Source organism: Lygodium microphyllum, chromosome 3, assembly GCF_053477565.2.
Source record: "Lygodium microphyllum isolate KBCC chromosome 3, Lygodium_microphyllum_v1.1.10, whole genome shotgun sequence".
Taxonomy (NCBI): Eukaryota; Viridiplantae; Streptophyta; class Polypodiopsida; order Schizaeales; family Lygodiaceae; genus Lygodium; species Lygodium microphyllum.
In genome coordinates this window covers 71,164,329-71,308,507 of record NC_141137.1, presented here as the reverse complement: position 1 = coordinate 71,308,507, position 144,179 = coordinate 71,164,329, and the positions used below count along the sequence as shown (strand labels likewise).

The 144,179-nt window shown below is 39.9% G+C and overlaps 1 protein-coding gene across 4 annotated transcripts; it reads right to left on the bottom strand.

Moving 5' to 3' along the window:
* Positions 1-64,409: 64,409 nt before the first annotated feature.
* LOC148038485 (P-loop containing nucleoside triphosphate hydrolases superfamily protein) lies at positions 64,410-127,142 on the bottom strand. Of its 4 annotated transcripts, XM_087672670.1 has the most exons (19): positions 126,909-127,142; positions 125,575-125,717; positions 96,652-96,750; positions 96,363-96,560; positions 82,841-83,010; positions 82,489-82,653; positions 82,113-82,261; positions 81,967-82,030; positions 81,796-81,881; positions 80,443-80,569; positions 80,125-80,352; positions 79,334-79,393; positions 78,518-78,600; positions 78,022-78,341; positions 77,842-77,933; positions 76,628-77,770; positions 76,234-76,517; positions 65,207-65,371; positions 64,410-65,069 (listed from the first exon to the last, which is right to left on the bottom strand). In XM_087672670.1, the coding sequence occupies exons 3-19, from the start codon at positions 96,704-96,706 to the stop codon at positions 64,970-64,972; spliced, it is 3,489 nt and encodes a 1,162-aa protein (XP_087528796.1). In that variant the 5' UTR covers positions 96,707-96,750; positions 125,575-125,717; positions 126,909-127,142; the 3' UTR covers positions 64,410-64,969. The 4 variants fall into 4 exon arrangements, with proteins under 4 accessions (XP_087528796.1, XP_087528787.1, XP_087528804.1 ...); XM_087672661.1 differs by lacking the exon at positions 125,575-125,717; XM_087672678.1 differs by lacking the exons at positions 125,575-125,717; positions 126,909-127,142 and adding an exon at positions 125,014-125,043.
* Positions 127,143-144,179: the final 17,037 nt, after the last annotated feature.

Genomic DNA, 144,179 nt, shown 5'->3' with positions numbered 1-144,179 from the left:
ATGCACTGTGTTTTTTTCTATGCACTGTGCAAAATCAAGATTTTAGCTATTCTCAAGTGTGTTTTAAGGGCTGGAAATCAGAGTGAGTGAGAGAACAAAGTGTTTGGACAACTCTAGTACTCTCGTCATGGGTTTAGCCTGATAGGCTTGTACGCTTGGTTTCTTGCTGTTGTCGCTGGTTAACAGGGTCTTTTGTTATGCCCTCCGCTCAGTCATGACTCGTTTGGGCTCTATGACTCCGCTTGATGTTGTTGACAGACCGGATCACTAGATACTCAACTAGTGTCGCCTCTACGCCTGCATCTTGTCCAAACTTTTAAAATTTGTGGGAAAATCAGGCTCGACCCAATAGGTCCAAATTGCAGGGGCCGAGTGGCTGACTCGGATGGGTTGAGTGGCCAAGTGAAATTGGGCCGAATTGGGTCAGGTGAGTAACATGAGGCTCGACTGGGCCGAGGCTGAATACGAAATTCAGGTGGGACGAGCGACCGAAGGCCAAGTACCTAATGTAGCCGAGTGGATGACTCGAACAGGCTGAGTCTAGATGCGCTAAGTGTCGAATGTCCGAATGTGCCTGGGCTGAATTGGGTGCTGGTCCGAGTGGCTAATTTAGACAGGGGGTGGTGGTCCGAATGAAGAGGGCCGATTGGCCAAATACCTAAGGGTCGAGGGCTGAATACCTAAGGGCCGAATCTGAGGGTGACCGAGTAGCCGAACAGTAGAGGCCGAGGGTCAATTCTAGGACTCAACCCAGAATCAACATCACTCGGATGGGCCGAATGTAGCGCCTTTTTTCTGAAGTGATTAAAATTTCATTTTGCCGAGCAATTGTGGGCTTCATACTAGCTGAGCAGTTCCAGAACCTACCTACGAATGACGAAAAGGGTGTGGATATACTTGTAGTGGGCAATAAACTCGTCGACGACGTGATTGGAGTGGATCCATGCAATGGAGCTCACTCACTCACACTCTCTCTCACAACTAGGGTTCCAAATGAGCTCCCCCTTGGTCTCTTGGATATTAAACCCCTCCCTCGTAAGGTTCTTGCCACTTCTACCCCCTCACTTGGTCGACCTCAACCCCCTTTAGTACTCCTTCCCTTTTTTCCCTGATTTGTGCCCTGTTTGACCTGTTTTACAGCAATAAACCCTACTCTTTTCCTAAATGCAGCAAGAATCAAAAGCAAAGTTTTGAACTTATTTCTCCTACTCAACTAACCATCAAAAACAAAAAATACTTACTTGTAGCATGGATTAAAGATCCAAAACCTCCTATCTGTCTCAAGCTTCAGTTCGGGGATGAAACGCTTACTTCGATGCTCGATTTGAAGCTTGCAACCGCTCAAGCTTGAATCCATTGGTCCCGATAACAGAACCAAAATGTAGAGGCAACGAGCTCAACCACCAAGTCCCACAGACGGTTTATTGTTCAAGTGTTTCAAGCCAGCACTAATGGCTACCTCTCACATAGCTAACATGCTACCCCTCTCTACGAGTGTAGTGAGCTTACCTTGATGCCCGATTGAGTTGCTTCCTCTCTCAAGCACTCTGATAGCTCCACGATTCGTGATGCACACTCAAGAATCCTCAAGCTCTTCCTCCAAGCTTTGTCCTCCATAGCCACGTGCGAGACGAGAGAAGAGAAGAGAAGAAGAAGAAGAGAGAAGATGGTGGAGGGCTTCACCTCCAAGATCCCTCACCCTCACACACTCACTTCTTCACTCACTCACACTCCCTTCCTCAAGCACTCACAAGCAAGCAAGAGAAGAGAAGAAGAAGATTCCACTTTGCCACACACCAAAGAATGAGCTCTCATTTACTTTTTGAACTTTATATACAAAACCTTCTTTCCCTTGGAAGGTCATCCCCTTTTTACATGGTCAGCCATGGGCTAGGCCCTTTTTTCCATTGTTCTCCTATCTTTCTAGCTTCCTTCCTACTGCCCATCTACCTTTACAATTTGCACGGGTGAGAGCCCGACACTCTTAAAATAAATCATGTTACGCCTTGTGCTCTGTTACAAAAGTATTGACTTGCACTTTTTCTTGTGCATCTTTCTCCTTGATTTAGGACACTTCTGCGCTTCTTGTGTTTCCCTATTTTTCTTAGCACGCATTCGTCTTCTGCTTTAGATTTTCTGGATTTTCCACCTTGTTTGTCTAAGGGTTAACAATATATATCATGTTGGAGATGAGCCATTCAACTTTATAGAGCAATTTGAGCAAGTTTTGGAAGCCAATAACCTCAAGCATGCTAGACAAATACAAGCTTTTGTGCTCTACATGGGCAAAAAGGGCACAATTTGTTTATAGGCCTTGATGTGGTTGAGAAGGCTTCTTTTGAGGTCCTTAAGTTTCTTTTCGTTAGGAGATTCATTGAGGTTGGGGACAATCTCATTGTTTGGCAAATGAATGTCGAGTAGTAAGAAGAAGAGAGCATGGAAGAGAAATTTGAGAGAGTTGTACAAGAGAATAGTTCTTTTAGAATAGTCGGCCAAAGTAGTCACAAAGGCATTCATCAAAGAAATTGAGGATGAAAAGATCTATGAGGTGTCAACTAGAAACTCAATCCTTGATCGTAAAAATCTAAATGAAGTCATATACAAGGCTATTAGGATCAGTCGAGCCCCTAGATGGCTCCCTTATCTTTTCCATATACTAATGTCAATACACAACCACTTAGCCATGGACTCTCATATCCTAGACAACAACAAATGGCTTTACCTCCTCCACTAGGCTAGTGAGCAATAGCTTCCAGAGTTGATACTAATCCATTAGGCACCTTAGAACCTCTTGACTTCATCCTCCTAGTGATACCCATATTCACTCTATTGAAGACTCAATTGAGAACAAGGATTATATGAATTCATATATCTCTTTATGATGAGGAAGGGAATGCAATTCTCATGGACTATTGGTACTTGTCCACCCTAGCACTTGGTGCTCTAGGAGTTGCCATGTTCTTGGGAGGTATTGACTAGCACACCATTCTTCCTATGGAAGCCTTTGGCAACTTTACACAAAAATAAATTATAGACACAAGAGCTAGTGTTAGCATTGTGAACGAAGACATGCTTAAGATGTGGGAAAACCATCTAATTGAGCCCATTCATTTCAATCTCACCATTACTGATGGTTTCAAAGTACTGCAATTGTAAAGCTTTTTATCACTTTTGTAGTCACGAAGAGAGTGGAGTATGACTTATTGCTCAAACAAACCATGGATGTGCAATGCACAACTCATTAAAGATTGGGACAATAATCTAATCTCTTTGGGAGACTATACCAAGGCTATACAAATTAAGATGAGTAACTAGAAGACCACACTAAGAGTAGAAATTGCTAAAAATGTTAAAAAAATCTTCGTATATACAAAGCATCCATAAGTCTGAAAGTACTACCACCAATAGCAATCAACACAAACTTTCCAACTTCTTTGACATGCTAAGGGTTATTAGCACATGTCACAATACTTCCCTTAGGGGAAAGTTCAAGAGAAGTGAATAGATTGCATAGAGAAGTAATATGCTTTGTGATACCATTATCATAATACCATACATTTGAATCCACAATAGACATGCAAGAATCATGTAAAGAAGGCACATTGCATTGTGAACTAAATATATATTCTATATCCTCCAGAACATTTGCAAATTCTGACAAGGAGAGATATCAATATCAACCATATTAGCCTCTTTTTTTAAAAGCCTTTTTTGTAGCCAATTTAGGATAGTCCTTAATGATATGATATTTTGCCTTGTAATAGCTCCAAAATATCTAACTCTCTTTTTTCTTCTCATCCTTATCAGTCTTCTTTGTTTGAGTAGTATTTGTAAATTTCTCCTTGTTAAGCAGAAGAGGAAGCTTTACATTTATCTTTTTGACAAGCTCAAAAGCTTAGTCTGCAACATGTGTAATGGGCTTATTTTGCCTAGATTTTTCTTTTTAAAACAGAATAGAATCAAAATCATTAAATGATAAAGCATTCGGATTTCCTTTCATAATCAAATGAAGAATAGATGCAAACTTTGATAAGAATCAAGAAGATCATCGTGAACAATCTGTATACAAGTGAACTGTCTGGTACAATCTCATTTGTGATGATCAACTGCACCTTAATATCTTTGAACTTTTTCAAATTACTATCCATATATTCACTCTTCAATTGCTTATGTAGGCAAGAAATATGGGCCTCAATTCTTTTAGGCATCCATTTGTTGTTGATATTGGAAATACATATTGAAAGTTTGAATCAGCTGCTTCATCTCATCACATGCTCCTACATAAGAACCCAAACTTGATGCACCATGCATCTTGCACCCTTCTGATGCTTTCACATTGGGTGTACCGAATGTGGGGGATATTAAGTCAAAGGCCTTAACTATGGTGGTTTAAGAGAGAAGGGTAGAGAGAGTATGACTCAAAAAGAATAACAAAAATGAAGTTTTATCAATTCGAGAACAAAGAAACTATGCTTGAAGCTATCATAAAGCCCTTTGATTCATATAAATGCACAACAAGGCATCTGATACTTGCACTCACTATACAAGTGCAATGCCATGTGTTGGGATAGCCAAAATATCTGAGATGAGAACTTAGAGATAACCCTACTATAGAACAATATCTTGCTATAAATAGGCTTTACGCAACCACAAAAGCTTCAAATCTCATCTCCAATCCAAGAAAACATGTAGCAAATAGTTGCTACCATCAAATGGGCATGATACCAAGTGATGAAAAGCTTCGAATCCTAAGAAATCCATGTGTGGGCCTAATAACATGAATCTAGCCTTGTTTTACTATTATCAACAATAGTACTCTTAGCATAGGGTATGCTTAGCCTATGCCTAGCATATCCTTAACTTAGTGTAACTTTAGTCTACACCTACTATAGACTTAGCATACAATTACCATAAATCTTTTTGGTATTTAGTTTAACATTTCTATGAAGTCATATACCTATTGTTTAATGTCTTCCATGTGCAAATGCAAGCCTAGCTCTTAGCATACTTCATCACAATGATTCTCCATTGTGCAGGTATATCTTGTCTTGTTAGTTGAGTTTTGCGAGGAGACATGGAGGATGGCCTCAACTTGAAGGGGCAATTCCTCTCACTCCATGTAGTGTGCATACATTTTTGCATAGACATTCTCTGTTCGGAGAGTGAGCCTCACATGTACCTCCAAGGCACACACAACATTAATAATATGCAATATATGTGTTTTGTCTACTCTCTAGAGTCAAAGAACTTGAACAATGGAATATGGGCTTGTGCATGTTGTATATGGAATTGTATATGTTTTGTCTACTCTCTTTGCATATTCTATATTTTCAAATGGATTAAGCATTTTTGTTAGATTCTAAGATCTTTATTGAGCAAATAGCTACTCAATATTTGTTGATAGGATAACAAGCATGGATAGCATGAATTTTGCCCTACAAGGGGCCAAATCCGTGCTAATCCCCCCCTTACACATGTTGGTACATGCATCAATGCTATTTCCTACACACAATAAAGTATTGATTGGCAATCATGATAACACTTCCAATGCATGCTCTATCGCGTATTCTGATGCAAACACAAATGTAAACATACTATAGCAAACACTAATGCTAGTTCTAATGGGGGACCTGTCATTTCAAACCAAATTCACACATATTCTCATCTTATATTTCATAGAAAATACAAACATAAATAGATTGTAGTAAATATTGATCCTAATTTCAATGGTGAGGCCGGATATTTCAAACGAATTTGTATGTATTTTCATTGTATATTTCATCAGTATCCTTGCTAACTTTTGTAGTGGTGCCCCATGCAACTATGCAAAACACATAGGGCTCATTGATTTGAATTGATTTCTCTTATGCTCAAGCTCAACTTTTAAATTAAAACCTCTCTACAAGCGCTACAAAGTTCTAAATCTAATTTATATGATTTTTTAAAAAAATGCATCAATCCTCCCATGATTAGAAAAGGTTTGATGCAAGTAACGTGAACATTGGAAATATACGTATTAGTCCCCTAGGAGTATTAAGCCTACTTGATATTCATTCAAGGAATCTTTATGCTACAATTTATACTCTCAATACTCATGCTAGAGCTTCAACCATTCTACAATTGGACTTGTTTAAGAGATGATCCATAAATGGCAAATTACCTTAAGAAGCCAAGGAGATATTTATGAAGTTCTGAGAAAGTAAACAAGGAGTCCTCAAACATGAAGGGAGTGAGCCTTGAAGTCAAAGCATGGAGTGGAAGCAAGAGCTATGGTAGAAGGAGTAAGAATAAGAGTGAGAGAGACATAAGATGTGGGAACTCCAATAGTCACTATGTATGACCAACCTTCCCTTTATTCAAACATCACTAAAAGAATAAAGAATAAAGTGATAGTGATGAGCACCCGCCACCAGCATTGTAAAGGTATGTGGGTAGTACTGTCAATATAACTAATACATGGGTAGCTAAGCACAGGCACCTTTATCCCCAACAATCTCCCACTTAAAGGTGAATGTGCCCCTAGTGAGGAGAGAGCAAGAAAAAAAGTGACAAAGTACAAATGTATATAAGTACAATAGGATGAGGAAAGACATCATCTCACCCAATGCCCATCAACTTCTTAAGGAAGGCAAAACACTCCACTAAGAGACTTTTAGTGGGTAGATTTGCAGGATTTTGGTCAATTGAGATCTTGACAAACTCAATGGGCTTGTCCTCTCAACGACCTCTCTAGTAAAGTGGTAATGCACCTCAATGTGCTTTGTCTTCTCATGGAAGATCGGATTTTTAGCCAACTGAATAGCACTCATAGAATCCAAATGCAATGTAGGGACCTTATCAGTAATGCCAAGGTTAGCCACCAGATGGCTGCCACCAAATGGCCTAACTAGAGAGCCTCCTTGCAAGCCTTAGAGGCTGCAACATACTTGGCCTTTGTAGTAGATAGGGCCATGCATTTTTGCACCATGGACATCCAAGAAACAACACCTTGAGCAAAGGTGAAGATATAGATAAATGTGGTATTTCTACTGTCTACATGTCTTGCATAATCAGAGTTAGTGTATCCTATGACTCTTATATAATCCTGGCCACCATAATAGATGCACATAGTTGCTATGACCTTCAAGTAACTCATGATACCCTTGACGACATCGTAATACCATTTGCAAGGTGTAGCCATATAGCGTGCCACAACTCTCACTAAAATGCTGTGTTAGGGTGAGTGGCTATCATGGCATACATCAAACTGCCCACTACAGATGCATAAGGGATCTTGGCAATCTTGGCCTTCTACTCATCAGACTGTAGACAATCAACATAACCTTCACATGAGAAGGTAAAGGACAACCAATAGGCTTAACATCCTATAGATGAAATCGCTCAAGGACTTTTGGATGTACTCCTTCCATGACAACAGAGGATCAAAATCATAATGTTGCCATCACAAACCTTGTTCATATATAAACACGGAACCATATCACTTTAGGAATATCCTTGTGAATGCATTAAAGCATCAAAATTGTGGTACCATTCCCTAGGTGTTTGCTTAACTTAAGGCCCTAAAGGCTCTTTGTCAGGTGGTCCTTGCCAAGTTCTATAAAGCCCTTAGGTTGCTCCATATAGATCTCATCATGCAAGTCCCCATGAAGAAAAGCCATCTTGACATCCATTTGATAAAGATCCAAGTCAAGCTAAGCAACCAAAGCCACTACCAAGTGTAGGGTAGTCATCTTCACAACAGGAGAAAAGACTTCATCAAAGTCCACACCATGTTCCTGCTTGAAACCCTTAGCAACCAATTTGGCCTTGTATGTCGGCTTGGGGCATCCAGGGGTACTTTTCAACTTGTACATCCACTTGCATGCCAAAGCATGTTTTCCACTAAGCAAAGAAACCAAATCCCACGTATGATTTTTTTGCAGTGAGTCATATTTTGAATGCATGGCCCTCTTCCAAGAGTAACTGTCATCTCTGTGCATAGCCTCATCATAAATAAAAAAACTCACCAGCATCTGTCACCATAACATAATCCATAGAGGGCTCAAATTGCATAGACTATCATCTATCTCTCTAGTAGACTACCTCAAAACAGGCTATAGGGCCTATACATCCTATGGAATATTAGGGACTTGGACCACTGAAGCATCAGCCATTCCTGTTGCATGCTATCTAGTGGGTTGTATACAGTAGTGGGAGGCTCTTCCTAAAATATCACCATGCATATCTCACTGACATGTTTAGGCTGCTTATATATTTTCTCCTCATGGAAAACAACATCATGGCTATAAAGAACCTTTTGAGCCCATGGATCCCATAGGTGATAGCCCATCTCATTTTCATCCCCATAACCAAGAAATATACATTTCCTAGACTTAGGATCCAGCTTATTGTGCTTGTTCTTAGGAACATGGTAGAAAGCCTCACAACCAAAGATATGTAAATGAGCATAGGAGGGAGATTTTCTAGACCATAGCTCCTCTGTAACTTGGTAGTCAAGAGCAACACATGGGGACTGATTGATCAAGTATATAGAAGTAGTAATTGCCTCAGCCCAAAAATGCTATGGTAAGCCTGCTTGGCTAAGTATACTATGGACTTGCTCTTGAATTGTTCTGTTCATGCACTTAGCTATACCATTCTAGGGTGGGGTGTACAAGGTGATCAACTGACACTTAATACCCCTCTCGTCACAAAAATGCTCAAAGGATTTAGAGAAATACTCACTCCCATTATCTAACCTTAGGCATTTTAGCCTATACTCAAACTAGTCTCTTGAAATGTAGCCAAGATGTTTGATTTTTGCTTAGTAGGTGTATCTAGACCTTATGCGTATAGTCTTCAATGAAGGTAACAAAATACTTCATGCCACTTAAAAACTTGCAAGGCATGGGACCACATACATCCGAATGAACAAGAGCCAAAGGCTCACCCATGCATGTCATACCAGACTTTTTATGTGTATTACGTGTCTTCCAGCCATATAAACAATTATCACAAGACTCAAAGAACTTATAGTCAAGGGGCAAAAGATATTGCAAATGTGTAAGCATTTTCATTCCTTTCAAGGACATGTGCCCAAGGCGATGATGCCAAAGAGATACATGAGAAACTGCATCCATTGCCAAGACATGGTCAACTTATCTAGATACAAGTAAGAGGTAGAGAGTATTAGAATTAGAACCACATGCAATGATAAGATTCCCATGAGTACTGGGTAGCTAGAGTGATGAGGTTCCATAGTGTCAATCCTTCACATTTTGAAGGCTTGTTGGTAATAACTTGAGAGAGCTTCATCTTGTCCTTCTGGATGGGAACCTTTGTGCACTACTCATCATGATGTTTGATCAAGCCACGATCAAGCATGCCAAATCTTTGAATAAGGCAGATTGCCTTGACTATGAGTGTAGATCCTTATGGGTTGTAGCTTGTGCATCGAAATGACTATCATCTATTTTGTCAATTACTTTTGGAGCACATCCTCAACTTTTTTCTCACAAATGCATCTTCAAAGAAGTTCATCCCACCGTAATTGATAAAGTTGTCGAGCTATCATTTCGTAGGGTCGGGTCTTGATCAACATTTAGCAGTCCATTCCCACACAATCAAAAGTTTATAAAGAGGTTGGGAAATAATAGCAGGATTAAAAACAGAATGTTAATAAGAGCCCATGTGCCCAATGAAACACAAAAGACCTTTAGGATTGATGGAAGGTAGAAGCTCTATCTCTCACTGGTGAACTTAATATTGGTTGTATTCGTGGTGGCAATGAGCTTAATATTGGTTGTATAAGTGGTTGCAAGTCTATTGTTAGATACATCATGTCCTAGAATGATAGCATACTTTATCCAAGATTGACACTTTGAATGATTTGGGGATAAATTGATATTGTTGACATCATTCAAAGATAAGGTGAAGTTTGGATAAATGCTCCTCTAAGTGGTATGGACACAAAAATCATCTACAAATGCTTCAAGCCACTTGCACAACCTATTCTTGAAGATGATACACATTAGTATGGGATATTATTCATCGCAAGCATGCATTCTATATACGTGTAGTCTTGTACACGTGTCCTCACCTCTCTATATTCGTGTTTCTCTTCCAATGTGCACTCTCACATGCTATCATTGCCTAAGTGAGGACATAGTTTGGAGTTCTCTTGCAGAAGAGCAAGTTTTCATCCTAGAGGAGCAGCCTAGATATTCAAAACATAGATTTTCAGTCTCCATTAACTACATTTAGGGGCTGCACATGTGCTCCAGAGCCCATTCGACCCTTGCGATGACCAGGCTACATCATCCAGGACCAGACAACCTTGTCTAGTCATTAGGCAGTCCCAACTTTCCATTTTTTTTAGAAAACACAAATTTGGGTTTTGCAGCTGACCTCTCCCTAGTGTAGGCGATAGCGTATTACTGCAGGTGATAGCTTTCTAGGCATAGGTAATAGGTTTTTTTCTGTATATGACAACTTTTTGTGTAGGCAACAACTTCTTAGTGATATGTGATAGTGGTTTCTTTGATAAACATAGGTTTTTGGTTGATTGTAGGATTGAAGTTATCTTACTAGTTCATGATCTTTGATGACTCAGAGGAGAGGCTTCTTTTCAGACACTCTTCTGAGTAGAGACACGATTATCATGATTATATTTGGCAAGAGGAGTCCCCCCATTTGCACCTATCCCCCTTCTATTTATCTTTCATAGAAGGCTTCATCCTCAATGAAGATGCTGTTCTTGATTCCCTTGGTGCAGATGCCTATCTTACCTTCATTACCCAAAGAAGACAAACTCAATGGTTTGAACTATTCAGTGTGGTCATGCACGGTGGAGTGCATACTTGACATCTTTAATCTTTGGACTCTTGTTTTAGATTCCATCCCTTGTTGTAAGGAGAATCCCACAGATGGGACTTCTATGGACTGTGTACATGCCTTGTGGGATTGGCTCAACTCTTGAGCTCAATTCATTTTGTTTATATGAGTTTGTGGGATTCTATCCTTGTGCATGTTTGCAAGTTGAAGACTGTGACAAAAGTGTAGAAAAAGCTTGCATCTTTGTATTAGCACAATACATTTGCCCAAAAAATTTCCCTTGATGAGAAGAAGTTGTAGATGCTCATTCTTGATGATTTCTCCTCTATGAAAGAGCACATCACAAAGATGGAGGACATGAGAGGTGAGCTTGCCTCTCTTGGCCAGATTATATCCTCTAAAAGTATGGCTATGATCCTTTTGTCTTAGTTGCCATCTCCTCGGTTCGATGTCTTCTACACTAGTCTTATCACATTGAGGGCCTAGGAGACACCCTTTATGGGAAGAGCTTTCATTGCTTGTCTTGGAGCATGACAAGCAACTCAAAGAGGTTAGGGCCAGTGTTTCTAGCTCCATCAAGGCATTTACTATAGGTATAGGTGGAAGAAAGGAGAAGAAGGCGGCCAACAACAATAAGCAAGAGGACAAGAAGAATGAGAAGAAGGACAAGAAGCCCAAGTGCCCACACTGTGGAAAGGGCACTTGGGCATTTACTATAGGTATAGGTGGAAGAAAGGAGAAGAAGGTGGCCAACAACAAGAAGCAAGAGGACAAGAAGAATGAGAAGAAGGACAAGAAGCCCAAGTGCCCACACTGTGGAAAGGGCACTCACTCCAAAGAAAAGTGATGGAAAAAGTACCCTCATTTGAAGTCAAAGGAGAAGGATTCAAAGGATTTAAAGGTTGCCCCGGTGATGACAATGTCTATCTTTGTGCATGTATTTGCCAAGGAGGATACAACTACTCCTTCTTTCACTCAGGATAAGCCTTAGCTCATTAACATTGGGGCCTCTTCTCACATGACTTATGGACAGGATTGGATTTGAGATTTGAGTGCCAAAGGGTGCACAATTAACATTGGTGACAACTCTATTATTCCCATTTCAGGAGTGGGGACTATTCCTCTGTTACCATATAGGCAGTCTTCTTCAACCAAAGTTCTATACATATCAGATTTAGGTTTTAACCTCTTGTCTCTTCATGGTCTTACACAACTTGGTACCCACATGGTATTTACAAAGGATTTGGTGACAATGGAGGATGATTCCACAAGTGTTGTTCTTTGGATAGGATCCTAAGAGGGTCGGATTTATATGCTCACAACCTTAGTCGTGAGGTCTTCCCACAAGCTTGGGCTATTTTGGCATGCTTATTATGGTCATCTTAACTTTGATGCTATATGTGAGACTTCTTGGAAGAAGATGGTGGAGGGACTTCCTAGCTTTCCTTCTATTCATACTTTGTGCCCTACCTATTTGAGGGGCAAGCAACATTGGTAGCCACATCCCTAGGCTACCACTAGGAGGGCTTCTACCCCACTCGAGTTGGTTCAAATTGACCTTTGTAGACCTATGGGCACAGCCTCCCTTGGGAAGGCCAAGTATCTGATATTGATTGTGGATGACTTCAGATTAAGTGTGGTCTTAATTTTTGGAGTACAAGAGTGAGGCATACTTCCATTTCTATGAGTGGAAGGTATTTGTGGAGACACACACACTACTTCCTGAGTTCATGTTATACAAGCAGATCATAGTGGAAAGTTTACTTTAAAAATATTTTCTTAGTATTGTCAGGATCACGGAATTCGGGTGGAGTATACCCATCCAAACACACCTTCGAAAGAATGGTGTGGTGAAGAGTGTGAATCAGACCATGCTAGAGATGGCAAGCATTGGGGTCTTCCTCATTTCCTTTGGGGTGAGGCGGTGGCTATTGACGTTCCTATCTCTACAACCATTTCCCGAATTTTGTGTCAAGACATGACTTCTTACAAGGCTTTCTTTGGTCGAAAACCCTTCGTGTCTCACTTTTGCATCTTTGGATGTGATGCATTAGTCCATGTGGACAAGAAGAAGAGGAAGATGAAGCTTGACTCAAAGTCCAAGAAGCTTATCTTCATGAGCCTTTGAGGACACAGAAGCTTGAGGTAAGTAGGGATATGATCTTTGACGAGGATTTGGCCTTTGAGGATCCTATTGATGGTTCTATTCTTGGTGATTCTTTGTCATTGACTCACACTCCCCCGCCCTCAGTTCTTCTCCTTCCTTCTAGGTTGCCTCTTCATACCCCTTCCTCATCTTTGGCTCCTCCCCCTCCTCCTTCTCCACCCTTTACTCTAGCTTCCCTACTACCTTTGATGTATGGGACTACTACTTCTTCTTTGTTGCATACTTTCATTCCTTCAACCTCCCCTCTAGAGTCTTCTAGGGTTGACCAGATGTGTCAGAGGGGAGGGTCCTTCTTCAAGTATTAGAGGCTACACACTCTCCCTCACAGTAGGATGACCCTATTTGGGTCCCTCATTGTTGGTATTGACTGTTCATGTAGGATTTAGGTGTTTCTCACATTCCTGCTACTCCTCTGGGTCCACATAGAACACCTCACTTACATGCTAAGTAGAATAGTTCACTTTCTGTGAACTATGCTCTTATGTCACATATTCTTCATGCCAGTGAGACTACTATAGTTGAGGAGGCTCTTGCACAGGATATTTGGTGTTAGGCCATGTAAGAGGAGCTCCATTCTATCAAGCATATTGGAATTGGTTCCGAGTCTCCTGAAGTAGAAGGTGATAGGTGTGAAGTGGGTTTATAAGACCAAGTACCTCTTGTAGATGGATTCTTAGACAAGCACAAAGCTAGGCTTGTTGCCAAGGGTTTTGTTCAGAGGGTAGGCTTGGACTATTTTGAGACTTTTGCATGTATGGCTTGGATGTCTACTATTTGGCTTGTTTTGGCTATTGCAGCCCACCTCTGCTAGCTTGTTTATTAGATAGGCATCAAGCGTGCCTTCTTGAATGCTGTCCTTGAGGAGGAGATTTATGTTTCTTAGCCTCTAGGTTTTCTTGTGTAGGGGAAGAATGACCATGTCTAGAGATTGTGAAAGGCCCTTTATGGCCTGAAGCAAGCTCCTTGTGCTTGGCATTAGAGGATTTCTTGCTTCTTTATATAGAGTGGCTTCCATCGATCAGCTCATGACCCCAACCTATACTTCAAGGTTGAGGGTGATAGGGAGCTCTACTCAAGAGGTTGATTGTACTTAGGAGATTTTGCGATAGGAGTTTGACATGATGGGTCTTGGGATCCTCAAGTTCTTCTTTGGATTAGAGATCTATCGGATGGCCCATGGCATTTTTATTCTACAACACATGTACATTTGAGCTTCTCTCAAATTTTGGTATGGTCGATTGTTGGCATATTTCTTGTCCCATGGACCTACAGTTCAAGCTTTTGGTAGCTGAAGCTTCCCTTATATATGCCACCCGTTATGGGCATCTTGTTGGTTCCCTCATCTAGCTTATTCACACTCAGTCAAATGTATTTCTTTGTTGTGGCATTGCTATCTTCTTTCATGAAGACTCCCACTCAGGAGCATTGGAGAATGGCCTTGCACGTTCTTCATTATTTACAGGGGACTCGATCCTACGGGACTAAGTATGGAAAGGGGATTACTCTCTCTAGTTGGAGTGATTCTGATTGGGCATGTAATGTGGATTCGTGATGGTCCTCTATAGATTATGCTTTCTCCCTTGGATTAGGAGTTATCTCATGGAATAGCAAGAAACAACCTACTATGGCCCTTTCTTCTATAGAGGCAAAGTATTGTGCCTTATGTTCTATAGCTATGGAGGCAGTTTGGCTTCGCCACATGTTGGCGAGGATTGGTCTTCCTCAGCTTGGACCTATGGAGCTATGTGTGGACAACTAGACTGTTCTAGCTCCAGCAAAGAACCCTATGTTTCATGCTCGCACAAAGCACATTGAGGTTTAGTACCACTATGTTCAAGAGTAGATTCTAGAATCCAAGTTAGTAGTGGCCTACTATCCCAAGGAGGACAATATGGTAGATCTCTTTATGAAGCCTTTGCCCAAGGCTTCTATGCTTCATCACATGAGATTGTTGGGTCTTTAGACACTCTTAGGATCTAAGAGGGGATGTTAGCCTACCTATGTTAGCTATGTTAATCTGTCATCTCCTCATTATGAGCTCTTATCAGGTCACCCTTACTTTTTTGGCATTTTTCCCTTTAATGACTAACAATAAATGTTGGATGGTGAGCATTTATGGCCCCTACAGGAGTAGATCGGCTAGTTTTAAGGGGATTTGGCTATTTATAGCCAACTCGTCAAACACACACACAATTCAATCTTTAGTCTTTCCTTTGCAGGTGCACACTTTGACTCTTTGTGCTTGGTGCTGCTATTGTCATCAACATGCCATCAGCTTGATCTAGTGTCCTTATTGATGCTTTGGGCTATGTGTAGGGACTAATCGGTCCATCACCATTGTGTCAACATTCTTCTTCAATTAGTGTAGTATTCTTCCTTTATCCTTTGCTTCCTCTCTCTCTCTCTCTCTCTTTCTCTCTCTACTTCTCTCTATGTTCATGTTTCTCTTTTGTTGTGCACTCTCACATCTCTTTCCCTACATCTTCTTGATTCAAGAAGGCCAAGAGTAAGAGGGTGCTCTCAATTTCCATTGTTATAATAGGCTTGCATTCCCCTAGCAAAGTGTATGGAGTTACATGATAAGAATTAAGCTTTGCATCAGTCAGTACTAGTTTTGGTTGGTTGAGCTTATTCCAAAAGCGTTACAATAGTGTGTTAAAGTTGGACCATTTATTTATGAAAGTAGCAACCCAACTCCTCTTGATGTAGCAAATCTAATGTAGTGGTACCTAGATATAATTATTAGTTCATTCTAGGAGTCCATATTGGTGATTTTGATGGCCCTCACAAGGAAGTTTGAGTTTCTATTTTAGGGCTCATAACTCATTTGACTTTGATGTGTTTGATGGTTGAGTTTTGCATGTTGCTTTCATTGCTCTTTGTTCTATCATTGTGATGGATCTCATTAGAATTCCATGCTTATTTACGAGGGATTCATGTTTGTAATGCCTTGGGTGTAGTCCTTAATTCAACTTCCATCGAAATGTCCTATGCTTTCCCTCTCTAGGTTTTCTAGCTTTGCATTGCCTTATCGAGAATGATGACATGGATGTGGTAAGATCACCTTTCTCAAAGTCTTGAAGGTTGTTTGCTACATGTGTTTGTCCAACTAGGCTTTTTTGAAAATATTGGAGAGAGAGAGAGAGAGAGAGAGAGAGAGAGAGAGAGAGAGAGAGAGAGAGAGAGAGAGAGAGAGAGAGAGAGAGAGAGAGAGAGAGAGAGAGAGAGAGAGAGAGAGAGAGAGAGAGAGAGAGAGAGAGAGAGAATACAATGTGAACATGCTAGTTAGTGAGCGAGCTAAATAGATATGCCATAACTTGATAATTGGGCTAACTTACATTCAGTTGCAAAGTATCACTAGAAGCATATTCCAATGCAAGTATCCACCACACCGGTGATGCAAGTGTATAAACGATCATCTACATATGTAAGTGTTAGCTTGTATTGAGCTTGATATCTCAACACTTTGCCTCAAGCTAAACTCCATGATCTTTACTCCAATTAAGTTTTGAAACAATCAAATATCATTTGCTCCAGGGCCTTGATGAAAATATTTGCAAGCTATTACTTTGTGCTAACATATGTGAGATCAATGTCACTTAAGTCCCGAATCCACTCTTTGATGAAATGGTAGTAAATCTCAATGTGTTTTATGTATACATGAAACACTAGGTTCCTTGTCAACTATATTTACTCATATTATCACAATGAATGAAAACTGTCCTTATCTAGCTATATCCCCAATCATTAATAAGTAGATTTTGTAGGCAAACTACCTCTTGTATGCTGCCATAGTAGCACCCTTATACTTTGCTTATGTACTTGATAGTGCAATAGTGGGTTATTTCTTAGTGCTCAAAGTTACAACTTGACTCCCAAAGGAAAATATATAACTATTAGAAGATTTCTTGTTATATATATTGCATATCCAATTTGCATCAGTGTAACCAAATAACTACATTGATGAATTGATCTGTTTGTAATAACCATATTTCCTTAAATTTCTAGATCAACCTAATGTCAATAAAGCACTTTATCTTTCCCAAATCTTCTGTGTCAAATTTTTTTGAGAACATAATTCACATACTTCACCTCTTATACATTGTTATCCCCAACCATTAGGGGAGATTTGAGGTCTTAAAAATGCCTTTAAAAGATCTTAGAGAGAAAACATTTTATAAAATAAAAATCATTTTTAGTTTTTTTTAAAAAGTTTATATTTTGATAAATAAACCTATCTAAAATTGTTTAAAAAGTCATTATCATAATATTCTTGTGGTTTGCATTAAACTTAGAAATGCAAATTGCCATAAAGATGACAATGATTGACTTAATGAAGATTCTACCTTGTCTTGATAGAAGTGAAAATGAATATTCAATTTAAATTTTTTCGATATTTGGTTACCTCTCTCCATCCTCATTCTCTCTCTCTTTCTTCTTCTCCTTGCGAATTACTTTCTCATTCCTTTTTTTTTGAATTCGCATAATATTCCTCCTCAAAGTTGTAGATCACATCTTTAGCCATGGATCAATCATCCAATGATCTTTGTAACATTAGTAAAAGAGCTCTCTATCATTTTATGTTGAGCTAAAATGTGAGTATGAGCTAATTAGAAAAGGAACAAAATAAAACATTATTTCAGAGTCCATGAAACATGCGTTTCGATTTGAAGGAAAGGAAAATCTTGATCTTTGGTTGGATGGAAAGTTATACCCTAGAGATCCTATTAAAAACAATACTCATCCTTTTTATAATAGCTCGTCACTTATGTGGTTTGTCGGTGAGGGTTATAATGTATTTTTAGGCTATATGCTTAATCTTATTGTAGAGAAGGATGTTCTTAGATTGGAAAATCACTTATTAACAAAACATAGAGATGAGCTGTAGCAAAAACTACAAGATTGTCAACAGAAGAATCGTTCATTGTTGGAGAAACACATCAAAGCATACTAGTGAAAACAAACTATTTTAGGCCTTTGAATTTGACAAAGAACTCTCAAGAATATTGAGAATCTTAAAAAAGAGGAGAAGCTAGTAAAAGAATCCAAGTAACAAGGTATACCTTTTTACTTAAGAAATGTTGAATATAACTTTGCTTGTAATAGTATCTGAGTTATGATGCTGATATTGTTTAGATCTCTTCATTATCCAAATATAAGTAAAAGAGATGCTTCAAAGGCATCTCAATTCTATTATTATCTGTGCCCTTAGTAATCCCAAAGGATATTCTTGAGAAAAAGAAATTCAAAAAATGTAAAGAGACAATGCTTTAACTTTTTTATTAAGCATTATTCTTTGGATTTTGAGTAGAAAACTTGGGATAGTAATGGTATTACTCGAGATGCATATACACAACTTTGTATAGATAATGCAATAAGATATTAAACAAGGTCAGTTACACAAGTGTTTACTTCCAATGCCATATGTGGTGAAGACTATCAGATAAAGAGTTACTGGTAAAGTGATGGAAGTTTTGGGTGAGCCTTTTAATATTAAGACTAGCTTCAAGAGCAAGAATAAATAGGTTATTTCAATGAATTTAACAGTATTCTCCTTGATATGCCTATCTTGCAAAATTTGATGATCAGATTCTATGATTTTTCTTTAAAAGAGGCATAAGGACTAGCTAGGTTTATGATGAAACTTCATAAAAGTGAGATTTTAAAGCGTACAAAATTAGAAAAGGTCTCCATTATCTTGATGAATAGAGCACTTTCACCAAGTCATTGTAGTGATCCAATGCCATTTAGTATTTAATTTGAATAGTATATCTGGTGGTTAGTAGCTTTTGAAGTAGACACAAAGGATTTTGATATAATGCATTGGGTTTTCCATCAAAATTTAATACCTGATGTGATTCAGAGCCAACAAGTAGGAGAAGAGCTATTTGTCAAGGGATTTGGAAACTAAAAGGTCAAATAGTATATAGCTGGTGACTGGAAGACACTCATGTACATGTACAATGTGGCTAAAGGAGCAAACTCTTGATGTCCCTATCTATATGACATGTCCCCAATTGCATAGTTGAGTTTAAGTAATTGGACTAGAGCCCTCTCCAGGCATATCAAAGACCCACACTTCAAGCTAGTTTTAGATATTCCTTTGGCGAAAGCTCATATATACACTTCATGTATTTTGTAAAATAATTGAAAAACTTAGTCATCTTTACATAGGGTTTGCATGGAAGCTAAAACCCTTATTAGGTAATGTTGTTATTTAACTTAATTTTTGAAAGTGCAAGGATAAAAATTGTGTCCCCAAAAAGCCTTCTCAACTAGGTAATACAATCAATGCAAATCCCTACATAATGCAGCTAAGAATCATGCTAATAATAGACAAGCGCGGAACTTAAAATTCAAAGTTTTGGAAACACTAGATGAAATATTTTTTTATTGCGATAAAATTAATTGGAAAGATGATGATCTCAACAATGACTGCAAAGAGCACTTGAACCTATTCAAAAAGGCAAGGATAGAAGCTTAAGGTAATCGATACTTCACTTACTATATGGTAAAAACTTGTTATGTTTCTTCATTGTCTAACTTATATAATATTTTTAACTAACTCTCTTTATTTTTAACTGTGTTGCATATTTTATACAACCATGTTTATATTTTATCAAATAATATGGAAGCCTATTTATCTAGTCAACCCAAGGCATGGAAAAATCACATTATTAAGCAAAAATAAAATACTTTAGACACATAAGGCATGGAGGAGAAAGAGTCAAAGTAAGTAGTTTGTTAGAGGTCTTTCAATGGTTTTACAGCCAAGTTTGGTATAAATTCAAGCTTAAAGATACAACTACATCATGTACTACATCATTTTCAACAAAAACCCAAAAAATGAAAGAGGAATATCTAAACTCTTATGCATAGAGTAGAGATTTTCAGAATGGTTACAAACTAAACAAAGAGAAGGCAAAAGATGGATTTCAAGAAATCCTTAACTCATTAAGATCCTTAGTCTATTGTAGAGGAATCTTTGGCTTCATCCCACTCAATAAGGCCTCTATATTTCAAAAAATCTTACTTTCTATAGCCTAGGAAAAGCTTCAAATCTTTTGCATCTCCTATATAAGAGAGTAAATAGGAGTTAAGAACTCCAAAGCATTAAGCGCTAGACCCACTCAATAAGGCCTCTACATTTCAAAAACTCTTACTTTTTGTAGCCTAGGAAAAGCTTCAAATCTTTTACATCTCCTATATAGGAGAGTAAATAGGAGTTAAGAACTCCAAAGTATTAAGCTCTAGACCAATTGTAACTAGATATGTAGTCAGAAACCCTGATGGCTTCTTTCTTTTTCACCAAAATTATATTCTCTACTTCTTTTTTGAAAACTTTAGATCAAATGACTTTGAAAATAGCTTTTAATACATCATTGGTAAACTTGGAGAGCTTGAGAATTTGTTGTGGTTGATAAATTGCAATAATTTGATTATTTAAGCTTCCAATATTGTGGTCGAGGCTTTGTTGACTATTTCCAAGCTTCAGTATCCTAGAGCTATTAGCTCTTCTAAGAAAGTTATCAGGGTCTTCATATAGAGGGAGCTCACGCTCAACCGTCGAGACCCCCGGACCGCTTATTGTTTCAAGCGTTTCAAGCGAGCTCTAATGGCTATCTCTCACCTAGCCGATGTGCCATCTATCCTACGAGTGTAGTGAGCTTACCTTGATGCCGATATGAGTTGCCTCCTCTCTCATACACATCGGTAGCTCCACGATCCTAGATGCTAGCTCAAGCATCCTCAAGCCTCCTCCATCTCCAAGCTCCATCCACCATAGCCGCGCGCACGAGAAAAGAGAAGAGAAGAAGAGAAGAGGAGATGGTGAAGAGCTTCACCCTCTTGATCCCTTACTCCCACACACTCAGTCTCTCACACTCTCATACTCCCTCTCTCAAGAGCACACACAAGCAAGGAGAAGAGAAGAAGAGAAGAAGAAGAGAACTCTTGTTAGCCACACACCAAAGAATGAGCTTCCATTCACTTTTTGAACTTTATATACAAGCCCTAAAATCCCATGGGCACCCATCCCTTTTTTACATGACCGGCCGTTGTGGCAAGGTCCTTTCTCTATTTCCTCTTCTAGCCTTATGCCTCTAGTCTACACCTGTCTAATATTTTGCAATTGGCACAAGAGGGAGCCTGGTGCTCTTTTACATGAGTTTTTGGAGTTTTTTGAGGCGCCTTTCATTTAAAATTACGCTTTTGGCCCCAACTTAGCTTTAGAGGCCGCCTGCGTGTCTTTGCTCTTTTTCCATCCTTTTTTCGATTTTTCATTCATTTTTTCCACCTTCTTGAATTGGGGTTAACATTACCCCCCTTTGAGACGGGTGCCAGTCCCATGGCACTTTTGGCTGCTGTTGGGGTTTAATAGGCAGTTGGCAAAGTAGTCATGTGAGGGTAGGGCCACATGTAAACTCGGGTGCTTGTGGAAGCTTGGTAATGATGTTGGTTGGAGAAGCCAAATGGATAGCAAGTGAATGACGGGGGCCTCCAAAGTCGGTGGTTTGTCGCCTTTGTGATGCCTGAAAGGAAAATGTGCGGTACTCTACCTAAGGGGGATGTCTACATTATTGTATAGTGCATTGTGCTCGTGTTGGTGGAATGGGGAGTTGGGTCTAACCATAGGCTAGCCTGGGTGATATCCCACACTTGAGGACCCCATTCGTACAAAGAGAGGTGTGGTGTAAGTAGCTTAGGGTGACAGGTCTAACCATAGGCGAATGTTACATCCCTAGGTATGTCCTGCCCTTGATGGGCCCTAAGCTTGAAGTGGGGGAGCAAAAAGGGCTAGGGGGTTAGGAGCGGAGCCAGCCAAGCGAAGCCATCGGGCACGCCTAACTTGAGGACCCCTAGGTGTAGTGATCGTGCTTTATTTGGTGCTAAGTGCTTTTGCAAGTGAGTTATTTTGTCCATTCCGTGTGTAATGTTCTTCTTGCTTTTCCTTTCATGCATTTCTTTTTCTTTCTTTTTTCTTTTTTTGGTTTTTTTTTTGTTTTAAAAAATAATAATAGTATTACACTAGTAGAATGACAACTAGTGCCTAATTCTCATCATTTGAATTAGGTGGAGAAGGGGGCCAGATGGATTTGCTAAAAAATTGATAGCTTTACATGTATCCTTTCAGATTCATGCAGATGTGGAGGGAGGTGGTGGAGAGGAAAGGATGATTGCATCTAGTGAATTGGCTGTCATTCATGTCTTCTAGGAGAGCTAGGTAAAAAGAGGGGAGGAGGCTAGCCCTCACCATCAAACGCACCATGGCACAACTGTCGATGGCATTAGGGTCAAAGAAGAGGGGAGGCAGGTCATGTTCTTGTGGAGTTGGGTCCTGCTTAAGTAATAATTTAAGTAACCTAAGATAATTACATGTAGTTATGAAAGCTGGATTGGGGCATGAAGAGAAATCCGCGAGAAAATGCGTCATGGAGTCATCCAAGCTTTCCGAGTTGAAGAGGAGGGCATGTTCGAAGGAGACAACATTAGAGTTGTAGATGATAGGAAAATCATAATGCCCATGGAGGGTGGCATCAAAATCCACACCTACCCTACGAGGGTACGCCATGAACGTGGGGTTGTTCCTCTCGTAGGGCAGGGTGTTGGAAAAGCCATCCAGGCGAGCATGCTGATGTCGCACACCCGCCGCCTCCATAGTAGTTGGCAGTTATATCCCTATACGGTATGGGTACTTCAAACACTTTGTTTTGCCAAAACTCAGCTTCTTCATTTCCCCAAAGAGTGGGGGTCTTCTCCCTTTCCTCTAGCCACTTCTGTCCTAGTCGGCTACCAATCACGATCACCTTGAGCGGTAAGACCCTCTGCAAGCTGTTGGGTATGAGGAAGCTGAAGGTGAATGGGTCTTTTTCTCTTTCCTGCTACTCCCAAACTACCAGCTCTGTGTGGAATCTAGTGGGAATGCCATCAGGGCACGGTGGGAGGGGTGCGAATGATTGCACGACTGGCTTGGCCCTTAGTTGCTTCCTGGTTTCTTCGACTAACTTTCTCCGTCTTTCCCTGAGTGCGGCTTGTCTCTCCGTAGATGGATCAACTTGTTGTTGCTCTTGGGAATGCGGTGAGGGGGGTTGTGGGATCACCTCTTCTCTAAATCTCCCCATATCGAATTCAAGCTTAGACACCTCCCCTTGCCGATCTCCTTGTTGTGCTCCTTCTTCAAAGCCCATTGCATCAATTTCTTGGGGGGTTGGTTCTTCTAGGCTATGATGTTGGAGACATCTGTATCTAGTAGGGATGCTAGGGGTGAGGGTAGTTGGTTCGGTGGGAGGCACCATGAGGGTAGGGATAGGGTGGATAAGGGCCTTGCCTTTGCCTTCAAGGATAGCGGGTGGTGTGATTTCTAGTAACTGGGTGCTGGAACCAGGCCCTTCCTCCCTCAGCGGGCTTAAGGCTCCCAGATCATCGGCCCTGGTCTGCTGCTTGATTGACTGGCGTGTAGCTTCGGCCAAGTCCTCCTCCTTCCTTCTCAGTTCCTCTTCTTCCTCAACAGCTCTTCTTTGCCTTTCTTCTTCAGTTTTCCTGCACTCTTCCTCCAATTTCTCTTTTTCTTCCTTTTCTTTCCTTTTCCTCTCCTTGGCCTCTTGTTTCGACACCTTTTTAGCCTTGTTGACTTCTTCCTTTGCCTTTTCTTCTTCCTGTTTCTTCTTCTTCTCCGTCTCCTCAGCCTCCTTGAGGGATTCTCTTTTTGCCATCTCCAAATCCTCTTTCTCCTTCTTGCGGCCTTCATCCTGCTTCTTTTTCTTTTGTGCCGTCTTCTTCTTGGGTTTCTTAGTCTGTTTTTTGCCCGATTTTTCTTCTTGTTCTTGCCCTTCCTCATCATTCTCGGTCCTGTCACTGGACCTCTCTTGGTCCTGGTGAGGGGGTGACCTGTCAGGCGTTTCTCCTTCTCCTTCTTCTGCACCTTGTGTCTCCTTCACTGCCACCTGGATGAGCACAGTCAAAATGCTTCCATAGCCAATGAATGAGGCCTTGGATGAGGCCTTCTTTCTTTCTGTGGCCTTGGAAGCTGGGGACTCCCCACCTGCTGGTGTACTTCCTAAAGCTAGTGCTTTAGCCGCCTGGTCAATGGTTTTGCATACATATCCATTCCAGTCGACTTCATCCAAGTTGTGAGCTGCTACATTCTCCAATATAGGCACACTGATTCGATGCATTAAGGAGTTGTAGCGCTAGCTGGAGAAGAGCGTGTGCACTAGCTTCGCTTGTAGTTTGGCTTCCGCATCAGGAATGTCCTGGATGTTGATGCTGTCATTAGTTAGCACATCCTTCCTTTTCATTTTCAGTATGGCATAAACATCCCTCTTATGCTTTTTCTCTATCTTTGACTCCAATCCCAACGCCTTCTCAACCAAGGCTAGGTTTAAGTGAACCTGCACCTGTTTAGCATTTTCTCCCCTTCCCACCATCACGGTGCTGCACTCTTGGTCAGGGTTGTATGTCCTGAGAAACTCCACACACTTCGTGTGGTCAGGATCCTTCTCAAGGTACTTGGTGAGGTTGCACTGCTTGATGACTCTCTTGGCCGCTTCCTCCTTGGCCACCACACCCTCTATGTTATGAATGGTTCAGAACTTGAGCTGGTTGTAGGTGCGGTTTTCAAGGGTGATGCGGCATTGCGTTCTTTCCTCCTCCGTGAACGGAAGTTGGTGGGTACGGTCTTACTATGATATCTTTCATTCCTATCATGATCCCAAGTTTCCATTAGTGCTTTCAAAATAATAATTTGTTGGAAAAGAAAGACTCTATATGTTTATTGAATAAAACCATCAAAATCCAATCCAATATAGAATCTTCCCTTCAAACTTTAACTTTTTGCCCTTTATTTTAAAGTTCTCGTGCCATTTTTCCTACCTCGCTTGTTGTTTACGTGTCTATGCATTTTGCTTGATTTTCCTTGTTTTTAATTTGATTCATCTCACCCCCCTCCCCTTCTAGCTTGAGAAGAATCCTTCCTAGGATTGAAGGTTAGGAGGTCAAGGGTATTTTGCAATGGGTCTAGGAGTTACCAGTGTAGAAACCAAGTGTAGAAATCGGGGTTGTACTCTAGCTGAGCTTCGCAGTCTAGATCAAAAGGTCGAATGTCCACGTGTGTGATGTAAGTGAGAACATATATTAGTAATTCATCGGAAGTGACGCTGCTAGAAAAATGTAACTCTTTCTCAGTTAATAGGCGATCGAGGTAAGGGTGTCCTTTGATGTGCTCCTCCATGGGTCGGCCACAAAGAGTGGTTAACACTCTATACGAGGTTGGCGTGATGTAAGTGGGGTCGTACTCTGCTGTTTTGATTGCGCAGTGCTCCTCAGCGTTTGTCATGACTTGGCACCCTTCAACTTTCCATTGCAACCTAAGAGTGTACCAGTGCCTTAAGAATGGGGATTCAGTATCAGCAAGTTTTGATAATTCTACAATTTCTTGGTCAGTGATGGCAGAAGTGGTTCGTTGATCATATGACGTGATGAGGCGCTGTTTGAGGGCTTGCTCTTTGGAGATCTCACTGTTGAACAATTCAGCAGCGGAGTTAGCTGCTTTTGCGAAGGCAAGTTTAAACGTCTCCTAAGAACAAGGCATCGTATGAACTTTAGTTGCAAAGGGTTCGGAAAACAGGCCTAAGTCCCAGCAGTCGTAGCTCAGAGCTAGCTCTCTGAAAGTGGCATCTAGTCATCTAATGCAATCAACCATGTCATCCCCTGTATCTTCAGCTAGATCTGAGGCTAGTGCCAAAAATGATTTTTGCTCATAGGAGGGTTTAAGACATGCTGGTGGTTGGGGTTTGATAGCACTAGAGCCTTTGACAATGAATAATTGCGGTTGCGGGTGTTCTTGAGATTGCAGTTGGATCTCTTGGATTAGGGCTAGGAAAGTAGCAGCGAGGTTTGATGGACTACTGCCTTCAGAATGGATCAAGGTAGTCGGATTGGCTCTAGCGGGTGATGACTCATGTAACGATATCTGTCGTTTGGACTGATAGGCTTGTTCGACTCTCTTGGGCATGTGTGTGGATGAGCTTGATGGATGTGGGTCTAGAAAGCACTACGGCTTATGGTTTTGAGGTTCTATGGGTTTTGGGGTGATCAAGCTGCTTGAGGGCAGCGTACGAGTGGTGCCTTTGGCCGCGTGGGCTTTAGGGATCCATATCCAGGCATTTCCCTCATAGTAGCCTTGCGCGTGCAAGAGGGCTTTAGGGACCCATCTTTGCTTGATCATGCGTCCGTTTCTGTGACTGCGCCTTGGTTTCCTAGATTTAGAGTTTCGGGTCTTATTAGGATGTGTGTGTCGACTCCTAGGCGTGGCGGTTATGACTGTTTAGGCTTCCATTGAAACCTAGGCTGTTGGGCTTTTGCTACTATGAGTAACGGTTCTTGAGAATTGGTGGGTAGTGGCCGAGCACTACCCCCTCCTTAGATTTGGCTGCTAATACTTCTACCGGTGGCCTTGTAGACTGTGATGAGGTCGCGCAGCCCTTACTGAAAGCTATAACAATGCGAACATTGCCTATGGCGAGGTGGATGTGTTGCAACTCATAATCAACATTGCAATGAGTTTTCTTTTTGAAGGTTCGCCCTAGCAGCGACTCTGTACCTGCGTCTTTGGCGTTTGGCAACACGTAGAAGATCATTGATATAGTCTCAGACTCGATAGAAACGACGGCTCTACACTTGCTGAGAAGTGCGTATAAGCAGTCCCCATATGGGCTTAATTTGGCATTAGTGGGCTGTAATGGTGGTTTGCCAAGTTGGGTCCAATGACCGCGAGTCAAGACATTGAAGTCTGCTCCCTCGTCAATCAAGGCATTGAAGGTGCATGTTCGCTTAGTAGTGACCATGATGTGCAGGTATGCGGGCTCTACGGCTTCCTCATCCTCATCATCAATTTCAATGATTGTGGCTACTTGTACTTTGAGAGGCAGTTCCAACATTGGTGGCTCATGCAAAGGATGCGTGGGAGGGTAGTACTTCTTGACATGACTGCCATTGAAGAAGCCTATTCCCTTGCTGTCTAGAGTCTCGAGCTCAACGTTGCCCGTTCGACTGATTGCATGAATTTTTGAAAGGTCCAAGACCTCTAAACTTCATTTTTTGCTTATGCCCCTTAACTGAGTATAGGAGCACTAAGTCGCCCTGTTCGAAGTCGCGTTACTTGATGTGCTTGTCAAACCAGCTCTTGCGTTGTGTCTTCTCACATATGAGCGCATGAGTGGCTAGAAGGTGAGTCTCCGAGAGGCGTTCGAGTTCAACTAGGTGTTGCATCCATGCCTCCTTTCCTTCCCATCGTTCTTTCAATTCTACAGGGAGAATTGCTTCGGTTCCGTAGGTCAACCTAAAGGGGGATTGGTCGACAGCCGTTTTATAAGCTATGTGGTAAGCCCACAAGGCTGCCATCAGCTTGTTATCCCAGTCACTGCACGAGGCAGAGACTACCTCGGTCAGGACATTGACAAGAATCTTATTCGTGGATTCTGCGTGGACATTTTCTTGAGGGTAGTATGGAGAGGACTTTTGATGGATAATTAGGATGGTGGATAGGAGATGCGCTATCACTTCATTGATGAAGTGTGTGCCCTAATCACTGACTAGTTCAATGGGGCATCCGAATCATGAGATTACCTGCTCCCACAAGAACTTGGCAGTCATTCGAGCATCGTTCTTTCGTGTTGCTCTCGCTTCTACCCATTTCGTTAGGTAGTCTGTGGCCACAATGATGTATTTGGCTTGCGAATACTGTGCAACAGGGATGATGGATCCTATGAAGTCGATTCTCCATTTTTCGAAGGATTGTCGTGCAATGATTGGGGTCAACTCCATTTAATCCTAGCGAATCGGGACCTTTGTCCCCACTGACACTCATCACAATGCTTAACAAATCGTGCTATATCACGAAACAATGTTGGCCACCATAGTTGAGACTGCAACACCTTGCGGGCCATCGTGTCTCCGCTAAACTGTCCACCAGTAATTCTGCTACATGCCTCTGAGAGCACGTCGTGCATCTCATGCTTGCACACACATCTGCGCAGCAATCCATCTTGCCCTAGGCGATATAGCTGGCATCTATTAGCTGGTAGGGTTGGATCTTGAGAATGAGTCGCCTAAGTCTTGCCTTCTCTATCGGTCGCTCAGGTAGTTAGTGCTCAAGCACTTGGACTATATCATCTGCCCAATATGACGTTAGATCGGCCTTGAATAAATCTCTCTTGTTGGAAAGGTTAAAGATAAGGGCATCTGGCAATTCATTGGCAATGCCTTCTCCAGCGGCTTCTCTTGTGGGGATGCGTGACATATGGTCAGCCATGTAGTGCTCCTTTCCCTTTCGTTCAACCACGGAGAAGTCAAACTCCAAAAGCAGAAGGAGCCACCGAGCTATGCATCCTGTAGCACAAGGTTTATTCACTAGATATAGCAAGGCTTGATGGTCCACGAAAAAGGTAAAGGGTGCAAGCAATAGATAATGCTGGAAGTTCTTCGGAACAAACGCCATGGCCAAGCCCTCTCTTTCTGTCATCGAATAGTTCATTTCCGTCTCAGTGAGTTGTCTGCTAGCAAAGCTCACTGGATAGTCTAGGTCGTGTTCGCCAAGTTGGCACAACACTGCCCCCATAGCAAATTTAGAAGCATCAATATGCACGTGGAAAGTAATCTGGGACTCGTATAATTGGTGCTGTGGTTAGAGCCTTCTTCAACTCTTCATATGCTCGTTGGCATGCTTTAGTTCAATCAAAGACAATCAATAGCTTGTATCAAGGTTTGGCCATCAACGCATAATTCAGCATAAATCACCGAAAGTATCCTGTATGGCCTAAGAAGCATTGGACTCCCTTATAGTTGATTGGGGGTGGAAGGTCAACAATAACCATGACTTTCGAGAAGTCAGTAGCAATGCCGTTCTTTGACACCACGTGGCCTAGGATGCATCCATGCTTCACCCAAAACTGGCATTTTAAGGGGTTCAAGGAGAGACGATATAGGCAACACCGCTCAAAGACTGCTTGGAGTTTGTCTAAGTTTTCCATCCAGGTTGAGTGAATAAAGAGATCATCGACAAAGACTTCCAACTCTTTGCGAAGCATGTCTTTAAGTATGGTGCACATGAGGCGTTGGAAAGTGGTAGGGACATTAGTCAACTTGAAAGGCATGACTATGAAAGCAAAGACGCCCCACTCAGTGGTGAAGGCAGTCTTATACCTGTCGGTAGGATGCACTTGCACCTGATTGTATCCTGAGAAGCCATCCAGAAAACTATAGGCCTCCTTGCCCGCCACTCTTTCAAGCATGTGATCGGTGTATGGCAATGGGTAATTGTCCCTCTTAGTAGCAGCGTTCACCTTCTTGTAATTGACGCACACTTTGATTTTTCTTTTTTTCTTCATCACGATGACTATGGGTGATACCCAGTCCGTGTGCTCAATTTCGTAAATGAATCCCACTCTCATAAGCTTATCAATCTCTTCCTTGACAGCATGAGCATGTTTTGGATTCATAGGGTATGATCGCTGCTTCATCGGCGTTGTGTCTAGTGTCATGGGTATATTATGAGTCACTACACTCGGATCTACCCCTTTGAGCTCTTCCAAGGACCAAGCGAATATGTCTACGTACTCTTGCAAGAGAGCGACAAGACTTGTTTCTTCTTCCTCAGCCAAGTCATCGGCAATGAAGGCTCATCGGAGTGTCTCCCCTTCCTAGGCTAGGTTCACTTCCTTGACCTTGGCTGGTCCCTCGATTGGTTCGCTCGTTTGCCCTTGCTGTTTGGCACCCAACAGGATCACTACCCTACCTCCTTTCTTGAATTTTGTAAATATTTTAGGGAGGTCCCGCGGTTTTCGCTGTTTGTCTGTTCGTGTGTCCCTAGATTGTTTCGCTCTTTCCTGCTTCAATCGTCTGCGCTTCAGGTGGATAAGTAGATCCCCCTTGGTGCGTTGGGTCTTGGGCGGCCTAGGTATTTCTAGGTCGCTATCCGAACTTACGTTCGACTTAGAGTCGAACTCCCCATCTTTGCTAGAAGAGGTGGTCTCCCTTGGTGGTCGCAGTTCAAATGGTGATTCTATCCTAAGCACTGGTGTCATTCCCGGTTGGGCTAGGCCTGCTTGCTCAAAGTCTATGGCTCCTACATGTTCTAACCAGGCGTGATCACAATCCATGCACATGACCCCTCTCTCTATCCTAAAGACACTCTTTTTCTGTGGCTTGGAGTCTACCCGTATTTGTTCTATTTCATGTCCCTCAGTGTCGTATTCTACGGTATCTATCTCACCCTCACTTTTGTCACTAAAGGATTGGCAGTCTTCATACTCGTCATTAGAGTCCTCTGCGTCAGACTGCTCGTCGTCTCCTAGGGCTTGGTATATCTCTTGTCGTTGATTAGGGACTAGGGCCCAGTTGTACATGATTTTTAAGTCATGTACCCTGGTCCATTGCCACTTGGATTCGTTTAAGAGATCCTAGAGTGGTTTGAAGTTTGTTGTTGGATTGTCAGCTAGCTTGTCCGTTAAGTATCGCAGAATCTCTTGGAGTTCTCTTTTGTTGTTTGGCACTTGGAAGGTGATGGGCTTAGGTCTCCCACGAAGGGTTCCTGCCATCATGCAAATTGGTACGGAGGGCGTGCCATTAGACTTGCCCATCATCTTGATGGCTTGCTCATATGCCTCATGATTTGAGAACGGTGGGTCAATTGTAGCAAGGACATGCATCCAATCTTGCTCATCCTCTGGGCATGGGATATACTTGGTCAAGGGCCCATAAGAGTTCTTGACTTGAGCGTTACCTTTGAGCATCATGGAAATGGCATCCAAGTCGACTGCTGAGGTCTTCCAAGTGTCCATCTCTACCCTCACTTCTGTTCTGTTGCCTAGGAAGATCAAGCCGTTACCCCAATCTTCGATAACTCTGGCATTGCACATCTAGGGTTGGCCTAATAGGATATCGTAGTCCACTCTCTTCATGACTATAAAGTCGATAGAGAACTGGACACATGCAATTTTCACTAGCCAATTTTTAAGTACCCCGAATGGCTTCACTCTCATGCCCTTTGCTAATGTGACATTAAATTGAGCGGTCTCGACAGGTGGGTTTCCCCAAGTCTGAAGTACTGTGTGGCTCACCACACTAACCCCAGCTCCTGTATCTACGATCCCCTTTCTCGTTGTGTCGCCTACTAGGGCTAGGACCGATAATACTGCATGCATCTCGGCGCCTTCTCAGAAAGCATTAATGTGCAAGGATTTTGGAACAGAGTGTAGCATTAGACTCGGTATATGTGTTTCTGCATCATGGTCGTGTAGATCAACAGCTTGTTCTCGTGACCCCTCAACCCACTGCTTCAAGTCTTGCCATAGGGTGGGATGCTGCTTAAGCAGGTCTCCCAAGCTTAACGTCATAGGGGTGGTCACTAGCGTGGTAAGGAGGTCATTGGCTGCTCATCTCTCTCCTAAACCGGATTGTCTTGGCCAATGGCAGTAACTGATTTGCGGGCCTGTAGCATCAAGGCTTGGCCTAAGCGGTGCTGCTTGTGGTGCAGTCGCATCTCCTGACTTTGGTCGAGGGGGTGAGATTGGCATGCTTATGCTGGGGAGATCATCGATCTCATCCTCTAGAATGGGCTCAGCGTCCCTTAAGTGCTCTTGGGCCTCTTTCACCCAGTCCTTCACTTTCTTTATGGCCTCTAGTTGGCGCTTCGGATGCGGGTATTTCCCTACCTTGGCACTTCCCTTTTTGTCCGTCTTAGGGACTGAAGTTTCTGCCTCTGCGTCCGTGTCCTTCTTTCCAATAGGCAGAGTTATAGCACTCTCAGTTTTCAGTGCAATCTTAGCTTCCGACCTCTTCTTTCTCCGCCTGCAGCTCTTCTTCCCTATCGAGGCTGCATCGAGGATGCTAGGTCCTGGCAATGATATGCTGGCCTGCTTCGTCTGGGCACGGGTCATGACCCGCAATGGGATAGGTGTGGCCTCCCCATCGAGATTCTCGATACCAAATAACCCCAATGGGATAGATGGTATGTTGGCTGAACTTGAAGAAGGTTTTCGCTTTGGGTAATTGACGAAGAGATGGGTGATTCCGCACTCAACGCACCTTAGGTCAGCTTTGTCTCTGTTCTGTTGCTCACTCTCAGGGCAATGTGATGAGACATGACCTGGGTGACCACAAGTCCAACAGATGATTAGATCATGTGTCTGCCCTCCTAGGCCTCTACCTCATCCTCTCCCTAACGCCATCATCGGTATTGGTTGATAGTCCATAAGGACTGTGTTGCCCTCGTAGTCATGAGAGACATAAGGGTATACGTAAGTCTCTTCCTCATTTGGCTCTTCCATGTAGTGGACTAGAGAGTCACTCGGTGGATGGGTCATGTAGGGACTAGGCAATCTAGGTATGCTTGTAGGGTTTATGTCCATCCTAGGAACAGCCAGCTTAATGTCGTTAGGCGCAAGAAGGGCCAATAGGGCTCCCCTTCTGAAGAGTGGTTGCAGCCTGTTTGCTAGGTAAGGCTGGCCGTATGGTTGGGAGTATGGAAGTCTTCTCAGTAATCTGCAATGCATGATGTTGTGACCGAATCTGCCCCAGTTAGCACAAGGTCTCGACCTAGGGTCTTGACACTCGGCTGGCAAGTGGTTTCCGCCACAGTACACGCATTGGACGTGTGGGCGTATTGGTTGTCTCAACATGTCTTGCAGCTTGTCTATCTCCATCTTGACATCAGCCAAGTCTTGGTTTGTCTTGGTGGCTTTCCCCTTATCTTGGGATGATGGGACTGATCATTCACTAGAGGATGACGCTCTCTCTGAACTTCACGAGTTGGTTTCTTCTGAGTTTAAGCTCTTGGAGCTCTACTCTTTCATCTGATCGTCAACTCTGATGGCTTCCTCAAAAACCCTAGCCAGCGTGTCTTGCTGCAAGCTCGAGTTGCTTGCAAAAGCCTTATACAGTTCCTCATTTCGAATTCTGCTGATGAATACAATTGAAATTGCTCTTTCAATTAGTCGTTCACTCGAAGGGATTCTCTTGAAGAGACTCCTCACATGGGTTACATAATGACGAATGTCCTCCTCTTTCTGCTTGACATTCATCAGTCGTATTAGTAGATTGTCGGAGTATCCAGGCTCGGAAAATCTCTTGATGAAGAGATTCTTAAGGCCATTGAAGTTGGCTCACTTTGCGGCATCTAAGCTTGTATACCAAGTCCTATCCTTGTCACCTAAGCAGAGCCCAAATGCTTGAGAGCATTGAGTTAGGTCGCTGAGGCCGTTGGCTTCGCAGACTTGCTCGAACTGCTCTACAAAGTTATATGGATCGTCATGGATTTGGTACTTGTCGAGCTACTTTGCGACTATTGGGATTTTAGACTGGCTCTTAGAGCCTTGGGTTGCTCCTAATCCTGCCAGCAGTGATATCACCAATGCTGCGGCACTTTGCTCTGCTGCGGTGTTGTCTAACAGTTGCTTCATGAGAAGCTCGCTCAGCGTTAAGTCTCTTTCTAGGGCTCTCTCCTGATCCGTTTGGTTTCTACTGGCTAAGTTCAGCACCCGTTGCACCTCATGCAACTCCGTGCTTTGCCTTTGGCTACTAGTCTGCTGGTCTCTATTGTATTCGACTATGCTTTGCAATGCCTTGTGGGCTAGCTTTCTCTTTTCTTCTAAGTCTGCAATGATAGTATCTGCTGTCCTACCCGCGGTGCTCATACCGAGCGTGCGCATCGTAGCTACTGAATAGTCTCTGGGAAGATGCCTAAGTCGAGTTCCTCATTAGACCTGCAGTCCGAGTTTCCTTCTACCATAGTCAAGTTCTCGTGCTCCACCAAGCTATCGATTAGGTTGAGTAGGTTTGTTAAATCCACTTCATTGGCGCTGCTTGCTTGGTCCTACTTCGCATATTGATGGTTTTTCTATGTCTTTGGGTCCTCTCCTATTGGTGGCTTCCTTGAGTGGTTTATCTGAGTGAGTTCCTTGACTTATTAAATACAATCCTCAATTTATCTCCACTCAGTGTGTGTGTTCTTTCCAGTGCACTTGTGCTCAATCAGGCTTTCAATTTTCCTTAAGTGTACTTCAAGTGCAAAAATTCAAGGTGAGTGCAGCAAACAATCTCTAAGCGTCTTATGCACTCTCGCTTCGTTTTGGGCATGATAGGCTTTGCCGATCAATTCTTTGGCCGTCTTGACGAGGTTTAGGGTCTTTCTGTTATGTTGCCTTGCTCATTTTTTGGTCCAATCAGGGTTTTATGGCTTAGCTGGTTGCCTCTAGGTCTCTAGGTCGTGCAACAACCTACTCAAGCTGCTAAGCGGCTGTGCCTTACGATTTTGTCTATTCCATGCACTAGAATCAAGTTCTAAGCACTGCTGAGCTCTAGCCGGGTCAAGTCAAATTTCTGAAAATTTGAGACAAATTCACACTCGGCCCAATTGGTCCGAATTGCAGGGGCCGAGTGGGTGATTTGGACGGGCCAAGGCACATGGGCTGAGGGCCAAATCACACTGGTCCGAGGGCCGAACTTTTCACAAGCCGAGGGTTGAGTCTTGTTGTTTGGACAGCCGAGGGCCTAATCGGGTCTTGGGCCGAGGGCCAAGTTGGTCAATGGGGCTGAGTGCCATCACTCGGACGGGCTGAGTAGAGTTTGGGCTGAGGGCCGATTAGGGTTTTCGGGCCAAGTTGTCCGAATGGCAAGGGTCGAGGGCCGATTCTGGGACTTGGCCCAGAAACGACCGCTTGGATGGGCCGAACGCAGTGTGATGAGTGTAGTGCGATGACGATTTCGATCATATCTCACGACTTAGACAATCACTCCAAGCACAAACTTCCAGATCCTAACTAGGGTGCCAAGGAAAGTGATTGGTATACATGAGGTGAGCGGTAGGCTCTCCGATGATGAGATCGAATCGAATTTTTGCGGGCTCTCTCTCTCTCTCTCTCTCTCTCTCACTACAATGGTTGCAAATGAGCTCTTCCTTGGCCTCTTGGCTCTTAAACCCCTTCCCGGGTAAGGTTTTGATGCTCCTAATCACTCACTTGTTGCCGACATTAAGCATCCCAAGCAAGCTTTTTGCCATTTTTTGCATGATTTATGCCATGTTTTGCCCTGTTTTGCAACGGTAAAACCTACCCTTTCCCGATTCGATTTCCTAATCCTATCCTACACTAAATGCAACAAGAATCGAAAGCAACAAACTGAAATGATTTCTTCATATTTTCCAATTATCAAAAAAATAAACTAACCCAAAATACTTACTTGTTTCGAAGATCAAAACACCCAACTTCTTACCTATCTCAAGCTCCGTTTCGGGGATGAATCCCTTAATTCGATGCTCAATATGAGGCGTGCAAGCGCTCAAGCTTGAATCTGTTGGTCTCGGCAACGGAACCAAAAATGTAGAGGGAGCTCACGCTCAACCGCCAAGACCCCCGGACCACTTATTGTTTCAAGCGTTTCAAGCGAGCTCTAATGGCTATCTCTCACCTAGCCGACGCGCCATCGATCCTACGAGTGTAGTGAGCTTACTTTGATGCCGATATGAGTTGCCTCCTCTCTCACACACACCGGGAGCTCCACGATCCTAGATGCTAGCTCAAGCATCCTCAAGCCTCCTCCATCTCCAAGCACCATCCACCTTAGCCGCGCACGTGAGAAAAGAGAAGAGAAGAGAAGAGAAGAAGAGAAGAGGAGATGGTGAAGAGCTTCACCCTCTTGATCCCTCACTCCCACACACTCACTCTCTCACACTCTCACACTCCCTCTCTCAAGAGCACACACAATCAAGGAGAAGAGAAGAAGAGAAGAATAAGAGAACTCTTGTTAGCCACACACCAAAGAATGAGCTTCCATTCACTTTTTGAACTTTATATACAAGCCTTAAAATCCCATGGGCACCAATCCCTTTTTTACACGATCAGCCGTTGTGGCAAGGTCCTTTCTCTATTTCCTCCTCTAGCCTTATGCCTCTAGTCTACACCTGTCTAATATTTTACAATTGGCACAAGAGGGAGCCTGGCACTCTTTTACATGAGTTTTTGGAGTTTTTTGAGGCGCCTTTTATTTAAAATTATGCTTTTGGTCCCAGCTTAGCTTTAGAGGCCACCTGCGTTTCTTTGCTCTTTTTCCATTCTTTTTCTGCCTTTCATTCATTTTTTCCACCTTCTTGACTTGGGGTTATCTCTTCAATTTTAATCTGCATAAGTAATAAGGCTTTTTCTTATCGGTAGATGAAAATCTAAAAGTCACTTATCCATTAAGCACAACAAAACCCTAGTATTAAGCCTATGAAGATCTTGAAAATAACTTTCATACCTTTGGGTTTTTCATCTTCATCAAGAAGGCTCTCATTAGAAAGATTTATTGAGTTCTTTGGCTTATCCTCTAATGGAGGCTTCAATGTGTCTTCATACTCCATGCCTTCAATACCAAGTTTTTTTTGTGGACCTCTAAGAACTCTTCTTCTATGGCTAACCCCTCCTTTTCATATTCCACAATCTCATAAATACATATATGTAAGGCTATGGAGCTATCTTCAAATTTCTTCCCCTCAATCTAGAGCTACTAGTGAGCGTGGTTCATATCTTATGAAATTCTTGTCAATCTCACCCCTTGCTACTAGGATGGCTAAGTAGTATTCTTCTCTAAGATAAAAGAGATGGTGAATATCATTGAGCAACACATTCTTTTTTGGTTAATAAAGTAAGTAGAAAATGTAGGAATATAATCAAGAGGGCTTTTTGTAGAAATTACATGGCACAGTGGACAAAATATAAGCAAGGAGTAGAGAATACACAACAAATATGAGAAGAATAGAGATTGCATTAATTTCAAATGAACTAATACAAAGATGGCTGTGTCTACATGCACACTTTCATCATGAAGCTTAGATGGCAATCTAGACAGATGATAGGCAAAGAGCTTAGGGTAGCTGAAAGAACTCTGATTGGGTAAAATATAGATTGGCGATAGCTTTAGAGGGGTATTCCTTTCATAATTTGGGAAGAGAGTCTGGTTGGCTAGTCTGACCATATTATGAACCTTCCCTAGTCAACCAGGGAATACTCCCACACCTCATAACTCGATGCATTGGGCCTCATGTTGCTACCAACATAACTATATCTAACCCAAAGGCTAGATCCACAAAGGTTGCCTTTTTGCCATCTTGTCACATAGACCTCATTTGACATACAGGTTAGGACCCATCCAATGCCCCTACTCACACATGGCTTCTTCTCATAATGGGGGACTTAGAACTTAAAGCACCATGGATCATTGGTGGCATATTACAAGGGTGGCGCATTAAGCATATCTAAAACCCTCCCTCAATGTCCACCCACAGGTAAACTACATTCTCGACCTAATACCAAGTCTTTGAAGATGAATTCAAAGGAGATCCTTTGTAAGAGCTTTGGTGAAAATATCTGCTCCATTCTCCTCCATTGGATAGTAGACCAAGCTCTATTATCCCATCCTCGATCAAGTCATGCACATAGTGATATTAGATCTCAATATGTTTGGTGCATGCATGAAAAACTAGATTTTTGGCAATGGCAATGCAACTCTAATTGTCACATCTTAGCACTATTGAATCTTCATCTTGTACTCCTATATGCTATAGGATCCTTCTTTACCATGTTTCTTCATATGCAGTAAAGTAAGCTGCCTTGTACTTTGCTTTTGTCATAATTGGTTGCTTCTTATTGACCCGATATAAAATTCCTGAATCTAAAGAGAAACAAGATCCAAAATTTGATTTTTTGGAATCATTGTCACCCAGCCAATTTGAGTCATAGTTCCCTATAAGAGCACTTCTGGAATTGTATGTGATACCATAGTCAAGCGTTTCCTTCAAGTATCTAAGCACTCACATCCCAGCTTTCCAGTGACGTTCTCGTCGTTTGTTTGAGAACCTACTCAAAATACCAATCGCAAAACTGATATCTAGCCTAGTGTTACACAAGTAGATGAGGCTACCAACAAACCCCCAATACCTCCCAATATTTGCTCTAGTACTGATGTATCCTCAATGGATAACTTCAGATTGACCTCCATAGATATAGCTATCTCCTTACACTCGGCAATGCCAAATGCTTTTAAAATCTCCCTTGCATACTTCTTTTTTGAGATGAAAAGTTTGCTAGACTTCAATCCCCAAACAATAGTGCAACAAGCCCAATTTTTTCATTTCAAACTCAGAGCTTAAAGCCTTTTGAGTCTGATGGATTATATCTTTATAGTCATTTGTAATAAGAAGGTCACCCATGTATAGAAAAATCACTATAGACTTTTCATTATCCCTATAAACATACAAGTTAATATCTAGGGCACATCTTTTGAAATTTAAACCTAGAAAGAATTTATCTATTTGTTGGTACCATGCTCTAGGGGCTCGATTTAGCCCATACAATACCTTTTTAGCTTAGAAACTTTGTTCTCAGAATAGCGGGCCTCAAACCCTAGTGATTGAGCCACGTATACCTCCTCCTTGAGGTCACCATTTAGGACATCCATTTGAGAATCTGGCCACTTTTTATAAGCAACCACTACAAGTACTATGTGAATAGTGGTCATTCTACCAATTGGAGCAAATAATTCTTGAAAATCAAATCCTTCAACCTGTGAAAATCTTTGTGTAACTAATCTAGCTTTATACTTTTCTAAGATGTTATTGGTCTTGTACTTTACCTTCCAGACCCACTTGGTGCTAATAATCGTCCTCTTTTTTGGTTGATCCACTAGCTCCCAAGTGTCATTCTTCATGATGATGTCATACTCAACTTGCATAAGTGCTCCCCATGCTAGATTGGCAAGTGCTTATTCCAAGTTTGTTGACTCCTTTACTTCTCTCATAATCTCAACCATCAAGGCCATATTGACTATGTGAGCAGAAGCCTTTCTTTACTCCTCTATTTTTAGAGACCTTCTTGGTCCATTTTCCTTTTCTTCAACTATAATAGGCATAGGATTACTAGGATCATAGAGTTGCTTCACCCATTGTAGAAATGGCTTTTCCAATGGTGTGATTGTAGGTTGGTGAACTTTGTCCTCATCATCCAAAGACGATGCTTCCTCCTCCTTTTGAGTGTAGGGACAACTCTTGGGATATATTCATAGTATTGGGCTACTTCTTCGTTGGATGATAAAGTGGAAGAACTTATATTATTCTCTTCCATTGTATGTGGTTGCTCCTTGAATACTACATTATGACTCACTATGATCTTCTTTGCCTCTTGGTCATACAATTTGTAAGCCTTTTGCTCATCACTATAACTCAAGAAGATATATTTTGTAAATTTTTAGATTTAACTTGTTTCTCTTATTGTTTGGAACATGTGCATAACATTCACATCCAAAAGTTCTAAAATGTGAGACAAATAGTTTCTCACGAGAATAGGCCTCATGAGGAGTTTTGCCCTTACCTTTGTGCAACTCCAATTGAGAATGTAGACTGTAGTATTATTAGCTTCTACCTAGATCTGGTTAGGCAATCCCTTGTCCTTAAGTATGCACCTTACCATTTCCATAATGGTGTGATTTCAACATTCAACAATGCCATTCTATTGAGGTGTATGAGGTGTCATTAATTGATGCTTAATCCCTTTACCCTTGCAAAAGACTTCAAACTCCTTTGAGTTGAACTCCCCACCACTATTTGTTCTAAACTTCTTCACACTTTGCCCTATCTCATTCTCAATAAGTTTTAGTCATTCTTTAAACTTACCAAAATCTTGAGTCTTATTACGAAGGAAATACACCTACATCTTCCTATTGTAGTCATCGATGATCAACATAAAATAAGAAGATCCTCCCAAAGCTTTTGTAGGCATTTTATTACACAAGTTAGCATGCACCAACTCTAGAGGAGCCTTCACTTTGTTCTTGGTTTCTTGTGAAAATACATTTCTTTGTTGCTTGCCATCATATAAACTTCACATGGTTCCTTCATTTCAGTTATTGCAAGTAGGTGAGCAACCATACCTTGCTTATGCATCTCCTTCAACACTGCAAAATCAATGTGACCAAATCTTTCATGCCAAGTTTTACTTGTACCCATACCAATGGTGGCTATAAGAGTACTTAGCACATACAAGTTGTTCCTCCTTTCTCCTTTGCCAACAACTTTGCTAGCACTATCGATAATTTCTGCATCTGTCTTAATGAACCTCACCTCATGGCCAAGGTCAGCTATAAAAACAATTGATAGTAGATTTCTCTTAATTTCAATGGAAGTTTGGGCTTTGGAAGGTTTCGATGTGCTAATACAACTAGCAGCCCCAAAATATGCATACCCTAACTAAGTTCCCATCCAAAAAAAGGGGGATCAATTTCTTTTTAGATCATTTTGAGCTATCCAACCTTTAATTTTTGCTACTTTGGTTGCATCTCGTATAGGGGAATTCATTGTATGTCATCATTTATGAGAATCTACTTGTTTTGACTGCTTAGCCCTAAGGGGCATACAATAATAGGCGATGGATTCCCTCCAAACACGGCCTCAACCATCTCTTCGTAAAGAAAAAAAAACAAGAACTTCTTGCACTCAATTGAACATCTAGTGCAAATCCTTTTTGTTCCACGAATGGTTCTGATGAAGGGGTTCCGAGTGTGGTTCCCTTGACCACAGATTGGGAGTTTGAATTAGGAGAATGCCTAGCATGAAAGAGCTCCTAAACTGTAAGACAAATAAGCTTCTTTAGACCAACAAGATTCTCCCAAGATAGACTCAAGGATTTGCACAACAAAACTGCTTTTGTGCAGTGTATATAATCAATCGGAAATAGTCTCATTCATAACTAAGTACTGAGTCAATAGCATCGATCTTTATAATGATCAAGACTAGTGAGCTCTCCTTGGATTTTACCATGGCCTATTATCGATAGTGTGAGAAATAATATCTATCAAAAGAATTAGAGGTTTCTAAAAGGACCCATGCGTGACCTGCGTCACATAGGATATGAACTGTAGTTACTTGTAGTCGATTAGAATTCTTTTGCTAGACCATATTATTAGCCTTCTCAAATTCAATAGAAGGAATGTCCAAGGGATGTGAAGTCATTGATGTTGTACCTCCCGGCAGTATTTCAGAAGGCTATCTGAATTCTCTCTTAGGAACGAATCGTCCTTCTTGAATGTAGCGTATTTCCAATCGTCATAGTGATGGATTCTTGTAGAGGCTTCATAGAACTATAAAGACCTTTCTTGTTGGTTATGTGATGGGACTCGCTACTATCCAATACCCATGAGTCCGTATTAGATATTTCATGCACCGAGAAACACACTTCCTCAATTGTTGCCATAAATAACTCTAACTTTGCTTCAGCCATATTGGATGTCTCCTTCCCTTTAGTCTTCATAGTGCCATTCTTTTCATTTGCCTTCCTAACATAACAATTTGCAATTGCATGTTCTTTCTTCTTGCAATAGGAGCAATCTCCTTGAAACTTTTTCATACCACCCTTCTTTTTGTCACCGTTGTTGGTATAGAAACAACCTTTACCTTTCACATTAGCCAAGAATGTAATATCTCCACTACTTCTACCTTCTTAAGCTTTAAGCCTGAACTCCTCCTCCATTAGTAGTGCAAAAAATTCTTCAAATGTCGAAGCTTGGGGTCTCACCTAAGTGTTTAGGGTAGTTACCAATCCATTAAACTTTGGTGGACAAATCCAAAGACACCTCTGAGCTAGCTCCTTATTACTAGTCTTTTGTATCCTAGCACTAGCCATCTGGTGATTCGAGTGATGAGTGATGAATGCTTCAACTATCACTTCTTCAACAAACTTCTCTGTTGCTAGTTATTATCCAAGTTCTAAATCTATGTTTGGTTTCACGTGTCTATTAACTCCTCAATACATTCCAAGCCTCTGATGCCTTGGTTGTGTGCTATATCAAGGTTAAAACACTATCAAAACACCTTGTAACTAAGGTACATAGTGCATATATGTTCCTTCATTTCCAAGCTCGTAGAAGATTTGCATTTGGAGGAATCATAACACTTGAATTTGATGGGTCAGGGGTGGGTTGTGGTTCTAGGTCAGTTCCCAACACCTTCTCCATAAGCTCATAAGAATCAAGGATAGTTGTGATTTTAAACTTTCACCAAGTATACTTTGTACTATCTAAATTGCCTTTATTGAAGGTTAATGGATGAATCCTCACTGTTTGAATTGCCAGTACAGTAGCACTACCACATGATGCACCATCACCACTACTTGGTGCAAGAGATGATATTTCTCATCTTCATTGGTGAAGCCCTTGTCTCTCATGTATTCTTCACTCCTCCTCAAAGCCCCCTAGGCTTTGATACCATGTAAAAATTACATGGCATAGTGGATAGAATTTGAGCAAGGAGTAGAGTACACATAGCACATATGAGAAGAACAGAGACTGCTTCAATTTCAAATGAACTAATACAAAGATGGCTCAGTTTACCCACGTGCTTCTATTGTGAAGCTTAGATGGCAATCTAGACATATGATATGCAAAGAGCTTAGGGTAGCTAGAAGAACTCTGATCGGGTAAAAGATAGATTGAGGATGGATTTAGAGGGGTCTTCCTTTTATAGCCAGCCAACAAGGTAGTCTAGTTGACAAGTGTGACCATACTATGAACATTTCCTAGTCAACTAGAGAATATTCTCTTTATTGTCGAGCCAGAGGCGTTGCCCTCGGACCCTTGTCAGAGACTACTTTAATTTCAAACGAACTACTACAAAGATGACTCAGTCTACCCACGTGCTTGAATCTTAGATGCCGATCTAGACAGATGATATGCAAAGAGCTTAGGGTATCTAGAAGAACTTCGATTGGGTGAAAGATAGATTGATAATGGCTTTAGAGGGTTCTTTCCTTTATAGCCCATTAGGAAGGTAGTCTAGTTGACAATTCTGACCATATTATGAACCTTTCCTAGTCAACTAGGGAATATTCTCTTTACCATTGAGCCAAGGGTGTTGCCCTCAGACCCCTTTCACAAGGGGGCCGGTAGCCCCCCCTAAGACCCCCCATCCAAGGGCTACTTTTGTGACCCCCGGACCCCATATAGGGACCCATAATAGCTCCCACACCAGTAACTTGATGCATTGTGCCTCATGTTGCTACCAACATAACTACTCTATCTAACCCAAAGGCTAGATCCACAAAGGTCACCTTTTTCCATCTAGTCATATAGACCTCATCTGACATACAAGTCAAGATCCACCCAATGTTCATGCTCACACATGGCTTTTCCTCATAATGGGGGTCTTACAACTTAGAGCACTATGGATCATTGGTGGCAGCTTATGAGAATGGGGCATTGAGCATAACTAACACTTTCTTTAGTCTTTGTACTCAATTCTATCACCTCTTTTTCTACATTTGTGATGTTTTGACTCTTAAACATGCTAGCATCAAAAGCTTGCACCAGTAGCTTCTCAATATCCTCTTAAAACATCTCTGCTTTATCTTCAACATCTTGATCTATGCATGCAACATCTTCTTTCTTCTCTTCTTACAGTTTGTCTGAAGAAGAATCTTCCATATATTGGAGATACACAAGAAATCCTAGGTCTTTTTGGATAAAAAGATATTGTTGTTGATCACTATGAAAAGGAAAGATTGTTTTATGCCTTCTAAGCTCATCATTAATAAGATAATACATGATAATCAAAGTTGTCTTAGGAGAAGTATTCACAAAAAATCGAGGTTTGATGTAAAATGAATTACAAAATTTAAAAAACTACCTTTAAATTTTAAAGTACAAGGTTTAGAACTTTTAGCTTTAGAAAAAAAATAGTTATAAAAGTGAAAAATATGTATAATTTGACTCAAAAATCCCTTTAAAATATTGAGTTAAAGGTTTTTGTATGTATTACCAAAATGTTCTTCATGAGCACTACTTGGGAGCATTGGTTGCTAGCATCACATCATTAAAATGAACATATTTATCAGTTATGAGAGACTCTGCATGTCTAGCATTAACTTTCTTGTACTCCTCAAGCTTCTCTTTCAAGATCTCCCAATAACTCTTGCAAATCAAAAGGAACATTGAGCATATCCTTGATGTATATAAACTTGGACGAGTTTCTTTTCTTCTAAAGATAATTAAAGAGTTTGTCATCACAATTATCCTCCAACTCCTCTTGTTCCATTCCCTCAAGAGATAGCTTTCTCTTTGACATTCTAACCTTAACAAAGCTAGACATATAAAATGTGAAATTCCTTGTAGCCAATAGAGAACACTAGCATTAAACTTGTGTTTCATATGACAACACCCAAGATAACTTGACTAAAATTAATTTGGATGAAACACAATTAGAAGTCAGAGAAACACACTCATGGTTGAAAATTTTGTGTTTCATAAGACATTGAGATTAAAAACGAGTTGGATTGATCACTTCTAGGGCCTGATTTGGTACTTGATGCTTGCTTTTTCTTATAACAGAGCATAGGAAGACTTTGCTTTACTTTAATAGAGATATGAGAAGATTGTGTTTATAAATGGTTAGTTTATGTGAGCCGTTGTTCTTAAAAGACTCCAAAAAAAGCATTTAATAATAGGGTTGTTGTTCTTAGAACTTGTGTCAAAAAGGACATTTTTTCACTTGAAAGTAGAGCTTTAATTTTGTTTCTTTTTGAAAGGAAACTTTTCACACATGAGGCTATTAATAATTTAAATGTTAATTTTTTAACTTGAGATAAACTCAATCATTTTACCCTAGCCTTTCTAGTAAAAGCTCATTTAAATCTAGCCTTTTCAAGGGAAGCCCATTTTGAATATAGTAAGCTCTCCATCTCTAGAAGGGTATCCAAGCAAGACTTAACCCTCCACAAGCAAGATTCAATCCTTGAAGGCAAAAACTTCCTCAAGTCATAAGGTATGGGTTAAAGAATCTACTATTGTTGGTTTTTAAATGCGGACTTGTTAAATGAAACATGACTAGAGTAGTCAACCTTTTTGCATAGAGTCCCCTACTCACATTTCATATATTTGAGTCCTCTTGCTTGCTTGCATTTCTTTTGTCATGTGAAACACAAAATTATATGTCCGCTTCATGTTGTAACTGCACTTTCTTTGCGTTTCATACATTTTGTAAAATTATACTTTGATACATTTATGTGAAACACAATTCTAAGGGTCGTCTCATTACTGCAAGGTCGTGTTTTTGCATATCATACATCAACGTACAATGGTTAGCAACTATATTGTCCTATATTTTTCTTGTAGTCGGTGTGTTGACCTATGGATAGAGCTAAAGCTATTGCAAGAAAGCAATAAATTGATCCTAGGGACGTTGTTGAGAAGATCCATCAATCCTCCTAGCCATCCAAGCCACCAAAAAAGCATAAATTTTTTTTTTCATAAGTTGTAGATATCTTAGAGAGATCCAGAAGGCAATGATGACTCTTGCTATTGTAGTTTCAAAGCTACCATTCTAAAGGGTAGTTAGGGAGATTTATGATAGGCATAGTCTCAATAATTATAGGTGGACAAGGAGTATCCTCAATTGTATCTAGGAGGCTACATAGGATTTCTTAATTGAGTTTTTCCAGGATACATATATCTATGTTGTCCATGCACATAGGGTGACACTTATGGATAATTATATGATTATCTTAAGAATATTGAGATATAGATTCTCCAAGGTTTTAGAGCCCGTTCCTCTTACACATGAGAAGACATACAATATTTTTAATGTATCACTATATAGGAAGAAAAAGGAGGACATGGGTCCTAAAGTAAAGAACATCACACATGAGAGAGACACAAGACTACATGAGAAGGAGAAAAAGGCTATAGAGGAATAAGCACAAAAATGGGGGGAGCATAAGAGAAATAAAGTAGAAGAAAAAGAAGCAAAGTAACTAGGACCACTAGAGGATGAGCTTTTTGGCATGCTTAAGGGGGTTAACCCACTAGGTTTCAATGTATATTGCTTCTTTTCTAGTGACATAGCCAAGAGAACTAATGTAGTTGCTTTAAACTCAAAATGTGTTTAGATCCTCAAGGATCAAAGAAGGAGAGAAGTAAATGACTCAATTCTTCTTATTGGATTAAAGTATAACATATCTAAATTTGTTTGTACTTAAGAATGATATTTTTCTAGCAATAATTTTTTTCTATATATTTATTATCTTAATGCTTTTACTAGGTGTATGATACATGAATTTCCTTCTGATACAGAATAAAAAATTAAGATTCTTGATCCTTCAATCTCCCATTATATATGAGGCTAAGTGAGCTCGAAGCAAATAGATTTGACCATTGGCTCAATTGAATTGATTTTGATATTTGGAGATTATTTTGATTCAAAGTAAATAGTTCAGTATTTTTTCTAGTTTAAAAATAATTTATTATACTAAATTATTTGCCTATGATTATTTTCAAATCTCATCAGAGCTTTTTAAATCAATCCGTGGAAATGCTAAGATGTAAGTTGAATAATCTAGGGCTCCTTGATTGTTTAAACTTTTATTGGTAGCAAGGACTCTAAATTTTATTATTGTTTTGTATAGAGTTGCAAAAAGATTGAAGCTCTTATACCTTTTTGATATATTTGCACAAATGGAGTATAGACACGTTATGGTAAGTTTTTTATCAAAATATATCAAGATATTTGATTCTATAAACTACCATAAATAAGTTGCATAATTTTGCTTTGTATTATTGGTTTTAGATTCCTCATCAAGATGATAATTATTTTAGTGGCTGAAAGGTAATTGAAAATGCTAAGAGATTAGTTAAGTTTATTTATCTTAGTGATGATAAATTTATAAAGATAATGTAGAGTATGTTTAACTTTAAGATAATGTTTCACTCAAAAGATAGTGTATTGCAAAATAACACTAGACTAATAATCTTTTTTGTCAAATGTGTGATATTTTCCAAGGATTGTTAGCATAGTGAGCATATTTAGTATGTACAAGCAAAGCTTTTCAAGTACATATCTATCAATTACATAAAAAAGAAATAAGGAGACAAGGATGGCACAAACAAGGAGGGGGTAGAGAGGGTGAAAGTAGAGAAGGAGGAGAGATGCCCTCAATACTTAAGGCAACCAAAGGATCAAAGAAAAGCAAAAGAACTCCTAAAAAAAATGTTCCTCACAAAAAAAAAACTTTTGTATATTGTCTTTTAAGACTTCATGTATATAGATCATGAAGGTAGCAAATATAGATTTGTTGCAATATTTGAACTTGTATTTGGATTGAAAGTAAAGAGATGTTCTTAAATATTTTTGTATTGTATATTTTCTCTCTCCTCTTTGATATCTAAAAAATTAGCATAGATATTTAACATTCAAGAAGTGAAAACAAATATACATCTACTATATATAACTTAATGTACACACTTACCTTTTTTTACATGTTTCTTGTTAAGTTAAAAAGCAAATGAACATGGTAATTTGATATCTTTATTATGTAAACCTAGTTTGACTTGATATAGTATATATGATAATATAACATTTACTATCATAATGATGTCCTTATTGAGCCAAACATTAAGATCCACGATAGGATCTTTGCTAAAATACTCAAGATTTGATCCAAAGCAACTAGACTACCACCAACATAATTCCATCTAGTGTAATAAAAGCTGAGGATGGAATTTTAAGTAGAAAGCATGTACTTAGAAACGATATAGTCTTGATCTACTTTAAAAGTTATCTTGGCTTCTATATTGGCATCCCTCAACAAATTGTAAGACATGAACATATGCTAGCCTCTTGTGACTAACAACATGGCCTTTGATCTTCTTATCTAAGAATTGGAAAAGAAATCAATAAATATATTAATAAACACAAACAAAGTAATCTTGCTTAGCCTACTTGAGATATTAAGTTTTAGTAATCTTTATATCTTAGAAAATATTTTACATGTGTAGCTCTCATCGGTGGGTGGACTTGGTAAAGAAAGTAGGGATATTGCTCCCCATTGGCCATGATGCATAGTGATAATATAATAATGGTCATAAATAATATTTCATTCTCTAAGAACTATCTTTTTCTCATGTCTTACTAGTTTTCTCCAATCAAACCATGCATAACATTAATAACATCAATAATATACTCGCGTGTGGTGACCGATTAATCACGTGTACGGCTATCATAACAGCCTCTGCCCAAAAATCATGGGGTAAAGCAACATGTGACATCATTGTACAGACCTTGTCTTGAATGGTCCGATTCATACGCTCTGCAACACCATTTTGGGGTGGATTATGAGGAGTAGTAAGCTCCCTCTTAATCCCTTTGTATCACAAACGTCTTGAAAGGCTTTAGACATATATTCCCCACCATTGTCAGAGCAAAGGCATTTTAACGTCTCGCTAGTCTAATTTTTAGTAAGTGACAAGAATTTTTTTAATTTATCCAAGGCCTCGTCTTTGCGACGGATTGGATAAACCCAAACTTTGTGTATGGCATCATCAACGAAGGTAATAAAATACTTCTTCCCCCCTAAAGACAACCCTTGCATTTGACATACATCTAAATGTACTACTCTAAGTGTGAAGACTTTAGAGAGAGATCTTTGTGTGACGTTTGAGCATGTTTACCACAAATGCAATAATCACAATGTTCAAAATTAGCATACCTCAAACATGGTAAATAACCCAAACGAGAGAGCACTTTCATTCCAAATTGACTCATGTGTCCCAACAGGCTATGCCACAAAGAAACACTTGGTTGCTCAGTTATGGCAACAACATGGTCACACACACTAGATACATGCAAAGGATACAGAGTATTACTCTTGGACACCTTGGCAAAAATGTGAGAGCGCTTACATATTTACCATTTGCTATCCCCAAAGGTGGTGTGATAGCCTTCATCATCTAGTTGCCTGTGCTTATCAAGCTCTTCTTGAGCTAAGGTACATGTCTCACATTATACAAAACAAACATGGAGCCATGTTGGAATTCCAGTTTCACACTGCCAATACTTGCAATTTTACATGCATAGTTATCCCCCAAGTGGACAACACCACGTACATCGCCATTGTAGTCAAAGAACCACTCATGATGTGGTGTGACATGAAAGGACGCACCTGAATCAAGTATCCAAGTGTGAATATCATCGGGATGCATCCACAAATATATTGGGAGGATTTTGAAAGAACTAGAAATGGCATATTGTTTCCATAAGTACAAGATTTCTACTTAGAAGACAAAGAGCATGGAAATACAAAATATCCAACTGATGGGGATCAATATCCACATTAGCATTAAGGCACAATTTAGGTAGTAGCTTATGATCATTATGACAATGATATTGCATGTATACTAAGTACTAAGCAAAATGAGCAGTCAATCTAACTAAAGGATCAATAGATTGAGAATGTATTTGCACAAACTATAAATAGCTCTAATAAGCTTATATGAGAGACTTCCATTCCCTTTGAATGATAGGCATTATTTGGGGACCCATCAACGAACCTATCTGACTCCATCCTCTAGGTCTAGGTGTCTACAAATCAAAACTAAATGTCTACTAACCAATTGAGGTGGATAAGGAATGAAAGATGTGGAAGAAATAAGAAGAACAAGCATTAAAAGGTGAAGTAATGGATATGCAAAATCATAAAAAGAAGAAATGATTAAAGATGGAGATTTAGACAATTTAATAGAATCTGATAAGAAAGTAGAAAGGAGTGTAGTAGATGGTGGAGAAAAAGGAGGTGAAAAAAAAAAGATCTATGATGAAAGAGCAATTAGTTAAAGTAGAAATTTGGGGATCTTCTTAAGGTTGAAAAAGAAGAGGAGAAATAATATGGGGAATTGATTGAAGTATGGATAGATAAAAATCAAATCTATAGGCCATCTACTGAATAATAAAAGAGTGAAGGTACTGATGGACCTAAAACAGATCGACAATTGTAAGCTTCAAAAAAGGATGTATCAATATGAGATTATGTAAGAATATGTGCTAGAAGATCCTCCGACAGTTGGTTAGCATTTTGTAGAAGTGTAAAGGCTTTTAATTGTTGAGAATTCAAAGCAATAGAATCTATCATTGGATGCCAAGAAGTTTCTAGGTAGTCAGTCACTTTGGATGAATAAACTTAAAAAATCTCATCTCTTAGAGTTACAAAATAATCTCTAGATGTTGAACATAATGGATAGCTTACAAAATAATCTTCCCCACATACCATGACAAATCCTCATCCTCAAAAATCACAAGAATATATATGTAAGACTTTAGCATGGTATCAAGTATAATAGAGGCTTCAAAGACCATCCTAACCACTTTCACAACAAGGAGAGTAGAGAACCAAGTACCACTCCATCTATCCTTAAGAGGACACAAATCCATAATAGACAACTTCATATAAAAGGCTAGCTTTTGTTGTTGATAATGCACAAAAAAAGAGTGATTTGGCAAGTTATATTCCATAAATTGATCAAAATAGGTGCACAAAAGTTCCATTCTAGATTGTAGCCTCTCCACCTTAGCTTGAAATAGTAGGCATATCATCTACCATTTCTCAAGATTAGAAGGATAGACATAAAGTTTAATAAAAGAAAAGTATTGAGAATGAAATACTTATAATTCATCTATCCAATGGATGACTTGAAGCTCAAGGTTTCAAATGCAACTCTTTATGCATGAATATATGTTGTACTAAAAACTATTTTATGCTATTCTTGTTTGGTCCAAGTCTAAAATATTTAATCTTACCCTTTCAAAGAGAGATCTACCTTTTGCTTGTTGTATGGTAATTTAGCTAGCTTTGCTAATAATGGTAGAAATATATTTTTCATATGTTTGGAATGAATTAAATATAGCTATGGATATTATTTCAGAGTTTGGGCACCTTATTGAAGGTCAAATTTTTATATCCATGGCAAAGAGAGTGGAGAGAGAGAGAAACAAGCTACCAGCCAAGGATGGAAAGAGACAAGAAGAATAAAAGGGAGGAAAAAAAGATGAACACTAACAGAACTTCCGTTATAGAGGCTTTGCTCCCATTGGTCTAGAGAACACTCTCTATATATCCTAAAAGAAAGTTTTTCAAGACCTCAAAACTCCCCTAATATATTAAATTGCCCATAAATAATACAACCACGACAATAATCATATCACTCTAATGTAAATAAATCAAATGATCAGCATTTACAACATGAAAACTGATAGAAGAAAGATACTATGCTATCTTATCATGCGATGCTCTTGGCACCCATTTCAATTCATATAAGGCTTTACACAACTTACATATCTAATCAAGGTTACAAATACTCTTGTAACATTGTTCCTTGTCAATATACACTTCCTCTTGCAACTTATTATGCAAGAATGCATTCTACATCCATTTGATGCGACACCAAATCTTTTACTACAACCATTGTAATGACAACTCTTGTAGCTGTTGCCACCTTTGCCTCTCTAGAATGCATATAGCATTTGATTACCTCTCACTTCCCTCTTGTTATCATGCACCAATCATCCTTTTTCCCTCATGCCAGAGGTTACCTTATATGTAACCTTGCCGCCTCTCTCTCCTAGTCCTCTTCATCTCCACATCCCTTGACCTTAGTCTCTCTAGTTTCTTGATATGACCCCATCCACTCTACATTTTTTAAAAATATGCTATTTTTGTCAAGATCATAATTTGATATGAGCTTCTTAATACCTCCTATGGTAGTTTCCTAATCAAGGCTAGAACACATGCATCAAAATCCACTATCTCATTCATCCTCCCTAGTGGCATATACTATCCAAGACCAATTTTTACTTCTTATACATAAAATTTTGTATTATTTTAGTAACTATAAAGGCGTGTATGCCCCATTAAATCCATCTATCTGGAACGGGGCTTGACTTATTTAGGGCCACATTAGTATCATGGAAAAAAGCAAGACATATTCAACCCACCCCCTAGCTTGTAAGCAATCATGCATTGTGGTCATCTTGATCAATGATGAAACTATAACTACTTCCTTCATGTTGTCCATCATCAATCTCATGAGTATCTAGATTTAATATGTAATAATAACCCTAGAGCCCCATGCAAGGTACATTGGTAAGTCTAGTAGAAACTACGGTATTAAAACCCAAAAATATGTATGTATGTAGTCCAATCTATCATTGCAATTCCAATATACAACATAAACCATGTCATCATGGATTGCTTCGTGGTCTTGGAAATACATGTCTATATAAGCTCAATAACATTCATCACATAACCTTCAACAATCTATACACATACAAATATCAAACCTACAAAGTCCTAAATGTATGTTTGCATCATTTTTTAGAAAATATTTGCAATCTACAAGTGCTCTCTCCTCATTTGGGACCACATCCACAATTTCTTATTCACCTGGCCTTGATTTCTCTTACTTCAATCTGCTCATCTCTTTGCTACCTTTGTCACCACCACACATCTCTGCATGCAACTATACAAGAAGAGCCTCTTGCCAATCATTTGATAAAATCCCTTTAAATTGCTTGTGTTTGCAACTTAGCATTGCAAAATCCTTTGCAACCTCATCCAATATGTCCATAAAATCACCATCCTCATTAAGAAAAACCCCTTTCGATGCATGCTCTATTTTTTGGATGCCTTGACAGGAGGAGTCCATGTCTACATCTCCATCCACAATGCAATAGACATGTTTGACCAATTCTCTATAACCATAAGTTATTAGGGTTGTCAACATCAAATGTGGAGAAAGAGATAACAAAGTGAGATTTTTCCTCATGCTCCTTGACATGTAACATGCTTGAAGAGATCCCATAGACTATTGGCATCATCATTTCTACAATTTTACTCTTTAAAACAAAACTATCCAATGGATAAAGTGTCATCCAAGAGTGTGACCCTCTAATGTACCCTCCCCTTTTGACAAGTAAGATTGGTGCTTGTTTTTTCTTCTATCAATCACATAAACTCCATTCACCAACATTATTATTCAGGAAGCCACTACATCCATAATCTGCAATGCCACATTCATCATGCATGTCATCGTCAAGACAACTAAAATGAATATGTAAGGCATCATTATGACTACATGACACATATAAATCCTCTTCTAGAAACATTAATCCCAAACCAAGGTCACCATCATTGAGCATGGAACCTATAAATCTTGCATGATCACAAGATGAAAGGTTCTTAACAAAGCCCACCCTTTGTCTGGATCACTATCACCATGATCTTGCTCTTTATCATAACAAGTCATCAAACTCTTAACTGTTTCTAGAGTTCTTATGAGATGAGCATCCATTATCAATGTCCATATATTATGTTGGCATCACCAATTCTTGGATTGATACATTACCTTGATTCACCCCATCTATATGGGATTGTGCTCTGTGCCAATTCCTAAACCTCTCTCCAAAATGGTTGTAGCCTATCTCTATAATCATCATATAAACCTCCCAACCTAGTAACCTATTCAAGATGCATGTTATATAAGTGCTCAAAATGCCAACATGTCACTCATTGGAGAGCCAAGTGGTCGAGCAAAGAATAAATCCCTCAAAAATATTCTTCTAGCTATACAGAGAGTACCACATGATGCCTTTTGAACCAATGCAACAGAATCCTGCAAGTCATATATAGCAAATATTGTTTGATACTCATCATCCCACTTAAAGTGACCTCTATGTTGCATGTATCTCTTAATATATGAAATCCACTCCTCAATATCCTCATCCACTCTTCCCTAGAAATAAAGAAGCATCATGCACCTATTGATACCAATGAGAACAATGGAAATTGTGTCTAAGAGCTAAGAGCTCTCCTCTCACTGAAGACACCAAACCGTGCGACATTTACATTGAAGAAGGCTTTACAAATGCATATGTAGCTTAAACCTCCAAGGTGATGTATGCATAAACACCCCTAATATACATCCAAGGCAAAAACTGGACTTCACAAACCATGAGGCCCACCCCAATTCCTCCACCCAACCACCCATCATCAAAGTACTATAATTCAAAGTCCAAGAGGGCATCACATGTATCATCTCATCACCACAACCAAGAATATGTAAATCACAAACATAAAATCCATTGCAACCATAATAAATAATACGTACCAAAAAATCACCAAATCCATGAAGAGTACTCATCAACCATGGCATTAGTATCCAAACAATGTACATCATGTGTGAAAACATGCATTAACATGTAGTCTCAATCCTAAAGTATGTAACACCCTTTCAAGATGCAATCAAGATATAGCTTTCCAAACTAAAAATGAAGATACATCTAGAGAAAACTATGAAATTCTTGGAGTATCACTAGAAATTCCATGAACATCATGTCTCAATATACATCCCAAGTATTCATAAGTGTGACATGGTCCAAAGGTCGCATGAAGAGAAACATAAATTGGTCTTGCAAGTACCTAGGGAGTCCACCTTGTAGAACATGTAAGATACCACGTGAGTTCAAAAGAAAGGGTATTATATTTAGTAAAGTTTACAAGATTATATTTATAAAAGGGTTTTTTAATTACAATGTGAAAAAAATCCATAAGTTTAGTAAAGTAAAAGGGGTATTTCTTAGTATCCTTTGAACACACGTTATACAGATGATTTCTTATAGTAGGTGGACTCCTCGAGTGCAAATATGAACTATTTAGATACCAAAGATGAACCATTTAGACATAAAAAAGAAGTGTAGAAGCTTAAGTAGATATGAAAAATCAAGTCTAGGACATCAAATATGAAGTGAAGCATAAATTTTCCTTTGTTTAGCTCCAATTGTAGCCTATTTCTAGGTTGCTATTTCTCCTTCAACTCCCTAGCTGCAATCCTCAATTTATTGATCCTTGTCTATTTTCTTATCAATCTTGTTAATCCCTCTTGAAATGTTGATTGTGGCATTTTCCAATACTTGAATGTAATTGTAGCTCCTCACTTGTTGCATCTCTCTTGCTCCATCCCTACAAGTTAATTGAAAGCTCTAATTGTCAGATCTGTGACTTTCCTCCTCCTATCAAGATGGTAGCTCCTTGAGGTCCTACCAATCAAAATTAGCAAAAGCTTTGATATTTGAGATTGTTAGAATTTTCCAATTCTATGGGTAGTGCCCAATGTTTTCGTTAGTTCATTTATCTCCAAACAAAAATGGGTTTTCCATGGGTTTGCCAAAATTTGCCGCCTTGATGAAACCCTAATCAATTCTCTTAATTTGCAATGTGAACACAACTAAGTTAATAAGTTGTGTTACCACATTTAGAGTTAGTTGACTTCAGTTGAGTTAGGGGTTAGGTCTACGTTAGACCTAAAGTTGTACTTTCATTTTATCACTTTCATTTTAGTAAGCACACTTTGCCATTTTCACCTCACACTATGTATTGCTCACTCTCTCATTTCTCTCTCCTCCATAGTTGGTGCATTTTCAACATTTGGCATTAAAGCAATACACACATGGGTTCTGTCCCAGCCACAATCAATTGGTATAGCTTTGCCAAGGTCCTATTCTTCAACCACTAATTAGCGTGTCAGCTCATGGAGGAGAGGGAGGAGCTCTACCAACCATGTTGTCATTTCACCACCTACCCTCATTTTCCTCTGCAAAAGTGCCAATAGCCATTGATGCCATCTATCATAGCCTAGTTGCCTCACCAATATCCAATGTACTATGCAAGAGTTGCAATGCCCTACTAGCCAGACACCTCTTGTGCTTGAGATCTACATGCCACGAAAGACAATGTCATCGCCCACCCTACTCAACTCTGTTATCACCCTATTCTACAAAGTTGCACCACTTGCTTGTTTCCTGCCTTTGCTACCCTACTTGTTGCCTTGCACCACCACACTTGCCGCTTATGTGGAGTGTTGACACAACCACCACCAGTCCATCCCTTCAGCCATGCTTAGTGCCACCTTCGCCTCCGATTGGATACTACTATTACAACTTCACCATCGACATTCAGCTTGTATCTTAGCCATAGTTTGCCACCCAAAATTTGGGGCTTTTGCTTGATTCGAAGTCCTATGCACGCATCTCTACCAAAATTGCCTAACATTGTGCTTTTTTTCTTCTTCACCATGCACCTTGAGGCATATTCAAGTTGCTAATTGTTATCAACATGTATTCGATGAGACATTTCATTAGATTTTTATGATATAATTTCAAAATGCCTTTAATTTCTCAAAATTTAGTTGGAGAACTTTGGGGAATTTTTTTTGAAAAATCGCAGTAAATTTAGGGATTTTCAAAATTAAGTTACTGCATGTAATATTTGGCATTTGGAGGCACATGTAGTGACACAACATTGAATTGATGTATATCCCAAAATGTGTGTTGTTTTGTGTAGTGTGGATATGCTCTCCGAGAGGAGATTAACAGTTTTGACAATTTTGTACTTGCATTAGTATCTTCTATTGGGATTTTGTTATTCATTTGAGTACATTTTACACTTCAGCTTGGAAGTGTTTGGCTACTAAATTTATGTATTAATTTGCAATAATATCAAATTAGGACACTTGAGTTCATAACAACATTTTGAGGGTCCTCACTCATGAGGATAAGCTAGACGGCACCAGCTATCCCTTGTGGAGTTTTATGGTGTATAATTTACTTATTGTGAAAAATATTTTTGGACTATGTCACTAGTAATTTATAAAGATCGAGAGAGCTTGCACCCCAAGATAGATAGTTGGGCAACTCATCCTACAACAAATTAGAGGAGATAAGATTCAAAGGATGCACATGCTTGGTCATAGCTTGCCTTGTCAATTTCAAGAGAGCTACTATACCTCATGTTTGGTCATGCAAGACGTGTAAAGCAGCTTAGGAAGTCTTAAAAAGCGTGTTTGCAGTTGGTATTGAACCTAGAATTTCTTACTTATGAAGAGAATTGGCTAATGTGCATATGGATGAGGGTGATGGCATGATTGATCACCTTGCAAGACTTATGTGAGCATCCATTGAATATTGATGAGGTTATATTGGATATAGAAATCATGAGTGTTACTTTGAATTCATTTCCAAAGTCTTACCTTGGGTTCCGCACGTCGATAAATTTGTCTTTGAGAGGGGACAATAACCTCTTATTATTGTGGAACTGGAAGGCTTCTTGTCACAAGAGGAATAGGCTCGAAAAAAAATTGCTATGCATTCAAGTGATGTAGCCATGCTCTCTAAATATAAAGGCAAGGATAAAGCAAAGCTGTATGTAAAAAATTAGTTGAAGACTAAAATGGGACGACATCCATCTAATAGGGTTGTCCAAGACATAGAAAAGATAGAAAAAGGGGAATACCACTATTCTAAGAAACCTAGGCATTACAATTATCAATTTAGGAAAAGATTGGCCAAAGAGATGCTACAACCAATTTTGTACAAGAGGACGATGCATTCTTGACATGTAGTTATGACACTTCCATGGCTTATTTTACATTGAATACTACTGAAATGTAGCATACTTGATATTTTGACAATGGAGCATCCATGCACATCACTTCATGGAAGTGTTTGTTCACACAACTTTGCATTTAGCCCTTGCAAGGAAGCATGTTATGTGTGCTAATAACAACATTTATGATGTCTACGTCATTAGTTCAATGTTGGTTATTGCTCTACAAATGCTCAAATTTTATGCTCCTAGATATCTTCTTTGTGCATGGTATAAAAAATAGTCTCATGTCCATTTCAGCTTTTAATAAGCATGGATTTCAAGTCATCTTTGAGGATGACAAGTATATTGTTAGAGAGATAGAGAGCTTGATTAAAATCTTTAACCTTGTATAAGGGCCTTTTCTTGTTAGACACATATAAGAGAAGTTCTCATGATTCTCTGGGAATTAGCACTATTATGTTCACTATGCAAAATGCAGAGTTGTGGCATGCTTGATTCAGTCATATGAGGTTTACTAGTCTCATAACTCTTAAACATTGTCAAATGGTGGATATGCTATCTCCCACCCTACCTCCTCATGCATGTGAAGGATGTATCCTAGGTAAAATACATAGGTTTGCTTTCAAAAAGGATGGTACCGTGCATATTATTCGAGAATTGCAACTAATACTCTTTGATGTATATAGTCCAATGAGGTCACAAGCACTTGAGGGTCATCTCTATTTTTTCACTTTTATAGATGACTACTCAATTTATATTTGGGTGTAGTGGCTAAAAGCAAGATCTAATGTATTCATGCATTGTAAACACTTGATTGCTAAGCTTGAGGCAGAAACATGTTTAAAAGTGTAAACACTTTATATAGATAGAGAGGGGATATATTTCTCATACTTTTGAGACATTTTTGCTTATAATAACAAGTATCACACATCAAACAATGTGAGGATGACCCCTCAATAGAATGAAAAAACCAAATACTCATGGAAATGATTAGATGTATGCTTAAGAGCAAAGGACTGCCAGATAAGTTTTGGCTAGATTATCTTTAGTGCGCTAATCATGTCCTAGATTGTGCACCAACAAAGGTACTAAAGACTATCACACCTTTTGAGGCTTGGCATGGAAAGAAACCAAAGGCTGACTACTTTCAAGTGTTTGGATGCATAGCCTATGCACGTGTGATGAAGGGGCTTTGTGAAAAACTTGATGGCAAGGCCTTAAAATGCATTTTTACAAGCTACAACTCGAAAAAAAAAGGCTATCAATTGTATGATTCACACACAAAGTGTTTATTAGTAGTAGAGATATTATTTTTGCTAAAAATGGAACCTTTGATGCAAACTCTCCAAGAGAGTAAAATGGATGTTCCCTTGCCTCAGCATACTAGAAGGGCTACTAAACATGCAACACATCATTTGGTTGATCTTTCAAAAGTAGATTATTCTTGTGGTGAATATGCGTTCATGAGCTCACTATTAGATGATGATGAAAAAGCCTAGCTAGATGTACATTGGATTAAGGCCATGCAAGAAGAATTGGATTCTATTTCCATTAACAATACTTGAGGTCTTGTTGAGTTGCTACTTCGCAAGAAAGCCATCGGTACCAAATAGGTCTTTAAGCTGAAGCGCAAGGCTAATGGTGCTATAGAGAGATACAGTGAAGCCATTGGTACCAAATGAGTCTTTAACGTAAATCACAAGGCTAATGGTACTATAAACATGTACAAGACACGTTTGGTAGCCAAAGGCTATGCACAAAAGGGCATAGATTATGAGGAGATGTTTGCTCCTACATCCCATACGAGTACAATTAGGCGTGTCATTGCTGTGGTTGCAAATTATGGTTGGAAGGTACATTAGTTGGACATCAAGATGGCATTCTTGAATGGTGACCTACATGAGGATGTTTATGTGTCACAACCTCCATGGTTTGTGGTGAAAGGAAAAGAGCACATGGTCTATAAAAGTTGCATAAAGCTCTTTATGGATTAAAACAAGCTCCTCATGCATGGTATGTAATGATTGATGGTTATTTGGCTAGCATTGGTTTCACAAATAGTCCAATTGCACCCACCCTTCTTTACATTAAGAATGAAGGGAGGGGACCTACCGGTTATCATTCTATATGTAGATAATAGGTTGCTCACCAAAGAAAAAGAGCATAAAATTACATATTTCAAGGCTAAATTGAAACATACTTTTACTATGTCAGTTATGGGCTGTTTACGCTACTATTTGAGGATTCAATTCACCCAAAATCACCATGGCATCATCATGTCACAATTGAAATATGTGAATAAGCTTTTGCATAGGTTAGATTGCAAACCTATGTACACTCCAATGGAGCCTACGCTAAGATGTCCATGCATGAAGGTGAAGAGATGCATGATGTTACAATTTACAACTAGGCTATTGGTTGTCTTATTTACCTTTGCAACACACAACTTGACATATAGTTTGCAGTATCCTAGGTGAGCATGTTTATGCACAACCCACAAATATTACATTGGCAAGCTACTAAGAGGGTCTTCAAATATTTGCAAGGTACTTGATCATGTGTTTTATTATTTCTTGAGGAGGATACTTGCTTTTATAAGCTTACAATGATTCAAATTGGGTTGGTGATTCAAACAATAGGCAATCTAATAATGGATGCTATTTCTTTCTGGGCCGCTCATGCATTTTGTGGCTGAGTAAAAAACAAACTACAATGGCTATCTTGTCTTGTGAGGCTAAGAACATGGCATCCCTCACAGAAATAATGAAACATGTATGGTTGCGTAGATTGTTGGTTGATCTACAAATTTCATTGGAGAATACTACATCTATTATTTTTTATAGTAATTAAAGTGCTATTGCAATGGCATAGAATCCTATGTTTTATACTCGCACCAAAAACATTGAGGTGCATTACCATTATCTCAAAGAGAGATGCTATGCAAGAGAGATCATTTTGATGTATGTTTCTAACATGAAAATGTTGCCAACATTTTTACCAAAGTGCTACCACATGAGAAGTTTGAGGCTTTTTGAAAGTCCTTGAACTTGATCTTCATGTATTTCCAACACATTGGCATTGCGAGGGTGTTAGAATTTGCCAATTCTATGGGTAGTTTCCAATGTTTTAATTAGTTAGTTCATATTGTGTACACAACTAAGTTAATAAGTGGTATCACCACATTTAGAGTCAGTATAGAATTATTTGACTTCACTTGAGTAAGGAGTCATGTCTGTCTTAAAACCAAGGTTATACTTTCATTCTATCACTTTCAATTCAACACAAGTACACTCTACCATTTTTAGCTCTCAATGTCTACTTTTGCTTCTAGTAAGTAGATGTTCGTTGTGTCCAAAGGGAGACCTTTCTTCAACTCTACTGATATGATCAACCCATACCAAAGTTATCACTATAGGCATAGGTTTTCTACATGTATTTATTATCTCATCCTAGATAAAACAATTAGCAACTATATCCTTTGGCAAATTTCTTCAACTCTACTTATATGATCAACCCATACCAAAGTTATCACTATAGGCATAGGTTTTCTACATGTATTTATTATCTCATCCTAGATAAAACAATTAGCAACTATATCCTTTGGCAAATTTCTCCATTATGCAATTGCTACTAATGAGTTTGGGATCTCAAGCACACTACTCTTTGCTATTGTATGCTTGGAAATAAAAGTGTTGGAGGATGATTTATTATATATCATGGCCAAGGTAGAGGAAGGGTTGGGCCCCTTCATTTTTTAGATTGTAGTAGGCTCTGCTTATTATGAGGGTGACAAAAGCTTAGCAATGACAAGGATTGTTACCTCAACTTACAAGGGATTAACTTGAAAAAAAATAAGAAGAAAATGAAAAAGAAAACTAAATTCTTTATATGATGTTCACAACAATACTAGATTCGTGATACAAGATAGGACAATATCTTAACATAAGACTAGAATAATTACAAGTCACTATAAGAACATGAGTTACGAGTCTTGAATCGGAATTGGAGAGAACTTACCTCACAAAAGGAGCCCAACAATTGGTATTGGAAAGGCTAAAGTGCTTGTATCCCATTGTTATTAATACTAGAGTTAAGGAGGTTTAGGGGAAACTTCTAGATATGAGCTATCACACAAGCATTGACATAAGCATGACTATATCATTAATGATATGTACATCACTACCATAAGCAATGTTAATATTAAGCATATATGCAAGCACTCTTCTAGAAGCTTTCAAGGACCTTTTAGAACCTTCTTAGAATCTTCTAAAACTTTCTTGAATCTTTTAGAAGCTTCGAAAACATACTAGATTCCCAGTTATCAATGAGTTCCATGAGAAGCAATAGGATTTCTTGGTAAGTCTCTTAGCTTCAATGGATGTTGCTTCCCCCAATATAATTTCTGATCAAGGTTTTAAGACATAACCCTAGGTAAGTCGATGCTCGGCTCTACCTAATTTTTCCTAATTAACATTTCGTTCAATCTCTTGAGAGAATCTCCCAACTTATTAGGACCACCCATTCATAAGATGGATCCATCGGGGATCTCATCCACCCGCTTCCCACAAATGGTTTTCTTTAGTTTTCTAATTACCTATCACATTAAGTTATAACATATAAAAGCAATTTCATTAATTAACATATTATCATAGGTTCCTTTGCGTAATTTTATGCCACAACACAAAGAAAACATACCATCATTCAATCTCTAGCAAATTTGACTAATAAACATTTCTCGTACCAAATCAATTCTCAAACAAGTTATTAGTTTTCAATTATAAATAGATGCTTTTTTAGATTCCTAACATAGTCTTCTTATTTTGATATTGGCAACTCTAGCTCTATCAATATCTCCAAAGATAGCTGAGAAATCATGAACAAAAGATTCAAAATTATAAAGTAAAAGAAACTCTTTCTCAAGGGATATATCTAAGAGAAGTATATCGATATATTCGACTTAAGAAGCAATATCAAGATAACACTCAACTACATGTGAATAAATATCCGTACATACTACAAAAAACCTCTTTACTTTTATATAATCCCACTAAACTTGTTACATAGGCTAACCTTTGGCTCCATCATGTAGTGAAGAGAATGGCTATAAGATATGTAGACTTATCTCTCGAAATCCTCAAAATTAAATTTGAAGGTGTTGAACATTTGCAAGGTGTTGATGTTACTTTTTATCATTGTATCTATCATAGCTAAGCAAAATCAATGTATGCAACTTTTTGAATTGTTATGAAGGTGCCAAAAGCTACAAGAATAAGGATTGTTATCTCTTACAAGAGATTTAAATGGAGGAAAAAAAACTTGATTTTTTATTGTAAGAAAACAATATAGATACAAGATACAAGATTCAATACAATGATATTTACAACAAGATCAAGTTTATGATATAATATGAGACTAGAATAGATACAAACAAGACAAGTGGAGACACAAGGATTAAAATAAACTTGAAGAAAACTTACATTGCAACAAGAGTCTCACAAACGATGTTGGAGAGATCGAAAGGCTTGTGACCCAAGACCCCTATTTATACTAGAGTTAAGGAGATTAAGAAAAAACTTCAAGATATGTGATGACATAAGCATGATATCATCATCAATGACATATGCATCATTGATATAAGTTATAGCATCAACAATGCTGATAAAAGTGTTGATACATGTACTCTTGTAGAATCTTATAAAAGTTTTTAAAAGATACTACATTTCTAAGTGTCCAAGCCAATGCCTTGTGAACGGTCTAGTAGGTGGATTTGGTATGTTTGGTGATCCAAAAATAGCAATTGCCTTGATAGTACCCTTGATCTTGAGAAGGGCTTTGAAAATCCAACAAAGTAGAATACAAGGCTTTCTTAGATTCCATGTGCACTATCAACTACACTGCGTCTAATACTTGAAGGGTTGTCCTAAGAGTATTTTTGTATTCACATCTTTTGGATTTAGCAAAACTTGGAAGAAAAGAGAGATACTTTGCATTTTGCTAACAAGTGGAGTTTTCCTCCATAGGGGTTCAACTTTGTGCCTATGGGAGTCAATTGTGGATGACCTAAAGATTGTCCTAGAAGTGATAGGGTAGATCTAGGGTTGAAAACAAATCCTTCATCAATCAAAGCAACTACAATAAAATATTTTTTTATCGTAATCAACCCGTTAAGTACATTTGACCGTTGTTAAGGAACATAACTCCGCCCCTCTTTACTAGTCAAGGTTCGATAGGTTTGCTTCAACAACTTGAGAAAAATCCTTATTAATTTTTGGGGAGAAGGAAATAAATCCTCTTTAAATTTGTCAAAGCATAGCTATATTTTTAAAACTTAGGTATAAAATACCGTCACAATTGAGGATATTTCCTTCTCACATGATGATGAAAAGGATTTACTTACTCTTCCTGGAAACCCTGATACTAGTGAGTGCCTTGTGTTTATAACATCGGGCATAAAGGAAAAAAGGAAGAGTGAATATACTCCATTAGGGAGGAGGGAGGACCTGTGGGACTGACTGCACATGCAAGGATCAATCGGGGGTACGAAAGGAAATTGCAAAAGAAAGGCATGTTCCTGAGGAGTGTACTCCATTAGGGAGGGAGGACCTGTGGGACTGACTGCACATGTAAGGGTCCCAATGGGAGCCTCACTGACCTCAGCTTCAAACAGTTCTAGGAGCATAGAGCAGCACATCCCACTGCCTGTGTCAGCAGAATGGATCATGCGGTCAACTTGGACACAAGCCTGGACTTCAGTGTGGGTTTATCGGCCATGACAGGCGGCCCACAGGCAGCTGCAGCTAACCGGAGCTCTAAGAGTAATTCTCCAAGGGTTATGGCACTGATGCATACCTGTGACTTAAGGGTGGCATCGTGCCTTGTGCTCGTTATATTTTCCTAGTGTAAAAAGGAACAAACAAAGACCTACACACATCATTACAAAAGAGAGAGAGAGAAAATAATTGGACTCTACACTGCCACTCATGTAGGGCTACCTTTCCTCCCCTACAGAACAAGCCTGCTTGAAATTTGAAGGCGTACAATAGCTGTCATTTTGAAGGCCAAATTTATACTTGAAGATGCATGTCTGAATAAAACTACTTTGCCAAAACTGCAGCTCTTTCAGCCCAATTTTCAAAAAAACCTTCTCATGGAAGGTTTTTGAGGCTAAAAATGCCCTCTAAAGACTTGCAAATATAAACATGCATGCACATGAGAGAGAGAGAGAGAGATGCTCAGACAATGCAAGACCAGAAAAGTAATTTAACCAATAACTTTGTATGTAGCGGTTTCTTCAAATATATTGTACATGATGCCTTGATTCTCATTCTCTGTAATAGATACATTTCTTCGGCGGGGTCCTTTGTAAGTTAAGCGGAGATCAGCTCAGCGAATCGGATTGTTGTCAGTGGAGCATGTTTAACATGCAGCCTTTGTCAATAACGGTGGCATGTATAGTGGCGCTCACCTTTTGGCAATTCTGCCAAACTTCATGCCCACCAAAAAAATCTGCCAGTGTACATGAACTCATTGGTGTCTTCAGCAATTTGCTAAGACAAGGATTACAGAATAAGTTGGCCAAAGCTACCTAAATAGAATGTCTCCAAACGAGCTATACCACAAATTTTGCTGTGGCTAGCATTCTATGATGTTGTCATGGTGTACAACAAGATTACCAAGAATTGGAACAGCACACATGAATCACAAAAATCCCAAGTCAAGTTCCACCAAAACTGCCCATTGCATGGAGAATGGTTAAACTTTCTTCTGAGAGCTCCCATGGATGGATGCTGAGGTAGTGTTGCATACTACGACCTCTAAAACAAACACATGAGATTTTGTGTTTTCATTATAAAGAGCTAAACAGACAGCACAAGGGAAGAAAAAAGCTGACTATGCTGGATAAATTTGTTAATGACCACTTTAAGAGCATTCAGAAGAGCAGTTTACTCACCTCCTTCGTGTGAGGCCTGAATCAAGTCGAGCCTGCTGTCCTAGTTGCTCTATTCGTGCAAGAAAGCCTACATACTCGTAAAATGAAGATCCTCTGAATGCTCTTTGTGCTTTCATGGGAAGACTGCTGGTTAAAGAGTTGTGCACTGCAGACTTTTTCCTGAACCTGACAATATGCAAAACATAGAGCCAATTACAATACAAAATGCACACTTCAGCACTGGCAATATAGTTTAGTCCAGTAAGTAATCATAAACATGTTGGTATGTGAAATTTTTATTTTCTGACAGTTATTCAAAGAGTTCCTGCTTACATATTGGGCCTTGGATTAGCCCTGGCAATGCATTCACATGGCTCAACCAGAAAAACACATATACCAAACAATCAGCTGGACTCACATCACATTCATGTGCTAGGCAATAACTGGATTTGGTGAGCTGAAAGTGTAAGCTGATTGATCTAGGAGCATGAAGTACATGATTAATTATAAAGATGTACATGATTAGTCATAAACTAGAGAAGCCCACTGTTGAATATTCAGCAATCACTCAACTAAGCAAAGCAAACTTTCTTGCAATCAGGACTTCACCAAAGTCTTGACAGTTCTCATATGTCTCTGGTGTTTAGATGCACTTATTATTCGAGTTTCAATTTCACGATGCAGGAGATCGCATTGCCTTGTTTGGTAGAGTCCACTCTTTCCTGGATAAATGCTCCCCTGGTAACACTCTACGTGAGCTTATAGGCTCACAACAGTAGGCCTTGGATCAAAAACTATGGTGGGATTTCTTGATTCATGATGAATGTGCAACCAAAAGAGCTATCATGGGGCTACCTCAAGATGTCGAAGTGTGTAACATATCCCAATGGAGTTAAATTGGACCAAGATGTATGTTCCAGTATACCCCAAAGCAGTTACATTGAACACAAACATATGCTTGAATGTAGCCCAAGTCTCTTGGGCCACATAAATAAGGGCCTCTATGACCTCAGCCCAAGTGACAAGTAAGCTACCTCAAGATGCTACTGCGAGGAAATGCTAGGGCTTACCATGTGAAACCAAGTACCACCTCAAGCTTGAGCTAGCAAAACACAAAACCTTGAAACATGTGAAAGTTTACTACCTCAAGCTAGAATGCCCTAAAGAAATTGAGATGAGCTAACACCCAATTCGCCCCAAATGTTGGTGCCCGTTGCGGTATTTCTTTTCACATTAATTCCAAAATCCACTTGTCCAACAAAATTTAGACTTGAATCCCTAAGAATATGGCAAGTCTTGCCTCGAACTCAAAAAATACGCCCTTAAGTTCCAAACTTCTCATATTGACTGAGCCAATTCTCTTACAAAATTTCAAATATCCTGTTATTCTCTGTAAGTAGCAATCAAAAAATCCAATTTGCCTCTTCATTTCACCATCAAGGAAGTTCAAATTGAATCCTTTTCCCTGGCAAGCAAATCAGCCCTCCAATAGACCTCTAGAATCTCACCCATTTTGCTATCCACTAGCCAAGTTTACATCAATAACCTTCCTCAATCATTGAGGCATGCATACACACATCCCAACGTACATATGCAAACCCTAAAACTTGTCGATTACAAATCAAGATCAGCAAATCCCCAATCAATAACACATCACATTCACATTCGAGGCACAAATCTCCGATTTCTACTACCAAGTTGCATATGCATCTGTAGCATGTACCAAGATGAGAGAGATGTAGTTCTCTTACATCACTTGTAAATGTACATTGCATACCACCCATGTATTTGATACATGGCTTGTAAAAGTATATTAGATCCATTGATCCCAATGCCAAAAAACTATCAGCATTTAATACCTTGGATGCAAGCAAAGTACATCAGAGATCCACTATATAACCAAGTTGTCCATCGTGAGAGAAGCGGAGATGCAGACTCCCACTTGAGCATTGAGCAATACTCAAGACCCTCTATGCTCTGCTAAAACTAAATGAGCTTGATCCAAAGTCAACTCCAATTGATGTCAACAATGATGCAGCAATGGAAGCATAGACAAGTGCTGAAATAAACTCCTAAATACAAGACAAAAGAGAAAAAAAACAAAAGAACACTGCAAAAGAAGAGAACTCAAAGTTGTGCTCAGAAAATGGAATCCATATACCAAACACGAGAATGATGCATACAATAGTGAGTCACTACCTCTGTGGACACTAGCACCAGCTCCTCTCTCCAATAGGAAGACTGTCTAAAGAATGATGATGATTGAAAGGAAGGAGAAGCCACATGATAACTAGGCATAAAATAGGCCTAAAATGGTAATTGGTCAGCCGCCGCGGACTGGCATAAAATGCCACAAATGCAACACAAAAATCACTAAAATAATGCCTAAAACACGAACTAAAATGCCTAGCCCATCAAGCATGCACAAACTCATACAAAAAGCTAACAATCCTACTAACACCCTATCTCAATTCATGGGTGATCTAATACAATACAATGATAATGACTCATCATAGTCCATACAACATAGAACCACCAGAGTAGAACCATGGATACCTGAGGAGTGGATGATCAAGCCACCACCAAGGTGCCTCTGAGAGAACCTGATGTCAATGTCAATTGTACTAGCTCCTAAAAATAGAGAAGAGTCATAACAGATCTCTGTGTCGATCGACACTATCTTGTAGTAGCATACAAGACCATCCTCTCAAAAATGCCTCTGAACATATGTGACCATGGATTCCCCACCTTTGGGAAAGACTACCAAAATGTCCCCTCATGTGAGCTCGAGGACTAGGAGCCGATCCCACTCTCTGTCAAAGAAACAGCCTATCATAAACCTAGATGTCAATCCCAGCTCCAAGATTTGAACCTGCCAAACTTTGGTTGATGCGTCAAGGACGTCCCTCTCTGGAACCTATGCGCCTATATACCTATATAGATGAGGCTCGTCTACCCCATCTCACCGCCCTCTCACACTCCCTCTCTGACACTGGAGAGTAGTGAGAGATGACTGCATTACCTGGACTAGAAAGCAATAGAGAAAGAGGTAGTCAAGCCCTTTTCTTGACTGAAAGAAGTGAATCCACGCTGTGCCTTGGACTTCCCCTTGGCCAAAGGATCAGAGTCGAAGTTTGAGAAAGAGAATGACTCACCAGAGGAGTCCACATCCCACTTTTTCTTCTCCTACTTTTGTGAGGTTGCTAACTCCTTGCCATCCTTTCGCAAGTGGCCCTTCTTACCATAGTGATAGCACTAGGCCTACGACTTCTTTCTCTTATCACCCCTCTCTGAAGCTGTAAAGGCCTCACTGAAACCTCCATACCGAGACAGAAGTCTCTCTTGCAAATGCAAAGATGCCTCATGCTCAAGCAGCATCGAGGACATTTGTGAAAAGCTCATAGGTGTAGAGAATGCCTACTCCTGCAAAGCATTGGTCACTTTATCAAACTCCAAGGGGGAGCTTGTAGAGTACCATTCCCCTAGATGTATCTCTGAAAGGGCAAATTGCATGCATCGAAGCTAGTCCTATACATGTGTAACATGGAGCAAAAATGCCTGAATGGTGTCCATCAGCTCAAAATTCATCTGCTAAAGCTGTCTATAAATAATTACAGCACGCACGGGAAAAGGTGCCTCGTACAACATTTAAAGCTTTGATCATATCTCCGATGATGTCTTGCAGGAGATAACCGTTGGTAGAACTTCTTTAAAAATACACTGAAATAGTGTAGAATACGCACATGCATTATCCGAATCCCATATAAGCACAACTTCCTTATCCTTATGGTTGTCCTCATCAAAATCTTCAAAAGGGAAAAAAAAAACACTAAGGCCAAGAAATAGCTCCACATACAATGTACCAAATCTGCTTCTACACAAACTAGGCTTTCATTGCAACATCCCATATAAGATAGTCAAGTCCATGTAACTTATCATCTGGAGAAGTGCACGGAGGAGCCATTGGGAGAGGATAAGAATAGAAGATAGAGAATAGAAGGAATATAGAGAGACAACACAACCAAACCAACAGCAAAGACTTCACAAAATGATAGTTCACATGTAGTGTAGCCAAAAACCTAATTAAAAACGAAGGCCAACTATTGCAAAATGAAGAAAAACCAATCAAATACTACCAAAAAATAGCAAAAATGGCCTATACAAACAATCATTCAGCCACGACTAGGGGCCAAAAATAAAAAACGCAAGCCGGTTCAACATTTAATGCAACAAATTGACAATTGCAAGATGGAATCCAAGCACAAGCTGAAAACGCAAGCCTGATCAACAAGGAAAAGAAAGGCATGTAATCAGCAAAAAATCACAATAGAAACCTAGATCCTGCAATCTGATACCATGTCAAAAGTGGTGCAGCAATGGAAGCATAGGCAAGTGCTGAAATAAACTGTTCAAAACAAGACATAAGAGAAAGAAAACAAAAGAAGAGAACTCAAAGATGTGCTTGGGAAATGGAATCCATATACCAAACACAAGAATGATGTGTACAATAGTGAGTCACTAGCTATATAGGCACTGACACTAGCTCCTCTCTCCAACAAGAAGACCACCTAAAGAATGATAATGATGATTCAATGGAAGGAGAAGGAGCCACAAAATAAATAGGCCTAAAATGGCAGCTGGTCAATCAACATTAGATTGGCATAAAATGCCACATAAAAATCACTAAAATAATGCCTAAAATACGGATTAAAATGCCCAACCCATCAAGTATGCACAAACTCACACATGAGCTGACAATCCTACTAACAAATTGAAACACATCAAGGTGAAGCACAACATTGAGATGATTGCCAAGTCACCCTCTTCCATCCATTTGCATCTATATATGAAACAATCCTAAAATTTTACCACCAAGCAACATATGGAAACTCTACCTCTAACTTTACTTGCCCCAAAACCCACACCAAGTTCTAGGCCTTTTTTCTAAAGTCACAAAATAAATGATAAATTGAATTTTTAACACTTTACCGCATTGGGCTAGAATGCCCTAAAGAAATTGAGAAAAGGCAACACTCGATTGGGCCCAAACATTGGCACCCCTTGCAATATTTATTTTCACATTAATTCCAAAATCTTTTTGTGCAACTAAGATTTGACTCAAAACCCCTACAAAAAAGGCAAGTCTTGCCTCAAACATTTGGAATATCTTATTGCTCTCTATAACCAGCATTCATAATATCCAATTTGTTCCTCGATTTCAACCTCAAGGAAACTCAAATTAAATCCTTTTATGTTGCATCCAAATCAGGCGTCTTGTAGACCTCCAAAATCTCATCCATTTTGCTGTCCACTAGCCAAATTTACATTAATAACCTTGCTCAATCACTGAGGCATGCATGCATGCATCCCAATGCACCAATCCAAACCCTGAAACTTGCTGATTCAGATGAGATCAGCAAATCCCAAATCAATAACAGATCATGTTCAAATTCAAGGCTCAAATCTCAAATTTATACTACTAGATTGCACATGCATTTGATCAAGATGAGAGAGAAAAAGCATGAGAGAAAGCAGTGATCTGCATCACTTTCTAGCCTAAAAAACTAACCAATGTCATTGGTTCTCAATTCTCCCCTTGACTCTGAATGCTTGGGGAGCCAAATTGAGTCTTCAACTCTTGCATGCAGATCACCCTTGTTATAGATGACCAATCTCTCAAATCTGTTGTTAAGCTTTTGATTTGCAGCTATGCAAACCCTAATTTCTGCTGAAATCAAGTCTGGAAATTTTTCCCTGCTGAAATGCTTCAAATTCACTGTGATGAGGCTTCAAATTTGGCATGGACGAGAGAGCATGAAGCAGTAGATGAGAGAATTCTGATTTTCTCATGCAAAAAATGATTAAACAGCAATCATCCACTAATAAAAGGCTCCTAGATGAAATTGCCCACTCAAGATTCACCTTCTACTGCTGCCCAAGGCTCCAAATTGACCTTCAGCTATTATGACTTTCCCCAAAACTGATCTCCACGACCTTCTCTGGCCTTGCATGGCCCCTAAAACCCCAAAAACACATCAAAATGGAAAAGAAAGGACCCAACATGAAAGATACACTTCCATGCAAGCTAGAACTGGCCTAAACTTCACATTTGGCAAATTTCCATTTTCATTGGGGCTTCCACTTGGAAATTCGAGCCGAGTAGCCCTTTGGTCTGCCCTTATTTTAAAATAGCATTAAAGGCTACCCAACATCAATTTTAAATCCCAACTTCTCGTGGAAGTGTTGAAACTTTCCACAAACCTTAGCCTAGGACATAAAATCATTTCATTCTCTAAACGCATGACATCAAAAGTCATTTCCAAGGGGCTATTCAATGTCCCTAACCAAGATCTAACTTAAGTATCCCATTGGCACTTGTCCATAACAACTTTTGTCAGTGTCCCCTTGCTCAAGCTAGATTAATCTATCGCTATGACACACATTCAACTTAATTTCGCATATGCACCTCACATGTGCACAAGTTAAGTATCTCAAGAGCATTAAATTAAAACAAATGTCCTCATGACAAATGGTCACACATTGATCCCCTTTCTAAAGCATTTTCAACTTAATGTGTCTCATGTCTCACGTTTAAATAAACAATTAATGAATGTTTTGACACTATTCAAGAGCTGATTAAAACTAGCCAATAAAAATATGTTAATGAAGAGCTAATTATGTGGCTTAAAAGTCATGGCATCTAACAGGTCCAAAAGTAGTTTGCATTGGATAAAGACGTATGTAACATGTACCCCAGTGTCTTAGGGTACGTAAGTGAGGGTCCCAAGTTAAATAGGGTCATTTTCAGCCTTGGCAATGGTAGACACACCAATTACTTCCCATTTTATGTTTCTAAATAGTGCACACAATGATGGGAAATGGTCATTCTCAAAATTTCCCATTCCTATTTTGCTTTCCTACTCACTATACCTCAGCCATGTATAGCCATAATTGGAGCACCTAGAGTTAGGGCAACAAAATAAACATCCAACCCAAACATCCAAGGAGCATGCAAATGTAAAGCATTTGAAGCAATGAGTCATCCTCAGGCAAAAGTGACTTGGATAGCATGTGCCTCATGGTCCATTTGTGCCACAAAGTGATCTATTACAGAACAAGAGGGCTCTCCCAATTCACGTCTAAAAATGGTACAAATAAGATTTTGCTATCTCATTTTGACCACTGTCTTCACAATGTTGTTTAGGCTAGGGTGACATCTTGAGGTCCTCTTGCATGTAAGGATCTGGTAACTCACTTAAGACATAGCCCAAGAGGTGTACCTACACTAACCTCTCTTTTGAAAAGAACATCCTTCTGGTTAACTACCCCTATGCAACTACACAAGATAAAAGGTAAAAGATAGTACTCCTAGGCTGCAACTCTAACAGGTATAAGCAAAGGTACAAAGTAGGTGAAACTGGACTTCACATATGCAAAGAGTAGTAACTATTTAAACTGCAAGCACTTTACTTAATCACAGATCAGCAACACAGATTGGCCCCAAAGCTGGACTTCACATATGCAGAGTAGTAACTATTTAAACTGCAAGCACTTTACTTAATCACGGATCAGCAACACAGATTGGCCCCAAAGCTTGGTGACTTTAAGATTAGTAGAGTTGTTCAAACTAAGTACAGAAAACCAAATTTCTACTTTGAAAATTTGTGTTTCAGCCACTAGCAAAATCTAACCAGCAACTTGTTTTTGTATTTGCTCTTTACAGATCAGTCCAACACTGCCTGTACTAGTTGCTCTCCCCAATCGTGACTAACATACTCCAAAATTGTCCAAATCTACATGAAACCTTCAGTTTCTACATAAACTCAAAAAGCACTTGCACATAGATCCAGTCTGCCGCCAACAACAAAGCTTGTGCCTTGAGGACACAGAAACAATTGCATAGACCTTGCTTGCAAGCCTAGACAACAAGTCTCACTAGATAGAGAGGCTTCAAGCTATGACTAATGCCAGACACTTCAACTTAGCCTTCCACAATATTGCTAGTCTGGATCTACCCCCACTCCGGAGAGAATGCCAACTGTCTTTCAATATGAAACCGTGGAGAAGAGAGTGAAAGAAAGCTTGTGATGCATGCCGAGCAGCCATGTTTGTGTCTTGGCTACCACAACTGCAAAGATTGCTGCCACCCTCTTTGCCAGATGATGTCGCTGCCCTCTCCAACTGCCACAACTAATTCAAAACTACCACGATTAATCCAAATTTTTGACATTTCGCTTTGTTTTTCCACATTCAAAACTTTTCCCATGTTTTTTGCCAAGAAACAACACAAATTACCACAAAACCTATTAAATGCAATGTCTAGGCCTAAACTTTGGCCCAAATTTAATAATTTTGTCCAAAGTTTAGCAATAAGGTGCAAAATAGCCCTATCAATTAAATGTGCACTTTGCACCTGCATATTAATTAATTAATTAGGTATGCAGCTCCCAACTATTGAACCCCTACGAATGATAGACCTGCCCATGTCTTGTACAACTTAAACAATATCATGTCTGCCCAAGAGGTCAGAAGTAGATCATGTCTTGTACAACTTATACAATATCATGTCTGCCCAAGAGGTCAGAAGTAGATCACATGTTAATCCCTAAACTTGGAAAGATGCATCTTGGTGACATATCCCCCTCTTGAAAAACTTCAAGCATCATCAATTGCATATATGTGCAACCAAAAGGCATCTAAAACTGAAACACATTGACCCAAATCACACTTGCAACATTGGCCTTCATTGCTGCCATAAATGTAGTCCTACTACAGTTACTGCTATATTGCATCCTACACTAATACACGTGATAATTGTCACATAAAATACTGCATATGATACTCAGTGCCACGGTAAACATCCATCTACTACCGCCAAACTGGAGTGTATACATCACTCATCATAGAGGTTCCAAAGCAGATATACTATTAGCAAACAGTAGTTTAGATTAACTTATAATATCATCAAGCAACTTCTGGACCTTTGAGTGTATCTGTATTGAGGGAGAGGATGTGCTACCCCCCTCTTGAGCATCAAACAATGCTCCAAATCTCTATAAATTTCATGAACTTGAAGGAGGCAAAGTTGGCTCTAGCTGAAAGAGCCTCTAGGTAAAGTTGCAACAACCAAGTCACTCCCCTCCATCCATTAAATTTTGCTATTTATTCAAGTTCAGACATTTTGGGAGAAGGTCCTACCGTGAGTTTATGAGATACTTGGGCAGTATCTATCCTTTTACAATGGCCAATAAGAGAGCTGAAATTGATTGTGTCAAAGGACACAAGAGCATTAGTGGCATTAGTGTCAATCAACACTATTTGTATCAAGAGATACTATGCTTGAAGCTTGATGTTGATGTTGAATCTTCTTGTTGAGCTTGAATCTTCCCCTCCTTGCTAATTTGATGTGGCAATCCTCAGTGGTACAGTAGATCAGAGTGGTAGGGACTTCAATGTACCACCACTTCACATCCATCAGTGAATAATGAAACTTTAACAAATAGCGATGGGAAACTTTACCTCTTACCTTTGTCTCCTTATGTGCCAAGATTTGTTCTAGAACCAAAATCTCATCTAGTTCCTCGACTCAAGGGCTGAACCTCAAAAATCATATCCTCTCGCGCATCTCTTGAAAGGTTCTCAAAAGACTCACATGAAAGACATTATTCCCCCAATGATCCGGTAACCTTAATCTATGTGCCACATTATTGATCATCTCAATCACTTGAGAAGGCCCATAATATCTCATGCTTCATTTAGGAAATAAGTACTCTTTATTGTTACCATATTTTGGTAGTGATGTCTGTGAACACGATTAGGACCGTCAACGCACATTTTCCCTCATTAGGAGGTTTTTTTTCCCCTGCCTTGTATATATGCCCATTTCACTCTAAGGCAAACTTGGTCTTGTAAAGCTTCTATATTGATACCTCTAAAAATCCAACATTTAGTGCTAGAGCAAGCTTTGATCTCTTAGGCAAAGTTGTCAAGACCCTATGCTTCATCCCTTCCAACTAGGACAAGATTCGACAAGCATCCCCAAGTCGGCTAATCTAATAATACCGGCTGATTTGTTTCAGCGAAACAAAAAAAACCTGTTAAAGTATTTCTCTTATTAAAAATGTGCAATCGCTTTTCTTTTACCATCCATGTTTTCTCCACACACTCCTTGCGCACCCCATCATCTCCACCTCTTCCTGCTCTATTTCATTCCGCAAAAAGAGTCACAAACCAGAATTTTTTTGAGAGGGTTTCTTTACTTTAAAAGAACATGTGGATTGTTTTTCTTTTACAACCCGCATTTTTTCCGTACTCTCAACCTTGTGTGGCCCAAGATGTCCTCCTTGTGCCTCCTCCTCCTCCTCCTCCCCCTCCTCTTCTTCCTTCTTCACATCCACCTAATCTCTTCTTCCGCATCCTCAACACTCTTCCACACCCTACTCTGACACCTCCCTCTCTACCTTGGGCCTCCACCTCCTCCAGTAACAAATGCCTCCCCACAAGGATTCCACTCATGAAAATCAGTTTTCACTCTTACTTTGCATATAATTTATGTTTTTGTTTTAGGCTTTTATACTTTTGACTCTAGAATCTACATGGATCAAGAATTTTCGTTTTATGGACCTATTTTCTTTCTTTAACATTACTATACACAGATCTATTTGTTTCCTCTAATATTTCTAATATGTATAGTACTTTCAATTAATATAAACAATGTTCTCGGAAACCTCCAAACTTCAAAGTAGCCAACGAAATGAAATGCAAAATGAAACCCCAAAACACGAAAGAGGACGAAACGCTTCTCTGGTGATTGTGTGTGAGGAAAGGGTAACATGGCCAATGTGCATACAGAGAAAAGAGAAGTGAGTTTTTGGGAGCATCAGCAAGAGTCTGGCGAGGAAATTTCCTTGAACATATAGACGTGTTGAGTAAGGACTTTTGTGACTGTATCCTTAATTATACAGCTCAAGTTTAGCAAAAAGAAAAACTTTCAATTGACAAAAACAGTCCTGTAAATTGCAAATAAGTTCAGGCCAATAAGATCTAACCTTTCTGAATCCTGATCTGCTGAGAAAGGTCCAACATTGCACTTGAGATAGGCTGGCAAGCAAGTCTCTCCATCTGTTCCAAACTTGCCTAAAGTGCACACATCGCTTACTGCAAGCATCATATCATTTGGAGACACCGGAATTCCTGTCTCATCAAGAGACTCATATGATGCACAATCAATAATACACATTTGCAGTGAGACGTGTGCAATTTGACCACACATTTGCAAGCCCTCACTATATTCATCACCAATATGATCCAGAGCTTGACCTAAATCCCGCTTCTGTAGATGCATAACATTGTCAGTTTCCCAAATGGTTCCTGCTGGCATGTGACAGTATCCAAAACACACTTTTAAATTCAATCCTCACAAGCAGTAAGAGCAAAACGTACCAGAGTCTTTGGACAATGATGCACGGATGACATGGTGTCACATGCAGAAATATTATCTGCTAGCTTAGACAATGAGATAACTGCTGAAAGGGAGTCTTTGGAAGTTTGGCCTATTACAAACTCAGAATGTTCTTTATACTTCTTTAGATCAGACCACAACACATCCACTTCATTTGGACAATCAAACAAGTTCTGATTCTCCGTTGAGATTAAGCCCATCCGTTCCACCTCAACCCAACACTCGGAACCCAGATCTACATCTTCTGCCATTCTCCTGGAATCTTCATCAACCACATTAGAGTCTTGTAAGTCCTGTTGAAAGCACAAATCACCCTGTGTTGCTGTCACAGAGTTTTCATCTGTAGACACATCGGACTTCATACACTCATTGATTTTACCATCCACAGAAACCGTTTCATGATTCAAGGTGATGGCTGTTGCCAAGGAATCCTGTTTAAGGCTTTCCTCCTTATTTTCCAATGGGCCTTCCTCATCTGAATCAGACATTACCATTGCAAGTTGTCTTCTTATTTTTCTTCTCAAAATTGGAGATCGGGCCATGGTTTTCGCCTCCTTCAAATTCTTAACAGGAGTCTGAAGAGGTTCATTTTCATCACCCGACATCAGATCACTTGCACTAATCCCTTCCTTCTCATTAACATTATCAGATTTTGTACATTTGCATTGTCTGACACGCCTCTTTTTCTTTTTCAGCAAGGAAGCCTGTTTTTCCTCAGCCTCCAGTACCTTTAGTTGTGATGCTTTCACTTCAGAATCATGAATCTTTTTCTCGAATTCCAGTGACTTTGCATTTAATCTAGAAGCAATTGATTGGGTGAACTCACAAGGAAACTGGAGGGGAATAAGTGCAGGCCATAACCTGTGTTGAGCCTCAAGTTTGAAAAGGACAATTGCTGTTGTAGAATCTATTTCTGTAAACCTGTTGATGTTTTTTCCTGAGGTTGTATTCTCCTCAACCTTTGCTGTGTCGACAAAATCGAAGTGTCTGTCTGTCAGAGGTAAACACAGCCCTTGACACCAGAATTGAAGAAAGTTTAGAGTCCTTCTTATGTCATGACAACAGGCTGTGACCACTTCATGAAGAAATTCTGGGTTGCAAGTAAAGCCTTGTGTAATACATACCTGAACCAGAAAGTGTTAGGAAGAGTTTAGAAGGAAACTAAGCTGCAGTAATATAACGTGGTCATACTTACCATGTATGCTGTGGCCACCAGTTCTTCAGTGGATGGCCTCTTGAACTCCAGAAGATTTGAACTCAAATCATGTGGAAGAGAGAGTTCTTTTACTGGTCAAAGAAATATGTCTAAATTGAATTAAATATCACCTGAAAGTGCTAAGAATAAATAGCATTTGGCTCACATCCTGCAACTCACCATTGCTTGTCAAAATTATAGGCCGCTTGGTTGTTCCAGCAAGCTGCGTAATTGCTGCCATAAACCCACGGTCTTCTTCAAACACCATGTCTATGTCTTCAAAGAGCATAACAGTTAGTGTCTTGCTCTCAGACTCTGTCAGCTGGTCATTTGCAGTCTCCAACAATGGCTGTTTGGCAGTGGTAGCCAACAGCACTCCTCCATTTAACTGGGAGTTTGGCTTCGAATTACTGCATAAATTTAAGCCTGAATTAACTTTTTCTGCACCACATGATTTTTCCTGTTTGTGCACCCCTTCACATGAGGCAGAATCAGCAGACCTGAAACAAAGTCAACTGTCTTTACAGTAAAGATCTGTTCTTTGTATAGTATTGTAACTTTGAACATGGATAAAGGCACTGTACTTGTGCTAAGGTGTTTACTTAAACAAGAAGTAATGCAGAACTAGTTGACAGTACCGGGCTTGAGTTTGAAAGAAAAGGTTCAGAATACCAACCATTTGATTAGACGATGGGACTCCATAGCCTCACTAAACTTATTTTTAATGACTGCCCCACTGCGATTGTCAGAGCAGTTAACCTGACCCAAAGATGGAAAATATCATAAGAAGCAAAGGTACACTACAAAAATGAAAGGGCAGAAGCAATCAGAAGGCAGACAGTTTTATATGCTGACATAAATAAAAGACACTGAAAGAAGAACCATTCATCCTTGATCTAAAATATTTCCTTGTGAGGAAATGAGAAGTCAATAGATAGGACAGATCTTTTGTGCCTGTGCATATTCTTATAAGTGATGGATGCCATCAAAGCTTGCCCAGCTTGAGACCATAACTATGACCACAACGAAAGGACTGAGAACACTACTCTTATAACTGTTAACTTGAGCATGCTCTATCTGTCTTAGGCCTCACCACAAAATGTTATCTGAAAATTAAAACAAACCAGCCTTGTCATGTACAATAAATATGTAATAAAGCACCATGAGAATTTGCCACTAGCCTTCTGCATGAAAACATGGATACATGTTGAGATGTGGGGTGCTCTGCAGATAACATTAAGTGTTAGAAGCTCTGATAGACTCAGAAAATTCAACACCGGTCTTATGCATGAAGGGGTGCAATAAAAGCCTGTGATAAGAAAACACATGAGACCTTGTAGAAAGAGGGATCAAGTCCTTCTTAGAGCTATTTATCATCAACATACATCCTAATTCTTATTATTTAAGAAACAAATAGGAAACACCAGTCTACACTTGCCACCTATCCATTGAAACTGACAAAAACTTCAATAACTAGCATAAGAGGGCAGACCTCAATAATGGTATAGCCCTGCATCCTTGCACATGCTTGGATTGCTGCCGTCTTGCCACACTGCAAAACAATTGTAAAAATTTACTCCTAGAGCTTGTGATCAGGAACAATGTAACTCCAAAAACAATGACAACAATAAGTCATAATGGCAACATGAATTGTGTTATGTCTATTGCAGCCTTAAGGGATGAAAATACAAGCAGCCCAAAACAACACAGTATTTTGATCAAATGCATTACTGCTTTGTCATTTAACCAGGATTTTCAAACTGGTTACTGATTTTGAAAAGCAATCTGCTGCCCATTATGTGAACCAAATCTCATATTTTAATCCCAGAAATAACATTCATGGGATCTTCAGAGCTGAATGGGCCACTTCCAATGACTATGACTTGACTGCATTTAAACCATTGTTGACACTATTATTATACATCTTTAACCTGAGATATCAACTTAAATCATAAGGAAATGCACTCAATAATGTGGCCAAGTAACACATTGACAGCAACCATGCAGGGTCATGTAGGTTGCAGTTATGCAGTAATGTTTTCATCTTTATCTGGTCCAAGTGAGCAGACTTCCAACAGATGCAGCTCATATGTGGCAAACACCTTATGAAGTTAACATTATGGATGAAAGCTAAGTGCTTCACCTGTTTCACAATAAACACGAATCTACAGAATGATGAAGTTGCCAATTTAAAGGCAAGGTTAGCAGAGCAGCTACACATGATCAGAACTGTCCTCCATAGTTATTGACCCCAAGATTAAAGAGAAACGGACAAACACCCACCCCAACTGGGCCAGCCAAAAACAAAACATTATGCAGCACATCATCTTCATTCAGGCTGCCATCCCTGTCACTGTCGTCCTCAAACCAACCCCCATCTTCAGGATCGTAAGTGCAATCTTTCTTCTGTGTGTTGCCTCCCTGCAATGAACTTGCAGACGACACACATCTTGTTTGCCAGCTTTGGAGCCAAGCATTTAAAGACGCAACTGCTTCCTTATTTCCACAAACCTGCATTAAGGGCCATGAATGACAGAAACTGTTACAATAAGACTGTTACTAAATGATGAAGTAAACAGTTCAACAGAGAAAGTTACTTACTTGCTCGGGTGATTGTGGCTGGTAAAGGTCTGTCCAGAGTGAGTTTTTCATCGAGTAAGATACTGATTGGAGACCAGTTAATCCTGAGGACAATGCTCGGGCATTGTCAGAATATTGTGAACTTAACCTGTTTCAGTTGAACAACAAAGTTGTGATCATAAAGAGAGCAACACACACACACACACACACACACACAGAGGTATCGCCCTTTTTCCCTTCCCCCTCCTACCTTAATCATGGATCTGAGGCCCTTACAACCCCAGCTTATCCCCTTACCTGCCACCTCGTCTACCTTCTCCGACCTTAGCTCGGCCTGCCTCTCATCTCTCCCCCTCCTGCACTTCATCACTGCCTCTGTGTTTCCTATGCAGCACGCCATTGCCATTCTGGGAGGCAGCAAGCCTGTCTCTCAATCGCCACTCGTTTTCTTTGGAGCAGCTATCTTCTTGCTGCAGGAAGTTTCTAAAAGCGTCCATTTATTTTGTTTTACTGCGCAACAGCAACAGTTGGTCTGCGGCAGGAGCAGCCTTCTTTGAATGTGATCCTCAGCATGCATCAAAATCAGGTTGTGCAGGAAGTGGTCAATGACTACAAGGGGACTCTATTTTCAGTCATAATGTCAGTCTTCAGACGCCCCTTTAAAGCCAAATTACATTATCAGTTGCAAGCTTCCTCATCCTAGAAATAGCCAAAGGAGCAATTTCATTTCCATGTCAGCCTCAGGCAATTTACGATCCATGTATTTGTCTTTTGAAAGAAGGAAGTGTGGCTATCCATCATTTAGTCTTGTATTCGCAAGTATTCGCAAATTCTTGTTGTGGAGAGAGCTTGTGGTGTGTGAACTGACGCTCAAACATTGTACAGTGCTGGCCATCTTAGCCAAGGCCTAAGTTTTACCTTTTCCTTTTTAGCATTTCTAAGTACAGTTTACTAATTCTTTTGTATTTTCAGGTGTCTAGAATGGCTTCTAACACTTGGCTATCACCTTCTACTTCAAAATGTAACTTTGCTTGTAGTAAAATCCAAAAAGATGCCAAATTTTTTAATTGGTTGCCTCAAATAATTTTTCTAATAATTTCTATGGCTTATCTAATATGCTGATTTACATTTCTTTGCAGGAATAGAAACAGATTTCAAGACCATCAGACAACACAATATGTCACTTAATCAAACACTTCACAAATGTGTAAACTGAATTTCCTTTCTCAAAATGCACAAAGTAGTTTAAGAATCATGAGAAATAAAATTTCTAAAGGCATTTAAGCATGAAAACAATCCATGCAAAACCAGACTCTTTGCTGGCCAAAACAAAAATTACATACATATTCATGAAATGGAGAAGTATGAGCTCACCTGCCCTGTAGATTAGCTAACAAAGATGCAATTTCATCTTTGTTTATAATGGCTTCTCCATCAGAGTTGTCTCCCCTAATGCGGTCCTGCTTAAAATTAAGGAATGTTTACATTAGGAAGTATTAGTCACTAAGTATCTGCAAGATCCTCCAAAAGCACCTGGTTGCTTACCCTCAAAAACTTTACCAGCAGCTCTAAAACATCATCGGCCGGCTGCCTACATGGGTTCTGTCTCCTGCACAGCTTTCAAATCTTAATTCATGAAGCTGTACCCTCAGTTACTTGAACTCAGAAACATTTGCAAAAAGCTGGTGCACCTTAAAATTTCAGATCGCCTCTTAGGAAGGTGAAGCTCTCGAAGTAACAACCCTAGGCATTCTTCCTTCAAGCAAGAAGGTTCAATGTTCTCAGAATCTGTGATGTCTCTAAAGTTGAGATTTCGCCAGTCTATCTGTTTTGCATGCATCTACAAAGTAAAAAAATCTCAAGCAGTCAATATGGCAAAAATGTGACTGACCTGACAATTCATCATTCTTCATTATTAATGTGGAAAATATCTGGGAGTATCTTTCATGTTGTGATCCTGGTTAAGCTTCAAATTCAGATATTTGATCTAAATCTTGTTTGAAATATAAGAAGAACCTCCACAAGCTAAAGAGATGGTCAACAATCAAACATGCAGAAAATATTCACCTCAACTGTCTGAGTCACATGGCAAGGAGGAGATGGAACCAGTTCATCCACCTCAGAAAGAGTGCTATTATCCAAATTTGAAACAGCAGAAAACGATCTTTGTCCAGCCTTGTGCTGGGCAAAGAAAGGGTGAGTCGGTCGTCCAACACAAAGTTGCGCATTTTTCTGAAAGTGAAAATGTATTACTCTTACTCAAATTTCCCAAGAAGGAAACTTATGGCAACAAAGTCAACTGACTTATAACCATTCACCATATCCTGCAGTAATTGGCAAGAAAAGTGATTGCAACATTGCATTCAAAATATGTTTGAATCATACTACTACCTCCACCTTGCAAACATGAATCACCTACCTCTGCTGCAAGCTTTGCCTCCATCCTAAGATCAATTTGAAAGCCCATATTCTTGTTGTCATCAGGTGTGTTTGTACAACAGTCAGAATGCAGAATAGCCTCATGATTCGGGGTCTTGACATGTTTTCTTGGTATCTGCTTCTGCTTCTTTGAAAAAGGTTTGAAAAAATCTACATACACATCATGAATATGTCAGTGAGTTCTCTCCTTTTTAATGAACAATAGGCTATAGCAGGCTGCCAGGCAACCCTACCTTCTGATCCTAAAGAACAAATTAAGAAGATGAGCATAGCTTCTACGGCATTTTCAAAAAACAGGTCGGGCGACAGTTTATTTGTCAGATAATAAATAGAGGATGACATGTATACATAACATGAGGCAATTGCCCAGAGCATTATTCCAGCAGCTTCAACATGTCTTGACACTCATGGACAAGCTTGCCATCTCAAAATGACTTGGTCACATACTGCAAGAGATTAGACGAAAGCAGTTAAGTTATAGTGACATGCTGATAGAGGCAGAAGATCATCATTCTGTATAACAGAGACCAGAGGACATTCTACTTTGCCTTCCAGAATGATCTGGTAGAAATATTTAGAATAAACCAAATTTTATAGAACAGAGCACCAAGCAAAGTAACCTTGAAGTGGATCTATCTCTTCGTTTTTATAAATAAGATTCCTTTGTACACAAGCAGTCCTGCAGAGCTGCCAGCTTTTTGGTTCTAGGACCTACTACTACATGTGCATGATATAGGGGGCAAGCAGTCATCCTCTAACACCTTGAAAAGCTACACCCCCACTGGAGCTTGTTCACACAGACTTGGAGAGTCCAATACACACTCTTTGCTAAGCAAAACTATTCTTATGCTTCTTGTTGATGATTAGTCCAAGTAGAGCTGGCCTATTTATTGACATCCAAGCTGGGATATGCAGTTCCAACTTCCATGGCTTGATGCATGTCACCATTTTTTTTTGCATTCACACACACAGTCACACATTATGAAGGCCAAAACTTGCATAATGTTTGCTGCTGCTGCTGCTGTGTTTCACTCCCCATAAAAATGCCTATTCAGCCAAGCAAGGAATCTACTGTCGAAAAACTTTTTTGCTCAGTGTCAACTGCAATCATTTCAATGAGTTTTGGCTGCCTCCACCTGCATTGCACTGGTAGACATTAGTTTCAGCCACACCTTAGCCAACCAAGACCGTCTGGCAATGTTGCCATCAGTTCCAGCCATCCAGTCAGATCTGCAAATCTGTGTTTCAGCATGCAGCTTGCTGGACCATTTGTGTTTGCTGCCAAGTAGACATCCCATCTCTTCCCTATGCCTGCACTGATGATGTTGTTGCAGGAAGTGAATCCAGCATTGACAAAAAGCACTAAAAATTTCAAGTACAAGACTGACCCATAGAACATAGTTATACCTTGCTAGATGTTCAAGATTCAGAGAGGGAGAGAGACACACAGAAATGGGGCAAGCTCAGAGAGGAGAGTACTCTCTGTTGTCTTCATCTTCATTATTCATCTTCCACACTTTACAATAGTGACCTAACAAAGATGAGTCTAACTAGGTCTAACTGGCCATAATACTAACTAGAGTCACTTGTCATGAATACCTCTACTCCATGAAGCTTATGATTACTTTTGTATCATGTCCCTACCTCAGACTCCTATATTACACTACGAGCAGTCATGGACCCTTCATGTACATTCTACAGCAGTTTTAAGTATGAAACTTATGTGTTACTCCTTTGATGGAAACTCCTAGTGGCTCCATGAAAAAGCTTAATGATGTGATCCCAACACGTGGGACTCCAATGACCTTATTTAAAAGGCTGCAAGTTGAAGGATTAAGGGGGCATCTATAGCAAAGTATATGCATCAAATTAATGGATGTCTACTCTAAAGTTGTATGGAAACCTTGTATGGAACTATATTTAATGTAAGAAATTGTATGTGGATGTTACACATCTTAATGTATTGCTCTTTCACTTGACCCATCAAGGGGATATAAAGATGTGATTTCTGTTAGCAATCATGTGTGTATGGTGTGGTCATCTCTTGCCTATGAGCCTCAATCAAAGTCAAACAAGGACATTAGGAGCTCTGATATTGTATGTCTGTCATTTTATGTGTTTAGACACTTTAGATGGAGGGCACATTAGTGCATTTCTTTTTGGGCACTTTTGGCTATTTTAAGGGTTTGACCATATTTAGGGTTTTGCCACTTTTTGCCTATATATAGGTAGCCTACCCTCCCACTTTCCTTATCCATCATTGATCCTTAGTGATCAACCAACCCTCCTCATTCTCTCATCCCACCGTCTAGTGCCCACACTAACACGTAAAGCTGCATGTTGGGACTGAGTGTTGCGACCTTGTACCTTCAACCATTGCAGTTACAATGTTCCTTCTCTCTCCTTCGTTCTCTCTGTCTCCTCTCCATATTCACTTTTCTCTTTCCGTTGCGCACTCATCACATGGTATCAAAGCTACGCGTGGGAGCCGGAGATATTGAAGAGGAGTGTGCTGTCCACGATGAAACTTGCCAACACCATCCATACATGCTGCAGACCTTGCATTCGAAGTCAAACAGGGTAGTGCAGCCTGTTTTCAGCCCTTTAAGGCTGTGTCTACCACGGCCAAATTGCATTTTCAACCTGGGCAGCTATCTTGTGGTGCTAGGTGGCTTCTACCTGCACCTAGGTGGCCATTCCACTGGCTAGGCAGCACCATCCAAGCCTGCGTTTTCTGCATTACCCTGGGAAGTTGGTTTCTTGGTGGGTGGCACCTCAACAGTCTGGGCAGCACAGTTTGCAAAGTGGGCAGCCTATTTTAAGCAGACAGATTTACTATTTTGCTGTGTTTTACTGGGACGAGTACTCTTTACACCAGCAGCCCCTTTTCTCTGCTGGGCAACAAGTTTTCTGACCTGTTTTACTGCATTTATTGCAGTCATACCCTCCATCTCCATGTTTTGCAGATCTACCCCTCCTGCCTGGCTCTCAACTCAGATACTCCCTGTCTGCACAATTGTACATCAGTCCTTTCTAATCAGCACATCAACAGACCCCATACAAGGGGAGCATATCCCAATTGCAGCATCTTCTTTGTTTTCTCACGAGTATTTCTTGAAGGACATCTATGGCTGACGTGTATGCATTGGGGGATCATGTGGTTTGGGATGATTCAGACCAACCACCCTCCTATTGTCAGAGTGCAGCGATGCGGAAGTGTAGGGCAAAGACTGAGAGAGAGTGTGAACACAGAGAGAAGAGAGAGAGAGAAGAGACAGTGTAAACACAGAAAATCTGCGGTGTAGTATGCTGTATAAGAGTGCAGAAATACACAAGGGGGCAGAGGAAATATCTGCGTATGTCTCCGACTTGATGACCTCGATCTCCGTCAGCCAGAGCACAGTCTATCTCAGCCAACAGATCTCAAGATCAGAATCTGAAAATAATGAATGCTAGAATGTGCCACAAACCGGCTATAAACAGCCAAAAAATAGGAAATAACTGCAGCAGGTCAGCTGCATTAAAGGCAGAAATGCAGCCGATTGCAGTAAAAAACTGTCCGACTGCAGGTGCTGATGTGGCACTGCCATACTCACTGTCCAAGAAATGACTGGCTAACACCTCTCTCTTTCCCACTATATTCTTTGAGGCTTCTAGTCCCAAATTGGCATTGATGGTATCTCCCGCCCTACCCTCTACCTACATCTGACAAGTTGCATGGGACAAACTATCCTCTATGGTCATGCCGCATAGAGTGTCTCCTCAACGACTTTGACCTCTTGGGATTTTGTTACTATCCCTATACCCCAACCTACCATGGATCCTCATGATGGTACGATTGTGGATTCGATAGCTTTATGGGATCAGTTGAAGGCTGGAGCCCGCTCTTCTCTTTTTGAATTGTACAAATTATGTGCTCGTGCATGTTAGACACACACGCACAGCTGCAAAGGTTCGGAGGAGATTCGTCTCTCTTCTAGATCCAAAGATTTAGGCATCAATTATATCTCGAGTTGAAGCTATGACAACTTTTTGTCACAGATTTCCCTCGGATAAAGGGTTACATCCACTGGATGGAGGAGCCTTGAGATGAGCTTACATCCCTTGGTACAGACATTTCTTCAGAGGACCTAGCTATGACACTTCTCCCACATCTTCCATCACTAACATATGATGTGTTCTACACCAAACTTCTCACTTCTCATAGCCGGGAGACTCAATTAGGAGGAGCTAGTCCCATTGGTGCTTGAGCAAGATGCACATCTAGTGAGATAGATTCTTGTGGAGCCCGTGCACATGACCTGCTTATGCAGCTTTATCTCCAAGTACAGGACAAGCCAAGTAAAAGAAAGGAAAGATGAAAAAGTTGGAGTCATCTTCCAACTCTAATATAGATTTTGTGGGGAAGCGTAGAGGATATCCCACATGTCCTCATTGTGGGAAGACTTCGCACCCCACGAGGAGAAATATTGGAGAATATACCCTCGCCTTCGTCTGAAAGCAAAAGGTGGATCGACATCAAAGCCTTCATCTACCTCTGCTTCATGACCCACTATTACCACCGAGTCCGTGTTTCTACACATTTATCAAGTGGAGAAGCCTTCTTCAACTACCTTGTCTTATGAGCAACCTTGGCTCATTTTGGCAATGCAGATCTCTGTCCATCAGAGGGTATCATCACTGCTAGTGACATCTCTTTAGTGCCTATTAGTGGTGTTGACACCTTGCCTCTAGTCTAACCGTCTATCGAGCTCTATTTTTTAGGCCCTACACATTTCGGACTTGAGCTTCTCTCTCCTTTTAGTTCAAGGCCTTCCGAGACTCAAAATCCATGTTGTCTTTACCGAGACTATCGTTTTTGCTAAGGATTCTTCTACAAGAGCCACTTTCGTGATAGGTTGTTAAGAGAGCAAGCTATCTATGCTCCATCCCCCTTCCATTGTGCAACGCTCTCCAAGGCAACTTTCTATTGCCACGCCCATTTCTAATTGTGCATCATTTATTCCACAAGTTCCATCCCATTCCCCACCATCTCCTTTGGTAGTTCCCTCGTACCTCCCATTCCTTTTAGAGGGGGATGATATCGGTGATACGACTGTGGATTCCCTGGCCCTTTGTGTTTCAAAGGGAGCTTCTTAAGATCACGAGGACTATCTTCAAGGTTTCCAATCTACTTTGGGCCTTTCCTTTATGCAATGGCTGACGAGCCACCATCCCCTACCGCTTGGCCCTTGGTCCATGTTGTTTCTATGTAGCTTATGGTGCCTTCGATAGTTCCTTGCTATCATCTCATAATTGAGTTCGAGGCTTGGCTCACCAATCCCTAGCCAAAGTTTTCAAGAGCCATCCATCTGAAATCTCTCTATTTCCTTTGCCCTTTAGTGACCTTCCGTTTGATCAAATTTTTATATGGAGAGGTCTTGCTACTTGGCTAGCTTTCTTCATCGATGGACTTCATCGGCATTGGCACTCTTTCTACCAGCTTCAAATCCGTATCTCCTTTGGCCTTCCGCAACATCCAAGATCTGGAAGGGGGTGTTAGCAATCATGTGTTCATCGGCATTGGCACTCTTTCTACCAACTTCAAATCCGTATCTCCTTTGGCCTTCCGCAACATCCAAGATCTGGAAGGGGGTGTTAGCAATCATGTGTGTCTTATGTGGTCATCTCTTGCTCATAAGCCTTAGTCTAAGTCAAATGAGGACATTAGGAGCTCTGACATTGTCTTCATCTGTCATTTTATGTGTTTAGACACTTTAGTGGAGGGCACATTAGTGTGTTTCTTTTTGGACACTTTGAGAAATTTTTAGGAGGTTTGACCATATTTAGGGTTTTGGCCCTTTTTGCCTATATATAGACAGCCTGCCCTCCCACTTTCATTATCCATCATTGATCCTTCGTGATCAACCAACCCTCATCATTCTCTCATTCCCCTACTGCCATTTGGCGCTCACACTGACATATAGAGCTATGTGTTGGGGCTGACTATTGCACCTTGTACCTTCAACCATTGAAATCACATTGTTCCTTCTCTTTTGTGTTCTCTCTTTGTCTTCTTTTTCTCTCTGTGTTCACTTCCCTCTTTCCGTTGCACACTCACAATTTCAAGTTCTAAGGCAAATATAAGGATGTTGATTAAGAGAATTTCTTGAGAGTTTACTTCATGGATGAGATTGATGGTGAAAAGATGAATCGGTGTTAAGATTTGCTTGTGTTGTATGATAGATGACTTGACATGATCATGCTTAAAGAGTCGATGTCAACCCCAATACCAATAAAAGAGCTAGTGAGCCTCATTAAGACCAAAGAGCCAAAGCTAAAGGGTTAATGTCAATACCAATGCCAATGAATCAAAGCCAAATCCTGAGCATGTGCATGTGACCTTCATCATTGAAGAGTCTCTCTGTCTTGCCTATCTTGATCTACCAATTCATCACAAGCAACAACTTTGGCACCATCTAATGCAAACCTCAGCCTTTCTTATGCTATGTTTCATATAGAGAGACTAGGACTCATACATCTCCTTTTTCCTGGAGTGTCAAGAAGACTGAGTAGCTACCTCGTCCTCTTAAGCAATCTATTATTGCATTTTTAGCTAGTTGAGCCTTGCCAATTTATGCTTCTTTTTTCTAATTGATATGGTGGAGATCTTCAATTTCTAGGTACTTTAATTGCCAATGTTGAGTTGTGATGTACTACTAGTGTTTAACAATACACAACTTCATCTAGAGTAACATCTAAGGATAAAATGTTGGTGATTTACCAAGAGCTCTACCAATTCTTTCAACCTCTTTCTTCTCTCCCAATTTTTCTCGTGCCACCACACTTTCAAAATGGTAATAAAGCCTCTCATTTTGCTTAAGCTAATGATTGGTTCATCTCTTGTGTTTTGATTTCGGACATATTATGTTTAGAAGATGCATCGTTTGGAGTATCTGGTGCATGATAATCAATAATCAAGCCTTGCATTTTTGGGTGATCTAGAGTGGAATGACTGTTTTTAATTCAAAATTGCTTTACTCAGTGCCTATATGATCATTGATGCCATCACATGTATACTCATCTAATGCATGCATCTTGACATAATGTAGCGTCTTAATCTTAGCCCATACAAGACCTTTGAACTGCAAAGGAGGACTTCTTGTAATGTATAGCCTCATACAATATGAAGAAGTGCTATTGTAAGAGAGCTATGCATGCACCAAAACCGCCCTACTCGATGGTAGGAACTCAATGTCTCATAGCATATGGTGCACATCAACTCCTAGTGGTATGCTCTTGTTGCTTGACAAAACCACTCATCAATGAGTATAATCTCTTGAAGAATGCCATAAATGCATAATACTAGGTAGTAAAGTGCACAAGGAGTAGACTCACTACTAGATTAGATCAAGAAAAACAAAACGTATCTCTCTCCATTGTGACTTGCCACATGCAAAATGTGTATCCCTAGAAATGATGAAAATAGGAGTCTTACAAATAGAGCTCTACTGAGCAACACCAAATGGTACACGGGCATGTTTTGGTTGGCATGAATATACTCTAATGAGAAAGAAAACTTGTTAGATTGCCATCCTTAAAAAGCCCATGATATATCTCATCATCAATTAGAACAAAAAGAACAAAAAGTAATGCCATCAAAGTATACAAGAGCTCCTAGCTCTCATACCATCACAAGATCCATTAATGTTATGGTGGAGGGATCTTAGCTCCTCTTTGATGGATTCTATTGAAGTGAATCTTCTTGTGAATGTAAAACAATGGTGCAAGATGATAGCCTTGATCCTCTATAATCTCATAGCACGCTTGAGCTAAGGATGAGGCCTTTTAGCCTTCAATGCTTTGCAGCTCTTTCTATGGTCACTACATATAGTCCTTTATTGGGTTGAGCCATTATTAGTAGTCAATGGTGTAATGACCCTAAAGAAGTTTATTAGTGTTTGCTATTTTATGTCTTGCATACCCATTGACATATGCAATGTATGCTTTCTCCACCTCTTGCAACCTTGCATCTTTGACATATTACATCCTCTCATGCCTTTGTAAACCATCTCCCTATCTCAACTCAAAAGTCATGCAAGGAGGTTTGTGTCTAGCATATGGATGTCTCATTACAAATGTCATATACACGTCCATTTATCCTCTTTACAATAAAACTATCCTCAAAGAATGGAGATGGTCCTTGTAGAAGGCCATTTTTGTGCCAAATGATGCTTCTAGTGAGATTGATGTCCTCTTTATGTCTATCTTGTTGTGTCCATCCTAATGACTTAATTCAGCTCAACCTATCTAAACCGCATCATAGGTGCACCTAGATTATACAATATCCATCTACATGCCCACATAAACCATCCAATGGTCATTACAGATCAACAAATTGCATCTAGCTGTGAGAATCATAATGCCCACAAGGACTATCTATTTGGAGTCAATTCTTGTCAAGACACCTAAAACAGAGCATCAACACCATGGGGGCAATTGTTAGCTCTACTCGTATGATATCATGTGGTACTTATGGTTTGCTAGTATCATCCTAGCAATAATCATACTAGTGGATTCTCCATTCTCTAACATCCACTATAAATGTCTAATATCTAAAACAACACGTCCATGCATTAGAAATGGGATGATTACTATGACAAAAATCCATAGATCTAGGCTCACTCTCTCTCTAGGCATGTGGGGGTTGTGAATCCTCTTGTGAATCTAGCATTAACAGCTCTCACTATGAGAACTTGGGTTTGAAGAAAGTCACCACAAGGTGAACATAGGATGCTCCACTCTAACCGGAGGGGGGGGGGGAGACGAAAGTTATATAAATATCTACAAAAGGCCAAATCATACCATGAGACCAAAATGTTACATATAAAATGTCAAGGAATTTTTCGGAGTCCCAAAATAGCTATCATCTAATGCTATGACTAACTCGATGGAAAATAAACAACAAACAATACATAGCTGATGAGCACAAAATGATGTCTGAGGCAAATACAATGAGGAACTTCTCAAGAGGCACTCTCATCCCAAGATATCTCTCATGGGTCCATCCAACATAGAGAAGCTAAAGTGACAAGTATAGTCCCCCTGTGACAATGTGGTATCCTATATATCTGCAAATGATACCTCCTATAGGAGCATGGACAATGAGCTCTACATCTCTCTGTGGTTGTGTCTAGGGTGGTCCCCTGTGGAGGGGCTGTCAATGGATCCGATGAAGACTCTATTGTGGGAGGAATAGTCCATGCTCTGTAGAACGTTGTGAGTGTACTCTTGTGCATGGCTCCTTGTCTTTGCTCCTGGGTCCATAAGAGGTATTCTCTATGACGGCATAGCTCTAGTAATAAGAAGAGACCAAGACATGTCTAATCTAGGAAATCCATCACCCTAGATAATGGCCCACATCCCTCTCTAAATAGGCAACGGAAGCACCCTCTGATCTCATAATACACTAGGCATCTACATAAGTAGTGCTCCTCTATCTCTAGCTTGATTAAACAAAGTTAGCATATCTTATCCTCAAAGGGGAGGAAGTCTACACCATATCTACCTATCTTGATCCATAGCTGGTGTGAGGATGTACGGAGTTGTCCAATGGTGCATTATACCCCATGAGATAGGTCTACAACCATGTATCTCGGGCGTATAACAAAGCCAGATGCTTTTGGTCAAAAGCCATCTTTGTCCCCAAATCCTCACTAGATGTCAGCCATGTCCTAGCTATGTGTATCTGAGTTATGTCCATCCTAATAATGCAGTTCAGCTCCTCTTAGCTGAACTCCAAGTGAGGGCAATCCAAGTTGTACTATCATGGTGGGAGGTGATCCATGTGTTATCCATGTAGTCGTAGCCATGCCTCTGTCCGAGCATATCAGCACTCAGTACCCCCCTGTTATGCTAGTTGTCTAGATGACTCTAGTGCGAGCCATGAGTATCTCTGTCTCGGCAAGGTCCAGAGCTTATGCAAGAAGGCCACTATCTAGAAGACCGCCTCTACCACTATGGGTGGTGGTCCCATCTCTACTCTAATAATCTCATGTGGTATAGAGGGCTTACTCCAAATCATCTATAAAATCATCAATACTAGGAGTTCCTCTATCTGCTCCCACCCTCATATATCTCCTCCCTTGTGGGTACGGCTAATCCTGTGTGGCTCTCCTCGTGTGGTAGAGGCTCAACCCCCAGATGGAGGCCCTATACAAAAGTGTTGGTATGACCAAAGTGTTAAAAAGCCAAAGCTTCGTTTGAGACTCCCGAAACTATATGCGTACGCACTAGCTCTCCATTGATCCTAGAGCCACATAACCTCATACCAATCTATCATTTACTACCCTTCTCAAAGTGAATCTTGGCCTTGAAAATGTAGTCCCCAAGTAAATATAGTTATGGACCGCCTTTATTGTCTCCTCTCCATATGTGAACTAGGATATTGATCGCCAAATCCACTGGGTGAAAATTATTAAACACCATAATCTTGGTTTTTCCAAGGTTCATTGTGAGATCTCTATCTTGACAGAGGGCCTGTAGTGCATCTAGATCCCGCTATAATCTCTCCAGTGTGCTGGAGATGAGGACTATATCATCCATATACAATAATATGGGTATCAATGCCCTCCCAAGCCAACTCCCTCCCCTGCAAGTCTATCAATGTAATCTGATATCTCATCAATAGGTGAGAGAGTAAACATCTCTATTTCACTCCAATGGTGCTAGTAATCTCCTCTAACACCTAATCTACTACTCATACTCGTCCTATAACAAACTCATATAGTGCTAGTACCCTCCATCTCATCTCCATCATAACCTCCAGCTCTTGTAGTCTCTACATGAGCCTAGCACATGGTACTATGTCAAAGGCCTTATGGAAATCCACAAAGCGACAACATACCCACCTTCCCTATGCCCTACTCTCCTCCATAATGGCTCAAAGTGCGAGGATATGGTCAAGAGTGAGAAACCCTTACTAACCCCTGCCTGTCCACATTCCCAATATCGGTGCTTGTATTCCCATTTGCTCAATTCGTGCTCTAGTATCCATCCATAAAGCTTGGCTAGCACGTGGCCAACCATGACCGTTCTACAGTTAGTGGGAACCATGGGGTCTTCAACTTTCAAGATTGGTACTATAGTATTAGCTAACCAATTGGCACGGAAGCGTTCACACAGAGTCTTGTTGAACAAGTAGGCTAGAATGGATGCAAGGATATCTCTAGGATGTGATAGGTGCTCCATTATTAGTCCCATCATGGTCCTCAGTCCAACTATTGTGAAGTCTATTGATGGCGTCACGAACCCTCGCTATGCTGAAGAAGGTAGATGACAAGGATCTGGTGGTCGAGGCAACAAGGGCTATCCAAGTACCTGGTATAGTGAGGTAGCATATGCATGCCACGTATCTAAGGAGGTAATCGGTGTATGGACTCAAGGCTCCTGGAATGCATTCTATGCCTCCTTGCTATCCTATCCCGAGAATAGCTTATAGAATTTGTGCTCCAATCTGGATAGATATGCCCTCTTCTTCTGTTGCACTAGGCAATGAAAGCCCTACATCAATCCTCATGGCTCCATTACAGTTTCACATTGCAAACTTCAAGTATGTCTGATAGGCCACACCCCGTCATCGACGCCACCTATCTATGATAATGATGTGTCTATCCCTGCATACTGCCAATTTGGCCACTTTTGTGAGCCTCCATAGTTTGTGTTATGCATTCCCTACAATGGGCCACCTGGGCGAGTGTGAGATCATTCTCAAAGTAAAATTTTTCTCCTTTGAGAGTCTTACTTTTGGAGAGGAAGACTTGACACACGAAATTAGAAGAAATAAGCCATTAATAGAATTTTTTTTTTCAAAAAAATCCAAGTGTGACAATCTATCCAAGCTAGCTTTCACCATCCACCCTATATACCATCCTTCAAGGCAAATACCTAAGGGTCTTCCACTTGCAATGATTTTTTATGTGTTGTCATGGAAACGTGAGATTGATGCTTTAATCTTGCCGATAACATTTGATTAAGTCATTAATCAAACATGTAAGGTTGCTTAACACATGTGATGCAAATCGCAATTATTTCATGGTAACAGACCAAGGATTTTAAGGATACAATGGGTGTCAAAGACAAAAGTTGTGATAAGTTATTCCAACTGGGCTTTGGGGATAAATTTATGTCAATTTTAACCCTAGGACAATTGTTTAGCCAATAACTGTCAATGGTGACACTAGGGACTAGCACTAATTAATTAATTAATTGATTAATTAATGTCAATCTAAGGGTCAACAAAGATTGGAGACCACTCTAGATTGCAAATGGCTTGGCAAATTTCATTATGAATAGTCACTTTTTTTTTTGGATAGCATTATAAGGATTGAAATTAATTTTCAAGATTATTTAATTCTGAAAATTAATCAAACGACTAGAATGCTGAAAAATGGATTTAGAAAGCTGCCACTGACAAAAATGCCTATGTAAACTAAAAAAACGTTTTTTAGGACTAGATCTCAAGTTTACAACCTGGGGGGGAGAGAGAGAGAAAGAGAGAGAGAGAGAGAGAGAGAGAGCTACTGATCCATTTTTTTATCAAAGAATAGCAATTTATTGCAAAAGACAACCATTTGGGGATCTCAACAAGCAAAGACAATAGGGAGACACCTTCCAAGGGCTGGCAACATCATTGTTAATCACGTGACAGCATTTTGGAGGTGATTGGTAGTACGCAACTGCATTAAATGCACACTGGAGCACGCAGCAAGCAGATTTTAGGATTTTCTCAAGAAGAAATCTCTCTCACATCTTGGCTTTCTCTCACATTCTCCAATAATTTCTCAAAAGATCTCAGTAGTTCTCAACAATTCTCAACTAGATTTAGTGAATAGCAAAAAAATTTCTGTTGTAAAACCTAAATTTCGGTAGAAATTAGGATTTGATAACCCCCTTGGGACTCATGCCAATATGAGAAGGCATCGTACACTGAAGTTTGAAATCAACACCTAAAAGTGGAATTCACAGGGATTTTAGATGCCACCCCATCCATTGTAAATTGGAGTAATGTTTAGCCAATTGGTGGTTCCATTTGTTCAAATCCTAGGTGAAAATCAAGGGGCAATTGGCCCAAATTGCTTGCTGATTATATGTACATCAAGAGGCTTTTGGATCAACAAAGAATATTGGGGAATCTCAAACTTATACACTCTCCATTAGCAATCAAAGTTAAAGAAATATAAAGGAACGCTAGTTTTGGGGACAACCAAGTGTCTATTGTCCAAGATTGTTAAGGTAATGTGTGCATTTCAATTTATGTTCAGTTTTTAATTGTTGTAATTAAGTGCTTGATCAAGTTTTACCACCCTATCCAAGAAGAAAGCCTGGTTTCATGTCAGCTATATCAAACCACAATCCTGTAGTCTACATGAAAACTCATCCGTTGAATTCTACATGAGATAAAACTGAAGTACAACAGCAAAGCAAGGTAATTAGGACAAGGTGAAAGCTTTGGTAAACTCAACCTTCATCTTTTGATCCCTGTTTTATGATGGTTGAAATAATCCCTTTGGCTGCTGGTATATTCTTTTCCTCTCTTGTTCTCCTCGTTCTGAGAGAGGAACTATCACCCTTACTCACTTCTAAGTGCTTTGAAACAACCTGCACTGGAGATTCTATCCTTTTTTGTGGTTTGCACTTCTTTGAAGTAGGGAGAAAGAAATCTGCACAATCCATAGAGTCAGCACACTAATGATACCTCATATCCTTGCAAGTCTGATTTTTAAATAGGCTATTCAGATTTTAGAAACATACCATGTTGCTTAAGTTGACATTCTTCATCATACTGTAAAATAGCAGATTTTCCCATGTTTTACCACATGATCTTAAGCTGCTTGTGCTGTGAAATGGAATCTGAGGAAACATGTAGCATAAAAGCATGAATCTGCCAGCAATCTCCCAAACAATCAACATACTCTAAAAAGACCATGTTTAATCCTACTCACAACAACTTAGACAGTTTGTATATGCAGAACCAATGTCTAAATCAGTGCGGCATTACATATTTCAGTTTCCAAAACTGTTTTCATAATGCTTGAAAATTATACTTAGCAATGCAAAGATTAGATTCGCAAATTGGAACTGATTTATAAAATATGTAGGAATACTTAACTGAATTTCTACAAAACAATGTTTGTTATCTAAAACTAATCACTCAAAACACTAGGGAAGGCCTCTATACCATTTTGCATAGTTATACATCAGAGCACTTGCAGAGAGAGTGTGGATTAAGGAACCACCATTGTATGCGACTTGGTGTAATTGACTGCCAGCATGTCATCATTACCTATGCACATCCATACCAAAACCTAAGGATATGTTTTGATGGTACTCACTATGCTCATTTGAGGCTAAAGACTGAAGTCTTGGCTCGTCTACAAGAAATCGTGAAAATTTGTCCCTGAGGAGAGGGATCTAAGGAGATGCCGATAGTCCTCTATGTGATGAGGAGAGGGATCTAAGGAGATGCCAATAGTTCTCTGTGTGATGAAATAATTGACCATTTATGCTGCTCATAGTATGTCTCTAAGACGTCACATTTATATCAAAACAAATCCAAGACATTTCTAATCCACAAACTTACGCATCCAAAAATAGAGGCCCAAAACCCTTTGAACAATTAATGGTACCTCATATCGCATAGTAGCTGGGGCATCAAAACATATAGTGCTACTCTGATTCCACCTTGCCCATACTACATAAGATATAGGTATAGTGCTAAGCTACTTTATTACACTACACAATGCTCTCACGTGGCTAACCTTGAGTTTCTTCTTGTCTTAAAACTCACATGATTTTATTAATCTTTATCTATCTTCAACTTGCTCAAATCACAAAATTGCAAAAAGCGACTACATGCAACGATGGATTGATTGATTAAGTGATTATAGCAACTATAAGTCCTAACAACATATGCCTCCTAACTTAAGTCCATGTTTTAGTGTAAAGTGCAGGCATCTTAATAGAGGATTCCCTTAGAAGAAAAGAAAGACTCGTCCATAGAGGAAAGTCCAACAAATCTTCTAGGTGTAAAATGCACAATGTGGACTCAAAGGACTAAAACAACTTTTGTACAAATCTTTCATCTCAGCAAACCCATACCGCAACAAGAACTAATTACTAGTTCGAGTTGTTTGCTAAAACCACTTCAAACCCATCTCAATGGACCCATGACCCAACAAAAACTAATTACTAGTTCAAGTTGTTCACTAAAACCACTTCAATAATGAGAAGTATCCATCAGGCCGTTACTAGAAAACAACTCAATGTAGATATTTTAAATGATTTAACATTTTAGAAAATACTTGAAAACTAACATATTATGATGATAAAATAATAGAACACAGAGAGAAATTGTTGAAGTAACAATGTCCATACAATGGGCCTTGGTCTTCGGATAATTTGAAAGTCCACAAAATACTTGTACAAAGATTGCCAATGTGTCTATCATTTGGATTTTACAAGAATCAAACTAACAGACACATTTTTAATGTAGCAACCAAGGTCAATGAATCTTTGAGAATTAATTAGCCTCATGTGATTTTTGTTTTTGCATTTAATCTTCTTGAGGTTTGCCCAACACAATATGCTGTCCCAAACCTACCATAACATGACAACAAATATTCCAAGAATATTAACACCCAAAGCATACTTGAATTCAAAGGCCCTTGCCCTTTGCCTAATAGTCAATGCTTGCAATAGTTTCATGGGTCATAAATAGAATGATTTTATGTGATGCATTCAATGTAAGTCCTTAAAATCTCATGCTGCAACAAGCAATCAAAAAGTAAAATCGTTGATCTCCAACAAAGAGATGAGGATATATCATGGTAGCAACCTTTTCAGCACTCCTCCATGTGCATTGTTACTTCCTTTGGGTTAGAATCTTGTGTGTAAAAAGCAAATAAGGGCTTTATTAAGAGATGTGGCCTTGAGAAGAGTTTAAGATAGAGAAAACCAACTGCAAAAATGTCTTCTTTTGGGGCTACCACATTAGTAGAAAGTCTTATTCCTACACCCTTCCTCGTAGATGATGTTAGCTTTCATTTGAGACCTTTTGTGCTTGAAACTAAGGTTGAATCGTCATTTTAGGCTACTAAATCTCTCAAAATTCCCAAGAGGATACTATTTTTTCTCGCATTAATTTTGGGCTGGCCATGTCCTTGCATTTAAGGCATGTGGCATGAATGCTACATTTCAAATGAGACATGTCTCTATGTTCTTAAATAACTAGATCTGGGTCGCTTGCCATGTATCATGCGCCTACCATGTCACTTGCCAAAAATAGTAATGTTCTAATGGATGGTTACTCCCTCATTTTTCTAAGTCTTGATCACAATCATATGCTAAAACTTACTAATTTGAAAGTGGTTTTGCAATGGTACCATGTGTCCACCCATATGGTTGGCCATGTGTCACACACCTACCATGTGTCACTTGTCAAAAATATTAATGTTCTAGTAGATGGGTGTAATGGCCTACTCTCTTATTTTTCAACACCTTGATTGCAATCATGTAATCTCTTTCTTTTTTTGAGCATGGAAGAGCCACTAAATTTGACTTTCCATGCCATTAAAATTAACATACTCACACTTGAACTTTCACATTGAATCTATCACATGCATTTGGATAGGCCATATCACAATCATAGTCACCAAAAATGTTTCACATTTCAAGGTTTCATTTTGTGTTTTGTTTCATTGGCCACCTTGAGATTTCGAGGTTTCAAAAAATATTATTCATTATTAAAAATTTATTGATTACTGTATATAATAATATTAGAAAAAATAGATCCATAAAATACAATTTTACATTCCACCTAGATCATAAAGTCAAAAGTCTAAAGCCTAAAACAAATATATCCATTTCATCTACTCATTTAGAAATTAGCATTCACGATTCACAAATCACAATGTATAGGCTGCAACATATGTATAATACATAATGAAAAGTAACGGCAAAAATTGATGCTCGTGAGTGGACTCTTTTGTGGAGAGGCATTTGTCGATTGAGGAGGGGGAAGCCTAAGGCAAAGGAGGAGGTGAAAAAAGAGTGTGGAAGAGATGGTGGAGGAAGAGGAGAGTGTGGAGGAGGAGGAGGAGAAAGAGGGAGAGATGAGGTGGATGTAGAGAAAGAAGAGGTGGAACACAAAGAGATGGACGAGGAGGATATCCACAAGGAGGAGAGGGTGTGGGAAAAACGTGAGCTGGACTAGAAAAAGCAGCCTATATGTTCTCTTTTAACAAAGCCTTTTGAAAATTTTCTATTTCATGGAAAACAAATTGTTTCGCGACCCTATTTCATGTGTTTTGAGATTTTGTGTTTGTCAAGGCAAAACAGGTTTTTTGGTTACTATGATCATGATCATGATCTCTATACATATCCACATCCAAATGTTGTTTAACAAAGTCTAGATCAATTCCATTCTCTAAACCTGTCTTTGCACTTCGACCTTGCACATATGTTGTTTTAGAGCAGCTACAACCCATTACTTATATTTGTGAGTGCACAATAAATACAAAAGCAAGGAAACACAAAGAGAGAAGAATACAAGAGATAATGAAGGAAACAAAACTTTGGTTTGAACAAACGGAAGGAAAGCCGAATACATCCACCCTTGCACATGCAGTTACCACCACGTTAATAACGGCACTAGACTACAAAGGCTAAAAAGAGATATAACTAAGGAGAGAGGAGAGAGGAGAGAGAAGATGATGATGGTGGCTATAAGACAATCACACAAGAAGAGGCCTCATGATTGCCTAGTTACAATGTGCTTCCAATGGCTATTGATCAAGCCACCCTAACTACCACATCATAATCCATACAATGAACTTTTGGGATCCACATTTTTTAGTCTTACGATACTTTTCAGCATCAGCTTGATCGATGTTTGCATCTACAACATGTTGTTTTAGAGTTTTAAGCACTTTTTACATCATCCTCTACTCCAACTAGTGGTTCCTACACCCAGGATTCATCTACAATGGACAATACACGGATATCTACCTCAGCCCATTCCCATAAGAGCTATCAACTGCTAGATTACTTTACCTTTGAGCAATATGCAAACCCATTCATTCATTCAGCATATATTATTCATTCAATTTCATCTTCATTTTTTGGACCTTATATGCTCAAGCATAGAGAGAGAGAGAGAGAAAGAGAGAGACGGAGGAGAGAGAAAGAAAGTTATATTAATGTCCTATGGAGGCCAAGACTAACCTCAAGGGGAGGGTAAGATTTGGGGCCACATAAGGGCAAGGCAAAATCCGAGGCAGATTTGAGCAAGGCAAGGACAACGGTAGAGCAAATAAGGTGCAAGGAAGATGAGGGGTGGTGGCTAGTAGTTAGGCGTGTCGTCCAATGAAGCAAGCATAGCACTTGCCATGCCACTAAAATTTGCTGCCAATCCTACCGTTTGGCATAGGCAAGATGTATTCAACCAATCATTGATGAAAATTATAGCCAAATCTTTTACTTCGATGAAAACTAATATCATGTGCTCCAAATGTCATACACCAAGCTACCATACGGCCTACTCTCCAAATGTTATGCAACATGGATTGCACATAGTTATTGGTTAGATAAGCTGAAAGGTGAGAAGGATCGAAGCTTGCACGCGAGAGCTATGGCGGGAGAGCAAGAGCAAGAGCAATAACTATGTGCAACAACATGGATTGCACATAGTTATTAGTTAGATATGCTGAAAGGTGAGAAGGATCAAAGCTTGCACGCGAGAGCTATGGCGGGAGAGCAAGAACAAGAAAGAGAGAGACAAGAAATGGAAACTCCAACAGTTACAATGTGTGACCGGGCCTTCCTTTATTCAAACTTTCACTAAAAGAATAAAGAATAAAGTGACGGTGACGGGCGCCCACCACCTGCAGTGTGCAGTTCCGGTGACTGTCAGTGTAGTAATACACAGGCGGCTAGGTGGAGGCGCCTTTATCCCCAACAACCTCCCACTTAAAGGCGAATCTGCCCTAGTGAGGAGTGAAAAGAAAAAGAAAAAGACAGTACAACATGTACACATGTACAACAGGATGAGAAAAGATGTCATCTCATCCCACGCCCATCAACCTCCTGACTTTTCATGAGCAGATCTACAGGATTCTGGTCAGTCGAGATCTTGACAAGATCAACAGACTTGTCCTCAATAACCCCACGTATGAAGTGATTCCTCACCTCAATGTGTTTCGTCTTCGCATGGAAGACCGGATTCTTAGCTAACTGAATAGCACTCATAGAATCCGAATGCAGTATAGGGATAGCATCAATACCAAGGTCAACAACCAAACGACCCAACCAAATGGCCTCCTTGCAAGCCTCAACGACTGCAACATACTCGGCCTCTGTAGTAGAAAGGATCGTGCATTTCTGCACCCTAGACATCCAAAAAATAGCACCTCCAACATATGTGAATACATAGCCGAAAGTGGACTTCCTACCATCTGCATGTCCTGCATAATCAAAGTCAGTGTACCCCACGACTCCTGTATCCTGGCTGCCATAGCATATACACATATCTGCAGTGCCCTTCAGGTACCTCATGATACCCTTCACGGCATCCCAATGCTTCTTGCCAGGTATAGCCATATGGTGTACCACAACACCAACTGCAAAGGCAATATCTGGACGAGTGGCTATCATGGCATATATAAGACTATCCACTGCAGATGCATAGGGAATCTTAGCCTTCTCGGCCCTCTGCTCATTTGTCTGCGAACAATCAACCTGTGATACCTTCACATAGGAAAGCAATGAACAGCCAATAGACTTAACGTCCTGCATGCGGAGGCGCTCAAGGACTTTATGAATGTACTCCCTCTGTGACAAGTAGAGGAGTCCTAGATGCCTGTCGTGTCTAATACGCATACCAAGTATGTGAGCGGCTTGTCCCGGATCTTTCATCTCAAAGCTCTTCTTGAGCTGAGCCTTAAGAGCATCTAGCTCATCATGAGCTTTCCCTGCTATCAACATATCATCCACATAGAGGACCAAAATCAATAAAGAACCATCACGGGCTTTCTTCGTGTAAAGACACGGATCCATAGCACTCCTGCTGTAGCCCTGTGGCTGCATAAAGGCATCAAACTTATGATACCACTCCCTAGGTGCCTGTTTCAAGCCATAAAGACTTTTCTTCAATTTGCACACTAGGTGCTCCCTGCGAGGTTCTGCAAAGCCCTTAGGCTACTCCATATAAATCTCATCATGCAAGTCCCCATGTAAAAAAGCCGTCTTAACATCCATCTGATATAAATCCAAGTCAAGCTGAGCAACTAAAGACAAGACTAAGCGCATAGCGGTCATCTTAACCATAGGAAAAAAGACCTCATCAAAGTCCACACCATGCTCCTGCTTAAAACCCTTTGCTACCAATCTAGTCTTGTATGCCGGCTTGGACTGTCCAGGGGTACTTTTCAGCTTGTATACCCACTTGCATGGCAAAGCCTTCTTGCCCGTAGGCAAGAAAACCAAATCCCAAGTGTCATTCTTATGCAAGGAGTCTATCTCAAACTGTATAGCCCTCTCCCTAGAGTAACTGTCACCCCTGTGCATAGCCTCATCATAAGTGAAAGACTCCTGCATTTGTAACTAAGACATAATGTATCAAGGACTGAAATCTATCAGATGGACGTCTGTCTCTAGTAGACCGTCTCACGATAGGCTCTGTTGCCTGCCCAGCTGCCCGTCCAACACCCTGACCATGAGCATCTGCTGCAGCTGTAGATTGTCCAACTGGTTGTGCGAGAGCTCTCGGCTCCTCCTGAAATATGACCTGCGGATCTCAACAACTCTCTCAAGCTGCCTATGTATCTTGTCTTCATGAAAGACTACATCATGACTACGAATGACTTTACGGGCCTGCGGATCCCAAAGACGGTAATCCATCTCGCCCGCATCCCCATAACCAAGGAAAATGCATCTGACACTCTTAGGATCCAGCTTACTTCTCTTATCCCTCGGCACATGGCAAAATGCCTTGCATCCAAAGACACGAAGATGCGCATAAGAGGGAGGTTTTCCAGTTCATACCTCCTCGGCAACCTGGAAATCCAAACCACTAAAAGGTGATCTGTTTATGATATGCACAACTGTACTAACTGCCTCAATCCAAAAGCTCTGTGGTAGGCCTACGTGGCTAAGCGTACTACGTACATGCTCTTGGATGGTTCTATTCATCCGCTCAGCCAAACCATTCTGTGGGGGGGGATAGAGAGCAGTCAACTGACGCTTAATACCCCTCTCATCACATAACTGCTCAAAAGCACGTGAGACATACTCACCCCCATTATCTGTCCTTAGACATTTTAGCCTATACCCAGACTGGTTCTCAACCAATACAAGCCATCTCTGAAACACAGCCAAGACATCGAATTTCAGCTTAATGGAATAAGCCCAAACTTTCCGTGAAAAATCATCTATGAAAGTAACAAAATACTTGGCACCACCCATAGACTGACAAGGCATGGGCCCACAAACATCCGAATGTACCAATACCAAGGACTCACTCATGCGTGGCCTACCAGACTTCTTATGTGTAGACCTAGTCTACCTACCATAAAACAATGCTCACATAAATCAAAACATGCATAATCAAGGAGCGGTAAGTATTACAAACCAGAAAGCATTTTCATTCCCTCAAAGATATATGGCCCAAACGAGCATGCCAAAGAGATACATGTGGGATAGAACCCACAGACAAAACATAATCAAGGAAAGAAGCTAATACAATCAACGGATAGAGGCTGCCAGCCTTAGCACCTCTCGCAATCACAAGTCTACCACGAGTAATCTTCCATGCAGAGTCTTCAAAACATACATGATATCCTGCGTCATCAAGCTGTCCAGCTGACATGAGACTGGGTGTCAAAGCAAGTACATGACATACATCCTGCATAACAAAATTGCTGCCAGAAGGAAACTGCAGCCTAACATCACCAATGTCCACAATATCAAGAGATTTGTCATCACCCAAGTGCACAGAACCCGAAACAGTACGGTATGAATCAAACCACTCTCGACAAGGTGTCACATGAAAGGATGCACCTGAGTCCAAGAGCCAACACTGTGCATACAAAGAATGTATCTCTATCTTCTACGAAGCACTAGAAGAAGCTGCAAGGATATAATCATCATCATCAACATCCTCAGGCTGCATAACATTGATCTCTTCAATTTTAACACTGGACTTTACAGACACTATGCTACAATCAGAAGACTTATCTTACACTTTGTCTTCCCCCTTATCTTTGCGCCTTTCATTGCGCAATTCATGGCATTGTGGCCTAATATGGCCCTTTTTTCCACAATGGTGACAAGTAACATCTGCATTCCTGCCACGGGATTTGCTACATGACTTCTCACTAGACTTGGACCGAGATTTCAAAGAACCTCGTCCACGACCACGACCACTGCCACTGCCATGCTTTCCATATCCATCATTCCTACCTCCAACTGTCATAGCATGCGACACACGAAAGGCACCCAAATTCTTATGGTTAACCTCTTCCTGCAGAAGAGCACTCTCAACATCAGATAATTTCAAGGTAGCAGTAGAGACACATAATGCAGTGCGGATTACATCCCATGACTCATTATTAAGAATACCAAGCAAAAAAAGAGGAGTGACATCCTCTACAAAAGTGATGTCCTGCGAAGTCAAGTTCTTGAGTATAGTATGGAACTGGCTCAAGTAAGCAGACATGGTCACATTCTCCTTCATACGCAAATCCATAAGCTGCTTCAACCAATACATCTGACTCGCTGGACTTTTCTTGTCATAGAGATTCTTGATTTTATCCCATAACTACTATACACTTTGTTCTTCCTCAAATACATTGTAGTGAACTTGTTTTGTGAGAGATAATACAATAGTGGACTTGCATAACTCATCAAGCTCAAGCCATTCCTCATCTGGCATAGTTGCAGGCGGATGCCGGCTCAACCTCAAAGGTTTGATCTACGATTTCTGCACCAACACCTATCAAATCTAGCTCTTTCAATAAGAGTAATTCGTACCATCAAGCTTAGTGATATTGAAAATAGCATGTTCAATAGACGAGCTCGCCATAATGCAAGCTGGAAGACTGTAGACAGTTCAAAACTGCTTGCTGTTTGCTGCAGAAAATGACCAAAAAATCACCAAAATCGAGAGAAAATGGCGAGAAAAGTGTAACCAAAGCTGATGCCAACCAAATACTAGTGAAAGTACATCATTTCAAAATATTTCAGCATGAAAAATCCATGTCAGTCCATACATATATGCTTGCTGTAATAAATTACAGATTTCAATAAATGAAAGCTAACAGTGCCAAAATCTGATCCCAGGTCAATCAGATACTGCCAAGACCAAATCCGACATCATACGGACATAACATAGACATATGACAATCGATAAGCATGAATCCAACACCCAAACATGTCATACAAACATCTATCAATGAGTAGGCACGCCCCCCAATCAACGGGGCAAAGTGTTCCTGCTACTATCAAGACTAGACACAAGTAGGTGTCAGCTCACAAAGAGAGGGACCCAAAGCAAAGAGTCAACTCATAAGCATTAGAGGAACCAAGACATATAAACCATACATCATCCTAAAGGGTAAAAGATCCCAAATAGTCTCAAAAGCTCAAAGAGCATAAACCGCCTGCTCAATGACTGTCAAACATCCAAAGATGCTCCCACTGGCACAAAAGCCGTAAATATCAAGCAACAAAGCTCGAACAAAGCATGTACAAGCACAGTGACAAGTGTCCAACATCAAGCATCAATGGTACATCCCGGACATGTAGGCAGTAGAGCATCCGTATGTAGTATCCATAAGCATGTAAGACATCAAGTACATCCCAAGATACAACTCTGGCAAGCCAATAAATAGCTCAAGTAAGCTTCGGGAATCCAAGGTCAAGCCAAGACCAAGCTCCAGTAGCAATAGGCTCCAAACAATGTAACTAGCATGTAGTAATGGCATAGGCTAAGCATGTCAAGACCAGTCAGACATAAGCAACATATATGCCATAAGTACATCAAGACGGAGCATCCAAATGCTTTGCAAAGCGAGCTCAAGCTCAACCAACGATCCCAAATCAAAACCAAGCTCTATGTCGAGCCCCAAGTGTCAATATATCACCATATATGCCCGAAACATAGCCCGAAAAGCATAGGCATAAGCATACATGAGTAAAATGACTTCAACCCAACTGTGTACAGCAGTGATTTACTGTTTAAAACTAAGAATTTCAGCACCAAAATCAGCTCCAAATGGTTGCCAAACAATAGGCATACATTCCCCTAACATCCGGGCATCAAACGAAGCCAACCGAGCATCAAATGACAATGTCAAACAAGCTGTAGCATCAAATATCAATGTAACACTGTCATAAACTGCCTGTGGACTGTTATAACAGTCTCAAAATAGTGTTAAATCAGTCCAAATGCTATGCCAACACATCAACCATCAAAACCAAGCATCAAAGCATGTTCATATGCCCGAAATGGAGCCTTTCCAAGTGCCAATGGAGAGGGAGAGCTGCTGTTGTGACTGTCAATGCTGAAGACACATATGGAAGGGCTGCGTGATTGCGCCAATTGTAAATGTTGGTCCTCGGGCTGCAAAAAATGGTGGCCAAGCTTCGGAGGGGTCCGGTTAAAGCCAAGGAAGGCCTCAAACAAGCTCCAGCACGAAAAAAGCAACCCACATATTAAATGAAAACTGGAAGTGTAATGGCTGCCTTGTTTCAAGAGGGCTGAAAACTGAGGTAAACCCTGTAAAGAGTAAAGCAATACCTCTATGTGAATGCCTTGAGGGTACCCAAAGGGACCGGAAAGATGCTCGGAAAGCCGGGGAGCGACGAGAGCTCGAAGGAGTCGGATATGGCTGCCGAGAAGGAGACCCAATGCGAGTGGTGAGTCGATGGGAAGCTGAGAATGCCACGAGCCAAGCTCAAGAGTCGAAAAGCTGAGCTCTGATACCAATTGAAAGGTGAGAAGGATCGAAGCTTGCACGCGAGAGCTATAGCGGGAGAGCAAGAGCAAAAAAGAGAGATAAGAAATGGAAACTCCAACAGTCACAATGTGTGACCGAGCCTTCCTTTATTCAAACTGTCACTAAAAAAATAAAGAATAAAGTGACGATGACGAGCACCCGCCACTTGCAGTGTACAGTGGAGGTGACTGTCAGTGTAGTAATACACGGGCGGCTAGGCGGAGGCGCCTTTACCCCCAACATATGCACCTCATCCCACCACCTGAGAATTGAGACAAGCAAATGGAAGGGCATACAAATAGAGGAACACATATGCCCACTATGCGACAAAGAGCCAAAGACAAAGGAGTTCTACATCTACTGATGCATAGTATATTACAATATACGCGGAAGATACCAATTTCTATTTCGAGAGGGTTTTGGACCCTTGAGACGAATCATGCAATTAGAGGATCAAAGATGCTTGGGTTTCTTCCTCTTGGAGCTCCAAAGTCACAGAGCAACTATTCTACAAAATAGGAGGCCCCCACAGCATGGCTCACATAGATAGAGAGCGGTCAACTAACTTTTTCATTGTTACACAACCAAGTATGCCGCACACCACTACTACTACTACACAACCTACAAGAGTACATCATCACTAGACCTTATCTTCTATAGGTGTCCTATTGGATAGAGCAATGGCACTTGGTCAATCTAGGCGCCCACGTCCACCCGGACAAAGACCTAGACATCCACACCACAAACAAATTAGAGCCATCATTGAGCATCCCAAGAGATAGATGCCGAGCATACAGAGATACATCTCTTTAGAGGATAGACATCTCATTGATGGAGAGTTTCCTTTTTCTACTTTTACTTTTAGATATTATAGGACACTATTTCACTTTTCAGTCTTATAGGCATGTTTTTCACCTTTTCTTGTACCAAATGAGAAATGCACCATCATTGGCCACATTGGCCTTTGAGACATTAATACTCTCTCTCTCTCTCTCTCTCTCTCTCTCTCTCTCTCTCTCTCTCTCTCTCTCTCTCTCTCTCTCTCTCTCTCTCTCTCTCTGTGTGTGTGTGTGTGTGTGTGTGTAATAGATAATTGTATTAATTATAAAAAAAGTGCAAGATTACATGATTACAAGATACAAGATGGCTCTAGGTCATTGTGCATAAAGTCGCTTTACAAAAGAGACATCTCATTGACGGAGAGTTTCCTTTTTCTACTTTTACTTTTAGATATTATAGGACACTATTTCACTTTTCAATCTTATAGGCATGTTTTTCACATTTTCTCATACCAAATGAGAAATGCACCATCATTGTATGTATTACTCTGGCCTCATACGCCACATTGGTCTTTTAGAGACATTAATAATGCTCTCTCTCTCTCTCTCTCTCTCTCTCTCTCTCTCTCTCTCTCTATGTAATAGGTAATTGTATTAATTATAAAAAAAAGTCCAAGATTACATGATTACAAGATACAAGATGGCTCTAGGCCATTGCGCATAAACTCGCTTTACAAAAGATCAAATAGCTAAGAGAGTACAAAAGTCAACAAAGAAGCAACAGAGATTGCCATATGCCAAGAAGCTAAATCCTTCCTAGGAAAAAGATCAACATGCTGCACAAGATCTAACTGCCAATATAGAAGACCCTTGAGTTTAGCTACATGTCCATGGACGCCCAAAGCAAAGTCAAAGACGTAAGCATTCAAGGTGATCTAATTATGCCAACAATCCCAAAATCTAGAAAAATGGAACAAAACCTTCATATGTGGCTACACTGGAATGGGATATTTGGCCCTAGCAAAAACTCAATCAAAAAGGCGCAATGATAGACCAACAACCGCTTATCAAATATCTATCGCCCAAATTTTCCTAGCCAAAGGGTAAAAAATAGATCTATGATGCAAAGATTCCACGCAAGTTGTATTAAAAAAGCAATTCCTATTTGAGATTTGGTGCTTAGAAAGGTCTGAAGCAAGGGGAAGCCCACCAATGATCACTCTTCAAAGAAAGACCTTGCATTTGAACGAGGTCTTGTTTAGCCATCCTTCCATCACTACCATTTTCGACCAAGCCTTGAATTTATGCATGCCCCAAATCGCATTGGCTTTAGTAACCAGTCAATGCTTATCCTTAATCAAGAGATGATACACCTAGTTAGCTAAGTTGGCCCCAAAATTGGCACCCCTTTTGGTATTAATTTGACTTAATTGAAGAAGAAATTGATCTATAATGGGATTCTTCCAATCCCTTTCGGTATTTTCCTTGTCCAAAATGACCAGCAAGTCTTCAATCTGATTTGCCCCTTGAATCAATTGGCCTTCACCTACTTTGATGGAGATGAAAAATCCCCCAAATTCAATGATTTGCTAATCCCTCCACTTGAATAGGAAAAAAACAGCTTCAACCTTATTGAATCCAAGTCTTGGAGTTTCCAATTTCTGGCACACTTCCCAAGGCTACTCCTAAACCCTAATTTCTGCTGCTACAAATTAGGGTTTACAACAAAGAAATCTGAAATTTCTCAACCTCTGGTGCTCTCAATGCTGTAACCTTCAGAATAAGACTAGAAAGGCTAGGAGATGAGAGAGAATACTGAGGAGAGAGAAATTCAAACTTTCTTTGCTAAGAACTAAAAAAAATCTGTCATTTACTATTGGGACCTATTTTCTGGGGTTGATATTGACAATCAAAAAGATATTTTGGTATGAAAAAGAAAGAGAATAAAAAACTAAAGAAAATCTGTCATTTACTGCTGGGACCTATCTCACCAACTTGTAGACGCAAAGAACTGAAGAAAATCAATCATTTACTATTGTTGCCCTGTCTCAACAACCTATAGATGCTGTCACCTGCTGTCGATTGGTCTTCTCCTACCCTTGGCTGTCTTAGAAGGTCCTCCAATGGCTGCAAATCAAATCAATAGCATCTCCTTCCTCTCTCTTGCAAGCTGAATACACAAAAAATATCTCTCTCCAACCTTTAAAAACGTTTTTCAATCTTGCATGGGCATTTTTCACAAGTGGTAGCCTCTCGAAATGGTTTTTCCAGCATTATTCATAATTAAATATTAATTTTCAATCTTTAAATACTGAAATTTAATCTAATATTATTTCGAAGCCTTGAAAAATAATCTGATTGGCCAATAACTAAATTGGCTAGGTAACTTCCATTCTCGAGTGTCTTTGCGCCATCTTTGACCATCAGATTGACATTAGGTACCATTAAATGCCACTTCCCTAGTATCACCACAACTGACACTTACGGCCAAATGAATGACCTAGGCCAACAACTGACACCAAATACCACCAAGTACTTGTGCGGCATAACTTATAGCAACTTTTGCCTTTGACATCTTGTGATTTCCTAGAGTCCCGAGCTCATAATTTACTCAAGCCCCAATTACACCTCACATGTACAACATTTACTTAACCATGTGATTAAAAATTAATCCATATGTTAAGTGAGGTTTCAAAAATACATGTCCTCATGGCAACCAACAATTCCAACTGAAAGGAATTTGCCTCGAGACAATCCTTTGCAAGATGCCATCAAGCCTTCTAAAGAACGAGCCTCCAAGAAGAAACCAAATGATTTACCAAAATGGAGAAGGGTAGGGTAAAGTAAGTATCCAAATTAAGAACGTGCCACCATGATGCATGTTTACTAGTGTTACAATGTGCAATACCTCTATCTTTAAAAAAAAAAGCAAACTAAACCCAAGGATCACGATCGGTACACATTGCTTTGAAGAGTGATCACCAAGGGCCATCATATGGGTCTATACATCCAAAATCACCCCACCACCCATGCTTTTCAAGGTGTAGACGTGGCTCCAAGAAATCCAAGAGATACCTACATGCAAGAAGTCTTTTTATCACAACATTAAATAAATATGTTTGGTGAGTGTATTCAAAGAAGCATTGTTCCAAGGCAAAAGTGGTAAAAAAGTAGGTAAGAGTGGGTAGTATGATGGCCTAGGCTACTTCGAGGCTTACATAAAAGGGCCATAACTATGTTTTCCAATAGATAAATTTTGCCTCTATCTTTCGAGAGATACATTCCAACAAGTATTTTGATTGAACATCAACACCCAAAGGTTATCCCAAGTGTCTTACAACATTGCCACGGGGCACCACCACCCCCTACCATCCCAAGGACTGCATGTCAAATTCAGTGCAGCTGATGTGGAATGATTTTGCAACATTAACATGGAGACCAAAAGAATGCCCAAATAGTGTCCAAACATCCAATACCTTGCAAAGATTGTCCTTCTCTACATGCAAGATCATGAAGGTGTCATCTGCTATAACGATTGTGCAACAAAATGCTGTCCAAAAGGAAGAGATAAACCTATCAACTGCCCAGTGCTCACCATATGGGATAACATGATAACAGCCCTGATGATCAAGCATGCAAGGGGAAAGGGATCAGTAACACCACCATTTAACATAACCTTGAAAGAAGCATCAACATTGATGGCATAGGTCAACTGGGACATACACGGCCCAAAACCCATAGTATGCATCAGTTCTACAAGGATCAATCCAAATACTTAAAAGCTTTCTCCAAATCCAACTGCTAACAGCCCTGATGATCAAGCATGCAAGGGGGAAGGGGTCAGTAACACCACCATTTAGCATAATCTTGAAAGAAGCATCAACACTGATGGCATAGGTCAACTGGGACATACACGGCTCAAAACCCATAGTATACAAATCTGATGAGCAAACATCTTTTGATGGTACAAAGAAGCAAGCTTTGTCCACACTTCCGCTACTTTGCGCAACCTACGCACATATCCACTAAGACAAAATCTTATAAGCTCATAAAGAGAAAAGATCAAGCTCTAGAGTTGATCCAATCCCATAAGGTTGCACGATCCATCGATGATCGATCCTCCATTAAACGAGAAATAGGGTGGATAACAAACTCCCAAAGACCAAGGGTATCAAGGATACACTCCACCTTACACGACCAAAGCAAGTAGTTGAAACCATCAAGCAAGTCTTCTTTGGTCAAAGAAAAGAGTACTAGCACCTGTATAGAGGGTGCCATGAAAGGCATATGAAGGCTGGCAAAACAAGCCTTCTATGAAACATGGAGAGAACGGGGAGGAGAGGGATCCCATACAAATGGGCTAGGTGACCTCTGATCGTGACATGAACTAGCACGAAAATCTCTCAATCTCTCAAAGGAAGGAACAAAGACCTCATCCTTTGAGTCAACAAAGAATTGATGCTAAGATATCATCGATATCTTGCAAGACACCCACAAGAAATCTGTGTTTTGGCCATAGACAGCCCGAAACGAGAGAAAATGGCTACAAGATCACAAGGAAGCCAATGTAGAGGATCCACCTAAGAGAGATAGACTATTGCCTACACAAGGACTATGTGCGTTTACTGAGGAGAGCTATCACTTGACCAAAGAACATTGCATTTGCAACAGAAGACTATCGCCTGACTGAGGAAGCCTCTCGCCTCTAGCAAGAGAGAAAGTGGGTAGCAAAATAGGTACCCAGCACAAGAAAAGCAAACGCCTTCAAGCAAAAAGCTACACTTTCAGCAAAATCTGATATGGCAAGGCCACCTAGCAATCTGGGATGGTCTCCTCCACAAGAAGTCTGCTCTGTGTCTCTCTTAGGTACCATGCTTTGATACCACGTGAGAGTGTACAACGGAAGAAGAAACTCGAATACAAAGAGAGACAACACCGAAGACGGAGGAAGATGACGAAGTCGGAGAGTGCACTTGCCAAGGAAGTAGGAAAAATGATGATATATCTGACTGCCAAGTGAAAAATGGCTATAAATAGCTATATATCCCAAAAACTGGCCAACCTGAAATTTGGGGCCAAAAATACGGTCGACCAACATTTAATGCTAGTAAAAATGCTAGAAATACTTCAAAAAAAGTCCCAAAAAGGGTGGACAATGTCTAGCAAGTGAGACAAGCTGAAAAATGCAAAAAACTGCCCGAGAAATGCACATAAAATTTTGACTGGAGAAGAAAATGCACTAAAATGCAATAATCTGAGTGCTCTAGAATGAGCTACCTCCTCCGTCAAAACAAGTGATAGACAGATCAAAGCTCCTAAAGACCTCGTCTAACTCAAATTGAGGCTCACAAGCAAGAGATGACAAGGCATGACAAACATGACTGCTAACAGAACCAAGCCCAAAATATCATCTGCAACATGCAAACGCTGCCCTATAATCCCAATGTCTTGCTATTGTTTGTATATTAAGAAGCAATCTATCAAATGAGGCCAAGCCTTCCAATGGAAAATCACATAGAAACCTTTCTAACAATTAGCTCATATATTGTTTGAAGATACCTTGACTTAGAAAGGATGAGTTGAAGCATAAGGACAATCTGCCAAAAAGACCTTGGAAAGCATCCATACGCTACTCGCCATATCAGGCTACAAAGAGAAATGATTCGATAAGACATAGCTCTGCAACACTTGCATTTGCAAAATTTTTGGTAAGAAGAAATCCTCCTGCATAGCATAGATACTATCCAATCAAGACCACATGGCCAAATATTGGGCCGAATAAAATGTAAACACAACAAAGCTGATTGAGAAAGCCATGACCAAATATCCTACTTCAAAATCTCCATTGCAAGGGCATTCCAAGCCCGACTTTCTGGCATATCCATAAAAGAATCCTCCGAGGTAGACTAAGAAAGGCCAACACACATATTCTAAGCAAGCTTGGTCTACCCAAAGACAAAGAATCATGAAGCTCATTCCAGAAGGCTTGATGATGCAACAAGGCATTGTGCACATAAAGTCCAACAAGCCACAAGACAATTTCCACCAATATAAAACGGCCATGTACATCATTCTTAATCAAAACCGATTGAAGTTTATTATGCACCACCATAAGGACACCCGAGTAGTATACTACTTTGCTTACAGCGACAACAAATCCCACAAACATTTCAAGTCGCAATCCATACGATTAAAATCAAAATCAAGTATGACGATGCCCGCACCTCGTTTGGACTTTATTTGCCAATGCCTTAAGAATTCCATCATCCAAGAAATTTGCCAAAACTACAAAAGCATTCTACCCTAGATGAGTAAACTTCGAAGTGAGGGGGCCAAATCCATTTGTCAAGGCTGAACAAGGGCATTTATGATCCCACAAGGTGATGACCTTGCCTGTGCGATCAAAGGCAAGGCATGCCAACAAGTCCTTGGGACATTCAATATATACATTAGCACCTCCCACTCTGCTTGGAGCATGGAAAAAACATCAAAAGGAGCATTATCAAAAAGGAATGCAGCCTTCCTTCGCGCATAAGTACACAAGGAGTCTGAGGGATCGGAATGTTGAGAACTTGCGATGATCGAGCCTCTACGCTTTTGGTCTTTTTCAAATGCACCTCTATCCAACCAGGTGCTAACTGATCACCTGAGTGCATAGGTTGTGTACCCTTATTCATAGACCTCTATGGAGAGGTTTCACCATCCTTTGGGTCCTCAACTAACATGTCCTTATTCCCCACCACATGGGCAACATTTGTATATACTTCGTCTGGACACTCTAACATAAAATGACCCAACTACCCACGAGAAAGTGATGACTTGCAAAGGAACCCCATTTGAGCTTAGAAAACAATGGACACATACCAGAGTAATTTATGCACAACCAATCAAGCCTCTTACAGCTGATATCCCACAACATACATAATTTACTCCGAATAATTTATCCCGATTAGTAGCACGCAAGGTTGTTAGCACCAAAATCACAAAGGCCAAAATACCGCTAGGCCAACTTTGATCTCCACCTACATGGAACATTCACATTGAAGTAGACATTGGAAGTTTACCAAGGGCCACCAAGGCACATGTACCAATGTGGCATAGTCAAAAAAAACTAAGGTAGCTTAGCCAATAAAGCATCTCATTGTTGAGCTAAAAAAGTATTAGCTTCACTTAAACAGCCCCAAAACATGCTTAATTAAGGAAGAAACCTTGTTTATTTAAAAAGAAATGCATTCTAGAGAGTGTCTGTATCCCATAAGCACAAACCCACTTATAAGGCCCTAAACTTTCTATAAATAGGTATATTGGTTTCAACCCTGATCTCGTTTTTGCAAGTTTCAAGTGTTTTCAACTTACTACCCACACCCTGTTCGCGGAGGTTGCAATCCAGCTGTCGTACAACCTACCACGTCAATATACTATTGTGTTTGCAAGGCCCAACTACCACCCTACAAATTTTCTCTCTCCTCCAACTGTCACCATCATTTCCTCAGCCTGTCACTGTTGTTTTCTCTCTCCTACAAGCTATGTTTGCTTCTTTCTCTCTCCTCACCTACGTTTTTAGTATTTCTCTCTCCTGCACTGCCATCTACATTAGATCCAACCTTTCTTGGTTGTGTTTGCTGATGTTCGACATCCAAACGCTGCCTTGTTGCGATTCAAGATCCATTCAGAGTACGACACACTCTCCAACTCATTATCCTTGTCCTAATCCTTGAGATACAAGAGTTCGAGAGGTACAATATTCATTCACTGCATAGTGTGTTTGCTACGTGAGCATTGTGTATTCAGTAGTTATACCACTTTATTCATTTTTTGTGTTCGTTGTCTCTAAGTTACTCTAACTCTAATTGTGTTTTATCAGTTTGTGCTTTGTCACATGGTGTTATTTGTGTTTCTATGTTAGGGTATTTTCTTCACATGGTAACAAAGCCGAGTTCTTTGAGAGAAACCTAGGCCTTGATCTGCAAGCTACACAAGAAGCAAAAACAACAAAAGGGCAGATGACTTCGAATAGTACTTCTACACCACTTCTCACATCCGAGCTAAATCCATCAAGAAACGAGTCAGAGTGAACCTCACAGCTTGCTTCACAAGCTCCCACATGGTCGGACTGACATTGGACTACCATGGAGTCCCACGACCTTATGAGATCACTCCAGCTGAGTACAATCTCATTTTGATGCATAAAGCCCAACAATAGATAGAAGGTAAGTCTGAATTTCACCCTTTAAATTCGATGCACCGATCTACTGACCATGCAAGAAGGGCAAAATCTCCACTTACGACTGGCCATCCGCAAGTGGAAACTAACATAGAGTACATCCCATTGACTTCATATTTATTCTCTCCAATGCCAAGTACGTCTACCATTTCCAAATGTGTTAATGATACTTCCCCTTTTTCTATTGGTATGGATGATTTTCATGATAAAGGACATATGCAAAACAATTTCCGATTTATGAGTAATGAGAAAAATAAATATTTCTTTATGAACTCAAGACTAGGTAAGCAATTGAAACAAAAAACCGTGAGTACTCCTTCCCCTCCTATTCCTTCAAGCAATTTTGTTTTCAAAGGTCAAAATGAAGTGCATCTTCATCATCATCATTTCAATTTAATGAATTTAATGGACAAAAGAAACCCACATTATTTTCCACATCTACACCTATCACAAATCCATTTAATCTCCCTCCCGTCCCATCCTCTTATTCCGATGTCACATCCTTTCAATCTCCATTAAGTGCACCGCACGTTGCATCTCATGTAGAATCACATGTGTTTTTATTCACCACCCCGAGGGGTTCTTCAAACTTAGGCACAGCTATTAGGACCTCATCTCTTTCTCACCCAGATGGTGTTCCACCTTTTCCTCACACGCTTTTGGGATCATTGCAGCCTGGGTATTCCCCCCAATCTCTCCCAAGTGTGGATCAATTGGTGCCACAATTTACTTCCATAGCATTACCTAGTGGACCTTCTAGTCATTATGTTGTGTCCCAGCCGACATTTGGACAAGGCTTACGTGTCCCAATGCCTCCATCTCCACCGGCACTTATGAAAATATTCATGTTCCACTGCCTCCACATCAATCGGCACTCATTGGACACTCACAACCTATTTTTGCCTACCCACCTCTTTCCCCTCCTTATCAAACACCTCCACCACCACCATCTTATCCTCCCACATCCATCTTACCCCATATTCTCGACATCTCATGGTGCTACCTCATCTTTCACCAAGCATGCATTCAATGACAAGACTCGCTTTAATGAATCAAATTTTACAACTTTGTCGAACTTGATGAGACATATCCTTGACTCACAAAACCTATGGGACCTTGTGCGAGAATTGGAACCCCAACCTGATCCAACACTTGTTCCATACAAAAAGATCGTCCGCTCATGGAAGGCTAGGAATAACTCCACTATTGTCGAGCTGATGTAGAACTTATTGTCTGAGTTTCATTCTCAGCTTCAACATTTTGACTTAGTGTCAAAGCGAGGGCCACACTTGACTAACCGCTATACAGCCCAAAATAGGACCCGTCGAATAAATCTTGACCATGAGCTTCAAAACTTCGAAATCTTTGACCAAGATGACTTGAAAGTCAAGTTGGCTGAGTATCAGCATCTCCTTGCCAAATTCTCCACTATAGAGACTCCTAAGTCCTCTAACAATCAATCACAATGTTTCTTAACAAGCTGCTGCATAAATACTTCAATTTTGTACAGCAAGTGATTTTTATCCAATTTACCCACATTCTATAAATTTGAGTGTCAACTATTGCATTATGCACGGTTGTTCGATCAATTTCATGTGAATAATCCCTCAAAGAGAACTCTTGTCGCTCATTCTCAGAAAGAACAAGGTAAGGATAAATAAAATCAAACTTCAAATCAAATCAAAATCAAAATCAAAAACAAGCAAGGAAATCACAAGCAAACTCCGAGTCTTAACTCAAACCCCGCTGGCAAATTGTACCTAAGAAGAATAGATATTGTTAACAATGTCAAAAGACTAGCCATTTTGACAAGTGTTGATCAAAGACAAGAGGTGCAGCACCAAAACCCAAGTCACAAACCTACACCCCTCAATTGGGCAATCCCCCTTATGGAAGGCACAAGCTGATGGCAAGGGACAGTGGAAAGGTTAGACTCGCACTACCACCACCAATCAGCCATCAAAATCAACAACGTTTTCAACTCCAAAGGGCTTGTCTGACTGATCTGCAAAGGCCCACATCGTCTCTGTAGAAACATCCGGATTCTGATACAAGTCTCGTCCACATCTATGAGTTGCCTCTCGACAAGGTTACCACAAAGGGCCACTCGTCACAACCGAGAACATCAACACCTATTTGAATTATGGATAGTCACACATCACATGACTCCCATAGAGAACATCTTCCATATCCAAGCCCCTGCAACTAACAAGCGGATCTGCATAGAAAACATCTCCTCTATCAAGATCCAAGCTCAAGGTTGCGTTAATTTTGCCATTGACAAGGGTCCAAATCTAGCTTTGCTAGAAATGTATATTATGTCCCTAAGCTTGGAGTGAACTTGTTATTTGTTCAACAGCTTTGCCAATTGGGGTGAGCAATTTTCTTTACAATGACCACAATCAAGGTCCTTGACTCTCTGACTGATTTAGTGATTGCTCACGATATGGCACAACCTAATGGCCTATACCACATGACTCATTTTCTTACCAAGCCGACAATCAAGGGCTCTGTGTTCCATAGCTCCCAAGCATTAGCCATATCTCAAGAGCCTACGAACAATGAGTATCTTTGGCATTTCCGCCTAGGACATCTTGGCTATGACTCTCCTTATGAGCGATCTTGCCATGAGATGATTAAGAGCCTTCCTTGTTTGAAGCTAGCTCAAAATGTTTGTGAAGCATGTCAGCTTGAGGAGCAATACTATATCCCATTTTCTCAATAGTCTACACATAGAGTTGAGGCACCTCTTAGATTGATTCACATTGATCTTTGTGGACCCATATCCACTGCCGCCTTGAACGGCACGTTGTATTTCTTTTTAATAGTGGATGATCATTTGAGATACATATAGACGTACTTCCTCAAGCATGAGTTCGAAGCTCTCACATTTCTCTGCTTGGGTTTTATTGGTTCATAACTAGACGAGTCGTCATGTTGGTTGCATGAGTGATAGTGGTAGTAAGTTTATCTCTTACGAGTTTTTTGAGTTTCTATAGCAACATGGCATCTCTTGCCAACTCACCTCTACCAATTCTCCCTCTCAAAATGGAGTCATAGAGCGTAAGAACCAAATAGTCATGGAAATGACACGCTCTATGTTATTCACAAAAAAGCTTCCTAAACACCTTTGGGTTGAGACTGTTAACACTATATATACATCCTCGACCGGTGCCTCAACTGTGGCTCTTCCTCAAAAGACCCCGTACAAGACATTCTTTGACTCTCAACTTGTCATATCCCACTTCAAAGTCTTGGAGTGTTGTACACACATACACACACACACACACACACACACTCGATGATAAGATAAAAAAGCTCGCTCACCAAGTTGATCTCCTTATCTTTATCGAATATTCCTCCGAAGTGAAAGCCTACTATTTGTTTGATCCTCGAACGAACAAGGTGATCATTAGGAGCCTTGAGATGACAAACTTCAATTTGTTGTCTTACTTCTTGGGGATGAAGATAGTTCGATTTGAAGGTAATGCACTTCAACTCGTGAAAAAGTTCACTATGGATCAAACACAACCAATGGCCACGCCTCTCAATCCTACTGTCCACTTGTCGAAGGATACTCTAAGTCAACCCTTCGATACGCATACCTATAGGTCTGTTATAGAAAAACTTCTTTTGTTAATTCATACTAGGCCAAACTTAACTTACTCATCATTCTCAATCAATATTTCACAGTACCTAAAATGTCACATTGGATTACACATCTTCATGTGTTGTGTTATTTATGGTGTACTTGTTCTTGTGGCCTCACTTATGATTCTGATTTATGTTTAAAAGGATACATTGATTCTGATTAGGCAAGAGATTCTAACACCTGACATTCCCATGGCAGCTATCTCTTCATCTTGGGCAAGGCTCCCATTTCTTAGTCCAACCATAAGCAAGAGACGATGGTAGCTTCCAAGACCAAGATTGAGTATAGGGCTCTCTTCGATGGCACCACTGAGGCAATCTACTTGAGAACCTTACTGGCAACGCTTCACTTCCCTTGTGACTCACCCAACATTATCTACTGCAACAACCAGAGTGTCATTGCTCTTGCAAACAATCCGATCACCCACACCTTAGCCATTTTTCTTCACCGACACCTAGTAACGGTAGGGATAGTCTGCTTGTTTTGTGAAGATCTTGGATCCATCCCTTATCACTCTCTCGTTTGGAGCACAAATACTCAATAGAACAAACCTTGATTTAAAACCCTCACTTAATATTAAATCTATCAAAACTACAATGCCCTCAAAAAAAAAGTCCATAGTTGATTCTATCTGCATTTGCACGACTTTATAGGCCATTGGGCAACCGTCATGCACCCTTTGTCTGATGCCCTGGTCTCTCTAGGATGATCACTTGGACCCCCTTGGTAAGATAACCATCGTCTCTATAGTCTTAATAGACCATTGGGCAACCAATGTGCACCCTTTGTTCGATACTCTGGTTGCTTTGGAATGGGATGCCTTGAAGTAAAAGATTTTTTTTAAAAAAGCTTGACTGGCCTACTTTCCATGGCACTGTTGTTGGGCCTAAGAGAAGATGTTGAGCTAAAAATGCATTAGCTTCACATAAACAACCCCAAAATATGCTTAATTAAGAAAAAAAACCTTGTTTATTTTTTTAAAAATACATTTCTAAAAAGTGTCTATATCCCATAAGCACAAACCCACTTGGAAGGGCCCAAACCTTCTACAAATAGATATGCTACCCTCCATTCAGTCCTAATCTCATTTTTGTAGATTTTAAATGTTTTTAACTTGCTGCTCACACCCCATTTGCAAAGGACATCACGATCCAAGCTATCCATTGCAATCTTCAATCATTTAGCGCATGTTTCTAGCCTTTCATCATCAATTTACTATTGTTTTCAACCAAACGACTACTATTGTCCGTCATCCGACTGTTGTTGTACAGCATGCCATGTCAACATATTACTGAATTTGCAAGCCCCAATTGTTGCTCTACAAATTTTCTTTCTTCTCCAACTATCAATATCATCTCCTCAACCTATCGCTACTATTTTTCTCTTTTGCGTTTTCTCTCCTACAACCTACATTAGCTTCTTTCTCTCTCCTCACTTGCATTTTTAGTCTTTTTCTTCTCACTTGCATTTTTAGTCTTTCTCTCTCCTCACCTACGTTTTTAGTCTTTCTCTCTCCTACACTGTCATCTACAATAGATTCAACCTTTCTTGGTTGCATTTGTTAATGTTCAACATCTGAAGGCTGCCTTGCTACGATTCAAGATTCATTCAAAGTACAACACACTCTCCAAATCATTACCCCTACCTTGATCCTTAAGATACATCATACAAGAGTTCGAGGTGCAATATTCATTCATTACATAGTGTATTTACAACATGAGCATTGTATATTCAATAGTTATATTACTTTATTCATTTTCTGTGTTCATTGTCTCTAAGCTACCCTAACCCTAATTGTGTTTTTCTATCAATCTATGCTTTTTCATGCAGCATTATTTGTGTTTCTGTGTTAGGATGTTCCTTCGCACTAGCATCTAAGGAGAATGCAAGAGCACCTCATAAAAGCCCTAAGGCCTACAAAGATTTCATCCACACATGCTGTTGCTTGCACAATCTACTTGCATCAAAGCAAGCATTGAAACTCTACTTGTGAAAAACAGTATGACACTCTTTTCATAAAAACCAAAAAGTGAGTGTCATTTCCTAAGTTCATTCTCTCTGAGCTCATTTTTTCTTGTTTTTCTTTTCAATTCTGTGTTTACAACCTTTCTATCAACTCTCTCTTTGTTTCCATGGATGGTCAATGGAATGTTAACACTCTCTCAAATCATGGGTGATTGATACAATGAAAACAATGATGAAACTACATGTTCTCATGGGCTAGGCATTTCTTGATGTGGTCTACCTATGTGGCACTTGACTATGTAATGCATTTTTATCTAGTCAACTACTGTAATTGCAAACTGACCTTTGTATTTATGGTGGCTCTGAATATTGGACACGAGTTTGGGCCTATTTAGACTCGCCACTTTCTCCTCTTGTCTATCACTTATTCAACATAGTACAATTGTTTCATTGGAGAGGGAGCCGATGCCAATGCCCACATAGCCAATGACTCAAAGTTCTATATTATCTCATGTCTTGATATACGAATTCCTTTTCTTAAGCATCTCTTTCCTTCTGGGTCCTTTGTGCAATGTTCTTCATATCTTTGCAATGATTCCCTTTTCTCTCCTCTCGTATTGTGCAATCTATCATAACAAATCCACGATCGTTTATACATTGCAACATTGGTAACAAGATGGTCATGTATGCTACTTTAGAGACATTGTTGACAAATATCACGAGTAGCTATGATTCTTCTGTTCTTTTCATGAGCTAGTATAATCAACATCGACATCACATTCTCTACAAGGCACCTTACCAATGGCTAGTATACCCACTGCTTGGATATCCATGGTCCTATCTAATGATCGTTGTTGTATGTACTATGATGAGTCCTTATCATTGTATATTGTATTATACCATATCACCCATGATTGGAGAGAGGGCATTAGCAAATATTATCAACTCATTGAGTTTATGCATGTTCCAATGGACTAGGCAACACTTGATTATTCTATGTATTTTATATAACTAGTTGTATTTATTGGCCGAGCTATATTTATGGTGGCTCCAAATGTTAGCCAACATGATCATGAGATTGCGAATCTGTGTCAGTTGGTCACTTCCTCTTCTTGTTTGTCACTTATTCAACATACACCTACAACTGTTCTTTGGAGAGAGAAAATCAATGCAATGCCCACACAACCAATAATTTAAGTCATTTTTGGATTGTCTTATGTCTTGGTATATGGATTCCATTTCTCAAGCATCTCATTTCTCCTAAGTTCTTTGTGCAATGTTTTTTATATCTTTGCAATGTTTCTCTTTTCTCTTCTCTCTTGTGTCATGCTATCTATTATAGCAAATTCTCATGCTTCCATCATTGCAACTACTTTTTGACACCATAGTATATGCCACCATGACAATCAAATAGAACCATAGATACCCAACCAGCTTGCAATCAAGCCACCACCAAGGTGCCTTGGAAAGATATTGATATCGGGGTCAATTGTAACAATCCCTAATCATAGAGAGTAGAAACAACTAAATATCAATGTTTATCAAGAACCAACTTCACAAAAAGCACTATCATAACCATGGATTCCCCACCTTTGGCTAGACCACCAAAGTGACCCCTCATGCGAGAGCAAACTAGGAGCAAAGACCACTCTCTATGAAACATCCCATCATGAACCTAAAAGCCAAACCAACTCTAGGATTTAAATCTACCACACTTAGTTGATGCATGTAAAAAGCCACACTCAAGGTCCACCACACTTACAAGACTCAAATGCCCCATCACCACCCTCTCAAACTCCCTCTCTAGCATTGCAAAGTCATGAGGAATGACAACACTACTAGGGCTAGAAAGCTACAAAGGCCTGCATGCATAGTAGCATGGACAAGTTTTGGGAACAAGAATGAGAAGGGAAATGGGGATGGGGACAAGAATTTGCCACCTCTTATCAACATGAGAGGGAGCTCTAACATGGGGACAAGACTAGGATGATACAAGAACAGCATGGGACTCATACAAGAAGCTAGAAAATGGCCATCCTATGTTTCTATGCCCACATGGCCTTCGCCACATGGTTGGAGTCAAAGTCTAAGCTTAAGGATGATGACTCATCGAAGAAATCCTAATCCGTCTCCTTCATCTTCTTCTCCTCCTTCCGCAACGCCACTAGTTTCTTGCAATCCTTGCAAAGCTGCCTCTACTAAGTTTGGCAACACCATCAAACTCCAAAGGTAGCCTGTAGAGTTACAATCCCTGCAAGATGAGCTTTGAGAAGAGCAAATTGGCAAAGCTAATCCTACATCTATGTCAATCAAAAATGACTAAATACTATCAATCATCTTGAACCAAATAGTCCACAACAAGCCATAGAGAGTAATAGCTCTCACACTCAATCGATCCTCATATATAAGCTAGAGCTTCTCTCGCACCTTTGGAGATGTCTTGCAAGATGTAACCACCTATAAGACTTCCTTCGAGATGCACCAAAGAAGAGCTAAATATACCTTTGCATCATCATCATCCCAATCTAGGATTGTTTCCTCGTAGTTGTCTTCATCTCAATTGAATGGAAGAGGACATGGCCTTCAAGGATGCAAGGAAAATCATGAAACAATGTATCAAAGTCACTTCTGCACAAACCAAGCTATCATCACTACAAAGAAGATATATAGGGTTTTGAAAGAGAATAGGCACATAAATAACAGCCCAACGCCAAGAGTTCAACAAGTCAAGAAAAGAGAGAAGTTCAAACTAGAGACAAGAGATGGGAACAAATGTGAAGAGCGTGTGGTGAGCAGAGGCAAGACAACCAACACATGTGATCCTTCTCGTGACAGTGTTGAAATCAGGCTGGAAAACACAAAGAGGCTGAAAACGCAAGCTGATGGAACCAACACCTGCACTAAAGTTCAAAACATCAGTAATCTGTAGCATTCAATGGCTGGACAAGAAAATGCAAGATGAGAAAAAGTAAAAGTGGCTGCACTGAAGTTCAAAACATCAGCAGTTTTAGCCAAATCAATGACTGGACATGAAAATGCAAGATGAGAAAGTAGAAAACGCACGTATAGCTTGTAAAAAATGCAGATGAACAGGCGTTCCAGCTGCTGAAAACTACTGCCCAGCTGTCAAAGTTGACACCCAGACCAGCCAGATCAGGAGAGCAGCAAAATGCAGACTTTAGAGCAGTCAGGAAGTGCAATCAGACCTGAGGAACAACCAAGACATTTGAGCTCTGATACTTCAACTGCATTACTTTTTGATATAGCGATTAGAACACCTACAAGATCATAGGAATATCTATTTTTATTTTTAAACTACTAAATTGAACTGCTAATTGCTAAGCGTGAACCACTTATCAAGTCTTGGAAAGGTCTAGAATTGCTCCTAAAATGACTCTAGAAACAAGAAAGTAGAACTCAAACTAGAGGTTTTGGAAGCATCCAATATTTCCAATGTCCCATTTTCTACAGACCTAAAACAAGAGAACCATTGCACAATATTGCACCAAGACTGCAGCAATAGGTTTGGAACTCCAACAAAATCCTGAAATCCAACAATCTAGAGTCCAAAAACCCTGAAAGCAATCCTATCGAATTAAAGGCTAGGTATATGATAAAACTTCCCGACTAGCTAGAAAACCAGTGAAGAACAAATTAATTTGGTCCTAGCACAAAAAGGCTACAATTGTTTCTAAATTTGACTTGCTGATGACGAATAAGTGGCTAAGGGTCTTGGCATATCCTATCAGACTGGCAACTTAAAATGGAGAGCTCTCCCACTAGGCTGAAAGCAGGGTTGTGGAGAGTGTGAGCTGCATCGTTGTCTTGCATTGGTAACAGTAACACCCACCGTTTGGCGGAAGCTAATGAAGGGTGCTAAATAGATTCCTGCCGCGAGGAGCAAGAATGCCAGCTGAGGAGATAAAAGCCCTCGATCCCTCCCTCCTCTGAGCAGATATGATCAGTGGGGGCACTTTGGGTCTCCTGCAATTGAACTGCAAGGTGGTTTATGCTCAGTCAGAGGATTAGAAAACTCTGTAACGAGCGAGTTTAGCTGCAAATTCTCTACATACGCAATTCTTTATAGATAGGCATTGGCTGCGCTTAATGATTCCTGGGCATGTCTATTTCTAAATATGTGCTATTACACCATTGGCAATCATGCAGACACATTGCAAAGAGAATGATAAAAGTTTTTGTGAGCATGCGAAGATTGGAGGCACGGAGGGAAACCACTCTAATGAGACCAAATTCAGATGCTTCGGAAGAAGTTAACCAAGAATGCCAACCAAGCAATGACCAGAAAAACGTTGAATTCTGGACTGGAAGATAACAGTGAGCAACTAGCGGAAACTAGCCTGTGAATTTGAATGTATGTGAGGATTGTGAGGACTTACTTGCAATTTTAGGCACCACAGGGGAAGGATGCTGGTGGTTTCAAGTGCATTGCAAGTGGAAGGAAGGGCGAACTGATAAGAGCCTCCTGTAGATATGCTAGACGAAGGGGTTCTGCAGATCTTGAGCTCCTCCTCTTTCTCTGAAGAGGGCGATGGCAATTTCGATAAGGATGCGGGCTAGGGACAATTTTCAAACGATCGCGCGAGAGGCAGAGAGAGAGAGAGAGAGAGAGAGAGAGAGAGAGGGGGGGGGGGGCGGGGGGAAAAAAGAGAGAGAGAGAGGAACAAAAAGGCAAGTACCCAGGCGTTTGGCGGGCAATTTTTCTGAGGAGGGAAGCGTGTGTTCACGCGCGGCCAGCCAGCCTGCCGTGTGAACTCGTCTCTCTTCCTACTCCTCCAAACCCAAAAGGTTTGCCCTTGCCATTGATTGGGAAAGTGGTGTAGTCGATTTACACTCTGTTAGACATTTCCTTATAAAGCAGTGTCATTGATTGGGAAAGTAGTGTCATCTAACTTACATTGTGCTAGAGAACTTTTGCGCGTAAACTGCAGCAATTACATAAAATGAGGGCCTTGAAAGTAAAAATGATACCATCTCTGTTCACCTTGGTATAGCTATGCCGATTGAGGGGACCTAAATTTACCCCCACCGACCTACTACTTATTTGCACATACAAAAAATATAGGAAGAGTAAAATCACTCTATTCCCTTGTCTATCGTGAAGCAACATCTATTGGGCTAAACGTGGATAGAGGAGTGGAATAAAATGGAAGTATCATTTCCTATTTCTTTGTAAAGATGCCCAATTTGCCGCTTGTAAACGATCGTAACCTTATCAAGCAAGCCCGTGAAATGGCCCTCTTAGACATTTCCTTATACAACCCAAATGGATTCAAATCTATGAGGATATCACATTACATTTCTATCTAGAATGATTTTAGCTTGTATAAGGAAATGTCTAACACACTATAAATTCTTGAAAGACGTATATCCAATTTGCCTGATTTGAGGGTTCAAGATCAATCTAATGAGATATGTTTCCTCAATATTATTTCATCGAAACATTCACTAGTGTTGGATTTCCTCACCCATTTCTGCCCACACCTTTTTCCAAAATTAAAGTAAAAGGTTAAACCTTTAGGATTTGCAAATTCTTAGTCATAAACATAACAATCCACATTGTTTAATTCAAAAAGAAATATGTGAACCCAAAAAAGAACTCTCTCTTTATATAAGGCTCACAAAAAGCAAAGTCTATATTTTAGAAACCGGTGACCTGCTAACTAAATGATTGACCAAAGGAGTTGACATTTGACTCAAGGTCAAGTAGTACATTGAAATCTCATCAAAACTTGCTTCTCTCTATCTAAGCAAAGAGCCTGACAAACCAATGACCTTAACAATCGTAACATTGCAGCCACATATCTACTTGAGACTCAAAATGTACCAATAACCATCTTCTTAAGTGATAACCTAAGTCCAAAAACTTTATTAATAAAAGGCAATGCATTCCACATACTCATGCTCTAAGAGAACTCATAATATGCAAAAGAGTTTTGTACCCTTTTAGATAGCAAATTTGTAGAAGGTGAAGGACCTATAAAGATACATCTATGTGTGCACACGTGTGTATGTGTGTGAATGTATGTGTCCATATATGCATCTATTGTGTGTTAAGTTGTAAAATGTGTTCATTATTCATGTATTCATGGATATAGGTGTACAAGTAATAATTATTAATAACTTCAATGATAAGTTTGCTAATATTAATAATGAGTTGAATTTGATATTGATAAGAGCAATAATGCAAATTACAATATTACTTATTAATATATAAGTATGGTAACTATTTATGCCATTAAGGATGTGAATATTATCAATACATAATTAATACTATGAATAATAAAATAAATAGTATTACTTAACATTAGTTATGTATTGATAAGTAACATTAGCATTAGTAATAGCATTACTTGTATGTTTATATCAATATTATTATTATTACTAACTAAAAATATGATTAATTAAATATTGTTAATCATTACATTTAAGCTACTTAATAATGTATTATCATTAACTATACTATTATTATTGTTATTATTTACTATAAGTTATTCTACATTAATATTAATGACTACTTTGTATTGCTATTAACAATTTTATTACTTATAAATAATGTTAATAATAAGCAAAAAATTAATTACTCATTACAAATTTTATCAATGCATTGCTTAATTATATTATCACTTATTATGTTTGCATTTGTAGTATTACAAATTATTAATAATGTTGACATTTATATTAACATGTTGCTTAAGAATATGAGTATTTATATTATTAGTGTGTTGATTAATATTATTGTTTATTATTATTCTTCTTCTTATAAACCTTGATAATATTTTTATATTTTAATATATTTTAATTAATGCTTATTAAAGTATATTATCAACCCTTACATTTAAGTAAAATACCAACAACAATGCAGGATATAAAGACTAGGCAAGTGGAAATATGAGCTCCATGGATGGATATTTGGTAGGTTGCATCTTCGTTGCTTTCAAGTATACCTCAAAAAGATAATTTCAATGAACCTTGTGGTCCAGTAGAAAAAGCTATAAGTATCCATATCTCACACATTTAGCTATATATATATGATGATAAGGCAAGTTTAACTCCAATATTGTAAGAATGGGAATCATCACGTTGAAGTGGCGCATCTAGAAGAGGCTTGCAAAGAGCTAGCTTTTAGTTTTTTGCACCTAAATTATTGGGGTCCAAATGATGTGCATCATTTGGAAATGAGGAAGGGAGTGTTGGGTTAAATAAGGGGAGGGAACCTTCCAGCAACTACATTACCTTGATCATGCATACCCAATGTTCAATTCAACTTGGATGGGGAGTGTTAAGCACCCTTCATTAGAGCCTCTACTTTTGCAATCGCCACTACATGCACGTGCAAGCCAACTCTCTCTTCCACGTTCCTCCCATAAGCCCATACTAGAAAGCACCAATTATATTCTCTCTCTCTCTCTCTCTCTCTCTCTCTCTCTCTCTCTCTCTCTCTCTCTCTCTCTCTCTCTCTCTCTCTCTCTCTCTCTCTCTCTCTCTCTCTCTCTCTCTCTCTCTCTCTCTCTCTCTCTCTCTCTCTCTCTCTCTCTCTCTCTCTCACACAGATGGCACTTTGAATTCGCTTGTCTCTATCTCGTTCTTTCGCCAAGTAGAAAGCCTCTCTCCTGTTCTTTTGCCAAGTGGAAAGCCAAAAAAAATAGTTAATATATATTATAAGTTTTTAAATAATCTCGAGACTTATTGACAAAGCGACCAATCATAAGAAGTCGAGGCCAAATAGCACATTTAAAATCCCTCAAATGCTACTTTTTCCCATCTAAGCAAAAGGTCCAACGATATAGTAATCGTAATTACAACAACATGATAACAATGGCTTTACCTAAGACCAAGTAGATACCAATAACCATCTTCTTAAACTATAGCCTAAGACCAAAAATCATATCAATAGAAGATAATGCATTCCTCCATAGATTCACATTGTAAGAATAACTCATAATATGCGCAAGGGTTTTGTGCAAGCTCCCTCCCATGCAAATTATATCAATCAAATAGCAGTTGAATCTATAGCTTGGATTAGTCAAATTTCTTATCAAGACAGAGGTCTAAAAGCATAGAATAGAAGGTATATATAGCCAAAAGTCGACAAAAAGGGGCAAGATTCCCAAGGAGGATGGAGAAACCCTAATCATAACCTTAAAATTTATGTATAAACGAAATGAAAACCAATTTTAAATAACTATTTATGTGTGTGCAAACTTTGCTCTCTTGATTTTTTGTAGCCATGTGCCTTAAGAGTGAGAGTGAAGGAGACGAAGTGTGAGAGCATGTCTGGAGCAAGGGACATAGTTGTGTGAAGTTTCTTGCATCTTACCTTCTTCTTCTCCATCCCATTTCATGGTGAGTGCCTTTGAGAGTGAGAGTATGTGAGTTGAGAGTGCAAGAGGGTGGGGGACATGAAACGAGAAGCCTTCTTATTCTCTTCATCTCCTTGAGCTCATTGTGGGTGTCTCCTCTTGATTGAGGCAGCAAGAAAGTGAGATTAGAGGTGAAGGAGTATGCACTTGGATCCAGAAATGAAGTGATCAAAGATAATTACTACAATGAGGTAAGTATAGGCAAGCATGTTCTCGCACCATTGGTATAGATCTACCATGTGAGTAGAGTATAAGCATGTTCTCACACCATTGGTATAGATCTACCATGTGAGTAGAGTATGTGAGAGCTAGTCCCATACTTCACGTGTCAAACCTCTTGAAATAATAAGAGCGTATCCAATGGTCTTGATGCGAAGCTCGTAAAGTGTGACATTTTAGTGCCATTGTTGAGACAAAGGACACTTTGACTACAAAGTCACTCATGAGTATTGGATCACAAACTAGGATACAATACTCACATGCTAAATCTAAAACATGGGTATGTAGCTAGGTTGTAGTCTTGGATTTCATACTTAATAATGATATTTGTACTATTTAACATAAGTAATAAGGTAGAAGAATAGTTAAACTCTCTCATGAAGAAGGTAATATAAAATAAATTTGAAAGAATGGTACATTGTATTTCTCCATGAATTATAACCGTAATGGGTCCTCCTAGGCTAGAGAGAGGAGAGAGATCCTCCATGTTATTTTTTCTTATTTTCAGATAATAATTATATTACTCTATTTTTTTGAGAGAATGAAAGAATTAAACAAAGAGACAAAGAAAAGCAAACAAATGATTTTTTGGGGTTACTTACTTATAGCCATCATTGTCACCCTCTTCTGCATGTTTAGCACCTTGTGATCATGCCCTATTACTAAAAATCTTGGCCATTCTACTCCATGGCATCAACATGTTGTCCATCATCCTTGTCATCTTCAAGAGCATCATCATAAGCATCAAGCCTAGATGATCATGCTACCTCGGTTTGTACATGCCACCTTACTACAAGCCATGCATGCTATGTGCCATGCTACCTTTGCCATCATCTTTATAATCTTTATCATCAACACCAATATAATCATCATCATCGTTATAATTATCTTCACCACTTATTGTCCGTGACCAGCCATCTTGCTTTCAACATGTTGCCCTAGTTCATCATCTTCATTGTCATCACTAGCAACATAGCCATCTTCATCATCGTCATCATTGTCATCCTATAGATATCGTTGTTATGTTTTACGTTATATGTTGTATGGCTATAAATCATCTCTGTCATCACCATCATCGTCTTCATCATCATTAGAAGCAATAGAATTATCATCATCATAACCAGCTAGGCAAAAACAATGTAATCTTCATTTTTATCAACATCAAGGAAAACAACATCATAATCACCAAATTCATCACCATCAAAATCACCTTTTGCAAAAACATCTCTCCATGTTGTTCATGGTAGTTGCTAGGTAATTTTCGCATCAACTTGCTACCCACCCTGCTTTGCATGTTGCTATTTAACATCTCCTTCATGTCCAACATTGTCTTCTTTATCACTAACATCATCATCTACAACATAGCATCCTCTTTATTAGTGCCATCAATATCTTCATCTCCACAAGTCCTATTAATCCCACATTCTTCCTTGTTACTGGAGACATGGCTACAAAAAAGAAAGAGCCATTGTAGAGGGAGGAGATAGTGGAGCCACCACAAGCAAAGAAAGAGAGGGAGCTTCTATTAGCCAAGAGATAAGAATTTATCAAAAGATTGTGCACAATATTAAAGTCGATTGGTTGGTATTTTCCTAATGGAAGGATTAGTGCTATATTAAAGAAAGAGAGTGGGGGAGAAGGTTGCCTAACACCTTGCCTTCTCTAACACCCACCCTTTTTGCAAGGGGGAGGAGAGAGAAGATTTAATGGGAGGAGAAACCTCATTTGCATTTAGTGATTGCTTGACAAATTGGTCTAAAATCTTAGTTGATTAAGGTTGTTAAAGTTTGAGGTGCGTTAAATTATTTTAGTTGTTTGTGAATCCACTTCAATGCACAATGCATAGTGCACAGCCACACATGTACACATGCATGATACAATGCACATGAATACGTGCACACCACCCACTACACACCATAGGCTCACACTGCATCCCCTTTTCTCTTTCTTTTGTCCATTAGACAATCACCATATCCACAAGGGGGGAAATAAGGGGAAGAAGGAGAAATAAAGGTAGCATCTAGAATGTCCAATCTTGTGCACCACATCCAATGCACAATGCACATGTGCACCTAGCATGCAACAAAATGGCCACACATCACCACACCATGTGTACATACACACTTAGACAAAGCAATCAAACAATCAAATGATTAAACAACACAATTTAAAAAGACAAACTAAATTAAACATGAGATAATTGAGTGAAAGGAGTAAGCCCTAAAGTGGAAGCAAGAGCTACAGTGGAGAGAGAGAGAGAGAGAGAAGATGTGGGAACTCCAACAGTCACAATGTGTGACTAACCTTACCTTGATTAAAATGTCATTGAAAGAATAGGAATAAAGTGACAATGATGGGGACCTACCACCTACAGTGTACACGTGTGCGTAACTAATGCACGATGGGGGTACTATCAGTGTAACTAATGCACAGGCGGCTAGGTAGAGGCACCTTTTACCCCAACAACCTCCCACTTAAAGGTGAATGTGCTCCTAATAAGGAGAGAACAATTAAAAAAAGGGTTAAAAAAAGGAGAAAGTACAAATGTGCATAAGTACAATAGGATGAGGAAAGATGTCATCTTATCCAACGCCCATTAACTTTCTAAGGAAGGCAAAACGCTTCATTGAGAGACTTTCAGTGAGCAGATTTACAGGACTTTGGTCAATTAAGATCTTAGCAAGCTCAATGGACTTGTCCTCGACAATGAATTCTCATATAAAGTGGTAACACACCTCAATGTGCTCTGTCTTTGCATGAAAGACCGGATTCTTGCCCATTTGAATAGCACTCATAGAGTCCAAATGCAGTGTAGGAACCACATCACTAATGCCAAGGTCATGCATTAGACGGCCTACTAACTAGAGAGCCTCCTTACAAACCTCAGCAACTGCAATATACTCTAGCTCTATAGTAGATAGGGCCATACCTTGGACATCCAAGAAACACCACCTCCAACAAAGGTGAAGTCATAACCAGAGGTGGACTTCCAACCGTTTGCATGTCTTATATCTTATATAATCACAATTAGTGCGCCCCATGACTTATATGTCATGGCCACCGTAACATATGCACATAGTTGTTGCTATGCCCTTTAGTTACTTCATGATACCCTTGGCTGCATCTCAATGCCATCGGCCAAGTGTAGCTATATAGCATGCCACAACTCCCATTACAAATGCTATGTCAAGGCGAGTGGCTATCACGACCTACATTAAAATGTCCATTGCGGATGCATAAGGAATCTTGGCCGTCTTAGCCTCCTACTCTCATCAAACTGCAAACAATTGGCCAGACTAACCTTTGCATGAGAAAGTAAAGGACAATTGATAGGCTTAACATCCTATAAATGAAACTACTCAATGACCTTTTGGATGTACTCCTTCTGTGACAAGTGAAGGAGCCCCTTAGAGCGATTATGCTTAATGCACATCCCAATAATATACGAGGCTTTTCCCATGTCCTTTATCTCGAAGCTCTTCTTATCTGACTTTTCAAGGTATCCAACTCATCATGAGCACTCCCAACAATCAATATATCATCTACATAGAGGATCAAAATCATAAGGCTGCCATCATGAGGCTTCTTCGTGTATAAACATAGGTCCATATCACTGCAGAAATATCCCTATGAAAGCATAAAACTTGTGGTACCATTCCCTAGGTGCTTGCTTAAGACCATAAAGGCTCTTTTTAGCTGCTTGTATAGTAGTAGAAGGCTCCTTCTAAAATATCACCCTATGTACTTCGATAATATACTCAGGCTGCTTATGCATTTTCTCCTCATGGAAAACAATAGCATGGCTATGGAAAACCTTTCGAGCATGCAGATCCCACATGTGATAGCCCATCTCACCTACATCTCCATAACCAATAAAGATTTATTTTCTAGATTTAGGAATGAAGGTAACAAAATACTTCATGCCACTTAACGACTTGCAAGGCATAGGACCACATACATTTGAATGAACAAGAGTACCATACTTTTTACATGTATTACATGTTTGCTTGCCATATAAACAATGATCACAAGACTCAAAGAACTTATAGTCAAGGGGCAAAAGATACTACAAATGAGTAAGCATTTTCATTCTTTCAAGGATATATGCCCAAGGTAACGATACCAAAGAGATACATGTGGAACTGTATCCACTGCCAAAACATGGTTAACTGACCCAAATACAAGTAAGGGATAAAGAGTATTGGACTTAGCACCACATGTAATGACAAGATTTCCAAGGGTAATATTCCATGAGGAATCACTAAAGAAAACTACATAACATGCATCATCCAAAGTGCCAATAGAGACAAGGCTCTTTGTGAGAGCTAGTACATGATAGACATCATGAAGAGTAAACATGCTACCTAAGCTTTAAACATCACCAATACCAACTATCTCTAATACCATGCCATTACCCAAATGGACAAATCTAATCAAAACTGCAATAGGAGTGGAACCACTCTTTATGAGGGGTCACATGAAAGGAAGCATCTAAATCTATTAGTCAACATTGAATATACTTTAACAAAGCATATGTCAATTGTGAAGTATCATGACAAGACGCTACAAGTATGTAATCATCATCAAAATCAGTGTACATGACATTAATCTCTTCAATCTTTACATTGGAATTACTAAGGACAATGCTATGATCATCATTTTTGTCATATACTTTATCATTGCCCTTCTCCTTGTGCTTGTCCTTGTGCATTTCATGGCACTGTGGCCGAATATGTCCTACTTTCCCACAGTTAGGACAAGTCAAATAAGACTTACGGTCATTGGACTTGTTGCAAGATTGTCCACGTGATTGAGAACAAGACTACTAAGAGTCTCTCCCATGGTAGTCATTAGTGCTCCTACCATTATTGCTTCTAATTGTCAAAGCACGAGAGGTGTGAAAGCATTGACATTCTTTATGTTAACCTCTTCATTCAAGAGTACACCCTCTACATCCTGTAACTTCAACCCATCAGTAGGCATGTTTACACACATAATAATACAAAATGTATCCCGTGATTCAAACAGTGTAAGCAAGAGAAACAAAGGGGGGAAATTGCCCTTGAATTCAATCTCTTGTGAAGATAAATGGCTTAAAATAGAATAAAACTCATTTAAGTGGGTTGACATAGAAGTGCCATCTTTCATGTGAAGGTTCATGAGTTCCTTCAACCAATGCATATGAGAAGCGGGGCTCTATTTGTCATAGACATAAGTCCCATGTGGATTGTCCATCAAAGGCAACATTATAGAACACATGCTTAGAAAGGGACAATATGATGACGGACTTACATAGCTCGTCTAATTCAACCCAATCCTTTGTATCGATACGTTTGGGCTTGATACCCTCATGTTTCAAAGACTTAATCTGCATTTTCTGCACTAAAACTTGCTAGATTTGGGCTTTCCAATAGTTGTAGTCAATGGCATCTAGCTTGTCAATATTAAAGATAGCACTATCATTCGAACCACCAGCCATATTGAGACCAACTAAATGCGCAGAAGGGCAATATAGATTGTTGTAATAACTTGCCAAGCAGCCCCAAAACTTATTCTAGATCAAGTTGAAAACAAGGCGTACTGACCAAGCAATGAACTATCCACAAACTCAATGCAAAGAACTATCAAATAGAGGTGACTGCTTGCACAAACAATGTAGTAGACTGCAATTATCCCATGTTGAAAATGAAGTACAACAGTAAGAAATCAATGCCAAAGAGGAGCAATCACTGATATAAGACAAACCAAAATTGCCAGGGAATAGGTCCAACAAGTAGTGAGTGAATATGCGACTGGCATTGAGAATTGTCAAAGAATCAATGTGTGTTAGACTGAAATACATCCCATAGGCATAACCATCATGCACAAAGTGGCTCTCATAGGTAATAGAAGAGACCAACCAATAGATTAAGCAATGTAATGGAAGCTCAATACATAACCAACCAAGATGCATACATCACTGACAATATCATGACAGAGACAGGTGTTGGCCCAAAAGTAATGTCAGATCAACCCACTAAGCATCAACTACGTACGTAAAGCATGACAAGAGCATGCACATGTCACCAAGTCCCATGGTCTCTCTATAAGACCCTGAAGCTCAACTACATAACCAAATGCTCAATATAATATCCAGGTGTCAATTAATGACTCCCACTTGAACAAAAGTTGAATGCCAAACAAGCAAACAAAGCTCAAAACATCATATGAAAGGCATCCATACATCCAAGATCCAAGTAGCATATATTCCAGAGAGTCCGACGTAAGTAACTTACAAAGCTCTTACTACTGGAACATCAAATAACCATATATAATAGTGAATGACTACAAATGTCAAGATTCAAAGCTCCATCCTCAGCTCAAAAAGCATTTTGGAAGCATAACCAAGCATGTTATTTCAACGATATAAACCAATGTAGCATCCATAGTGCTCCAGAGGCATCCAAGAGCAAAAGGCATACAAGATCTTTGATAAAAGAGTATGTTGCCCTATTATTCCAGCAATGAAAAAACATTTGTAAGCTAATCCAAATGAGCTCAATAAAATCCTAATAAGCATCCCAAGCATCAAGCTAATATATGGGCATCTATGTCAAGCCCTAGGAGCACCACATAGGTGAAGACAAACACAATACATGTTGTCCACACGAAGTATGCAATAGAATATTATGAATACATGGTCAATGACTGAAATAGAAAAGCTCAAATCCAACTCCAAGAGCCAATAACCAATGATGGGGTGCCAATGGTGAATGCCCATGAGTCAACCAAGCCGTAGTTGCCAGATGGGAGGTGGGAGGAGTGTCAAATATGGTGCAGGAAGAGGGGCGAGGACCACATGTGTAAACATGCTACATGCAACCCCTCTTGTTGTGGTTGATGCTACCCATAAGGGAGCCCAAGACAATGGTTACTATGGCTAGGGAAAGGCTTGGAGCAAGCCTCAATAGATCTTTGATCATCGAGAAGGAGAAGAGCAGTAAATCATACCTTTTTGAGTTGAGCCATGGTTGCCATTAAAACTGTGAGAAGCTTAAGCTTTTCTCCACAAGCTCAAGCAACATTGGGTTGAACTCTTCAATGCTAGTGGAATGGCTTTGATGCTAGTTGAAGGAAGTGAGCCCCAAAGTGGAAGCAAGGAGCAGAAGCAAGAGCTATGTTGGAAGGAGCAAGAGCGCGTGCCACAGAGAGAGAGAGAGAGAGAGAGAGAGAGAGAGAGAGAGAGAGAGAGAGAGAGAGAGAGAGAGAGAATACATGGGAACTCCAATGATCACAATGTGTGATTGGCCTTCCCTTTATTCAAGCGTCACTGAAATAAATAAAGAATAAAGTGACAGTGATGGACACCCGGCACCTACAATGTATAGGTGTGTGGGTAACTAATATGTGGTGCGTGTAACTAATGCATGATGCTGGTATTGTTAGTGTAGCTACTACACGGGCAGCTAGGCAAATGTGCCTTTACCCCCAACATTGAGAAGGACAATATAACACAAACAAATAGAACTTACTTGGAAAATCAATTGAAACTCTAAAACCCAAACTTAAGCATGAACAAATTACTAAAAGTGATGGTTGTGTGTTTAAAGCACCTACCATGATTTGATTGGAAAAGTTGTTTGCACACAGGTCACAAAAATTCATAAAACTCTAAAGAAGAAATCATTACTTTTTGAATATTTATAACATCATTAAAACAACCTGTCAAAAATGGTTAGGACAACAAAATAACACAAACACAAAAAATTGAGCTAACAATAGGAAGCATAGGACTTGCAACCACAATGTAGGTGCATGCACCTGTGAAGGGCATGTGAGCTCCCAACTCCCACTACCAATCAAGAACCTAGTCCTACTTGAACCCTTAATAGAAGATACACCTATCCCTAACCTAATCCACCGCATAGTAGAGTTAGTCAACACAAACCTGACAAATTGAGCCGACAGTAGGAAGCCTAGGACTTGCAACCACAATGTAGGTGCATGTGCCTAGGAAGTGAACATGAATTCCCAACTCCCACTACCAATCAAGAATGTGATATATAAAATGCACCTATCCTTGACCTAATCAACCACACGATACAGTTAGTTAACCAAGAGGCCACATGGAATACACTATGTATAATAGAGAGAGCTAAAACTTCGAATGGAGGTTTTGACAACTCCTAGACCACCATCAATAGCTTCTAGTAAGCTACTAACTTTGACATCTCAATTGTAACCCTTGAAGTTGTGGGAAAAAAACTTATGGAACTATAAGGGCAAGGGATAAACACTCTAAACTAATTATTGGATATCAACAAATGCAAAATATATGTTTGCAATCATGCATGAGGAGATGAACTACATTTGAAGGATGCTATTGAATGTTGGATATACAATATCGTCGCAAGATTCATTATTAAATATTATGCAACGTGCATGTTTAACTACACCAATATGCTACAAGTAGGCACATATATAGCTCAAACTTTATTGACAATAATGGGGAATACCTTGGGAAACATGGATGAAGTAAAACTCCCACTAATTACTAAATAATTGAACAAGTACCATGCTAGAGATGACCCTTGTAAGTTTATGGAATATTTTAAACAAGTTTATGAGGCAAACGGCCTTACAAGTGAAGCCAAGCACGCAGAAGCATTTGGATTGTGTCTTCTTAGAGAGAAGGGGAAAACTTGGTTCACTAGACGATGTCGTGTGAAAGCCCCATTCATATTATATAGGCTAACTATGGAAATAACCTCATTGTTTGACCAATGAACATCGAGTAGCAAAGATGAGAGCATGCAAGTCTACATCTCGAAAGTAATAAGCATGTTCAAGCATATCCCAACTACTAAGAGACCCATTGCCAATGCTATGACTAAGGCTTTCATCAATGGTATTTGAATGAAATAATTTAAGAAACCATGGTAGATAACTTGGGTCTTAATTGCTCTAGCATCAACTAAAAGAATGTCAAGACTGCATTCTTCCATGGGGATTTGCATGATGAGATATACATGGAGCAGCCTAAGGGCTTTGCAGAACCTGGCCAAGAGCACCTAGTGTGCAAGTTGAAGAAAAGTCTTTATGGCTTGAAGCAAGCACCTAGGGAGTGGTATCATAAGTTTGATGCCTTTATGCAGTCACAGGGCTACAGTAGAAGTGCTATGGATCTGTGTCTTTACACGAAGAAAGGTCGTGATAGCTCATTGCTTATTTTGGTACTTTATGTGGATGATATACTGATAGTAGGGAAAGCTCATGATGAGCTGGATGCTCTTAAATCTCAATTGAAGAACAGCTTTGAGATGAAGAATTTGGGACAGGCCTCTCACATTCTTGGTATGCGCAATAAGCGCGACACGCATAAGGGACTACTCTACCTCTCATAGAGGGAGTACCTTCATAAAGTCCTTGAGTGTTTCCGCATGCAGGACGTAAAGCCTATTGGATGTCCATTACCTTCTTATGTGAAGGTTTCACAAGCCAATTGTTCGCTGATGGATAAGCAGAGGGCCGAGATGGTTAAGATCCCTTATGCATTACTAGTGGGCAGTTTTATGTATGCTGTGATAGCCACTCATCCAGATATTGCCTTTGCAGTTGATGTTGTAGCATGCTATATGGCTACACCTGGCAAAAAGCATTGGGATGCCGTAAAGGGTATCACGAGATACCTGAAGGGCAAAGCAGATATGTGTATTTGGTATGACAGCAAGGATACACGAGTTGTGGGCTACATAAACCCCGATTATGCAGGACATGCAGATAGTAGGAAGTCCACTTCCGGCTATGTCTTTACCTATGCTAGAGGTACTGTTTCTTGGATGTCCAGGGTTCAGAAGTGTACGGCTCTCTCTACCATTGAGGCCGAGTATGTTGCAGCCACTGAGTTGCAAGGAGGCCATATGGCTGGGTCGTTTGGTTCATGACCTTGGGATTGATACTATATCTACGCTGCATTCGGATTCTATGAGTGCTATTTAGCTAGCCAAGAATTCGGTCTTCCATGCGAATACGAAACACAGTGAGGTGGGTATCACTTCATACGTGGGGTCATGGAGGACAAGTCTGTTGACCTTATCAAGATCTCTATTGACGAAAATCATGCAAATCTGCTCACAAAAAGCCTCACTATTGAGTACTTTGCCTTCCTCAGGAGATTGATGGGCGATGGATGAGATGATGTTGAAGGAAATTGATGGGCGTTGGATGAGATGACGTTGAAGGAGATTGATAGGCGTTGGATGAGATGATGGGCGGTAGGAGTGGAACCACTCACAGCATGGTGTAACATGAAATGAAGCACCAGAATCCAAAAGCCAGCACTACGCATACATAGAGTGAACATCGGTCAACGATGTAGCATCACAAGAACTAGCTGCAAGTATGTACTCCTCATCGGAGTCATTAGTCTGCATGATATTTATCTCCTCGATTTTCACACTGGATTTCACAGGCATAATGCTACGATCAAAGGACTTTTCCTGTACTTTGTATTTTTCCTTCTCATTGCGCAACTCATGACAGTGTGGGCATATATGACCCCTTTTGCCACAATGATGACATGTCACATTTGCATTTCTCCCACGAGACTTGCTATGCGACTTAGACCTAGACTTCTGCGAGTCTCTACCACTGTCATCCCCACAGTCATTCTTACCATTACCATCTCTGTCTCTAACAGTCGACGCATGAGAGGCATCCAACTTCTTATAGTTGATCTCTTCCTGCAAAAGAGCACTCTCTACATCAGGCAAGTTCAAAATAGTAGTAGTGGCACATAAGGCAATGCGGAATACATCCCATGACTCACTTAGAGTCCCAAGCAAAAACAATGGAGTAACCTCATCATTAAAGGTAATACCCTGCGAAGTCAAGTTCTTGAGAATAGCATGGAACTGGCTCAAATGAGCAAACATTGTCATATTCTCCTTCATGCACAGGTCCATAAGTTGCTTCAGTCAATACACCTGACTTGCTAGACTTTTATTGTCATAGAGGTTCTTAATTTTATCCCAAAGCTGCCAAGTACTCTATGCTTCCTCAACCACATTCTAATGCACATGTTCAGTGAGAGACAAGATGAGAGTGGACTTGCATAACTCATCAAGCTCATCCCATTTGTCATCAGTCATAGTTTTAGGCTGCTTGCCATGCATCCTTGGTGGCTTTATCCGCGATTTCTGCACCAATACCTACCAAACTTTGCTCTTCCAATAGGCATAATTCATACCATCAAGCTTAGTGATGTTGAAGATAGCACTGTCAGTGGAAGAAGAACCCATAATGTAGTCCAAAACAGTGCAAACAATTCAAAACTGCTTGTTCTTTTCTACTGTAAACATAAAATAATATCTCCAAAACCAAGGGAAAATGACCACGAACTGATAGCTAATGATGTTGCCCACCAAATACCATCAAAAGTACATAAAATCAGGATGATTCAGCATGAAAATTCCACATCAGTCCATACATAAATGCTTGTGATAAATTACAGCCAGGTACAATGAGAGCAAAATGTAGACAAAATCAATGCACCAAGTCAACCACTGGTTGTCAAAGCATAACCAACATCAAGCTGGCATAAATCAGCATATGACAGTCATACGAACATCGAGCAAACACCCAAGTATGTCAAACGAATCCATCAATAAGCCGGCACACCCCTTGTGTAATAGGGCAAAGTATACACAATACTGGCAATAATTGACACAAAGAGGTGTATGCTCAGGGAGTGTGAAGCCCAAATCAAGCCAAGTACAGGTATGCGGACCACGGCATATCAACCATGCAACATCCAAGTGAAGAATATCCTAGTCTCGGAAGACTCAAAGCTCAATAGCATAAACCACCTGCTCAATGTCTGTCAAACATCCAACGATGCTCCCACTAGCACAAAATCCATATGGATCAAGCCAAGAAGCTCAAGAAGGGCATATGAGAGCACCAGTGATGAAAGATCCAAGACCAAACATCAATAAGACATCATGAGCATATAGGGTCTGTAGCCTCCAATTTGAGCATCCATAGATATCAATTGTATCCCAAATACAACTCTAGCAAGCCAATAAATATCCCAAGTAAGTTCCCAAAAGCCAAATGCAAGCCAAGACAAGGCACTACTAGCAATCGCCTCCAAACAATGTAAGAAGCATGTAGTAGTGGCATAGGCTAAGCATGTCAAGACCGGTTAGACATAGGTAACATACATGCCATATGTATATCCAAGACGGAGCATCAAATGCATTCCAAAGCTAAGCTCAAGCTCAAACGAAGATCCGAAACCAAAGACAAGCTTGATGTCGTACCTCGAAGGTCAATACTTCATTGCATATCCCAAAGACATAGCCCGAAACCAATAGGTATAACCAAATTGGAGGTAAAACAGCCTGTCAACCAAGGTAGCATAAATCCCAACCAACAACGAGATGTCCGCATCCAAATCAAGGCTCAATAGCTCTCAAATAGCATATCCGGGCATAACCATGATGACCAAGCATCAATACATCCAACAGGACACCCGAATGTCAACAAAGAGCATTATGCATAAGCCGTCCCGGATAATAAATTCGTGCATAAATTGAGCTATGAAAACTCAAACCAAGTCCCAAAGCATCTCAAAACATTGGGCAAACATCTCCAAAGTATTTGGGCATTAAATACCAAGTCTCGAGAGCATCACATAAGCTAAGGGCATGACATTTTCTTATTGTAAATCAACTCAAATTTGTTGCAAAAAATGCTGTGATCTGAATTTGGCAGATTTGACATTACTATCGCATCCGGAGCATGCCAAAACCCCAAGTTAGACTCTTATCTTGCCTAAATCGGGTTCCGAATGCCCGAGATATGAGAAAACATGAGATTTTTAAGCCAGATTTTGAAACAGGAGCAAAAAAAAACGTGAGTTGATTGTGGGGCCTGCTAGTTATGCTAAGGATAAGGGGGTAAATGGCGGCATAGAAGGTGCCCAATGAATCCAAGAAACACCTTCAAAGAGCCTATGAGGGCTGGGGAGAGGCAGGAGATGAAATCTTACCTCAGGGGGAAGAAGCCATGGCTAGCATTGAAGCT

Bases quoted from the DNA above. Each gene is read 5' to 3' on its own strand.
- LOC148038485 (XM_087672670.1), bottom strand. From the start codon at position 96,706: ATGGGAAAATCTGCTATTTTACAGTATGATGAAGAATGTCAACTTAAG. The intron at 79,394-80,124 runs GTGGGTGTTTGT...ATTGTTTTGCAG, and splicing joins TTTTGGCTGGCCCAGTTGGG to TGTGGCAAGACGGCAGCAAT. The intron at 78,342-78,517 runs GTTGGTATTCTG...ACTTTGTTTCAG, and splicing joins TCCCATCGTCTAATCAAATG to GTCTGCTGATTCTGCCTCAT.